This window comes from Abrus precatorius, unplaced genomic scaffold (genome assembly GCF_003935025.1).
Source record: "Abrus precatorius isolate BTA unplaced genomic scaffold, Abrus_2018 Scaffold2, whole genome shotgun sequence".
Taxonomy (NCBI): Eukaryota; Viridiplantae; Streptophyta; class Magnoliopsida; order Fabales; family Fabaceae; genus Abrus; species Abrus precatorius.
The window spans coordinates 21446792-21590970 of record NW_020874362.1 but is presented as its reverse complement, the minus strand read 5'-3'; the positions used below and the strand labels follow the sequence as shown (position 1 = coordinate 21590970).

The 144179-nt window shown below is 31.2% G+C and overlaps 9 protein-coding genes, 2 non-coding genes and 1 pseudogene across 20 annotated transcripts in view; 6 read left to right on the top strand and 6 right to left on the bottom strand.

Moving 5' to 3' along the window:
- Nucleotides 1-1078, bottom strand: part of LOC113859612 (cytochrome P450 89A2-like) — a 1506-nt gene extending 428 nt beyond the window's left edge. Inside the window, exon 1 of the mRNA XM_027492339.1 lies at nt 1-1078. This exon is cut by the window's left edge and continues 428 nt beyond it. Coding sequence (XP_027348140.1) covers nt 1-1078 — 1078 coding nt within the window.
- An 8928-nt stretch (nt 1079-10006) lies between these two features.
- Nucleotides 10007-12840, bottom strand: LOC113858909 (probable serine/threonine-protein kinase PBL28). Of its 2 annotated transcripts, none has more exons than XM_027491703.1 (7): nt 12178-12840; nt 11911-12098; nt 11508-11706; nt 11263-11426; nt 11066-11170; nt 10795-10917; nt 10007-10361 (listed from the first exon to the last, which is right to left on the bottom strand). In XM_027491703.1, exons 1-7 carry the CDS (start codon nt 12284-12286, stop codon nt 10125-10127), a joined length of 1125 nt encoding a protein of 374 aa, XP_027347504.1. In that variant the 5' UTR covers nt 12287-12840; the 3' UTR covers nt 10007-10124. The 2 variants fall into 2 exon arrangements, with proteins under 2 accessions (XP_027347504.1, XP_027347505.1); XM_027491704.1 differs by having other exon boundaries at nt 12217-12840.
- A 12565-nt stretch (nt 12841-25405) lies between these two features.
- LOC113859611 lies at nt 25406-29608 on the top strand (annotated as a pseudogene).
- LOC113860369 lies at nt 25672-25776 on the bottom strand. The gene has a single exon (XR_003503822.1). It is a non-coding gene; the product is annotated as a small nucleolar RNA R71 (small nucleolar RNA).
- Nucleotides 29609-45107: 15499 nt separating the features above from the next.
- Nucleotides 45108-45554, top strand: LOC113859610 (protein MAIN-LIKE 2-like). Its single transcript, XM_027492338.1, has 2 exons — nt 45108-45134; nt 45180-45554. Exons 1-2 carry the CDS (start codon nt 45108-45110, stop codon nt 45552-45554), a joined length of 402 nt encoding a protein of 133 aa, XP_027348139.1.
- A 30553-nt stretch (nt 45555-76107) lies between these two features.
- Nucleotides 76108-84257, bottom strand: LOC113857879 (transcription factor SRM1-like). Of its 7 annotated transcripts, none has more exons than XM_027490141.1 (5): nt 83935-84219; nt 82687-83796; nt 82083-82301; nt 81536-82013; nt 76277-77096 (listed from the first exon to the last, which is right to left on the bottom strand). In XM_027490141.1, the coding sequence occupies exons 4-5, from the start codon at nt 81919-81921 to the stop codon at nt 76595-76597; spliced, it is 888 nt and encodes a 295-aa protein (XP_027345942.1). In that variant the 5' UTR covers nt 81922-82013; nt 82083-82301; nt 82687-83796; nt 83935-84219; the 3' UTR covers nt 76277-76594. The 7 variants fall into 7 exon arrangements, with proteins under 7 accessions (XP_027345935.1, XP_027345938.1, XP_027345942.1 ...); XM_027490135.1 differs by having other exon boundaries at nt 76334-77096; nt 81536-82301; nt 83591-83667; nt 83768-83796; nt 83935-84169; XM_027490138.1 differs by having other exon boundaries at nt 76334-77096; nt 81536-82301; nt 83768-83796.
- Nucleotides 84258-98506: 14249 nt separating this feature from the next.
- LOC113859609 lies at nt 98507-99860 on the bottom strand. The gene is made up of 3 exons (XM_027492337.1): nt 99531-99860; nt 99246-99407; nt 98507-99100 (listed from the first exon to the last, which is right to left on the bottom strand). Exons 1-3 carry the CDS (start codon nt 99858-99860, stop codon nt 98507-98509), a joined length of 1086 nt encoding a protein of 361 aa, XP_027348138.1.
- A 120-nt stretch (nt 99861-99980) lies between these two features.
- On the bottom strand, nt 99981-102706 carry LOC113859608. Its single transcript, XM_027492336.1, has 6 exons — nt 102214-102706; nt 101344-102105; nt 100918-101208; nt 100610-100875; nt 100178-100511; nt 99981-100066 (listed from the first exon to the last, which is right to left on the bottom strand). Exons 1-6 carry the CDS (start codon nt 102704-102706, stop codon nt 99981-99983), a joined length of 2232 nt encoding a protein of 743 aa, XP_027348137.1.
- A 7936-nt stretch (nt 102707-110642) lies between these two features.
- LOC113860470 lies at nt 110643-110749 on the top strand. The gene has a single exon (XR_003503922.1). It is a non-coding gene; the product is annotated as a small nucleolar RNA R71 (small nucleolar RNA).
- A 15115-nt stretch (nt 110750-125864) lies between these two features.
- Nucleotides 125865-128722, top strand: LOC113858053. 3 transcript variants are annotated; one of them, XM_027490476.1, is made up of 2 exons: nt 125865-125968; nt 128283-128722. In XM_027490476.1, the coding sequence occupies exon 2, from the start codon at nt 128294-128296 to the stop codon at nt 128528-128530; it is 237 nt and encodes a 78-aa protein (XP_027346277.1). In that variant the 5' UTR covers nt 125865-125968; nt 128283-128293; the 3' UTR covers nt 128531-128722. The 3 variants fall into 3 exon arrangements, with proteins under 3 accessions (XP_027346277.1, XP_027346275.1, XP_027346276.1); XM_027490474.1 differs by having other exon boundaries at nt 128269-128722; XM_027490475.1 differs by lacking the exon at nt 125865-125968 and adding an exon at nt 125975-126623 and having other exon boundaries at nt 128269-128722.
- A 3213-nt stretch (nt 128723-131935) lies between these two features.
- On the top strand, nt 131936-133670 carry LOC113859203 (gluconokinase). The gene is made up of 4 exons (XM_027492017.1): nt 131936-132143; nt 132239-132281; nt 132884-132963; nt 133246-133670. The coding sequence occupies exons 1-4, from the start codon at nt 132128-132130 to the stop codon at nt 133668-133670; spliced, it is 564 nt and encodes a 187-aa protein (XP_027347818.1). The 5' UTR covers nt 131936-132127.
- A 3486-nt stretch (nt 133671-137156) lies between these two features.
- On the top strand, nt 137157-139076 carry LOC113859607 (serine/threonine-protein phosphatase 7 long form homolog). Its single transcript, XM_027492335.1, has 7 exons — nt 137157-137378; nt 137490-137609; nt 137688-137768; nt 137819-137916; nt 138069-138153; nt 138370-138666; nt 138747-139076. The coding sequence occupies exons 1-7, from the start codon at nt 137157-137159 to the stop codon at nt 139074-139076; spliced, it is 1233 nt and encodes a 410-aa protein (XP_027348136.1).
- The last annotated feature ends 5103 nt before the right edge of the window (nt 139077-144179 follow it).

Here is a 144179-nt window from a genome sequence, read left to right as displayed (position 1 = left end):
CTTCCAAAATCACAGCCCTAAGATATGGCAACTTATTTAGATCTTCCTCTTTCACTTCCCTTTCCTCTCTCTCACCCACCAACCCACCAATTTCTGCCACAAGCCTCTGTTGCATGTGTCTGTGTTTCACTAAATTCGCCATCACCCACTCCAATGCCGTTGAAGTGGTATCTGTGCCTGCATACAGAAACTCTGAACACAACGTAACAATTTCACCCTCACGAAGCTTGCGATTCTCTTTTGGCAATTGCAAATTCAATAATGTGTCCACATAATAAGTAGTGCACTCATTAGGATCGTTGTCCTCTTTGATTTTTCCTAGTCTCTTTTCTATCAGTGGAACCAACAGATCCTTTTGCACCTTCCAAAGGTGCAACAGCTCATGATAACGCTTTCGAAACAACATGCTTGAGACCACCTTTGGCAACAGATTTAGTACACTAAATCTGCTGAAGCCCATAATAGAAAGGCGATGAACGTGCTGGATGTTTTGGATGTGGTCGTCACCAACACTTTCACCAAAACAGATGAAGACCAGCAGTGAGAACATGGCGTGTCGAATGTGATCGATCACCTTAACAGAATGGTTAGATTCTGCATCAAACTTCAACCGATTCAGAAGGTCATCCAAGACATGCTTGCGTGCTGTAGAAAAGGATCTAAACCGGGTTGGGTTAAGCATCTCGAAGGTGAGGTTGCGGCGAAGGACACGCCAAACGGCGTCGTAAGAGGAGGAAGTGATGCTTAGATGGTCATTGATGAGGCTCTTGTAAGATAGGAATTTAGGGCGGTGAGCGAAGGCAGCTCCGTTTTGAATTAAGGCTTGGTGGGCAAGAGAGCGATCTGCTATGAAAATAATGGGACCAAACAAAAAGTGGAGAGTGATGATAGGGCCATACTTGGCATGGAGGTTCCGAAGAATTGGCTCAAGTTCTGGTAATGGCTTTAGCAAACAGAGGATGGTGTTGGTTATGAGAAGGTGGAGAGGCCCTGGAGGGAGGTCACGAGAGTGGAAAACTCTTACTATGATGGCCACACAAACGCACACAAAAGCCATGCCAATGAAATTGGTCTCCATGTGTTTAATACTTCACGTCTTTAGCAGAGTCCCACTTGTATATTTATACTTATTGCCATTACTGGGTTTGAGAAAGAGAAAAAGAAAGAAAGAAAAGGGAAGCAAAAATTGGTTAAAAAAACACTTTAATGTAAAAAAACTTAAAAATGAGTTTACCAAAGTTTATAAAAAATTTAATTATAAAAACTCTTTTATAATTAAATTATTTTAAACAAAGATTACTATTGAATCAATTTACATTTAATCTCACTTCTCTTAAATTTAATTCTCAAATAAACTTTTAAACTTTAATTTTATATGATTAATTTTTTATTAACTATATATCTATATCCTTTTGTATGAGTGTTAAATGTAGATACTTATATTATTTAATAAATTCTCATAATATGATATTAAGGATATGTCTGTTTCTATTTTAATTTTTAAAAATTATATTTTAAAATAATTTTAAAAAATATTTTTAAGAAAAAATAAAAAAACTTATTTATTAGTTTAATTTTTAAAACTGTTTTAAAGACAAAAATAAAAAATTTAACTAAAATAACTTGGAGATTATTTTTATTTTTTAATTTTAAAATTAAAAAATAAAAAAAATTTAAAAGTTAACAAACAATCTTTTATTTTTTTAAAAGAAAAACATATATTTTAGAAGAGAAACAAATAAGCTTTAAGTAATCTAATAATCAAATTAGCTTATTTTATTATTATGATCATGCACATCAAATTTTATATTATTTAAATATTTGTATTTATTTTATCTAAAATTTGATATTTTTTAAAACATATTACATGTTAAAATAGAAAAATGTGATGAGATATCTAATAATTTTTTTTATAAAATTGATTTATTTAATAAAAAAATTTCAATTGATGATTAGATTGATTAATTTTATAATTTATAAAAAATTATTAAGTGGTATAGTGTTCAAATTTAACATTAACAAATCTTAACTCATAAAATAAAAGAAGTAAGTTTTATACTACTATACTTTTAAAATAATTCAAATTATATCATATGATTTTTATTTTTTAAATATTAATTACATTTATGTAAATTTTTAATTTTTAATGCAGTAAATATTTATCTTTATAATTCGTTATAATTTATACATTGAATATACTTTTATATAAAGTTTTTATCTCTTTTCTTTTTATGCTAATATTTATCCTATACTTTTAATATTAATATAATTACATATAAGTTTCTTAATCCTAACCCAAAGCATCATTTCTCTTTATAACTTAAATATTAGCATGTTTTCATTTGAAATTTTATTTTCATGCATGTAAGATAAATATTTACCTCTACAACTTACATACTAATGTTTTTTTAAATAAAAGTTTCATCAATATGATACAAATACTCACTGCATGATTTAAATATTAATACTTTTAACTTATCTTTTATTATTAATAAATCATCTTTGTTTATCTAATTTTTAAATATTAATATAATTTTATGTAAAACTTTTTGTTCATATATGATAAAATTATTTATTGTTATTATAGCAAAAAAAAAATTATTTATTGTTATGATTTAAATGTTAGTATTTTTATATTAAAATTTTATTTTCATCTATATTTATTGATGATTAGACGTGTGAGGTTGAAATTTTTTACCACCTTCTTTAAGTTAGTGTGTGTCAAGTCTCGTCACTAGGCCATCACGACATTTTTTCTTTTTTAATCGGCCAAAATATATTTACATAATAAATAAAACAATAATTTATAACTTTTTTCATTAGCAGAGTTTTGTGCATTAAAATGTTACTGATAGATTATAATAAAAATTTAAAATAAATTTTATAAATATTTTAAATTTATTGAATTTGATAAATTGAAATAAATAAATACAGTAATTAATAATAAATATTTTATTACATTAAAAAACTAAATTAAAAATATAATTATTTTAAATAAAAATAAATTCTAAACCTTATAAAATATAATTTTAAATTAATATTAAATTAAAAAATGAAAGGAAAACTAACATTCACAAAATTCTCTTTTAATATCACTTTTAAAAATACTATCATTTAAAAGTAAAAAAATAAAATAAAATATATATATATATATATATATATATATATGAGAAGATATAATTTTTTTATTTTTAAAAACAGATATTACTAATAAGAAAAGACAATTATATTCAAATTAGATGATATTACTAAGCAGTAAATGAGATTTTACATTAAAATATGAATTTACAAAGTTCACGGCTTAATAATTTTTTAATATTTAAAATTTACTAATTTAATTATTAATATTAATATAAAAATTTTTATTATATAAATTAAATGTATATAAAATAAAAATAATCAAATAATTTATTATATTACTTTATTAATATATAATGTATTATTAATATAAATAAATATTAATTATTAAATAATATATTTAAATTAATTTAAATTATATTAAATTGTATATATAATTATAAAAATAATATTTTATTAAAAATATATTATAAAAATTAAAAATAATCAAAATATAAATTATAACTATGTATATATGCAACCAATATAAAATGTTATTATAGCGGTTATAAAACATCTATAAAAATATAACATACTTATTATAGCGATTAAATCAAGAAATAAATTATATAAACTTAGTATTAAAGTTATAATAAATAAATATAAATATACTAATAGAAGTTAATAGAAATAATTTAGCTTCATTTAAGTAAAATTTTAAATTTAAATTTTTATGTATATAAATTTTTTAATAATAAACTTAATTATTATATTTAAATACGTGATTTGAGTAAGATTCAAATTAAATTAAATAAAAAATAAAAAAATATAAATATTTAAAAATTATTTAAATCACAAATTTTATAAGAATCACTGTAATATATATAATTTTTCAATTATACTATTTACATATATAATTTAAGATCAATATTAAAATTACCTATAAAATTACAAAAATCTTTTATCAAATATAAGATTTAAGATAATAGTATAGTTCAACTCACGTACATATCATAGCACAAAAATCTTTAAAATATAATTTTACGTGACTAACATAATTTTATAATAAAATAGCTGTAATATCAAATTCAATAGTGGACCTAAGGCGGTTGGGGCTCGAATGCCAGGCTATTATAGCAGTTTACATAACAGATGCTATGATTGATGTAAATCTATTATTAAATGATGTGTGTACTACATTTTATAACTTTTATGACATCATTAATTTAATTTAAGACCCTAAATAATATTTATGTTTTATTTGGTAATTTTAAATTTACAAATAAAGATAATTAATATAACTTTTCTATTTGAACTTATGTTTATCGACAGATGTAGAGTTACGTTAGTTACGGATATAAGTACATGCTACTTTTGTAATTTATTTATAATTAATTCAACCTAAGATATTAATAATAATAATTTTCTAGTCTCTAATTTTAAATTTAAAAATAAATGTAGTTTATACAACTTTTCTATTTGATGTTATGTTTGCTGTGTAGACGCCGCACTAGTTTTGGAAATCAGTGAGCTAGAAATTTTAAAAGAGGGGCCAAAACTAATTAACATATATAATATAAAATAAAATTAAAATTATCTGTCACGTAAAAATAAAAATAAATATAATATATAAAATCACTAACAAATTATGGTCAAATAAGTATATAGAATAAGTCAAATTAATCCATCTATCAAATTATATATATATATATATATATATATATATATAAAATTAATTTTTATTAATTTCTTATAACAGTAAACAATCTTAGTCACATCAAATTCATAACGTAATTTATATGTCAATCGGATTTTTTTATTCAGAAAAATTCAAAGAATACAATTTAGTGTTCAAAAACTGAATTGTATGTTTGTTGAATTTATTATTCAACTTATTTAATTGATAATCTATTATATAAATAAATAATTAACCAATAATAGTGCTCAACCATGACAACATTTTTTATGACGTGATGGAATTATATAAGAAAAAGAAGCACTCATGTTCAAAACTTTAATTGCTTGTTTGCAAAAAGAAGAAATGTTAACTTTTTCAAGAGGTGTTTTCCAACAATAATTTCTTAACTTTTAAATTAATAGTTTTGTGTTATAAATTAAATGCATAGCATTCAAATTTTTTAAAGACTTTTACTACTGTACTTGACAAAGCTTGTTAATGATTTCTATAATTTTTCTCATCGCATGTGCCATGAAAATAAAATTAAATGATATCAAAGATTTAAGAGCATTAGTAGTATCATCTCATTATGAGTATATAAATACTTTAATTGCTAAATTTTTAAGAATAGATTTTGTTACACCAAACGTGTAAAAATTTATATATTGAATTGAAATGAAAACTCTATCTTGTGTCCCAACCCTTAGCACTGTACCAATTTAATTAGTCCCTCCTTATCTCAATTTTACTATTTGCATCTAAGTGGGTTATTTTATTTGCATAAATAATTTGTAACTCATCATTGTGTTTGCAAGAAGAATGTAACACCTTAAACTTAATTTCAATAAATAAAGAATTTCACAAATTTTTGAAATAATAAAATTTTTATTTTCAATCCAAGTTTCATCAAACATCTCAAATAAAAAAAAAAGTTACAAATTACGTCAAACAGTTGTTACAGAACTTATTGAAATACAACGATTTTTAAAATAATATCCTAAGTTCTATAGCAGTTCCATCCACCCTTTCACTGAGTCCGAAGCTAATCGTCTTGAATACCTGAAAAATAAATGTAAGGATGAATACTCTACACTACCAAAACACAATCAAACATAGAGTCTCATCTCTAACTCATTTCCAACACATTTATACAGATATAACACAAACAACATCATTATCCAGTACATTTCAATTTAACATCAATGCATTCACGGCACCAACACACTTCACATTCAAAATTATAATTAATAACAATCTCATGCACACGCACGCCAGCCACACTCACTGTGGCACTGTGATCACAGATTTACACCATAAATGGTCGTCGGTTACCTCCATCTCACGGACACCACGTGGGCAGTCACGGGTCGCTCAGTAAAGGTAGTGGTCAGATGTCTAGTCAGGAAGAGAGTGTGTGACCCGTAGTGCACCCATTTCACAGTCAGTGTCACCACTACTATCTCCTCCCCAAGGTATTTCTACCGTCTTCATCTTCCATATCCCCAGTGTATCGCTGAACCATTCACAACATATTATAACGGCGCTACACGCCCCATTCACACACATTTCATTCACACACGTAATGTTCATGCTTGCACACGACACACAACCTATATTTAATTCACATTACGTGACACATAGCCCACATTTATTCACAATATCATTAATTCACCAATCAATGGCATTCCATCACACACAATCACCCCACGGGACCTAACTATTTCAGCACACATCACATTGCACACCAATTTCCATCAAACACAAAATTTCTACTCCCTATCTCAGCCACATTGCATTAATCAACAAAACACACAAAAATTGCAACACATTGAGATAAGGTAGAGTCTCCCTTTACCTCGGATCGAAGACCCACACGTTAAATACACCAAGAAGTGCTCCCCCTCACGGATTTTGTCCTAAAACATGGAGAAACTCCATGAAAATCCCAAAAATCACCAAAAATAGAGAAAAGAAAGGAAAAATGAAAACCCTATCCGTTTAAAACTCACCTCCAAGCGTTCCCCACACGGATTCAACCTTCAATCTAGCTTTCCAACGGCTTTGGAGACAATTTAATCGGTGGAAAAGGGTTTGGAAATGAGAGGATCCAAGGGACTTCGAAGGGAGAGGGAGAAATAACCCTCCCTGAATCCTAATTCCCTTTAAATCCTTTTTTGGTCGCAACACTCTCGCTACAGCGAAAAACTCAGAGAAGATTGCACTCTAGTTTCTGCAGAATCTCGCTACAGCAAGATTGCACCCAGAAATGCGCCCCAAACTGTCGCTCTGTCGCTACAGCGAGACGTCTCTTGTTACAGCGAGAAGGCGACAGTTTCGGTCCTTCTTCCTAGGGTCCTCTCGCTACAATGAGAATCCTCTCGCTGCAGCGAAGACAGCTCAGTATTACACCCTGCACTTAGTCTCTATCCATTCATGCACACACACATATATATATACGCGCACACACACATCCACAACATACATATATATACACATATTCATACTCATTACATATAAAACACCATCATTATGCATTCAATGCAAATTTTCAACATCTATTTACACTTATACTCACATACACATGCATTCAGATTTATATATATAAATAACAATAATTAATATTACAAAATTCAGGACGTTACAAAGAACACACAACATTGACAATATTAGTCAAATTTTGAAATAAAGCATTAACATCTACAACTTCTTTAGCTACATTAAGAGCTAACTCTAATTAATGAGCAAAAAAATATACATAATATGCATTAGGACATTCTTGAATAATTAAAGCTTGTATCCCTTTCCATTCTCCATACATACTAGCACCATCATATCCTTGACCTTTTGAATTTTGAGATTATGATGAGACAATGCAAAACAAATCTCTTGTTTAAGAGTGATTGCATTAGTATTTCTTAAAGTACTACATCTATTAGGCGTACCTTAACATATCTTTGTTTATCAAGAAATCTAAGAACAAAAGCTATTTTTTCTCTTTTATATTTATCTCTAGCCTCGTTAACAATCAAACAAAATTTTGAATTATCAATCTCTTATGAATTTTAGTTTGAACTTTTTTAGTAAAGAGATGTAAAATTTCCTTTTAAATAGTAAGTGATATGGATTTTGCATTTTGAGGAGCATTCTCTAAAACAACTAGATCCACTTCTTTATTGTAAGAAGCCAATAGTTTTAATATTTAAAAAAAATTGCCTTAATTATTAGACTCCAAACTTTTATGTCCTTAAAATTATAAGATTGAAACACCTGACAAAATCAATAAAAACTTTAAGACACAATTGATTAGTTAAAATTTGTGAATAAATTTTCTTAAATAACACTTTGTCAATATAACATAATTGGTTATTCAAGTCCTTGCAACATTTTACAACAACATTGTGCGGAGAATTAAGAGATTTTTTCATATGAGATAAAAATGTACAATCTTTTTTATTGTTCATTTGTCTTTCTTTTTTTTGTTTTTAAATCCTCTCAAAGTGAATGGAGTAGATTTTCTAGAAAATAAATAGCATGAAAGACAAAATAAAATATCTATTTATGATAAATACTCTAATCAAGGAAAACTTTTGAACTAGTTAGCTTAAAATCGACAAGGACAATTGTCTAAACCAAAAAGAGATACACATCCATGAAAAAATGATATGGTCCAAACTTCATATATGTCTTATGAATTTCATCTTGTTGATGAATAAGATAATTTCAAATTTATAGATGCTACCTCGAATCACATATCAAAGTATCAATGTCAATTTTTCATTGTTCAACCCTCATAATTTAGGAAGAAGGTTGTTGAATAGATTGATCAACATTTTGCATTGTAGGCTACTTAACAACACTTGCAATATTACTCACTAAATTTAAATTTAGTAGACTAGAGTTTATTTCGTCATCTATCTTTTCTTTTCTCTTAAAAAATGAATCTATAATTTTTTTTAGACATCTCTAAAGCTTAACCTAAACAAAATTTGCATATTTTAACATCAAAATAAAGCATCATAAAATATTAAAACAACTAATTAATTAATAGCAAATAAAAAAATTTACATATTTCTATAATACACATGCTAATATGCTACAATCTTGAACAAAAACAATGAATATTTTTATTAGTAATATTATATTAAATACTTTTAAAAAACAGATATTGAATAAATTGGCATTCTTATATAATTATTTTTAATAAACATTTTTTTTTGTTTAAAATCACGTTCAATTAACATACATTAAATCCCGTAATTTAAATTATCATAAAAAGTAGAGTGCATAAGTGGATTCTCCCATCATTATCGTTTTGCGACAAAATTCAGTGCAGGTCATTAATTGACCACACTTTCTCCAATTATTACTTTTCTTTGTGTATCTTTTCAGATCTATTACAATAGGAATAATAATAAAAAAGGATTTAGATTATGTACGTTACTGAGCATAGACTATATAGTAATGTTAAAAAAAATAATTTTTTTTATTAAATTTAATTAATGAACTCTGTAATTAATAAAATAAATTTTGTATTTTTTTTAATATGATCGTTTTTCAAGTTTAACATGTCCCGACAGTTATTGATGAACTTTGTTTATTTCCTTTTAGAGATATGAATGTTACTATACACCTGGACATGTCCATTCACAGAGTTGAGGATAATTTCTTAAGCTGTAAACAAAATTACCTTCTCTTAGTGACAATTATATTACATATACGTACTATTAGCATTGATTAACAAGTTATAATTAGTTAAGTGGTTAGTTCCAATTTGATAGACTTTAACTATTGCCATTAATCGATTTAATCTTGTGCGCAAGACACGTTATATTCACTGATTTTTTCAATTTCTTTCTTCCCTTTCTGTCATGTTTCTCAGCATATTGTTTTACAAATTTTCGATTAACTTCCCCGCTTTTGACAGCCAATTAGTGGTAAAGATTGCAAGCCATTTTTATAAATAGCAAAATTTTGAACACACCAAATTAGATAATAATGGTTCTTTCTTTATTATAATCAAAACACTGATATCATATATTAATCTAAAGTTCAATTCATACATCAATTTCTACATTTGCAGAATGTAGGGTACCGAATCTATTGAAACAAGCCAATCATTCCAAAACAAAATAATAATGTTTGGCTAAGGAAATTGGAAATGCATCTTTAACTGATCACCTACCATGGGTTGATTTCCTAGTCTCTTATACGATCATCCAAAGTATCATGCTTTATAAAGAACTATGCCAAATTCTTAATCGTCACACCATTCAATTTGGGGTTTAAACATGAATTGAAGAACTTATGAATGATAGAGTAATTAAGTATCTTTTTTTAACTGAACGGAGACCATCATAAACCAGGATTCTGAACCTGGGATTTCATTTCGCTAAAGCATTCTCAAGCTATGCATAAGCACTCCCAAGCCTTTTGAATTTGTATAGATAATCATTTGGATTTCTTTGACACAATCTACCATTGAAGGTCTCTCATTACTCTCAGCACGTACACATCGTGATGCCAGATTGGCGAACATGACAATAGACTCAATTGTGTAAGAATTTCGAGCCATCTCTGGATCTATCACCTTACGGAGCTTTTTGCGGTCATTCAGTATGTGCCTCATCTACATTATAGAATTATTTAATATGTCAACCCAACCATATTAACTGCTTATTTGGTTCAATTTATTTTAGAGAATTGATCGATTAATTTTTCAGTTTTGTTAACCTTAAGGTCCTTAAAGCTAAGTTTAATCAACTAATAATAGTAAGCTTTTTTTTTAATATTTATTGCATTTTTGTATACTTATGGATGCTTAAACTCAACCAAGAATTAACAAAACTGTATTTTTATAGCGTGCTAAGAGAACTTCAGAAAATATGAGATTATATCACCAATATTAAACTTTACCAAACATGCTATAAGTCTTTCAATATAAAAAATATAATAACCATTTAAACTAGAGTGAAACAGAAAAGTGTATGTAATAACATAAGAAAAATGATCCTCAAGTATGTGTGAAAAATGCTTTGCATTGGGTGATGTTTGGAACCTACCTGTAGTACTAGGTTTTGATCATTTGGGCCCTGGTTTAAATCTACAGCTCGACGTCCTGTCAATAGCTCTAGAAGAACAACACCAAAGGCATAAACATCACTTTGTAGAGTGAGTTTTCCAGTCTGTTGACAGCAGAAATAAATTAGTTGTCATATAAATGAAGAAGATAGAATTAATCCTATACTGAAGATTTAAAACTGTGAAATTGCATCATCTACACAAAACATAATTGTAAGAAAAACGATCCTTGTGGTATGAAAATATACCAACCGATGTATACTCTGGGTCAAAATAGCCAAAGGTACCAAGTACTCTTGCAGTCACACGTGTTTCCTGTCCTTCTGGCATTAGTTTGGCAAGCCCAAAATCAGATATCTACAGGATGGTTGTTAATTTTGATTCAGTACATATTTTGGTATGTTAGACATGTTGTATATCATCATTGAGAAATGAGAGTATATTTATACCTTTGCTTCAAAATTGGCATCTAAAAGGACATTGGTGGATTTGAAATCTCTATGAACAATAGGAATTCCTAGACAAGAGCTTGAATGGAGATAAGCAAGGCCTTTTGCTGCTCCCAATGCCACTTTGAGTCTCAGAGGCCAATCCATTTTTCTTTCCCCGATTCCTAAAATTAGACACTGATTAACAGAAGCTTCATTTAAGAAAATTTCATATCAAGTGTATTAATTTTGGGTACATGACAAACCATTCAAATGATCTTGCAGGTTCCCATTATGCATATATTCATAAACTAGGAATCTGTGCTTCCCATCAGCACAGTATCCTATCAAAGAAACAAGATTTGGATGGTCAAGTCTGCTCAATATATCAACTTCTACGCGGAATTCACGCTCCCCCTCTGCTTCTTTAATTGCTGGCAGCTCCATTTTCTTGATTGCTACAACCTTCAGAGGGATGACACATAAATATGTTCTTATTTGTATCTAAATCACAAATATTGAGTTATTTACTATGAATTAAGTGATAACATTGCCAATAATTATAAGAAGCATGATTTCATTAGCAAAGCAACAGTGATGGTACATAACTTATGAGAATTATGATGAATTGTATTGGAATTTGAATAACTTATATCTAAAGCACATTACCTCTCCTGACCGCAAAGTGCCCTTGTAGACCCTGCCAAACCCTCCTTTTCCAAGAATATTATCATCACTGAATGAACATGTTGCCTCTTCCATCTCCTTGAGTGTGAAAACAGATGATCCATGCCTCCTTTTGGTAGGTTGAGGTGTTTGATCATCAAGTTGCCAAAACTCAGCAGGTTTATAAATCCCTGAAAAGAGGGTGAATGTATAAATTGTTACTAGTTGATGTTGCAAGGAGATATCTATATTCTATCACCCAGTACAAGCTTACAACATGAAAAGAAGAAAAAGCAAGTAGAAAAGTACAAGGGTCTGAATGATCTTGGGACTTGCTTCTTCTACGCTTGTTCCATGCTGAGACCAAACCAAATGGCATGGTTGTCTATCTTGTACGGTTCTATGTTAAGACATGAAGTGGTTGGTTCTAACAAACCAAATGCTCAATTGGATAGAAATGACTAATTCCATGACACCCTTAGAAGGTACATGTGGGGTTTTCCTAGAACCATGAAGTAGATCACATTGGAATACTTGGCATGCATTGGAGAGAGCCTTTACCATATAAAATTATTTTCATAGTAAGGGAATCCTGTGTGGAGTATGTATGGAGCAAGTGAAATTAGAGTAGAAGAATACTCAAAAAACACCCTCCAACAACTTGGATTTTCTGAGACAGACAACACAAGTAGAGAACTATGTACTTTAAGGAAAAGAGAAAGCTGAGAAAAGAAAAGTAGAAAACAATTGCTTGCCTTTTGCCTTTTGGTTGGGGAAGTAGTGGTGGGGTGTTTACTTTGACAAGGAAGTGAAAACTGCAGCATCATTCTCCATTTTCATTTAATTTACGTTTTACTTGTTTAGACAGATTGAAAATGCATTGGAGGTTGGAGGGTCATTTTCATTTGCTCTTCTCAGTCTTCATCACAAATATTGCTCCTGAATACTTTTCTTGTATGGTGTTAACCGTCAGTGTTACTATTAAAGTCTATCATCATCAGCAATTAACTACGATTTTGATTTTTTTTTTTTCTTATCACGATTTTGATTTTTTTTTTTTCTTATCACGATTTTGATTTTCTTTGGGAACAACACTGATTTACTAGTACAGATCCATTAATGTGGAGACCCAACAACCAATATCTATTTGTTGGTCAATTACCATCCTCATTAAATCTACGGCAAGGAAAGAGAAAAATAAAAAACAATTCACGCGGGACTTTTAAAAGGTTATCAAATTCGCAAGCAAGAAATTTGTGTGAAATAAGTTCTCCAAAAATCAAGCATTTAATAACTTATGAGCTGTGAAAAATGGAGAGCATGAACTTTTTTTCCAATTCATTCCTTTCTTTTGGTCAAACAGTAACTGCGATCTTGGTTGAAGCGTTCTGGCTTCTTCTACTCCATTTTCCTCACTTGCTCTTGAGAGTGTGCTTAGGGATTGGGAGAAGAAAGAAGGAGAAGGAACCTTAAAAAATTTAAAAAGAAAAAATGAAAATTAGTTGTTTTTCTTTTATTTTTGTTAAAGTTATCTAAACTGAGGCATTTTACAATATACGAGTGAACAAGTGAGATCCCTTACTTTTCTGGCTTGATTTAACTAATATTTTTTTAAAATTAATTACTAAAATAAAGTAAAAAATAAACTTATTTCCTGTTTGGGACGAATTTTTGCCACATAAGCAGTTGTTTCTTATTTAAACTAGACAAAATTAATATTTTTAATTTTTATTTAACCATTTCATCTAAAAAAGAGACGAAACACTCTACAATTTGACACGTGTTATTAGTTTTACACAAAATAGATACTAAATATATTAATTTATTTTGTTTACTCTACAAATGAAAAAATAAACGATAAGTGTTCATATATCCTTAAATTCGTCTCAACTGAGGACGAAACTGTATCTAAATTTTTTCATCTTTGTGAAGGACGAAATTAGTGTTACCCTGGATATGTGTGCATATCTTTTAGCGATTGTTTGGTCATCCAGATCAAAAAGCAACCTAATTAATGACAGACTTAGGTAAAACATAGTAGTAAATAGCAAATGGTTAACGAAGATTAGAACCAAATGAAGGATTTATAATTCCTAAACCCTAAACCCTAAACCAGGTCAGGCCACAGGCTCCTGTCAGGTGGCCTGACCTGTTTCCATCCCTACTAACAAAGGAAGGACATAATTCTTACCTCTCTCGTCTTATTCTTTACTTTCAACTGTATTTATGCATGTCATATTACCTATTTTTTTCCTTATATCACAAGAGATCACCTTAGAGAATGATGCAAAGAATAATTTAAATTATTCTAATAAATATTATTATATAAATTTATATGTACAGAAAGAGTAATTATAAATTACTCTCTAAATGCTATTAAGAGAAAATAATTTTTATAACTACTTTTCAAATGTTCTTACATGATTAGTGTCACCACTCAAATCATCACCATTTAACTTCTAAATTATAATGCTAAGTATACTTTTTACTATTATATACACCAACAACTTGAACTATTGTATCATTTTGATTGCAAACCACTACACTTGTGATTCACAACTAGCGATAAAAACAGGTGAGGATAGGCCAGCCATTACTTTAAACAGACCTGACTTATAACATAATTATTATGCCTGAACCTGACCTGACTTATTTAAGTGGCATGACCTAACCTGAAGCCTGTTAACAAAGTCTGTTATAAAAAAAAAAATCTTAATATTAATGAAAATATAAATATTTTATTATCAAATTAGTTTACATATTTTTCTACTTATCATATGTGTTATTGATAATTATTAAATAATTGTAATAATTTATATAAATAATTTTTAAAATATTTATTATGCCTGAACCTGGCCTGACCTGACCTGAAACTTGTTAACAAAGTCTGCTATGAAAAAAAAAATCTTAATATTAATAAAAATATAAATATTTTATTATCAAATTAGTTTACATATTTTTCTACTTTTCATATGTGTTATTGATAATTATTAAATAATTGTAATAATTTATATAAATAATTTTTAAAATATTATTTGAGCACTATTTATAAAATTTTTATATTAAATAAATTTTAATTTTTATTATTTATTTTTAAAAATTATTAAAGTATTAAAGATTTTTATTTTTTTAGGATTATATTTTGTTTGTTTAAAGACATCTTATATTTAATAAATAAAGTCATAGTAAACACATAAAATTAATCAAAAAAATAACATTCACATAATTTATTGAATCAGCTGAAAGAAAATTATTATATTTTAAAATAAATAAATTTAAATTCAAAGTTATATATATATATATATATATATATATATATATAATGACAATAATAATAACTATCAAATTAAAAAAAATAACATAATTATAAAATATTTAATTTTATTTATTTCATTAATTTATTATTTTAAATTAACAAATACACGTAAATTAACAACACTATAGCATTAATGTAATATAAAAAAGTATTATTGATACAATAAATTAAAATATATACATATATATATATATATATCAGATGTAAATTGATAAATTATCTAATAATTTAATTTTTTATTTATATAAATATTTGTAAATTATTAAATTTTAAATATATTTTAATAACTATAATTAAAGTATTAAAGATTTTAATTATTTTTTTATGATAATTATATTTTGTTTGCGTAAAGATATCTTTTATTCAATAAATAAAATCACAGTAAACATATAAAATTGATAATAAAAAAAACACTCACAAAATTTATTGAATAAGCTAAAAGAAAATTATTATATTTAAAAAATTATAAATTATAAATAAAAAATATTTATATTATAAAATTTAAGAATACAGAAAAATAATATATGAGTATAGTAAGAATTAATAAAATTTATATTTAAATTAAAATAAATTATATTTCTAAACTTTTATCTTAATAAAAAAATATGTAATAAAACTTTATATATATATATATATATATATATATAATGACAATAATAATAACTATTAAATTAAAAAATAATTAAAAAATATTTAATTTTATTTATTTTATTAAGTTTTTATTTTAAATTAACAAATATACATAAAATTAATTACACTATAATATTAATATAATATAAAAATATTATTGATACAATACATTAAAACATATATATATATATATATTATATAAATTTATAAATTAATTTATTTATTGTATTTTGAATGTATATTAACAATTATATTTTTTAAATATTTGTTAATTATTGAATTTTGAATGTATATTAACAACTATTTTTTTAAGAAAAAATGTATTTACATCTATGTTGTCGCAACCGGAGTCTCGATAGGACGGCGATGACAAGGAGTCGCCACCAAAGTTTATTAAAGAAAACATTGGAAAAACTTTTAATTGAAAAAAAATCTTCGAAAACAGATTTGGGCTCAGGAGTCGTTTACGTATAAGGAAGGTATTAGCACCTTACGACGTCTGTTGGTTAAAACGGTTACCTTCTAATTAATTGTGCAAAATTTTACTCTAACTTTAAAAACATTTATTTCACTCTAAGAGAAACTAATTAATATTTTTTTACTATTTTCAAATTTGTTATTATTATTATTTTTAGATATATTTCTAATTTTTACAAATTTTTTAAGAGATTTTAATTTCATTTTTTTAAAATAAGGAAACACAATAAAAATTATTTGAATTAAAGGAATGAGTTATTTGTAAAAATATTATTCTTTTTTTTTATTTTTTGTATTAAAGAAATATTATAGTAAAACAAAAACTTATCTTAACACATTTTTTTATTTCCTATTTTTAAAATAAAATAAAAAATTTACTTTTAAATTTTTATAAAGAAAATGTGCTAGAAATTAATCTTAATTTAAAATAATTCTAAAAATATTTTGAACCTGAAAAAGAATTTAAAAAAATTGGACTTGACAGGTCAGGTTTCCGCTCCTACGTATCCTCCGTGTATAACGTAGGAATCAAAGCTACACGTAGTTCTTTTTCAAAAATTATGTTTTGAATAAGTTTCAAAGATTTTCTTTCTTTTTTTTTGTGAAAAAAAAACTTGATTTTTCTTTATTATTATCATTTTAAAGTAAATCCACTCCTGCACAGGATTCAAGTTAGCACACGGCTACTCAATAAACCCTTACGATCCAAGCAAAGTTGAAGGTGGATCCTCTACTCTATGAAAATTACTTGGCCGTTGTATGGATTCAAAAGACTCATTTTTTTATAATAATACAAAATTGATATACCTTTTAATATAAGATTTTTGCACAAAAAAAGAAGAAGAAACAAACGAGAGACATACAAAAGAAATAAACAAATACAAGAATAAACAAAATTGATGAGTAAATAACTGTTATTCAATTTAGGTAATAAGTTTTTCTTTAGGTTAGGATATGCAAAGAAATTAGGGGTTTTAGAATTTATGAAAAGAAAGAATTTTTAAAATTTGGAAAAATTAAATTTTTATAATTTGCAAAATTGTTAGGGTTGAAAAAAATAGTTTGTTTTAGACCTTGCAATAAAATTGAATGATTTTAGGTTAGAAAAACAAATATTATTTTTAGGGTTTGCAAAAAAGAATAATTTAGAGTTAGAAAAAAAATAGTTTGTTTTTAGAGTTTGCAAAAAAAAAGGTAATACTCGGAGTTAGAAAAAAGAAATTAATTTTATGGATTTGGATTTTATTTTTAGGGTTAAAACAATATTAGGATTTTTAGGTTTACGAAAAAAAAAGAGGGTTTATCATTAAAAAAGGGGTTGTTGGAGAAAAATTAGATTCTTTAGGATTTTTCAAAAGGAATGATTTTTGAGGTAGAAATTTTTTATTTTTTTTTTAACAAAATGAACAAATATTTCATGTTAAAAAAAATTGGGATTTGCAGAAAGAAAAATTTTAGAGATAAAAGGAAAATTAAAAATTTTGTAGGTTTATAAGAAAAGAAAAAGATTTTAGGTTAGATAAAGTAGGATTTGTAAAAGGAAAATTAAAAATTTTGTAGGTTTATAAGAAAAGAAAAAGTTTTTAGGTTAGATAAACTAGGATTTGTAAGAGGAAAAACTTTTAATACAGACAACAAAAAAAACATGAAGATATGATAAGTAAAAAAAAAAAAAAGAACAACAAAAGAAAAAGGAAATAGTAGTTCTTACCGAATGATAAAGAGGAATGAATTATATTTTTGTTGACTCATTTGTTATGACTTAAAGTTTTTGAGTCGACTTTTCCTTCAACCTTCTAGATATGTTCTTTCCAATTGATCTCTAGGACTATACTTTAACTCTCAGTTGATTTCTTTTTAACTTTTTCCTTTTTCTCTCTGTTTCTTGAGCTCTCTCTCTTCGTTTCTTGAGCTTTCTCTCTTGAATTCTCTCTATGCTCTCAAAGTATCTCTGTAAAGAAAATAAAAGGTGTCCACCTCAAAGTCCCCCCTCTGAAGACCTAAGCTTCCTATTTATAGGTATTTTCTAAAACTCTAGATCCTAATAAAGGCTCTCTTATTTTCCGATGACCAGTAATCAATTTTTTTCTTTTTATCCATTTTCCTAAAAATTTACTAACTACTTTGACCATTTCTAAATCTGATTTTACTTTTAAAAATTAAAAATTTGAATTTAAATTTTAAATTAATTTTTTTAATCTATTTTCTTAACCTCTTAAAAAAGAAATTATTATATTTAATTTTTTATTTTAAAATTTATTTTGACAAGGACCCGGATAAAATTGGGTATTCACATATGTCAAATTCATAAAAAATAATTATTTAAAATTTGACATATTTATATTTAGGTGTATTGCTGTATGCTGTAAATCTAGTATGTAAAATTTTTTTATAGGTACTATACTTTACTCAAAAAATTTATACTAATAAAAATAAAATACATATTAAGTTACAAAAAGTATATATTATTGTATATAATTTATTTAAAATTATATTTTATATTATTTACTATATGGTCTTATTATATATATATATATATATATATTGTATATGAAATTTCTTATTTTATTTTTCTATCTTTTTTTGTAAAATTTTAGTTTTGAATAAAATATAATTCATATTTAAAGAATTTCTATTTATTATAAAAAAAGAATTAAACATAATATATTAATATAATAATTAAATAGTAATAATAATAAAATTAAGAATATGAAAATATATTAATATAATATTAATATTTATTTTTAAATTTTATTTTGTTCAATTTTAATTGCGTCTTGTTCTTGTTCAAAAATTTAATCACTTTTTAACTTATTTAAATGTAACAAATATGATAATTTATTATTAAATAAATTTATCATTTAAAAAGTATAATTGTATATAAATATTTTTAATTTTTAATAGAATATAATTTCTATTTATTATAATAAAAAATAAAAAGAATTATAACATAATATATTAATTTAATATAACAGAATTAAAAATATATTATTAAATAACTTTATTATTTAAACATATTTTGACAGCTCTACTTTTAAATTATATATATAGGCCGACCTGTCAGGAATTTCTGAGGAAAGAAAGCCCGTTGCTTACCAGATTATGCTGACAACTTCACACTGACATAGAGTAAAGACAAGGGGCAGAATGGAGACCATAGGTCTTCGCGCCGGCTCAAAAAGAAAGGTTCTTACTTCGAGAAGACTTACCAAAAAGAGCCAAAGCGTTCAGGTCAGCAACTCGACCTTTGCCTACTTCGAAACGATCCAATGAAAGTTGGCCCAATTGCTTGAACATATAACCTTTGTATCCGAGAGTAGACTTGTTATTCAAGAGCAAATTACTTGACTATCAGCCCAAGGATCAGGGCAATCTCTTGGATATCTCGCTTCTTGGCTGCTCTTTACGTTGTCCCATCATTTGGTGGTGTGCTGATAAGATATATCCGTGGAAGCGCTTTTATAAGTATGCTATCCTTGGCGACGATATTTGTATCGCCGACTCAAAGGTCGCAGAAGTCTACCTATCTACACTTAAGGATTTAGGTGTGACTATATCACTTCCTAAGTCTTTAGTGTCAGATGTGGGTGGCGCTGAGTTTGCTAAGAAGTTTAGGTTGAAGAATTTTTCAGTGGATTTTTCCCCTGTTTCTATTCGAAACCTGGCTAATTCCCATACAATACATGGAGTGTATTCCCTTCGTCATCTCTATAAGATAGAGAGGTTTTCCACTCTATGTCGATTGTATGGTATTGGTTATAGGCTTCTTGGTGAACTTAACCACACTAAGTCGTCTACATACGGCTGAAGGTGATTTGGTTAAAGGCTAAGCTACCTTTCGAGTGGTGGCTTAGCCAGCGCTGTCCTGTCGACCCTTATTTAAAATAAAATAAAAGGTCAATTGATCTGGAAGCTTCAACAAGCTTTTAGACCTAAGGATCTTGTGGTGTCTTAGTCGAGACCTTTTAATAGTATACATAATGGCACTATGGCAGACACCAAGATCACTCGTTTGGTACCCCTATTGGGGTAAGCCACATGCCAAAGAAGAACTTTGGGCTTAGAAGCGCCTCCCTAGAGAGCAAAGCCAAAGCAATCAATCATTGCTTTTAAGGGCATTTTCGCTTCTATAAAAAGTGAATTCAAGGTATAAAGGGAATAGCAAAACCTATCAGAATAGGCTTTGTAAACAGCTTAAACTTGGCTTATTTACTTAAACAGGTCTTAAAAAAAGCTAAGCCTTATTTATTTATTAAAAAGGCCAAGCAGGCCCCTGTCAGGTGACCTGACCTATTTTCATCCCTATTCACAACTGTGTTTCACTTGTATCTATTATTGCATTATCATTGCATCACTTCTCATTATCACACATCCTCTCCTCATGTCACTACCACAATTATTATTATCAATTGAATCAATAACTGTGAAATCATTATTCTCATTATCGTATTACTTCTTACTAACTTAACATTGTTGCTACTATTATGTCTAGAGTTCCTCACCACTATGCCTAAAATGAAACTTATAGTAACTCTAACACTTCATTATGCTAAACTCTAGTCACAATACCACCATGGACTTCACTCTCCTAATTGAGTTGAGCAATGTCTTACCTTTGCATGTATTTTTAAATTAGAATATCTTAAGACACATTTTAAAATTTTGTTTTATAAGAGTGGTTAATACATAACTATTTTTTAAAGTGACTTTGGAGAGCATTATATATAGAACTGCTCTACGATTAAATATTAAAGAGTGAATGTATTGCATTTATTCTCTAAAATGATTTTAGAGAACGATTATACATAGAATCACCTTACAAACAGAAAATTAGAAAGTAATTTTGCTATTATGCTCAATATGTGACTACTTCAAAATATTTAAAATAGTGTAGTGTTATAAGTTAAGTGTTTTTCTAGTTTAAAATTTCTTTATTTTTTTAAATTTTATTTGAAGTTCGTTGGAGTAAGGAGGTTTTATTTTGGTTAGAAAATTAAAAAACAATGGAATGGCGAAGCCTATAATTGAAAACAAAGAATAAGAATCATTAATGTCATGAAATGTGTTAACCAGGCAATTAATCAGTAATCAAGCTTCTCAGTCCTTTTCTCCCTCGCTCAAATGGGGAGTAAAATAGAAAGATTATAGTGAAGACCGTGTGATAATGCCAGTCACGTGGGGTGTAGAAGGCAATGGAAAATACAAATGCACAGTTAAAAATAAATAAATAAATAAATAAAGTGAAATGAAAACAAATTAATGGCATGCTGCAGTGCTGTACAAACTAGTAGATGTATATTCAACAAACTACTCTTGATCTCTTTATTTGAAGTTGTGAGTTGCAATAATAGTTAGATATAAAATAGTATTTTGTTGGTAAATTTTGTAAAACATTTAAAATTTGATATTTTTATTATAATTTTTTTTATAGGCAAAACAAATCTTATTAAAAAAAGTTCAAGGGGAACTCAAAACCCATATACACAAAAAATTACTTACTCAGAGAAATAAAAAGCAAAAATATACTTATGCAAAATTAAGACAGATGCAATTTCGTGGGTTCAAATACCAATCAGCTAACATAATAGCTTCTCCCTTACTAACAAGTGAAAACCATTTCTAGGATCTCAGAATAATAGAATCTAGGACTTCCCTCTCATCCAAAACACCATTGGAAAATATAATTCTATTTCTATGCAACCACAAAGACCACACTGTACTTACCCAGATAATTAATAAGCATATTCCTTCTCTTTTACTACAGCCAACACCAACCCAAGAAAGCAAGTGAGTCGATAAATCTGAAGGCAAAACCAGTGAGAATCCAAGCCAACGCGCAGTAAAGTACCAGATTTGAGATGCAACTGAGCACGTTAAAAATAAATGAGTTGGAAGTTCCTCCAAACCATGACAGAAACAACAAGTTATATCATCAATTTGAACACCACGATCAATCAGTAAACCTTTACAAGGAAGTGCATTCAACAACAATTGCCAAGAAAAAACCAGACACTTAAGAGGGACCTTCCCTCTCCATAGCCTTTGCAAGGCATCTGCCGTACACTGATCTACACTATTAGGACCACCAAAAAGTTTAAATAGCCATGAATACGCAGATTGTACTGAATAACAACCTGAAGAATCTGCTTTCCATACCCATTTATCTTCTTGTAGTAACTTAATGGAAACTCCATCCACAAGCTCCAACAAAAGATTAAAGCTCGAGATCTTATGTTGAAAGAGTCCTCTTCACCAACTAACATTCCAAACCCATCTAGTGCCATCATGAAAACCATTCTCCAATACACGTGATTCAACATTTCTCGCCACTGCAAATAATCGCGAAAATGCTTCACACAATCGTACCCCTGCTACCCACTTATCTCTCCAAAAAAGAGTGTGTAAACCTGCACCCACACTTCTATCAAACTTCTCATCCAGCCATGAATTTCCTTGATGAATAACCTCCAGCAAATCACGCCACCACAAAGAACATATGTTGTAAACTGATGAACGTTGAAGAGAAGAAGCTAATCTTCCATATCTAGATTCAAACACTCGTACTCACAATGAACTAGAACAGTTAACACCTCGCCACAACCATTTACCAAGAAGCACCCAATTAAACCACCGCACATTCCTAATGCCCAAGCCACCATTCTTCCGCGGTCTACATGCATTTTTCCATTTCACCCAGGGGATTTTAGATCCATCCTTAACACCCTTCCATAAAAAATTCCGTTGGATAGTGACAATTTCCTTTATTACCAACTTCGGCACCTTAAAAAAGGATAACGAGTGCAATGGCATAGAATTAAGAACGGCATTAATCAAAGTCACCCTACCTCTAATCGATAAATACCTATGCTTCCATGACGCTAACCGCTTTTTAAGAGTGATGAGTCCATATTTTACTACATTTTTATACATCATTTATTACTTTTTATAGAAAAGAATAGACTTAGATAGTGTAAATAAGATGAATATTCCAATTAGGCTAAATAATATAGCTTTCTTAGTTTTTTGTTAATTTACATGAATTTAGATAGTTTATTTTACATATTTTGATCATTTGAATAATATGGCAGGAATCCCCAAGCTTATTTTGAAGAATTATTGGATTTTGAGGAATTTGAGTTGAAAGTAACTACTTTCAATATTGATAGTGACAACTACAGCAAGCCACTTCCAGCAAAGGGACCAAAGTGATCACTTTCAAAGCTTAAAGTGACAACTACAGTAGCCCAGAATCAACCAAACCTGCGCGTGGTTACTATGAATATTCATAGTAGTCACTCCAGAGCATGCAGAATTGAAGGTGCTGCGCGTAGTTACTATCAAAAATTCATAGTGACAACTCCAGAGAGTCCAAAATGTCCCAGTGTTGCGCGTGATTACTATGAATATTCATAGTAATCACTCCAGAGAGGCAAAACTCAACTGATGCTGCGCGTGTTTACTATAAAAGAATGAGAGTAATTACTTTGGAGGGCGCCAGCTTTAGTATAAATAGATTTTTACCAAATTAGGGTAGGAGTTCTTACACTTTTTGAACCTTTTCTCTTCTTTACTCAATTTAGAATATTTTCCAGAGCTTAGGGCAACCTTGGGTGACAGCCAAGGGTCCAACCTAGGGTTTGGTTTCTCATTTCTCTTGCTTTTACATTAATGTTAATGAGTTTTCTGCACGTTTTTGACCCCCATTTCCATGGAGGGCTAAGTTTGTGTAATCCTTAGTGAATTCACATGGGTTCTTGAGTTCCTTGAATTTAATGATAATATAATTCCTTTCTTTCATGAATTACTTCTTCCTTGTCTCTTGAATTGAATTAATGGTGAATGAGGGGGGTATTGCTCAATTAACCCTAATTTTGTTTTAAGGAGATTCTAAACTAAGGGTTACTTAATCCTAGGTTTAATTCTAAGGTTGCGTAATTTTGGGATGAGAGATTAGAGCCTAACAAATTGCGTAATTTCGTTGGGACCATAAGGTTGATTTTCGCTTGTTAAATTAACCTAATTCATAGAAGAGAGGATGAATGTTAAATCTTGAGTGGAATGAGGATAGAATCTATGTGGATGAACTAAGGATTGCTGTTTTCTATTATTTGAATTAATTAAACTCATTTGCTCATTGCTTTTTATTTTGATTTGAAACCACAAAACCCCCTATTTTAATTGCTTGTTTAATTTATGCCTTCAACATGTTTAATGAAGATTAATAACCAATGTTCATGGGAGACAATCTAGGGTTACCCTAGTACTACATTAATTTGTTTAAATTTTGATGAGGATTTACGACAAATCTTTTAAACACCTTGAAATAGACCATCATCAAATTGGCGCCGTTGCCGGGGAAATTGGTGTTGATTTTTCATAAACATGTTATTTGCTCTGTTTTCATTTTCGTTTTCTGCATTGTGAATACTTTAGTATTGTTGTAGTTTCATAGGTAAGTAGAGATATCTTGCATTTAGGTAGAACTAATTGCTGTTTTCTGCATATTGTTTGAATTCTGATTTCTGCATTTTAGTTTACCACACTGTATTTTCATTTGCTGCATAATTGCCCTGTTTCTGCTGCATAATTCTGCAGAACTTGTGCTTGTGTGCTACATATTTTCGTTCCATAGTTTGCAATTTCTTTCTGTTTTTGCTGTTTGGTGTTAATGCTTTATTTTACTGCACTTAGATGTTAGTTTTTCTGCATAATTGTCATCTGAATTTTTCTGCATTTTTACTGCTTCATTAGTTTACTTCTTTTCAAATTTCCATAGACAATTCCTAATGAATGACCAGATCAAATCCGGGAGATTTATATCCTCCAGATATTGAAATTGATAGGACATTCCATAGAAATCTTAGGAACCTTAGTAGACAAAATTATGCACCTATTGAGGAACCATCTTCACCATTTTCTCCATCTTCTATATATTCATCTTTGCATTCTTTAAATTCTGAACCTTTAGAAATGGCATAAAATGACTTGACACTTAAGGAGCTTGCCGCACCGGACGTGACCTACCAGACTTTATGTATCCAATACCCGGATGTGGATGCCCCTTTTGTTCTTAAAACTGGCCTAATCCATCTTTTGCCTAAATTTCATGGTCTTGCAGGTGAAGATCCGCATAAACACCTCAAAGAATTTCATATTGTTTGCTCTACAATGAGACCACAAGGTGTGCCTGAAGAGCATGTGAAATTAAAGGCTTTTCCATTTTCTCTTATGGATTTGGCTAAAGACTGGTTGTATTATCTTCCACCTGGCTCTATTACAAGTTGGGACACCCTCAAGAGATTGTTCCTGGAAAAATTTTTCCCTGCTTCAAGGGCTGCCTCAATAAGAAAGGAAATATGTGGTATTAGGCAGCTGGAGAGGGAAAGTTTGTATGAATATTGGGAGCGTTTCAAGAGACTTTGTGCTAGCTGCCCCCATCATCAGATAAGTGACCAACTCCTAATCCAATACTTCTATGAAGGCTTACACCCAATGGATAGGAGCATGATCAACGCAGCTAGTGGGGGAGCCCTAGTTGACAAGACTCCCGCAGCTGCTAGAAACCTCATTGAGAATATGGCAGCTAACTCTCAACAGTTTGCTACAAGGCAAAACTCTATCATGTCCCGGAGTGTCCATGAAATTCAAACTTCAGATTCACACAAGCTGGAGCATAAACTAGATGAGTTGGCTACTATGGTAAAACAGTTGGCATCCATTCAAAAGAATTCTACTGCATATACACCTCCACCTTCATCCATTCCAGCAATGCTTTGTGGGATTTGTTCATCTATGGATCACTTCACTGATAGTTGCCCCACATTGCAGGAAACTGAATCTTCGGAAGGTAATCCTCAAGCTTATGCTGCTAATATTTATGCTAATAAGTTTCCTTTTCAGCAGCGCAGCAACAACAAAGCTGGGATTTATCTTCCAATAGGTATAATCCCGGTTGGAGGAACCATCCTAACTTAAGGTGGGGAGGAAATGCAAAACATCAAGGCTCTAGCCAACCAACTAACAACCATTTCCAACCGCATCAAGCTGGACAAAGCAAGCCATATTCAGCCCAGCAACATCACCATCCATCATCTTCATCTCAACAACACCATCAAGCCTCCGCTTCACTAGCTCCTGCACCTCAAAAAAGTGAGTCATCTTTGGAAGACCTTGTGAAGCAACTCACCATGAGTAATCTCAATTTCCAGCAACAGAGTCAGGCCTTCCAGCAACAAACTCAAGCAAGTATCAAGACCTTGGAGAATCAAATGGGTCAACTTGCTTCATCCCTGAATCAACTTCAATCTCAAGGTTCAGGCAATCTTCCTGCACAAACTGTAACCAACCCAAAGAATGTGAGTGCCATTACCTTGAGATCTGGTAAGGTGATGCAAGAGCCAGAAATGCCTAAGGAGAAGGATCCTAGTTGCACTCTAGCTGCAAAAGGTGAAGGAGAAGAGATTAAGAGCCAAGAGCGGCCTGCACCTATGCCCACACCATGTCAACCAAAAGTGGTAGACAAAGAGGAGAGGTCCATTCCTATTCCCTTCCCTCAAAGAATGGTTCAGCCCAGCAAGAAGCAACAAGAGGTTGATAAAGAAATTCTGGATACTTTCAGAAAAATTGAAGTCAATATCCCCTTGTTAGATGCTATCAAGCAAATTCCAAAGTATGCCAAATTCCTTAAAGACTTATGCACTCATAGAAGGCGGCTAAAGGGTAATGAAAGAGTGAACATGGGGAGGAATGTATCAGCTCTTTTTGAGAGGCAGAAAACTTACATGCCTGAGAAATGCAAAGATCCAGGGACGTTTACTATTCCTTGCATTATAGGCAATAATATGATAGATAATGCCATGCTTGATTTAGGTGCATCTATTAATGTTATGCCTTTATCTATCTTCACATCTTTGTCTCTTGGACCATTGCAGCCCACAGGTGTCATCATCCAGCTAGCAAACAGGAGCATAACACATCCAGCTGGACTTGTGGAGGATGTGTTAGTGAGGGTGAATGACCTCATTTTTCCAGCTGATTTTTACATCCTTGACATGAAAGAGTCAATGGATAGTGTTGCACCAATCATTTTGGGAAGACTGTTCTTAAAGACTGCGAGAACGAAGATTGATGTGCATGCCGGATCACTTACTATGGAGTTTGGAGACAGTGTTGTCCGTTTTAACATACTGGGTGCTATGAAGCACCCAAATGAAGAACACTCTGTTTTCCACATTAACCATCTTGATGAATTAATAGATGATAGTTTGTCTGAATTTCTAGGAGGAGACTCTCTCCTTAATTTTTCTTATTGTGTAGATACTTCCAATTGTGAATCGTGTAATAGTTCTTCTCTGTGTGGCATTTGTGCTGAGATTTCTGATTATTTGAATGCAAGTTCTACTACTTTCAACGTTGATGAACCTGAAAATTCTATAGGATTAGAATGTGATGTATTAAGTACAACAAGTATAGTTGAATCTAACGCCTTTGGTTTGAATATTGCAGAGACTTTGTCAAATGAAAGTGCTAAATCACTTCTTTCTGTGGAGCAACCTCCCACATTGGAGTTGAAGCCCCTACTAGAACATTATGAGAAGCTCCCGGTCATTATTTCCACCAAGCTTGAAGGCGATCAAGAGGAGGTATTGTTGGGAGTAATTAAAAGGCACAAGAGAGCTATTGGATGGACTTTAGCTGACATTCCTGGTACTATCCCTCTCCTGTGCATGCACAAAATTCTGTTGAAAGAAGGGACTAAACTAGTGAAGCAGCTTCAGAGGAAAAGAAAGAGAAAGAGGAAGAGGAAAAGGAGGCCACAACTCCAAGAACAAGAAGCGCTGCACTTAGGAGCATATGAAGACTTAAGAACCTACAAGGAGAGAACCAAGCAGTATCATGATAAATTGATAGGTAGAGGAGAGTCCTGTATTGGTCAAAAGATGCTTCTATTCAACTTATGTCTCAAGTTCATGACTGGAAGGCTGCATTCTAGGTGGATTGGTCCATCCACAGTTACACAAGTGTTTCCTAATGGTGCAGTGGAAATCAAGAGTGAATCCACTAGCAAAAGTTTCACAGTGAATGGACATCGCCTGAAGCATTTTTTTTTGGAGAACTCAATTCCCTTGGAAGAGATTGAAGAGGTGGATGTGTACTCTCCTATCATTTCCTTCAACCAAAGCCCTTGTCATGAGTAAATCACTTCACACGTCAAGCTAGTGACGTTAAAGAAGCGCTTTGTGAGAGGCAACTCACAGTTTTTATAGCACTTTCTAGTACTCTTTTGATTTCAATAAGCATCCTTTCATTTAAGCTGTATTACTAATCATGAATTGTGGACTCATTATTTGATTGATGATTTGTTCAGAATTTTTGTAGAGGAAAAATTGCTGTATTTGGACTCAATTTGTGCATATATTCATGAAGTCCAAGTAGAGAGGGAGGAATAATCATTTCCATGGCACCAAGCATTTACTTTAGAAAGAATTTTGAAGTTTGCCATGAAGGTAATCACTCTCCCAAGCCATAGTGGTCACTTTCCACCAAGGTATGTGACTTTGCTCTTTGTAGTTCTCACTTTCAATTTTCATAGTGACCACTTTTAAAGTTTTTGAATTCATAGGTCTGCGCGTAGCTACTATGAAAGTTCATAGTAGCCACGCGCAGCACTCTGAGAAAATACCCATGAAGGGCGCCTCTATAGTGGTCACTTTAAACATTCATAGTAACCACTACAGAGACCAATTTTTGAACATTTGTTGCGCGTAGTTACTATGAATATTCATAGTAACCACGCGCAACCTCTTTTGAAACAACTGAACAAGGCGCCTCTGGAGTGATTACTTTAAATATTCATAGTAACCACGCGCACCCCATTTTTGATAAAACCCTTGCGCGTGGCTACTATGATTATTGAGAGTAACCACGCCCAACATTTTTATATAAATAGGACCCTTTCACGTTCACTCTCACCCTTCATTTCTGAGAAATTTTTTACTCTTCTTCCAATCTCCTGAGTACCCACTCCCTCGAATTGAATTCCTTGCAATTGAACGTCAATTCCCTGCACTTTTGCATTGCATTTGAACTCAAATCCCGAGTCATGGCTAACACTCCAAGGAAGAATGCATCCAGGGCCAAGAGGAAGATAGCAGCTCTACAGGGGAAGAGGTACCAGATCCAGTGGCAGCAGCAGCAGAGAGAGATGATGAGGACACTGATACTGATGCAGCTGATGATGATGACCTCTCTTCCAGCACTGATGAGGATGCAATATAGTCTTAAACTTTTATTTCTGTTATTTATTTAACATTCTCTTTCATTGTACATATCTTTTAAGCTAATTTCCCTGTAATTAGTACACTTTTTCAATTATTTTTCCTGCCTTTAATTCTCCTTTATTGTTTTTGCTCTGAACAACAACTTAACTCTTTCATGCTATTTATATATATTATCTGAGTTTGAGTTATTTTGTTCTGCTAGTGCTGAATTTATTATCTCTTTGTGCAGAGAATGCCCTTAGTTCCATCAAGAGGAGCATTATTTTTTTGCCCGTGAGTTGAGGCATTATCATTCATGAAAGGGGGGGGTGAAGTTCTTTACCTCTATTTCATGTACTCTTAACCTCATTTTTCCTGCATAATTATACATTAAAATACAAAAATATATTTTTATTCTTTTTCTTTTAATTGAACCAAATTTTGTAATCCCAATCTTAGACTCTTATTGCAATTTTCATTCAATTCATGAACACACTCTACTTTTGTAAATAATTTTATCTCCATGCCATGCTGAATATCTTTTCTTGCAAGGTGATTTATCCTCACATGATGTTAAGTAATTATCACCATTTTTACCATGGTAGAGAATTGAGCCCCTAATTATTTTTCTGTGTGTATGCTTCATGTAATTTTGCATCTATTCTCTAGAACTTGCCCTGCTTGTTAATTTAATATGCATTATGCAATTTTTTTTATCTAGATGATTGAGGCCTCCTTTACACACACACACAACCACTCACCATTGCCCACCTTTGCACCTTATTGCATTACATCCTCTTCTTTTGCCAAAACTTAGTTTGCTAAAACATTTTTTTTTCTCTTCCATCAAGAACATATTTCTTTTGAGTAACATCAAGAGTGAATGCAAATACCAAGTTTGGGGTGTTGAATTTGATGGTAGTTGCTTGAGGACAAGCAACCTCTCAAGTTTGGGGTGGTGAACAATATACATGTTAAAATACATGTAAAAAAAAAAGTGGTTGCCAAAGTCCAATAAATCATAAAAGAAAGAATGAAAAAGGAAAGAAAATAAAATGAAGCAAGGTCCATGAGATTGAAGAGATCTTCACATAATAAAAAAAAAAAGATGAAAAACAAGGTGAAAAATGCTTGAACCTCTTAGGCTACCTCATTTGATGCATTCTAATTGTTGTATTCACTCACTCAAGAGGATTTCCTTATCTTGAAAATCCACCTGAGCTTTTGACCCTCTTTGATCAAATTGAACCTTACCTATCCCTATTTGTGACCAACCAAGTCCTTTTGATAGGTAAATCATTGTATTAAGGCAAAGGAGATTGAGAATATGGGCAAGCATATGGTAGGGTAGAGCAATTTGCATGTGTTGAGGGAAAATACCTAGCTTGAAACACTGATGAGTGAAGAGTGAAACACCACCTTGTGAGCCAGATAATTTCTTGGCATTGTGTGAAGTATGATGAACCTTGTTGAATTTTTGTTTCACTTATATGGGACTTTGCATAAAATTAATTGATATGAGTGTGCTTTCTTTGTTGAATGACTCCATGATTTTAAAATGGAGAAAGTGCATATTAGAGTTAAAAGATTGGAACAGAAAAATTTTGAGAAAATTTTTTTGGATAAGTCCAACCTTTTTTACTTTAGTCCTTGAATTTTGGTTTGCTTGAGGACAAGCAAAAGTTTAAATTTGGGGTTGTGATGAGTCCACATTTTACTACATTTTTATACATCATTTATTACTTTTTATAGAAAAGAATAGACTTAGATAGTGTAAATAAGATGAATATTCCAATTAGGCTAAATAATATAGCTTTCTTAGTTTTTTGTTAATTTACATGAATTTAGATAGTTTATTTTACATATTTTGATCATTTGAATAATATGGCAGGAATCCCCAAGCTTATTTTGAAGAATTATTGGATTTTGAGGAATTTGAGTTGAAAGTAACTACTTTCAATATTGATAGTGACAACTACAGCAAGCCACTTCCAGCAAAGGGACCAAAGTGATCACTTTCAAAGCTTAAAGTGACAACTACAGTAGCCCAGAATCAACCAAACCTGCGCGTGGTTACTATGAATATTCATAGTAGTCACTCCAGAGCATGCAGAATTGAAGGTGCTGCGCGTAGTTACTATCAAAAATTCATAGTGACAACTCCAGAGAGTCTAAAATGTCCCAGTGTTGCGCGTGATTACTATGAATATTCATAGTAATCACTCCAGAGAGGCAAAACTCAACTGATGCTGCGCGTGTTTACTATAAAAGAATGAGAGTAATTACTTTGGAGGGCGCCAGCTTTAGTATAAATAGATTTTTACCAAATTAGGGTAGGAGTTCTTACACTTTTTGAACCTTTTCTCTTCTTTACTCAATTTAGAATATTTTTCAGAGCTTAGGGCAACCTTGGGTGACAGCCAAGGGTCCAACCTAGGGTTTGGTTTCTCATTTCTCTTGCTTTTACATTAATGTTAATGAGTTTTCTGCATTTCCCAATTGCGTTTTTGACCCCCATTTCCATGGAGGGCTAAGTTTGTGTAATCCTTAGTGAATTCACATGGGTTCTTCAGTTCCTTGAATTTAATGATAATATAATTCCTTTCTTTCATGAATTACTTCTTCTTTGTCTCTTGAATTGAATTAATGGTGAATGAGGGAGGTATTGCTCAATTAACCCTAATTTCGTTTTAAGGAGATTCTAAACTAAGGGTTGCTTAATCCTAGGTTTAATTCTAAGGTTGCGTAATTTTGGGATGAGAGATTAGAGCCTAACAAATTGCGTAATTTCGTTGGGACCATAAGGTTGATTTTCGCTTGTTAAATTAACCTAATTCATAGAAGAGAGGATGAATGTTAAATCTTGAGTGGAATGAGGATAGAATCTATGTGGATGAACTAAGGATTGCTGTTTTCTATTATTTGAATTAATTAAACTCATTTGCTCATTGCTTTTTATTTTGATTTGAAACCACAAAACCCCCTATTTTAATTGCTTGTTTAATTTATGCCTTCAACATATTTAATGAAGATTAATAACCAATGTTCATGGGAGACAATCTAGGGTTACCCTAGTACTATATTAATTTGTTTAAATTTTGATGAGGATTTACGACAAATCTTTTAAACACCTCGAAATAGACCATCATCAAAGAGCCTCTAACACACCCTTCCATGCACTAAACTTTCTCGGGTTAACACCTAACTGTAACCCGAGATACTTTGATTATAAATATTTTATTTTTGTAATAAAATAAGCAATGACTTGTTTTTATATATAATTTATATTGGATATCATATCGATATGTTTAACAAGGAAATGAATAAATGTGTAGAATGGTCTCTGAAAAAAAGAATAAAACAGACAGATACTTTGATCCTTAAAAAATAACTATTTAACTCGCACCTAAATATTTATCAACGTAAGATACTTTAGTTTTCTTGTCTTTTTAAAATCAACATTTTATGGGATTAATTTGGGTTATTGAAGGTTTTGTTAGATTTTAAATTGGTGCACAACTCATTGTTTTTAAGGATGGATCATGTGCTAATTAAAGATAGAAAAATGACTAAAAAATTGAAGTTTCCTATACATATTTGTACTTCTAAGAGGGTAAATGTTTTTAAGTATTTTTAAGGGTCAAAGTGTCTTTCGTATTTATCTCTTGGTCTATCTCTTTATTGCTATGTTACTTTATCAATCTATTTATACGTTTATAAGATCCAACTTGAACCTTTAATTAAAGACCTTACATATCTTGTTTAAAAAAAATTGTGATTGAAGAGTGACACTAAAAGAAAAATAATAATGCCATATATAGGTTGTTTTTATATTTATAAATGGTATTTAAAAATAATATATATCAAAATATGATATTTTAAAAATTTATAAAAATATAAAATTTAAATATCGCTATTCATAAAATTATAAAGTATTAAACACTAGGGTTTCCTCGCGAAACGCTCCAAGATTCACTTTTTTTTTTTATTTCAAGAGAAGAGGGCTCAGGCGACGCTGCTAGGGTTCTCACCCTAGCAAGTCCACAACGATCGCGTCGGTTTTCTTGATCGCGGGGAGGACGCTGGTTTATTTTGAAGAAAGGATAAAGACTCTAGCTCCTTTGTCTAGTGAGCTTAGAGGTCATGGAGAAGCATGAGGCTGAGAAGCGATCCAAAGAGAAGATAAATCTCATGGATCGAAGTACCAAAAAAGTCAAAACGAACGAAGGGGTGTCATTAGAAGTGTCGAGTTTCTGCATGCAAGAAGAGGTAGTCGCTATGACTCCAGAATCGATCCAGGTGCATTCTATACCCTGTTATTCTACAACTTCATCTATAAAGATAAGGTCTTAGAGTCAAACGAGATGGATCTAGTTTTAAACGATGAAGAAATTATTAAAACTGTGTTAGATGATTTGAATATTGCTTTAGATGTTGTGGATGATACTAAAAATAACGATGAAAGTGGAGATCTGTGTCCTAAATTAAAAATACCTCTAGAGGATTACGAAGATTGGTGTGCTCCTTAGAAATTTACCCTTGTTGTTAAGCTGTTAGGGAAATCAATTAATTTTAGTTTTTTAGACCAAAAATTTAGTAATATTTGGGGTAAACATGGATCTCTGAAAATTCTTGATTTAAATAATGACTTTTTCCTCGTTAAGTTTGAAAATATGGAAGATTAAAAACACGCTCTTTTTGAAGGGCCTTGGTTAATTTTGGATCACTATCTGCTAGTACAGAGATGGAGACCCTTGTTTAAAACTAAAAATTATGACCTTAAGAAGATAGCGGTTTGGGTTAGAATTCTTGACCTTCCCCTTGAACTTTACAATAACAAATTCTTATGGCAGATAGGGAATTGTTTGGGATCAATGCTGAAGATTGATCCCCACACCTCATTAGTAGCCAGGGGTAAATTTGCTAGGATCTGTATAGAGATAGACTTAAGGAAAAAGTTGATACCAACATTTAAGGTTCTTGGTCAAGAATTTAAAGTAGAGTATGAAGGGTTACACCTTATTTGTTTCTACTATGATAAGTATGGTCATAGATAGGAGCAATGTAGTGAAAATCTTACTTCTACTAAAACAGTTTTGGAGATTGAGGGCCATAAACTTAGTGACACAGGGGAAATTGACAGTCAAATAATGAGTAGTCCTAAAACTGGTAACGATATGATAATGCATGATAATGATAATGTATCTGAGAAAGCTAAGGAACAATTTTGTCCTTAGATGTTAGCAAAGAAATCGTTCAAGAAAAAAATTAAATTCTTCCCCTTCTACTCGATCTTCCATGAATCAGGCTAAGAAAAAAGAGAGTCATCTAGGTTTTAGATTTGAAGTTCTTAATAACTTAGATCAGAATGAAAACTTAGGCATGCCTATTACTAAAATGACTGACTCTATACATAAGAGTACAAGTTACTCTAAGAACCCTGTGAATCACAAGCCAAGCTTTAAACTTTCTAATGGACCCAGGGTTGGTGATTTTGCTATGAAATCTAATAAAAATAGTTCTGCTCTTAATATTGGCAAAAGGAGCAGTGAGAAAGATAATTCTTGCTCTCAGGATACTATAGTTATCCCTCAGTCTGATCAAATAAACTTAAAAAATCTTAATAATTATAAAGTTCAGGACACTCTTTTACTAATGAAACACTTTTAGAACATAATAAATAATGACCCGAAGTTAGGACATTCTATCCAAGATCTGGTGGGTTTTAGTTATGATTTTTTAGGTAGGAATCAAGGGCTTTTAGATCACAAACCTACTGACAAACCGCCTGATAAGCCTTTATTGATAGAGCTTGACAATTCAAATAATAAATATCAGGAGTCTACTGATTCTGGTGTGGTACCTTCTGAAAATGTAAGTATACATCAGCATCTTAAAGATGCTAATAATAATAATAATAATAATTAGTTTTATGAATTATCTTTTTTAGAATTGTAGAGGGGCTAGGAGTAAAACTTTCCACAGAATGATAAATGATCTTATTAAACTTCACAATCTTGATTTCATTGCTATTTTTGAACTTAGAATAAGCTCTGTTAAAGCTGATAGGGTCATTAAAAAAATTAATTTAGATGGGGAAGTGAGAGTGGATGCTATGGGTTTCTCCAGGGGTATTTGGTGCTGCTGGAATACTAGTAGAGTGAAAGTTAAGGTTTTAGAGACAAATAAATATATTGTCCACCTTAATATTTGTATGGGAAATTGGGATTGGATTTTGTCTGCCCTCTATGCTAGCCCTCATGAGGGGCTGAGAGCTGATTGTTGGAAATTTTTGTTTGAATTTAGTATAAATATTGATAAAACTTGGTGTGGAGTTGGGGATTTTAATTCAATCATTTATGAAAATGAGAAAGTTGGGAGAAGACCAGCTAATATGAAATTAATCCATCAATTTGCTAACTGTCTTGATACCTGTGGCTTACAAGATCTGGGTTTTAAAGGGGACCCATTTACTTGGCTTAAAGGATAGTTGAAGGAGAGAATTGATAGAGTAGTGGTTTGTGATTCCTGGAGTATGATTTTTCCTAACAGCTCTCTTATTCACTTACCTTTGCTTAAATCTGACCATCATGGGTTATGGTTAAGAATTAGAGATGAAACCAGATATGTTCCTACTAATAAATCCTTTAAATTTCTGGCTCACTGGTTGACTCATAGTGATTTTCCCAATCAAGTTAAGAATTTTTGGATTGCCTCTAGATCTTGGACTGAAAATATATCTTCTTTCCAAAACAACATCTCTGATTGGAACTTAAAAGTGTTTGGTAATATTTTTAACTGGAAAAGGAGAATTTTAAATAGAATTAGGGGTATATCTTATAATTTAGCAATTAGTGATAATCCTTTCCTTTCAAATCTTATGAAGTCCCTTTGGAGGGAATACCAAGTAATTCTGAATCAGGAAGAAACCTATTGGTTTCATCATTATAGGTCTAACTGGCTCAAGTTAGGAGATAGAAATACTAGTTTTTTTTTTCCATAAATCTGTTTTAATTCGTAGGCATAATAATTTAATCGAAGCTCTTAAGGATGACAGAAATAACTAGGTGTATGACCCCTTAAAGCTTAAAACTCAGGTTGTTGACTATTTTAAAGAGCTTTATTGTGATAAGGAGCCATCAGGTTCCCCTCTTCACACTAAGATTATTTTTCCTAGTCTTAGGGAGGATGATCTTATTCTTTTAAATTCTAATATTTCTTGTGCAGAGATTAAAGCATCTTTATTTAGTATAGGAAATTTCAAAGCCCCTGGTCCGAATGATTTTCATGCTTTATTTTTTTAAAATCAATTGGAATTTTTAAGCCCTTTCATTTTTAAGTTTGTATTTGATATTTTTAAAAATCCCCACAAGATTGTTGCGGTTAATGACACATCTATTACCCTTATCCCCAAAAAAGAAAACCCTGAATATGTTAATAATTTTAGGCCCATTTCTTTGTGTAATGTGAGTTACAAAATTATGACTAAGTTATTAGCTAATAGATTGAGTGCAATTATGCCTACTTTAATTTTAGCTAATAAGACTAGTTTTATAAAAAACAGGCAAGGGACTGACAATATTTTAGTGATTTAGGAATTAGTTCATTCTTTCAGTAGATTAAAAAATAGGAAAGGTTTTATGATTGTTAAGTTGGATCTTGAAAAGGCTTATGATAAACTACGGTGGAATTTCATAAAAGACACAATTTAAAAAATTGGCCTTAATAATGAGTTCTTTGAGCTAATTTATCAGTGCATAACATCTACTTCTATGACCATTAACTAGAATAATAGCAAAACTGAGAAATTTCAACCTTCTAAAGGCATTAGACAGGGAGATCCTATATCTCCTTATATTTTTGTTTTCTGCCTAGAGAGATCAGGTCACTTAATTCAGGACCATGTTATTGATGGCAATTGGACTCCTTTCTCTTTTAGTAATCAAGGCCCTAAGGTGTCCCATCTATTTTTTGCTGATGACATAGTTTTAGTGGGTAGAGCTGATAAAACTAATGCTGAAATTATTAGGGATACTCTTAATAATTTCTCTGTTGCGTCCGGTTTAACGGTCAATCAGGCGAAATCTTTTATCTTCTTTTCTAATAATAGTGATCCTGTCCTAGTTCAGGATATTTGCTCTTGCTTAGGTTTTAATCAAGCCCATAAGTTTGGGACTTAGGCATTCCCATTTGCAATGAAATTGATACTATATGTAAGAAGTTTATTTAGGGTTCCTTAGGTAATAAAAAACCTCACCTAATTAGCTGGAATAAAATTTGCCAACCTAAGGATAAAGGGGGTCTTGGATTTAGGAATATTAGTATGGTCAATCAAGCTTTCTTTATGAAGTTGTGGTGGAGACTCTTTAAATCTTCTAATGAGTTATGAGCTCAGGTTTTAAGTAAGAAATATAAATTTTTCATTGGTAAATCCCCTTTTCTAAATCTAACCACAATCAGTCTCATGTTTGGAAAGGTTTGCTGACGGTTTGGAACTCCTTTTCTAGTGGTTTAGGTTGGATACTTGGAGATGGTCAAACTATTAGGTTTTGGGAGGATAGTTGGATTGTGGATCTCCTAAAACTTTCCACTTATATCACCCAACCTATCTCTAAGTATTCTAAGAATGTGCCTGTTGTTCTAAATGTTTACTAGAATAATTGGGATTGGTCTAGAATTAGATCTCTGCTGCCTGCCAATATTTTTGATATCATCTCCCAAATCCCCCCTGCTGCTGATTCTAGGGGTCAAGATCTTTTTTTTCTGGAAAAATTCTAGTAATGACATTTTTACCATCAAGTCAGCTTGTAGTCTCATTTCTAATCTTGGAGATAGTGAGCATATCAATAACAAAGTGTTTAAAAGAATTTGGAAATGGAGAGGGCCTCCCAAAGTTTCTATTTTTGTTTGAAAAGTTACTCATGATAGATTGTTAACCTATGTGGAAAGATGCAAACGAGGAATGACTCAGTCTAATGCTTGCTTTAGGTGCAGTGAGGATGCTGAATCTGTCATCCATATTCTCAGGGATTGCTGGTTTGTCCAAAAAATTTGGAATTCTATTGTTCTTCCTGAAAATTGGGCTTCTTTCTTTAGCCTAGGTTTGCATGGTTGGCTGGAATATAACTTAGATGCCCAGAATTTTAATAATTATCCTTACTGGGATGTGTTATTTGGGATAATTCTTTGGAGTTTATGGAGAAATAGGAACCTAGCTATTTTTTCAGAACCAGCATTCCTCCGCTAAAAGCTTATTACATAACATCTTTCATGAGTTTGATTTCTTTCTTTTTTGTGGCAGGTTAAATCAGGATGTTGGTGTGATGGATTCTCAAAGTCAAATAAAGTGCCCCTATTCAGTCTGAGCTAAAGCTTAATGTGGATGGAGCCTCATCTCCTATTTCTGGCCAGGTTGGCTGCAGAGGCCTTATTTGGGATTGTAAAGGAAGATTCTTTCTTGGCTGGGTTTTGTAGGGCCCTTGTTTTTTGTCCTCGTATTGTTGTCGAGTGGGGAGTGTATTGGGGGCTCAAGATGATAGTGCAGGAAAAGATTCAATTGATTTGGATTGAATGCGATTCTACTAAGGCCATTTCTCTTATTGTTAATTACCCTAGTTGTAATCATCCTTTGTTTCCTTTAATTAGTGAGATTCAAAAATTGTTAAAACATTTTCGTTTTATTAGATTTAGCCATATTTTTAGAGAAGCCAATCGTTGTGCTTATTGGTTAGCTAAGGTTGGGGTTGATGGCAGGATGCCTTCTTATTTTTTGAATTCTGCCCCTTTAGATTTACTTCCTTTTTTATTTCTAGATGCTATAGGTTCTTGGTACCCTAGAGGTACTACTTAAGTTCTTGTTGTTGTAAGGCTTTAAGCCCCGTTTATTAGCAAAAAAATAAAATAAAATTATAAAGTATTAAAAGTCACTAACTATATTTTTAAAAAACTATTAAAAAATTATAAATATAAAAATTGACATTGACAATTTTTTAGCTTAATTTTTAAAAAAAATTCATATTTTCATAATTTATCCAAAGTCTCATATTTTTTTATAAATTTTTCTAAATTTTTTTCCCATATATAAGTTATATAGTTGAACAATATTATATAATCATAAACCATATGCAAAATCATATAGGAATCAAATTTTACTATTCATTAATTTTCTCCTTTCCCCCCCTTTTTTCCCCTTCTTTAACTCTAATATTGTTCTATAATTTAGATTTACATGTATTGAAAGATGAAATAACATTACAAGAATTCATCACGAATTAACGAATTATTTGTTAACAATCTTGCATAGAATAAAATTTGCATAACAACAAATAAAATTTAATACTCAAGCAAAAACATGAATTTAATACTCATTCTTGAAAGAAAGTGTAACGCTCTTAATTGGTAAATTGTTCCTCTATAATTAGTAAAAAATTTAAAATTTTAACTAATTCATTAATTAATTCTTTCTCAATCATAATAAAAAAATTTAATAAAATTCTAAAATTTTTATTTCTCATCATTTGATCAACAAAAAAGTTTAGTCCTACTAATAAAGAAGGAATTTAAAATATAATCAAACGGTTCACATTACAATACAACTTGCTAAATAAAATGAAATTTGAATAACGATGAATAATTAACATATTTGATATTATGTAAATGCAAGAGTACAATATTTACAAGTTATAAAAAAAATACATTATGACTTAATTTAAATAATTATAAGATCAAAATACATCAAGTCTTAATAAGCATATCACTCCTACCCCAAAAATTCTTAGAATATGACCATAGTCTTAATCAGTTTTCACCAAACCAGCCTTTTATTTATTTCATTTCTTCTTGTGTCAAGTCTCCATCGTAATGGTCTCCAGTATCAGCAGTGACGTCTGTGTCAATTATCTGTTCTTTAGTAAAACTGACTGATCTTTCCAAATGGTCATGGTCATGGTCATGGAAGGTATATACGTAGTTCATCGTAGTTTGTGTTCTAACTGTCTCTATATGTACATACAAACTGAGGGTGTGATGGATCCTACCACTAATAGGGTAACCAAAGGGAATATCGTACCTTACTGTGATCTCTACAGAAAACACATCTTTGGATCCATACTCGCTAACTATAACAAATTTACAGTTGCAGACTTTGTCATTTCCTAAATACATTATTTAGCTTACTCTCAAAACTCCACTCAGTCAGACTAATTGGTCTCTGAGGGGTAGTCATTCTTCCTTCTTGAAAATGTAAGTAAGGATAAGTTTTATCCTTATCTCTAAAACATAACTAAAATAATCAATTTCAAATTTTACAGCAACAAACACAATAAGAAACATATCAACAATATCTTAACACGAGTACTAAAACCAAATAATGCAAATGTCATTCTCTTTTTACGTACGCACTTCGTCGTGCACTATGATTATAGTTAATTTTGCCTCTTGAATTTCATAAGGTCTTACACATGTAGGTGAATAGTCATTGGTTAACCCATGCACACAAATACAATGTGTACAATATTGGGCCCATTAGCAAAAGTACAATTAGGAGTGTTAGTTAGGAAATAAGTGTGTGATTTGTGATACTTTTGCTCTTATTACATTTTGCACAACCACGAATAATATTCATCACACTATATTTCCTTCAGATTTCAAAATAAGCTTCATCTTCCATACTTTCAGTGTATCTCTATAACTATCTACACTAATTTCTTTCGTCATCATATTGGCTGATAATACATTTTTCCTCCATTTATTTCTCATCATTCAGTTAAACAAATTATGTCGAAGGTCGAATACATCTGGACTCAGTCTAAATCGTATATTTTTAATCAATCATATGTCATTCATTTAATGATCAATAAAACATGCATTATCTAGTTCATCAATTCAAAAATTCATTTTAAAACTTAGATTTCTAAGATAGACGCATGTAATCACTCATAGAAGTAAACAATACACACACATATAGAAATATTCACCCTTATCATATAGGTATAACTTTATTGATGGGATAGAATTCTCCTTACCTTGAGTAGATGATTTATGTAGAAGTATTGGGTGGAAGATGTTGTCCGAAAGACCAAGTTCTTCTAGAAGTTGAAAGGAAATGATGTCTAAGCTTGAATTTAAGAGAGGTTTTGAAGTTCAAAGGTGTTTTAACTATGGAAGGGAGTAAGAGAACTAAAAGTGAGATGAGAATGGTTACTTGCCTTGTAATCTAAGTTTAAAATGTCAAAGTTACTTAAATACCCTCTTATTTGAGGATTTTTGCTAAAATGAAATCATTCTAGCTTGAGCGAAAAAGCCAGACAAATTTTTTTAACACATTTGTTGAGATTTTTGCTTGAGCGTTATTCGGAGGGCAAGTGTACCCATCGAGAAGTAATAAAGGGTTCTTAAATTAAGTTCTCAAATTATCGTCCCACAAGGATTGATTTTCAATTACTAAGAATTTTCTAATTCAATTGTTTAAGCTTCAAAGATACAAAATTAATTAAAAAACAAGAATTTATAAAACCAATTATAAAACTAAGAGCAAGGAATACAATGCACGTCGTGGTTAAACTTATCGGAGAGGAACCTAGGGCATATGAGTTTTCTCATTCAATCTTTTATGTTTAACTCTAAATCCAATTTCCTTGTGATTACCAATCATTCATACAAATACTATTAATAACCAATGGTCATGCAATATTAATATTCTTTTCTCTAAATTAACATCTCCAATGGTCATGCAAGACATTAATTTAAGAAAGCTTTAGGAGCTTACCAACTTGTTAATTTAATAACGATTAGAAAAGAAAGATTGGTTTGGTCCACCTAATCTTTGTCTCGTTTTACCCTGAGGTATGGTCGCCTGACGATATAATTAATTAAGATTAAGAAATAAGCGCAATAGGATAAAATCTAATCACAAAGCGAAAATCAAATTTAGATTCAAATATCAAAATTTCATAAATTCATGAATAATAGTTCCCATAGCCCTAGCTATGGACTTAGTTATTCATACTAAAGAAAAGAACTAAAACAATCATAAACAAAGTCATAATAAAAAGAAATAGCAAACTAGAGTATGAAATGTGTTCCTGGTCTTCAAGTATGATCGCTTGAAGCTCCAAGTCTCGCCAAGCATGTGCTAAGGATCCCGTGCAAGAGAGACGAGATCAGATGCATTCTAGAGGCAAAGTCAAGATGTAAAAAATGGTCCCTTTACGATGCCTGAGATCTTCCATTTTATAAGATTTGAAAACCCTAAAAACTCTTCATAATTGAGCTTCCCGTAGATGAGCACGACCGTGCAAGCCCTTAAGCACAACCGTGCATGGGCTCGAAGCACTCCCGTGCTTATTGAATGGTTTTGAGCGTACTGATTACTGCGAAGCTCTAATCTTCTATCAATTTAGGCTCATAATGCACCCAAAATCCACTTGCGGCCTCTTTATACCAAACTGCATAATTAATATATAAATTAGTGTAAAACTCAAATAAAATAAAGGTCAAATATGAATATATAGGCTGTAAAAGAAGGTCTAATTATAGACTTATCAAGTGTAGGGATGAGAATGGGTCAGGTCACCCGTTGAAGGCCTATGGCCTAACCTATTTAAGGCCTAATCCGGCTCAACTTGTTTATTAAAAAGGTCAGGTTTAGACTTTTGAAAAAGCTTATTTAAATAAAGAAGACATGCTTAAGCTTTAAAAAAAGCCTTTTAGGCCTATTGGGCTGGCCCAATTAAATAATTATATTATTTTATAATTTATATTTATTTATTTGTTTGTAATAATTTAATATAAATATAATTATTGAGAAAAACTATTTTATATATGTATATATAGTGTATAATATAGTTTAGGATTTATATTTTAATAATATAATAATTATAATTATACTATTAGAGTATCAATTAAAGGCTTAAAGATTAAAATAATACAATTTTAAAAAATAATCTTCAAAATAATGTAAAAAAGAAAATAATTCCCTGTCTGGGGCGTTTTTGGGCCACGTCAGCTATAGTTTCGTATAAAAGTCAGACGAAATGATTTTTGATTATTTTTGATTTGATCATTTCGTATTAAAGATAGACGAAATACGGGGAGCAGAACACGTGGCAGTGGTTTCGTATAAGGATGAGTCGAAAAGGGTTAAATATTTTGAAATAAAGTTTCTCGCTAGAGGACATGTGGCCCAATCAAAGTGTTTCGTCTCTGCGTCAGATGAAAGCATCTTTTCGTCTGATGCAGAGACGAAACACGTTGATTGGGTCACATGTCCTTTAGCAGGAGGTCACCAACGCTCCTCCTTCATTTCTCCTCTTCTGTCCCACAAATCGCCATTAACAACGATCTAGAGCTTCGGTGAGGTTATTTTTTATCATTTTAGAGTGAGTTTTGAGTGCGATTCGTGATACATTGCACAAAACTGTCCAGATCTATTGGGTTTAGAGTGATTTGTGGTGTTGTTGTTCTGAAACTTGGAGAAAGTTGGGAGAACGGAGAATAGGAGGTCATTGCCGGAGAGACGTTACGGTCCAGTGGAGTTGTTGCCGTCGTTGAGAACCCACCGTCGCTAGAAAAGGTGTTGTCCGCCCCTACCGCCGTCCCTCACCCCCTCCTCATCCATCCAGGTTTTTCAATTTCTGAAAAAATTTTAAATTTTATATTTATTAATAATAGTAAAAGGCTGAATAATTTTTTTTACAGTAATATTAGATTAAAAATTTGTAGAAATATCAACATAATCAGAATTTGTATAATTAAATTTTGATAGTAATATTAAGAAAAAAAATTAGAGTTTACATTTAGAATAAATAGAATTTGAAGTAAAAATTATAAAAATTGTAAAAAATAATTAAAAATCAAATAATAAATAGTTAAATAAAATTGAAAATAGAAAAATATAAAATATTTCTATGGTTGATTAATTATATAAGAAATAATAAATAGAAAAAAGTGTAACAAAATTATAACATAAATTATGTTTTTTAGATTAAATAACATTTAAGAATATAAATTAAAAGATTGATTTATGATTAATGAATAGATAATTACAAAAATGGTAAGAAGGTCAAAATTGAGAGCATTAAAATTAAGCATATACATTCATATAAAAAGATTATAGTAGCAAAAATTTGAATTAATTAAATAATTAAAAAAGAAAATATATTTATTTATAGTTAATTATGGTTTAAATTATTGGAGTGATATTAAATAATTTAAAATAAATAATTAGAATTATATAAGTTTATTTATGATAAAATAATAAGTGTATATATTGAATTTAAATTTTAGTGTGATACTAATAAGATGAGATTAAGTTATTAATCATTAAAAATTATTATCTTGGTAGAAAAAAGAAATTTAGTAATGTAATTGAAGTTATTAGAGTGATATTAAATAATATAGAAAAAATAATTATAATAATAATTATGTATTATTATTTATGATTAAATTATAAATTTATTTTGTATAATTTATATTAAAGTTTAAAATTTTGACAATGTTATATTTTATATTTTGCGAAGATGGCTTCATCTTCAGAACAGAATAGGGTCATTCATCCTAGATCAGATGATCCTTCATTATTGCATTTATAGAATATTCATGTGTCTGAACATATTTGGGATGGTCGGGATCATCCTATTTTGAAGGTTAGGAAGAGTCAATTTATTCCAGTTGGTTTGGATGGTGTTCCAAAGGAGATCCTTCCACATTTAGAACTTGAGGGATTTACTGGGATTGCTCACGTATGTCAGTTTCCATTAGACCTCCCCGTTGATCACTGCATTAGTAGAGAGATGGAGGCCAGAGACACACATTTTCACTTGCCTCCAGACGAGTGTACGATCACTTTGCAGGATATATCTGTGTTGTTAGGCTTACGGATTGATGGAAGACCTGTGATAGCACCTATTGGAGGTAATTATGCTGATATTGTTGAGGAGAGCCTGGGATTAGACCATCACGTGTAGATTTTGTTGGTAGCTTCTTGAAGACGAGTTGGCTAGACCAACATTTTACCCATGTGGCAATGCATGCACAAAATCCTTTACAGATCACCCGATTTGCTAGGGCTTATATGTTGCGGTTGATTGGGGGTTTTGTGTTGAGTGATCATTCCAGCAGTAGAGTCTCAGTGAGGTACTTACCTTTACTTCAGGATTTTGCTGTCACTAGTGAATATAGTTGGGGGTTTGCAATATTGGGATTTTTGTATAGAGAGCTGTGTATGGCCACCAATATTGATCGGCATAGTTTAGGTGGATTAGCTGCATTACTTGTGATGTGGGCATGGGATAGATTTCCATTTGTAGCTCCTGGAAACCCGCTTCACACACGACTCCATCTTCCATATGCTACCAGGTAATATTAAATATTGATGTCCTTAATATGTTTAACATACCTTTTGTATAAACAATATCTATATCTTTTTGTAGGTGGTTAGCCAATCAAAGGAATCAGAAAGGGAGGAAAGACATATCTTATTATAGATATAAATTTGACATGCTTAGTGGTGAAGAGGTAAACCTGGATTAACACCCACGCCATATGTTATAGTCATATTTTAATTTAGTTATCATTATGAAAATAAATCTAAATATGTGTATTTGTATGCAGATAATTTGGCAACCATATTCTATTGATTTGATTAATTCGTTACCAGCTATATGTCGTGAGGGGATGGAGTTGTGGAGGGTTGTCGTGCCTCTGATATGTTTTCAGGTGTGTGAGTGACACCAACCAGATCGAGTAATGCGGCAATTTGGTATGGTTCAACATATACCTCGTGCCCCATATCAGCCAGATGCACTACATGACTTAACTCTGCGTGTGAAGGCAACAGAGAATTGGTAAGAGAAGCTGAGGGATGTATTAGACATTTGGGAGAGAAGGAGAGATTGGGTCATGACCAATGACCCCCAGATTGGTCAGCTAAGTTTCAACTCAGAGTATATGCGGTGGTATAGAGCTCACACTAGACGTTGGATGACAAGAGACGCAGCTGTCTCATCATTACTTGTAAGTGTAAACTATTTAAGACATTTACTTATGTGTATTTGTAATGACATTGTTAACATACAATTTTTTTAGCTTTATAGGGCAATGGACTTGAGAGAGCCCACTACTTGATGACTGATGGCCATGATTCTTTCACCTTTGATGAGATGCGAGACCTGTGTCAATCTATGCTAGTTTTGAAGAATGATTTGAACCGTATTATGGAATCTATTTCTTCATCTGAGCCTCCAATATAGAGTGGCAGTACTGAGGATCCAGTTGTAGATGTTTGTCAATCGAGGGACCGTAAGGAAGGCAGTGGATTACAGCGTAGACGCACAGAGGTACATGCGATAGACTGGTCTCTTCCACCTATACCTGAGCGTTCTGATGAAGTATTGTTCCCTCACAGTTTCCTTTCCACACATAGCCTGTTAGTGCACCTACATATTTTCACTCATCTCAGGCCACCCAGCATCCACCACAGACTCCTCAATCACCATTCTTGACCACAGAGTGTTATATCTCATGTCCATCACCATTCTTGACGCCGCTTCCATATGATGTACCTATTCTAACACCACCAGCACCAGCACCAGATGCAGTTATTGGGACAGCATATGATACCTCTTATAGTCATGGAATAGATTTGAATGGTGACTTCGAAGCAACCGTAGATGTTCCACCTGCAGAGGTTCATCGTAACCCACATCGTGGAGCTAGAGATCAGCCTAGGGAGTGCATATTGACCCCACATCAGCCCGACCAGCCGCACGATGATAGAGCTTGAGTTTTTGTATAAACTAATTATACATATTTTGTGTACCTTTATTAGATGTTTTATGACATATGGTAGTTTGTTTCATATTAATCATCGTTCCATGAACATTTACTTATGTTATTCATCGTACGATTTACATTTACTTATGTGATTCATGTTTCTTATAAAGAGAAATAAGGTGATAGAGTCTACAAGTATATAAATGCCAAGGATATAAACTACAAACCCACATACTGATAGTTAACAAATGACTAGTTGTCTCATACATAAACTCTTCAATACTACTAATTAGGTGATATAGAAGTACATTGACGTACATTGTGACCAATTTGATGACAATTACTACATCGGGTTCTATTTTGTGACTCAACCCAATCCATTTCATTCCTAATGCGAGATAATTTTGGTCTTCCTTTACCTCTGATTCTTGTCTCATCAGGAACTAACTTCCACTCATTGCGTGTAAGAATATTACCATCATTTCTCAAGGGGAACCATTGTGATGAATCTGTATGAACGACATTTTGCACAGAGTAAACATCATCAACATATTGCCAAAAGTCAATACTTACTGATGCACAGGCAGCAATCACATGTGAGCATGGAAATCGATATACCTGAAATTTCCCACATTCACAGTATCTTCTACACAGAACAACAGTCCATTTATTACCACCCTTTTGCGTGATAGGATTAAAGGCCTCTTTAACCTCAAATGTTGTTCTTGCTATATCATATCATCTCACTTGATGCGAAGATGCTTCCTTTTGATTTTTCTGCATTTTTAGCATTAGTTTTGAACAATACCGCTTACCATGGTTCAAGTCATTCATTGCGTCCTCTCCACGCTTCACAAAATATTCAACCATTCGTCCGTAAGTGCATTTGACAAGAGCAGTTATAGGTAAGTTTCTTACTCCCTTCAATACCTTGTTAACAGCCTTTGACAAATTTGTGGTCATATGTCCATAACGGCATCCATCATCGTCATGACTCAAAGCCCACTTTTCCTTCGATATGTTGTCGATCCACCTCTGTATTTCTGGTGATTCAGTGCGGAATCTTCTCAACTTCTCTTCAAATACAAGCTTTGAAGGTATATATGCTGCAATGTACAAGCTCTACATGAATTCACAATTCAAATAAATATAAAGTAACAGGAAGCCAAAGATGAATTAAATCATGTTACCTAATTTTATCAGTTGTTTTTTCAATTCAATGTTCTTGAATCTATGGTTGAAATTGCTCGCAATATGACGAATGCAATAAACATGGTATGCATTAGGAAGTTTCCATCCAATATGTGGATTTGAAACAGCACTTTTGATGCTTTGATGCCTATCAGATATTAAACATATTCCTGTCTTGGTTGTTACGTGGACACGAATCATTGCCAAAAACCATTCCCATGCTGATAGAGTCTCCCCTTCAACAATGGCAAATGCAAGTGGTAGGACACAATTATTCCCATCTTGTGTTGTTGCAATTAACAATGTGTGACGATACTTACCATACAAGAATGTTCCATCTACTTGAACAATAGGTTTACAAAAGTTGAATGCTTCTTTACATTGATGAAAACACCAAAACAATCGCTCAAATACTTTAAATATGTTGTCCTCCTGATGTCCAACAACAAATGGCTTCGTTTCAATCTTATAAATAGAACCTGGAGCATGAAATTGCATGTACTCTAACCATCTTGACAATGTAGCATATGATTCATCCCAATCACCAAATATTCTTACAATCGCCTTTTGTTTTGCCTTCTAAGCTTTTTTATATGAAATTTTATATCCAAATTGAGTTGTCATCCTTTCTTGAATTAGACTTATAGGCAATGATGGTTCAAGATTAACCATACCTACACAAAACAAAAATAAAAATTGGTAAGTATCTTTATAGAGAAAATACATCACGAAATCAGAGATTATTCAAAACTTACCAATTATTCATGAAGAAATCAAATCTGAATCTAGTTTGGTATGGTCTTGAGATATTGTAGGGTTGAAACATGTATGCTTACCCCCACACCTTGTTATTTTCCACTTCACTGAATTTTTTAGCAATGATGCTCTTATTCTCTATGGGCAACCATTGTTATGGTTTAAACACCTCACATGCAACTTTGTTGGTTTTGACTCAACAACAAAATAATTCTGATGTATTCTCATTGCATGTTGTTTTAAGGCATTTTTAACTTCATCTTTTGAGTTAAATAACAAACCCACATGTAACGAATCTCCAATAACCCATGGATTATCTTCACTAATTTCTTCTGCTTCAATTTTTGGTCTGGGTGGTCCCAATTAATAGATTTGTAGTGTGGACTTACATTCCAAAAAGGTATTTCACCTACAGCTACATTTAAACATACAATATTCATCATTAAAATAAAATAAATAATTTAATTAATTTACTTTTTAAATCTTACCTCCAACATTTTCTTGTTGTAAATTTAAGTTTGAATCAAAATCACCATCAATGTCCGTATCTGACGAGCTGTCTAAAGGAATATGTCCTTCATCAATATCATCTGTCTCATCATCACTATTGACTTCATCATCTTTATCTTCATAATTGTATAAATCTCCACATCCTTCAAAATACAAACACTTATTCAATATATGTTGTCACTAAAAAAAATTTAAAAAAATATTATAACAATATAATTTATACCTTTTGTAACATTTATATTGACCATTTCCATAAGGTTAGGCGGTGACATTGATAAGCTTAAGTCCAACATATTCGACCCACCTCTTGAACTTTCACCAAATGCAATATTCATATATAATTCAATAAACCTTGTAATACTTTGTTGTTGATACGCACTAATCATACAATCAATATCTTTATCATCACATATATCCAATGCATTGTATTGTTTAGCGCTTGAATCAACCATAAAACGAGAAATTATTCTAGATATGACATGATTATTACTAAGATTCAACTTGTCATGAATCTTTTTCTTTAAATTCATATAACTTATCCCTCTTCTTATCTTTATCATTTTTTTGTTACCTTCAAATGTCACACCTTCGTTTCCAACAACAATTTTTCCATTCCAATATACAATAATAATAATATCATCCATCTTGCATTTATAAAAAAAAACATATCAATAATTATTTACAATTATACTTATTTATATAAATAATTTATTTGTAACACACAAACATATTATTATTTTTTACATCATTTTTATATTATAAAAAATGTTATATCTTTACTACATATTCAACTTATATATAATAAAATATTCACAATAAATATAACATTATTTTTTTAATTAAACAAATTTATATTAAATATCTACTAAACTTTTATTTTTTTTTATAATTATCTAAAATATTAAATTTTAATTTTAATATACACAAAAATATTTTTATTAAATATTCATAAATTTTAACTATTTCTATTTATAATTATTAAAACTTTTTAATAACTAAAATATTAAAAAAAAATTTGAAATTTACTAACCTCAAAAATTTGCTTCAAACTACAGGAATCACTTTCAAATAAGATATCCCTTTCAATTTCACGACCCACCTTTCTTTCACGCTGATTTTGACCAGATTTCAAACATTATATATATGAAATTTTCGCTGGATAAAAAGGTGGAGCAAAAATGGAAGGACTGTGGGATAAAAGGGCTTTCGTCTGGGAAGTAGGCGAAATGATAGCTTTTCGTCCTGACAGGAGTCGAAATGAGTCCCTTTTTGGTCTTATTTGTGGACAAATTTATAAGATTCAAACACGTGTTCAAATCCTATATTTTCATCTTGGATTGAGACAAATTTGTAGTATTAAGACACTTGTCCTTTGTTTCGCCTCTGACAGATACGAATTGAGTGACAGATGTCACCATATAGCGTATTTCGTCCCTCTTTTAGACGAAATGATTAAATTTAAAATAAAAAAAAATTATTTTCATCTGATTGGTATCGAAATACATGCTGACGTGGCAAAAAAACACCCCAGACAGGGAATAAATTTTAATTTTGTTTTAATTCGATAATTATTTTTTAAAAAAGCTTTATTTTAATCATTAAGCCATCAATTAAAACTTAGCGTAAAAAAATTATCAATTAAAATTTTGTACATATTTATATAAATAACATAATTTAATATTTAATCTATAATAATATAATAATTATAATTATACTATTAGAATACTAAAATTAAAATTTATTGTTAAAAAAATCTATCAATTAAAATTTTGTCTGATTTCTAAAATATTTCAATTCATTATTAGAATTCATTCTGTCCTAATTCTATTTTAATCTTTTTAATTCAAATACTTTTCAACATTAATACGGTATCTATGAAGTCATATATATATATATATATATATATATATATATATATATATATTCCTTTTTCACTAAACATAGTATTTAAATATAATTACTTATCATATATTTTTTATTTTACTGATAATAGGCCTTTTTGCTCTCTAACTCGTTGGTTATTAGACCTATCAGTCCTGTTAAATTTAAATTGTTAGTGTTATTTGAAATCTTTAATGTTAAATAGGCTATTAAATAAGTTATTGGGTTAGGTCAGACTTCTAAAAAGATCAGGCCAAGTCTAAAAATTTAACTTATGTTAAGTCAAGGCCTAAGTTCAGTCTCTAGTTTTATGTAGTAGGTCAGACCCATTTAACCTTAGGCCTAACCCGGTCTACCCCATTCCCATTCCTACTTGAGCAAGATCACTCTATCTTGAGCGAAAACCCTCGAGAGAGCTCCTATTTTGTCTCTTATTCTCACTTGAGCGAAATATTTTTTGTTTGAACAAAAGTACATATAAACAATCTTTATGCATCTTTACTTGAGTGAGACATTTCTCACTTGAGCTAGAAATACTGCAGTTTTTTTTTTTTTAAAGAACTCTACCATTTTGAAAAAAAATGCAATAAAAAATTAAAGTGTTACAAAAAGAAATTTTAAAACTTATTTCATGTGTTAAAAACTTACATTAATAGTCTTGTCTTTACTGGTTTTTAGGTAAACACTCCACTAGAATCTTTTATAGTCCTATGCTAATCTAAAAAAAAAAAAAACGAAAAAGGAAAAAACATGACAAAACACACTAAAATTTATCTAATACTATCATATGGTGATTAAACTCTCGATTTACCTTATATACACATCTTACGATATTAGATAAGTAAGCTATGTAAAATTGCACGTAAATTTATTTTTGGAGAAAAAAATCAGTTGTTAATTTTTATAATTATTATAATATTATCAGTTGCTAATCTGATCGTAATTAATGTCTAGCATTTTTATTTTTACTAAATTCAATCGCTTCAAATGAAATTTCAAAACCTTAAAATTTGAATATTTCATTCTCCATTCGTTAAAATGACCTGAAATGTAATGTCCCATCAATTAATAATGGAGGGAGGGACTTCCCAACACTCCTAAATAGCTTTCTAAGCATTGTTTTGATCCATTCCCATATAAAAACCTCACTGCCACCCGCATTCTTGACAATGACAAAAAAAAATATGACATTCAGTTAATTTTTTTAAAATTTTTAATTATTATTTTAGGGATTGTTTAAAAAAGAATTTTTGGAGGAGAGAAGAGAAGGTAAAATATATATTTTAAATAAATATATTTAATATTAATATTTTTTAAAATATAAATAAATAAATTAACATGAATATAATATATTAATAATATATTTATTAATATAAATAATATATAATTGTTTTAATTTAAAATTTAAAAACATGTCAAGGGAGGTTTCGTTAAAATATGTCGTTTTGTAATTAATTAATCAGAACAGGCAAAGAAAACATGATTTATTAAAGCAACGAAAAGTAGAGACTGGACCACATATCCTTAATTATAACACAACCAACCTTCTTTATACCTAAATGGTGCATGGTACATATATTACCATATTATTCATAATCAGGTACTACATTACTTCCCTTCATCCTCTCACCTTTTGAAAATTCTTTGATGATGTTTAGATCAGGACAGGACCCTCTTGGCTGGCGTTTTCATTCTCAAAGGACCATTTCACTACGCTTCCATCTCCTTTGGGTGTTACACTGAGATGTCCCTTCAAATGCTTCAAGTAACTGGGGAGGTCCCCATCAATCACACTATAGACTAGTGTCCAGTTTTCATCATCACTACCATCAATTAAGTTGTCTACAAAGGTTCTCGGCATTCGACAGCTATTTTAAGTCTGGCACTGTAGCTCAAGCTTTAGTGAAAAATGTGCTTAAGATATTATATAAGAAATGTTGAAAATATAAATTTTTAAAAAGTTAAAGTATATGTTTCATAAATTAATAACTTTTAATTTTTTTTAAAAAAATTGAGTAAACACAAAAATGTGTTTAAAAGAAGATATTATAAATATTTCTAATCTATCTATCTATATATATTATTTAATTAAATAGATAGTTAAAATCAAAATTAATGGTAGTCCTCTCCTAGGCTGTAGATGAAGCTAAATGTTGATGGTTATGCTAGCTGTGGAGGTCTCCTCAAGGACAGCTTTGGAAAGTTTATTGTGGAATTTTTCAGAATTTTAGAACCATGTTCCTCCTAGCTATTGAGCTTTGGGCTATCTACTGGGGCTTCCAGATGATCATATCCATGAAGATCAACTTTGTCTGGGTTGAATGTAATTCAAAGGAGTCAATCTCCTTAATTCTTAATATCCAACCTTGTAATCACTCCTTATTTCCTATTCTTAGTGATATTATAAATCTCTGAAAGGAGTTCCTTTTATTTGGTTTAATCATGTTTTGAGGCAAGCCAATTAATGTGCTAATTGTTTGGCTAAGATTAGGTCTGAATATAGGACTCCTTTTCTCATTTTTGAAGAGACTCCTCTGATAGATGGGCTTTTTTTAGACTTGATTCCCTTGGCATTGAGTATCCTAGGATCGTTGTTTAGGTCTTTTTTTGTTTTTAGACTTTAAGTCTTGTTTACCAGAATTTTTTTTAATTAAAATAACTATATATATTGAAGTTTATAATAATAATAAAAAAATTATTACAATAAATAGTATTAATAGTGAAGAAGATCTTGAACTGAAATAAGGCTTTTCATAAGTGCGAGGGATTTTGTTCGGTCAAAAATAGCATAGGTTTAATAACTAAGCTGTTAATAAGGCAGTGTTTTTTATGATTTATACGGGTTTTTTTTTTTTGCCTATATGTGATGCATGGAGAAAGTATTTTTCTAAATAGGGTGAATGTGAAACAAATGTTGTACCTGGGTAGAATAAAATAATGTTGTAAAATTTGCAGTCGATACAACTCACACAGTGTCGGCATATATTTTAACGACACCAAATTAATTAATATAAAAAAAGTGTCAGCAAAGAAATTAATGATACTAGTTTAGAATTTTGCCACGTGGTATATATGTCAGCTTACAATAAATCGACACTTATATGTCGGTGGCGCTTTTTGTGACACCTGTGTGTTGGTTGATCGAATTTTGACATTTATGATGTGTTGGTTACTTTGAGGCAGACACTTGTCTCGTGTCTCACGCCATAACACTTGAATTTATCCTGTTTTAAAGCAAGTTACACTCTTTTATCCACCAATTTTTATCCAATTTTAGATATATATATATATATATATAGATCGATGGGTGTGTATTGGCTGCAACAAAATTTAGAAGAAGCTGACGAGTAGGAGAAGTTGAAGTGTAACACCTTATAAATGTAATTTCTAAATAAAACGAGTTTCATAAAAATGTTAATAAAATAGAGGTTTTCATTCAACAATAGTTGAAAAACTCAATTTCATAAAGTGGTTCTTAAAGGAAATGATTACAAGTTTGTTTCATAGCTTGCTACAGGACTCAAATATACATGAAAATTTCTAAAATAACTTCTAAGTCCTATAGCAGTGTCATCCATCCTGCCTTCAGGGGCTCCGGTGCTGATCGTCTTGGTTACCTGAAAACTAAGTGTAAGGGTGAGTCCTCTACTCTAGCACAAGCACACAAATAAGCATAAGACTCACCTGAACTAACTCACTCAAGGCACACACATCAATCACAGGTAGGTGCGCTCACTGCACTGAAACCAATTACAAATACATGTATTTACACAAACACACGTGCGCTCACTGCACGCAGCCACGCTCACCATGACACTGTGATCACAGATTCCTGATGCCCTCAACCTCAGGGACTTACTCAGTTATGCTATGGATGGTCGCCCGAATAGCTCCCGCTCCACGGATACAACATGTGCAGTATTGAGCCCCCCAGGCAAAGGTGTTAGTCAGAGGCCGAGTCAGGAGGAGAGTGTGTGGTCTGTGGTGCACCCACGTTCATTGTTGGTGTCACCACCACCCTCTCTTCCCCAAGGTATTACTACCGCCCCCATCTTCCACACCCCAGTGTATCTCTGAACCATTCATAGTTCCAACACCCAAACACATCATCATTCATTCAACATGCCATCCATACTCATTTTCAACCATTCACATTATTAAAATTGCAATCAAGGGCATGTTGACACAATTTCATTCATATTACAACCAACCATTTCATTGCAATCGTCATACATCATGCTCAACTTATTCACAATCACATTTCTATCATACACACATCATTTCCTTGCATCCAATGGCAACCAACACAAGCACATCACTCAATTTCACACAATATGCCGGTAGTCGGGCACCTCCGGACTCAACCCAATTCGTACAATTCATCAATACACATAACCTCATCTCTTATTTCTATCACATTACTATATTCATTCAAATAAACTCATTCCTAACAAAGATAACTAGAGTAAAGTACTCCCCTTACCTCAAAAATGAAGACCCGACACGAAACGTTGATGGAATCGCCTCCCCACACGGATTTCATCCCTAAAACACACAGAAATCTCAAGGAAACTGAGGGAAAACCTTGGAAAATGAAGGAGAGGGACGAAAACCAAAACCCTAACCATAGAACTTACCTTCAAGAGCTCCAAACACTCCCCCAATCCTCAATCTAGCTTCCAATCGGTCTTGGAGGGGTCCCAAACGGTCAGAATAGGCTGGGTGGAGAGAATCGTGGAAGAAGAGAGAGGGAAATCATGAAAAATAACCCTCTCCTCGAACCCTAACCTTTCAAATACCCCTCTGGTCTCGATACTCTCGCTACAGCGAGATATTCTCGTTGCAGCGACATGCCCTCTCGCTACAGCGAAAAAACCAGAGAAAATTGCAATCTGGTTTCTGCAGAATCTCGCTACAGCGAGACCCTCTCGCTACAGCGAGACTGCACCCAGAAATGCACCATAAACCGTCGCTTTGTCACTACAGCGAAACGTCTCTCGCTACAGCGAGAAGGCGACAGTCGCAAGCCTTCCTCCCAGGTACCTCTCGCTGTAGCGAGAATTATCTCACTACAGCGAGGTTGCCCTGCACCAAGACTTAACCTATTTCTCCCAGTCCCATTTTCAACCACAATTCAACGCATATAGGCTTATATGCACATATACACATATCTCCGCACCCACACTTATTCACATTTACACCAAGCCACCACTAATATACAAACACACACACAATATATATATATATATATATATATATATATATATATATAAAAACAAATATACGATTAATTAGTACTACAAAACTCGGGGCGTTATATGAAGGCTAGAATTTTATTAATTTTTGTTATAAATTTATAATTTTTACAATTAAGTTTGAAATAATAATGTTAATATTATTTTGAATTTATGAAATTAAAAATATTTGTGGTACTATGTTAATTTATTTAATGTAAAATATAATATTGAAAATGTAAATATAAATCTCTTTTAATATGATATTTTTGTAATATTTTTTATTAGTATTTGTTTAAGTAGTTAATTTATTTTCGTAATATTTTTTTTTGTATTTTTTAATTTGATATACAGGATTACTGAAATTGTGGTTATTTTATATTGGAATGGAAGAGTATATGAAGGAAATGAGAGTATAATATTTGAAGGGAATAAGAAGATGATTAAAATAGAACGTGGAATTACTTTCGAGATGATAAAAAAAGATACATACAAAATTGAGATTGTGCAGTAGTAATGTAATTTCTAAACTAATTTCACGAATTTTAGTTGATGCAACGAGTGAAAACCATACAATTTTAGATGTATGTGATGATGAAGGCATTGACAGCATGATAAGTGCATGTCAACAATGACATCAAAGAAATGTAAATAAGTTATATGTGGATATTGTGATTGGTGAAACTTCTCATGTTGTTGCACAATCGTTAAGTTTTAATGATAATGAAGAAGAGTATGCAACTAGAAGAGGTAATTATAATATTTATTTAAATAATATAATATTTAAAATTTAGTAATTTATTAATAAATATGTGTTGCTACATCTACAAATGAAGAAGATGACTACGATGATGACTATGAAGATGAAGGAGAAATTCCTTTAGATAGTTCTTCTAATACTGATTTAGATGATGATTTTGATTTAATGATCAATATTTGAAATATTGAAAGAAATAACGATATACAAGGACAATCAATAGGTATAATTTAATATAATGCATTAATTGTCAAAATTTTTTAACTAACATTAGTTGAGTTTAATACAGATTTTGATATAGATGATATAGTTGGGCCATTGGATCAGGATGATAGTGGACCAAGTGAAGAGCACAACCCAAATGCAAGGCCAAAAAGGAAGATTACAAGACCAACAAATTGAAATGATTACGTTCATTGAGAGAAGAGTTTATTATGTCTTATTTTGTTATTTTAAAAAAACTATATTTATCTTGTTATGAGATTACGTTGTAGGGGAATCTTTTCTGTTAGGATTTTACGTGACTTTTCTATAGAAGTCCGTTAGAGGTTGCGAAGAATTTATAAACCATTGTAAGGAATTATTTTAGGGAATGAAAAAAATCAATATCATTAAGTTTCCCTTTTTGGAGGACTTGTACCTCGAATACCAAATTTCTGACCCTCACCTCCTATCATTTGGTGCTTTTAATGACGAAAACTCAGACCTCTTCCTTGGCCCTTTTGGTCGATTAAGTATCATGACTCACAACTTGCATTGATGATCTATCTTTTGAGGTTGCCTCCATCAAACAACAACCACTTCCTTCCCTCCATTCTTCTTTCTCTAAGTCGGCTCCCAAAATTAGATTAGACTGTCCACGTTTTGATGGGTCAAATGTCTTAGATTAGATCTTTGCGGTAACTTGTTTTTCAAGTACCAGCAAACCCCAAAATCAGAACGATTGCAAATCCTTTCCTTTTACATGGACGGACTCTCAATTGGTTCCAGTGGGTGGAACGTAACAACATGCTTCGATCTTGGAAGGAATTTTTGCAATCTTTAGAAACTTGTTTTGCCCCATCACACTTTCAGAACGTCAAAGGCTGTCTCTGCAAGCTATCTCAAGCTAGCTCGATGCTTCAATATTTGAACAAATTTGAGGGTCTTGCTAATCACGTCACTGACGTGCCCCCATCATTTTTGCTCGAGTGCTTTATTTGTGAGCTTCGTTCGAATATTCAACATGAAGTGCTCGCGTTTTAGCTGATATCATTTTCTGAAGCGACGGAGTTGGCCAAGCTTCACGAAGACAAGTTTAATTCAGTGGTGCCCTCACAGTGGAGTCATTCAATACCGGTCAATTGACCTTCTCTGGCACCTCATTGCCCTGCTCTGCTGCCCATATCGATAACACCGACAATCCCATTCAAACACCTTTTTGCTTTGGAGATGCAGGCTCGCCGTGATAGGGATATCTGCTACAATTGCGATGAGAAATACAGCCAAGGTCACCATTGTAAGTCTCACTTCTTCCTTCTTTTGCACAATGACGATGAGATCACTACCCGAAACTTTCGATTGAAGACTCTCCTGCTTCTGACACTGCTAATTCTGCTCAGCTAAGCTTGAATGCTCTGTTGAGTCATTTCAACCCACAAATGTTTCAAATTACGGAGCAAATTCTAGAGCATCCAATCCAGGTTCTTCTCGATAGCGGGAGCTCTCATAATTTCCTTTAGTCCAAATGAGCTCGTGAATTGGGCCTTCCTTGCAGCCCCACAAAACCTCTCTTAATCATGGTTGGGAATGGACATGCGTTGACTTACTCTCAAGTTTGCAACCAAGTTCCTCTCTTAATTCAGGATCATGCTTTTTTGGTGGATTTTTATTTAATTGATCTATGTGGGCCTAAGGCTGTTTTGGGTGTGCAATGGCTTCAAAGTTTGGATCCCGTTTTAACTGATTATGAGAAACTCACTATGCAATTTATATGGTCTAGTATAATGGTAAAACTATTTGGGGAAACTAATAACGAACCCTTACCTATCTCTATTCACCATCTTCGTCGTTTATCCAAGTGAGGACACATCTCTGAGTGTTTTCATTTAACTATGATACCTACCTTCGCTTCTTCTTCAGAGTTCTTCTCTATTACAGACCATACCTACCCCGATGTCTCCTCGTTATTGACTCGCTTTCAATACTTATTCGAGGAACCCAAGTCTTTACCTCTTTAGAGACCTATAAACCACATCATTCCTCTTTTATCCAATTCGGCACCAGTCAAAGTTTGCCCCTCTCGTTACCCTTATTCTCAAAAGCAGGAAATTGAAGCTCAAGTGGCGTGCAAGCTTTCAGCTAGGGAAATCTGTCCTAGTACTAGCGCTTTCTCTTCCTCTATTCTTCTTGTCAAGAAGAAGGACAACACGTGGAGGTTCTGTGTGGATTATTTCACTTTGAATGCAATCACTATTCCTGATAGCTTTCCAATATCCACAATTGATGAATTGTTGGATGAACTTGGAGCTGCGATTTGGTTCTCTAAACTGGACTTACTTCAAGGTTATCATCAGATCCGGATGAAACTCGAGGACATACATTAAACCACTTTATGCACACATAATGGACACTTTGAGTTCAAATTTTTACCGTTCGGGTTGTCTAACGCTCCCGCAACATTTCAAGCCACCATGAATGCATTATTTTGACCCCATTTGCGTAAATTTATCATCGTCTTCTTTGACAATATTCTCATTTATAGTACCTCTTGGGCTGATCACTTACTACATTTGCAGATCACTTTTGAATTGCTTTTAGCTAACCATTTCTACTTGAAATTGTCTAAATGTTCTTTTGCATAACAACAGGTAGAGTATTTGGAACATGTGGTTAGTGCTCGGTCTATTGGTCCTGATCATTCCAAAATTGAGGCAATGATGAATTGGCCATCACCCACTTTTGTCAAGGCATTGAAAGGATTTTTGGGCTTAGCAAGATTTTATAGAAAATTGATATGACATATTTTAGGTTTATATTTATAGTTTTATTTTGATTAATAAACACTTTTCATATGCTATATTTTTAGAGTTTTTATCATTTTCTAGTTATTTGAATAAATTAGGCTTGTTACAAATAAATGATTTAATTTCGTATTTTTGATTATTCTGACCTCTGACTACTCTTTTGACCATAACTTTTTCTATAGATATCATTTTTAGCTGATTCTAATTGCATTGGATTCTACACATCCACGTCTTTAAAATGCATATATGGATTACTGGAATTGGAGTTATTTTTGATTTTTTATGATTTTTTGAAGTTGAAGAGTGCTGAATATTATTGCGGAATTACATTTGGACCCTTGTTATTTAATAATTGTATTTGGGTTTTTAGATATTATTGAGACTTGCATTTTGGTCACTTAATTTACCTTAATCAGAACCTATAAATAGACTAATAAGGTTCTGAATTGGAGGAGATTAGACACTTTGAGATTTGGTTGAAATAAGAATATTTTTTTTTACTTTCTCTCGAACTCTCTTGTTCTTTTCTCATTCTTGCGTGGGGTAAGCATTTGATGGAAGACTAAACCTCTCGGTCAATCTGTGGAATTCAAACATTGTAATTTCAACTTGATTTCTATGCTAAATTGCTCCGAGTTTGTTCTCTTTTCTCTCTAATCTCATAATTGTGTATTGCGATCGTAATTGACTTTTCTATTGTTAGAATTCAAATTAGGACTCGATTGATGCTCTGATTTGATAATTAATGTGGATTAGGTTAAAAGATTATTTGATTTAATTCGTAACTCTATTCAATTAGGATATTTGATTGAATTAATAATTGAATTGGGTGATTGTTCAAACGCGGATTTAAATCTTTAGATACTGTGATAGTTGGAGTTACACGTAATTGGTATTCTATGGATTGATATTTCTTAATTCATTTTTACTCACTTTAATTCTGTCTGTAATTTAATTTAATTAATTTGCACTATCCCGCATCAGTGAGGAGGTTGTTGTTGCTCAGCATTATATTCTCACTGTTCCTCATTTCTAATTTCTGGAGGAATTACATTCAACTCTACAACTTGATCCAATTTTCTCCAAACTTAAGCAAGATATCAGTCTCGATGCAGCATCATTTTTAGATTACAAAATTCATGATGGATTGGTTTTCTATAAAGACAAGATTTGGTTGCCAGCTACCTCACATTTTCGTGAGACCTTTATGATTGATTTCCATTCCACACCCTTGGTGGGGCACTTGGCATTGGTCAAGACGCTTCACCGTTTGCAAGAAAATTTCTTCTGGCACTCAATGACTAAAGATGTAAAGACCTTCATACACAAATGCGTTATTTGTCAACAAATTAAATATGTGCCTCAGAAACCTACTGGTCTACTTCAACCAATTCCTCCACCAACTCGTGTTTGGGAAGATTTGGCCATGGATTTCATCACTGGCCTTCCCCCATCTCATGGTTATAAAACTATTTATGTTGTTGTCAATCATTTCTCCAAGGCTAGCCATTTTGCACCCCTTCCCACTCAGTTTTTAGCTTATTAAGTGGTTCACATCTTCCTTACTTTGGTTGGAAAACTCCATGACATGCCCAAAAGCATAATTTTTTACTATGATCCTTTATTTTTTAGCAAATTTTGGTAGGAGCTGTTCAAAGCAAGTGGCACACAGCTTCGTATGTCTTTTGCTTACCACCCAGAGTCTGATGGACAATTTGAGGTGCTCAATCATACTCTAGAGCAGTATTTATGGGCTTTCTGTCATGATCAAACTTCATCGTGGACCTAGTACATTCCTTGAGCTGAGTGGTGTCATAATACCGCTATTCATTCAGCCATTGGATACACGCGTTTGAGATTGTTTGTAGTCGTTCCCCCCATCTTTACCAGGATACTTGTTAGGCCAATCTAATGTGGAAGTTGTCGATCATATGCTCAGTTCACGTGACGCGATCTTGACTAAATTACGTCGTAATTTGCACAAAGCTCAAGAACGCATGAAGTTGTTGACGGATGCTCATCGTCGAGATGTCCAATATGATGTGGGCACTTGGGTTTATGTCAAACTTCGACCGTATCGTCAAACTTCAGTTGCTGGAAAGACTCCTCAGAAACTCGTCAAGCGTTATTTTGGTCCCTTTCAAATCCTTAGCCATATAGGCCAAGTGGCATACCGTTTAGCACTGCCCGCCACCTCCAAAATTCATCTTGTCTTTCACTGTTTTGTCTTGAAGCCAAATGTTGGTCCCCTATCTCTAAACATAGAAACACTTCCTACGGGTACTCATAACAATGGTCCTTTGCTCATTCCATTAGCCATCTTTGACCACCGTGAGAACACTTTAATTGAACCTTCGCAAACAAAAGTTCTGGTGCAATGGCAGGGCCTATCACCAGAGGAAGCTACTTAGGAAACATGGGCTGATATAAAAGAGACTTTCAACTTTAAGGACAAGGTTCCACTCCATGGGGCGAGAATTGATACAGATGATATAGTTGGGCCATTGGATCAGGGTGAGAGTGGACCAAGTGAAGAGAACAACCCAAATGCAAGGCCCAAAAGGAAGATTACAAGACCAGCAGATTGGAATGATTATGTTCACTGAGAGAAGAGTTTATTATCTCTTATTTTGTTATTTTTAAAAAACTATATTTGTCTTGTTGTGAGATTACATTGTAGGGGAATATTTTCTGTTAGGATTTTATGTGACTTTTCTGCAGAAGTCTGTTAGAGCTTGCGAAGAATTTATAAATCATTGTAAGGAATTATTTTGGGCAATGAAAAAAATCAATATCCTTAAGTTTTCCTTTCTGGAGGACTGGTACCTTGAATACTAGATGTCTGATGTAATGCCCCAAATTTTGTAATATTGATTGTTATATATATATATATATATATATATCAATGGATGTTGAAATGTGCACTTGAGTGCATGATGAGTTTGATGTGATAATAATGAGAATATACGTGTAAATATGTATATGTTTGTATAATGTGATATGGATGCTGATTGTGCATCGAGATTAATTTTCTGAATTGTTTGAAATAGGCTAAGTGTATGGTGCAGGGTGTTCTCGTTGTAGCGAGAAGGCCTTGGGCAGAAGGCATGACACTATGCCCTTCTCGTTGTAGCGATAATTCCCTTGTTGCAGCGAGAAGGCGACAGTGGAGGGTGCATTTCTGAGTGCAGTCTCGCTGTAGTGAGATTCTGTAGAAATCAGAGTGCAGTTTTCCTTGAGATTTTTACTGTAGCGAAAGAGGGTGTCATTGTAGCGAGGTCCCCATGCTGCAGCGACAATATCTTGCTGTAGAGAGAGTGTGGCGACCAAAAGGGTATTTTAGGGGTTTAGGGTTTGGAAAAATAATTTTTCCACTTCTCCCTTTGAATCCTCTATCATTTCTCTCAATTCCAAAGTCATTCTTACCAATTAAACTGTCTCCAAAGCCGTTTGAGAGTAAGATTGAAGGTTAAAAATGAGTTTGGGGCATTTAGAGGTAAGTTTGTGAGTTAGGGTTATTAGGTTTCATCCCCTTTTCTTTGATTTCTTGGTTTCTCATGAGATTTTTCCTATATTTAGGATGAAATCCGTTTGGGGAGCACGTTTATTATTGATTTACATTGTGGGTCTTTATTTCGAGGTAATGGGGGACTCTATCCGATCTCTTATGATTTTAAATTCATTATTTTGCTATGTATTGTAATGTGGATGGCTTTGAATATGAGTGTTTAATGGAATTGATTGATTGTAGTGAGATTGTGCTGGAAAGATTGAGTGAAGTATAGTATAATGGATGTGGAATAGTGTATATGGTGGAATAAATTGATGAATGTGGATTATGTTAAAAATTTTGTGTGTATGGAATTGTTGTGCGTTAAGTGTAACATGAATGAATGTCGGTATATGTGTCATGTGATGTGAATGAATGTGGGCATGTGTGTCGTGTATGAATATGAATATTGCATGTAGCTGAAAATGTGTGTTAAAAGGCATGTTAAATGCAGTTGTGAATATGTTATGAATGGTTCAGTGATACACTGGAGGTGTGGAAATGGGGACGGTAAAAATACCTTGGGGAAGAGAGTGGTGGTGACACCAACAGTGAGCGTGGGTGCACCACAAGCCACACACTCTCCTCCTGACTAGACCTTTGACCAACACCTTTGTTGAGCGACTCGTGATTGTACACGTGGTATCCATAACGGGGGAGTAACTGACGACCATCCATGGTGTGAAACTGTGATCACAGTGCCACAATGAGCGTAGCTACGTGTAGTGAGCGCACTTTTGTGTGTGGAATGTTATTGGTGCAATGAGTGCACCGGTTGTGAATTGATTTAGAATGCTTGAAAGTGTTTATTGTGATTGTTTATAATTGAATAGGATATGTTAGGAAACACGTGAAGTGTGCAAAGTGAGTCTCTATGTTTGTATATATTGAATAGTGTAAAGTACTCACCCTTACATTTATATTTTAGGTGACCAAGATGATCAACACCAGACTCAGTGAAGGGATGGATGACACTACTATAGGGCTTAAAATTATTTTTAAATTGTGATGTACTTGAATTAGTCTTGTAGCAGTTACTCAATCTGAATTTGTAAACCTTTATTATTTTGAATACTTTGGTAAAACTCTGTGTGGGAAAGTACATTTTAAATAAAAATTAAACTTAAGGTGTTACATCTGACCCTCACCTCCTATCAGATTCTATAACACCTTTTTAAAATATAAGTTCACACTACACTACTATTAATTAGGAATATCCTGATCAAGAAATGGATTTTTCTGAGTTGCATTCGTCACAATCATAGGTATAAGGAGACGCATCATATGTTGGACAACTCTTTGACACTAAAGAGGAGGTTAAAATGACAATAGAACATTATGCAATAAGGAAACATCAAACATTTTTTTGTCGTTGAGTCAAAAGCATCAACTCATGTTGTAAATTGTGTGAATTATAATTTTGGGTGTCCTTGGGAAGTAAGAGCATTGTTCCCCAAAAATTTAAATAAGTGCAAAATTACGAAATGGGATGGTATGCATACATGCGTAAATACTATGATTTCTCAAGACCACAAAAAGTTAGATTCAAATTTTATTTGTTCATGCATTCTTGGTACACGAATCTCAATTGAGGTAATTTTTGTTTGTGTTTTTAAAATGATGTTTAAATGATCATTAGCTTAGACACATTGTTTAATTTTATTGACAGGTATGGTCAAAGAATAACCATCAGTTCCCATTTCATTAATCCAAGAGAGAATAACAGGACAATTTGAGTATTCAATTTCATACAAAAAAACATGGAAAGCTAAACAAAAAGCAATTGTGACAATATTTGGTGATTGAGATGAATCACATGCAACACTGCCAAGATTGTTAGAATACATGCAATTACATGCTCCGGGGTCAGTTTACAAAATTGAGACCAATGATTATGTTAGAGGTAATATAGTGGATAATAGATTTAGAATCTTTCATCGATTGTTTTGGTCATTTAGGCAATGTCGTGAAGCCTTCATGTTTTGTAAGCCTATAATACGAGTAGACGGTACCTTTTTATATGGTAAATACAAGTAAACATTGCTAATTGCTACAACTTAAGATGGCAATAATAGTGTGCTTCCTATAGCATTTGCCATTGTTAAAGGAGAAACATTATCAGCATGGGAATGAGTTTTAGCAATGATTCATCTAAATGTTACTGAGAAGACTGGAATTTGTTTGATATCTGATCACCGTCAAAGTATTAAAGGTGTTGTGTCTAATCCACACAATGGGTGGCAACCTCCCAATACTTACCATGCGTATTGCATTCGTCACATTGCAAGCAATTTCAATAAAAGATTCAAAACTACCAACTTGAAGAGTATGCCTATCAAGTTAGGTAAGTTTTTTATAACATATGTGTATTTAGATTTATTATTAATATATACTTAATTTTCACCATTAACCCTATGACTTATTTAAATATAGCATATACACCCTGCAAGTAAAGATTTGAAGCGAAGCTTAATACATTTCGTTTGCATTCTCCTAAAATTCAAACTTGGATTGACAACATATCAAAGGAAAAGTGGAGTTTAGCTTATGATGATGAAGAGTGGCGTTATGGTTACATAACGGCTAATTTGTCAGAGTCAGTGAATAAGGTTTTAAAATGTGCAAGAAATCTCCCAATTACTCCCCTTGTCAAAGCAACATATACTAGATTGGTCGAGTATTTTGTGAAGCGAGGTGAGAGCATAATCAATTACATGAATAATGGTTAAAGGTATTGTTGTAAATTGATTGAAGCTATAAAAAAAAATTAAGAATAAACATTTTCACATCAGGTTCGTCGTTATGACATACAAAGAACAAATTTTAAGGTTGAAGAGGCTTTTAATCTAATGACACAAAGGGGTGGTCATAAGTATAGTGTGATTTTATGTACACGATTCTGTGAATGTGGCAAATTTCAAGCATACCGATACCCATGTTCACATGTCATAATTGCTTGTGTTACTCTAAGTATAGACTTTTGGCAATATGTTGACCCTGTTTATACTTTGCAATATGTTGTAAACACATACTCATCTCAGTGGTGCCCGCTTGGAAATGAAAGTAACATTTTATGCATGCCCTCTGCATATGGCAAGCAAAGTATGCATTAAATCCATACTATATGGTTGCCACACAATCTGCAAGTCAAAAAACAATTAATTTAGTTATTCATAAATATAAATTGATGATAACATAAATCGTTAACAATTAGCAAAACACCTCATCACGTTTCAAATGATCAAATTTGAATCTAAAGTATGCAAGATCCTTTCTTCCCTTTATATAATTTTGAAAATCTAACCACCTATACAAACATAAAAATATCAGTAGGAATGTTTGTAACAAAATACTTTTGTATAAATATTTAATGAAAAAATAAATATTGTACGCATATCATGCATCATAAGGAAGATCATTCCATAAGTAGGGGGATTACCTGGAGCTAAAAATAGAAACCTATCCCATGCCCACATCATCACTAGTGGAGTCAATCCTCCAATACCAGACCAATCAATATTTGTGGACATGCATAACTCTTGGTATAGGAATGCTAACGCTGCAGCTCACCAACTATATTGCCTAGTGATCTCCAAATCCTCAAGTAAGGGAAGGTACTTAACTGGGACCCTGCTACTAGAATGATCAGCTAACATAAATCTACCAATCAGTCTTAAAATATAAGCTTTAGCAAACCAATTTAGCTGAATGGCATTTTGGTTGTGCAAGCCAACATAGGAAAAATGTTCATCCAACTAAGTAAGTTTCAAGCTGCTTCTCATAAATGCAGAACTAGGTGGTTTAATTCCTAACAAGTCCTCAACAATATGTGCCCTGTCACCTCCTATAGGGGCAATAACTGGCCTTCTATCAATATGAAGACTCATCTGAATAGCAATGTCTTGAAGAGTAATAGTACACTCTCCAATAGGCATATGAAACATATGCGTCTCTCGCCTTCACCTTTCTACCAAAGTTGTAATTAACTAGCGGTCAATAGGAATATTAGCCAATTGTGCTAGTTCGACAAATCCTGCTAGTGTCAAATGAGAAATAATATCTACTGGAACTCCCTCCATGCCAGCAGGTATGAAATGACCTCTCCTCACTCTCAAAATTGGGTGTTTACAGTCATCCCAAGTATGCTCTGAAACATGAATAGACTGATAGTGCAATAATGAACCATCTTCAGGGCCAGAATTTAACACCCTACTACGAGACGAAAATGATGTCATCTCAAATTTGTTGAAATAAGTAAACCATAAACTTCATATTTTTAATATAAGCAACAAAATTTAATAAAAATAATTTTATTTTATTATTAAACAATTTCTACCTTAAATAGACTCTATCAATTATTGTAATAACAAAAATAACTTTTATTATACCAACCTACAATTAGTAAATCTACATCATATATTTTAATAATAGCAACCAAGAAAAATTATATATTAAAAATATCATTACATAAAATTTATTTATCTAAATTTTTACTAATGTAATAAACTATTGCTTTTTTTTTTACATATAAATTAATAGTTTTAACACAAATATATTATTATTAATCTAAATCATATAAATAACTACAAACTTTTTAGAAGATTCAAATGTCTAAATTATTAATTATCTAATTTATTTGATTTTCAGTAATTTATAATTTAAATTAACTTTTTCAATTTTATTTAAAACTTAAAATTTTGTAGATTTATGTTTTTTTTTTCATTTAACTCCTTATTCTTTTACTCTAAAATTTTTCAAAACAATCCAATTTATAATTAAGTGATCTGTAACTATATTTTTATCTTTAAGAATTTTAAATTATTTACTATTTCTTATATGTAATAAAATATTTACTATCTTTAACAACAACAATTTTTTTAATAATGTAAATTTATTAATTAACATATTTATTTTTTATTATTTTAATTTTATTTTATTATAATTATTTATTATTTTAGTAACATACTAACAATCACATATAATTCTAATTCATATATTTATCTAATTTAATTATTTTATATTTTTCATTTAATTTATATTTATATATGTTTAAACTTTAGTTATTTTAACATAATAATATTTATATAACTAAATAATATCAACAGTATTTTTACTTTTTAATACAGTTTTTTACATAAAAAAAATATATTATTAATTTTTTGTGATAACTATTTTAATTATATATCTGATAATTCTGATTTAAAAATATAATTTTTTTATTTTTCTATTATCTTATTTTTTAATATCTCTATTTTTCTATTTTCTTATTTTTTTTATTTTTCTACTTTTCAAATACAAAAAATTACAAAAAAATAAAATATTATTTAAATTTTTACTAACCTTTCGTATGAATACTGAATCAAATCCCTTTCACTCTTATTCAAATTAATGGTTCTTGCAAGAAAGTTTTCTTGTAACGAAAGCATAGCATTATTTTTCTAAAAATATATTAATATTTATATTAAATATATAATAAAATAACTTCTTTTTACCTTTCACAATAGCAAAATTCTGGCAATAGTGATAAGTTCATATTTTGATATATTTTATTATTTATATTTATACACTTAAACTCTATTTTATATATATATATTTATACTAATTATATTATTAATTATTATAGTTTATCATCCTTCTTTATCAGCCGTAGATTTTTATTTTTAAAAATCTACCCGTTAATGGCAGGACACGTGTCCTCCTTTAACTAGTGTCGGTAAGAAGTTTGACAACACTGTTAATTTAAAAAAAAAAATATTCTTTGTCGACACTACATCTTTTGACACTTCTTACACGTGACATTCTTCGTCCCAGACAGTAAATTTGTTTTGAAAATACCCTATTTGGAGAAATAGTTTCTCTCTTCACCCTATACAGGCAAAAAAGCCGATTTATACCCTACATACCTAACTGAAGTAGAACAAAGGATTTATATTTTCTACATTCTTAACAAGAACGGTAGTTTGCAATGTATTTTTTTTAAGTAAATTGTGATTTATTTAAGTAAAATATATATAAAAAAGTAATTTTTATTTAAATTAAAAAAATTACTTGAACAAATTTTTTTTATTTAAATAAGAGAAAATGACAAGGAATGGCATGAAAAATAAGGAAGATGGAAAGAAATAGAGATTGAGTGTGAGTGGAAAGGAGGAGAGGGACTGACAAAAGAAAATGAGTGAAAGTGGGAGGGAAAGGAGGAGGGGATGAGAAAGGAAATTGGAGAATGGAGAGGGGTATAGAGAAAGGAGGCTATAGCCTCGTAGTATCATATAAATGGTAAAAAATCGGTTTACATAGGATGAGATGTTTATTAGTAACGATTATTTTAAAGTGTGAAGGATAATTAATAAGAAGTTAATAAATAATAATTTATTAATATATTAGATTACATGATATTTTATAGTTTTTAATAAACTTATCATATATCAATTTCTATTTTGTGTAAACACATAATAAAAACAATAATTTAATAACTCCAAAACTAAATAGAACCTTATATTTTGTTTTACATTTATTGCTCATTATTTAGAATAAAATATAAATTTTAATTATATATACACTCTTACCTTGTTTAATTTTTGTTTTTTTATTAATTAAAAAGAGAAAAAAAGTCAAAACTATAAGGGCGAAGAATAAAGATTATCTACGTATGAAAAATGCCTAACATCATTTGATTGATTATGCATAATGTTAAATAATCTAAATCTCTACATTCTAAAATTTGTTTGATATGAGAAAAAGGATGATAAAGAAGTATTAAATTTGAATTAATGATATTTATAATATCTTTGTACTCATTCTCATATACCAAATTGTATAGTTCGAGTCTCAAGCTAGTTTCAAGCCATTAAACAAAGTAAAAAGTTAGTCTGTAACACCTAAATTTTAATTTTAATTAAATACTAATTTCGTAAATTTGAATAACTAAATTTTCGTAAGATATTTCAAAATAAGAGAAAGGTTACAAATTAATATCAAATAACTGCTACAGGACTAGTTTGATTACAACATTTTTTAAAATAAAGTCTAAGTCCTATAGCAGTCCATCTGTCCCTTCACTGAACCTGATGCTGATTGCCTTGATTACCTGAAAAATAATGTAAGGGTGAGTACTCTACACTACTCAAAACACACAATTAACTATAGAGTCTCACCTCCAAGTCATTTTAACACATTACATAGACATATTTACAGGTAGCATTATCACATAGTTCATTCTAGTGCAACACCGATGCACTCACGACATCCACAGCACGTCACATTCATAAATACAAATAATGACAACAATCCCGTGCATGCGCACGCCAGCCACGCTCACTATGGCACTGTGATCATAGATTCACACCATGAATGGTCGCCGATTACTCCCACTTCACAGATACCACATGAGCAGTCACGGGTCGCTCAGCAAAGGTAGGGGTCAGAGGTCTAGTCAGGAAGAGAGGGTGTTCCCATGGTGCACCTGTTCTACAGTCAGTGCCACCACCACTCTCCATTCCCCAAGGTATTTCTACTGTCCTCATCTTCCACACCCCCAGTGTATCGCTGAACCATTCATAGCACATTACAACGATGCTAACACGCCCATTCACACATATTCCATTCACGCATGCAATAATCACGCTTACACACGGCACACAGCCCACCTTGCATTTAAATACACAGCACTAGGCCCACATTCATTTCATATCACACGACACAGCCAATATTCATCTATCATGCAACATCTAACATACAATTCACATTTATTAATTTCGAGTAAACACACACAATATTCACATCTCACGGCACATGACTCTCATCACATTTCTCAACAATTTCTTACCCTCTCACTCAGTTACATCACAATATTCAACAATTAACAATAAATCACACATAATAGAGTGGGATAGAGTCCCCCTTTACCTTGGATTGAAGACCCACACTTGGATTCGACCTTGGAAATGCTCCCCACATAGATTTCAGCCTAGCCACATGGAAGAACTCTATGAGAACCCAAGGAAACCACAAAAAAAGAGAAAAAGGGTTGAAAAACGGAAACCCTAATCATTAAAACTCACCTCCAAGCGTTCCCCACACGAATTCAACCTTCAAATCAAGCTCCCAAATAGCTTTGGAGGCAATTTAATTGGTGGAAAAGGGTTTTGGGCCGAGAGAATCAAAGAGATTTTGAGAAATGAATTCTTAAACCCCAAACCCCCTTTCTAAAACCCCTCTAGTCGTGACACTCTCGCTACAGCGAGATAACGCCCTCTTGCTACAGCGAAAAACTCAGAGAAAACTGCACTCTGGTTTCTACAGAATTTCGCTACAGCGAGACCCTCTTGCTGCAGCAAGATTGTACCCATAAATGCGCCCCAAACTCTCACTATAGCGAGAAGACGACGGATGCATGCCTTTTACCCAGGGTTTTCTCGCTACAGCGAGATATTCTTGCTATAGCGAGAACGCCCTGCACCAGAACTTAGCCTATTTTCCTTCAGTCTAATTCCAGCCACAAACTCATATCATAATAAGGTCATATACATATATTTACATCACTATCAAGAAAATCAACACACATATGAATATATATATATATATATATATATATATAATTTATCAACATTACAAAATTGGAGCATTACATAGTCCATCAAAACTATTGAAACCTAAGAGTCATCCTAATTAAAATGTCTAAAACTCCTCTCAAGACCATGCAAATAATGCAGCAAAACTGTCATTTACTTTGAGTTTAATAACATCTTCCTCGGGAGGTTTTCAAACATCAATAATATATAGTCTTTCACTATTAATTTCATTAAGAAAAATATTGATTTGAGCATGCAATAGATGAATTTTATGCAAAATCTATTAGATCAACCAATTCGTACTTTGAAAAATGTAATTTTTTATCCAGCACTAAAACCAACAAATTGTTGATAAAAAGATAATTTCTTGTTGAAAAATCTACAATTAGGTATAAAGATTGTTTAATGATTGGTTTAATATTTAAAATCTGAATGAAACGTATAATAATATATATTTAGTATAATATGCGTTTCATTATGCATAATATAATAATATTATTAGTTCATATAAAAATTATTAAATGTTTTTTAAAATAATTTTTTTGCGTAAATAAATTTCAAAGACTTTAAATATATATCTACACACACAAAAAATAAGACAATGTAATCGAGGAATATATGTCACTTGTCAGGAATTTTAGTCTATAGTTCTTAAAATTCTTTATTTATCTATCTTTTTTCTTCATTCACCCTTGTTAGAAACTACCATCATTGGCCATTGTCTGTATCCTCTATTGGTGACTTCGCCGCCACCATCAAACACTTCTTCGCAGTCAAAACTTTGACCATTTTTCATGTCAACCTCATTGGTTTTCTTCCAAAACACTTTTGTTCCAACCTTATTGTCACAACATAGGTTGCAACATAATGACGCGTACTTTAAGAAATGCATCTTTTAGGAATAAAATACTTTTCTAATAATCAAAGAAGTTAACATCAAAGTTTATTATAGAAAACTTTAAAAAAACTTTTAAAATAATATGATCTTTGAAACAAAAAAAAGTAGGTTCAAAGTCATTTACATGTAGAAAAAGTATTAGCATCCTACAATGTCTATTTAAATAACAGTTACATTAAGTTAATTGTAAAAATTTATTATAATTTTAAAAAAATATTAATTTAACTCCTAAGTAATATATTTTATATGGTATATGTTTTCATTTCATTTTATTGAAATAAGCTATAGAGAAAAATAAACTTGTTTCACGTTCATGATTGATGAGTTAATGTTGGTGAGTTTGATATTTACTTCGTCTCAGTTGAGTTAATTAACATTCGATGGTAGCAACTTTGTCATCAATGAAGAATGCAGATGGTTGTCAGTGAGCGTAATTTTTGGTGAGAGAGAATGAAGAAGAATAATGGATAGATGAAAAGTTTTAAGAACCTAAGACTAAAATGTCTTTTAGTAACAATCTCAAATACTAAAATGCTTAACAGGTAACAATTTGAAGGACTAAAATAAAATAAAAACATATATCATATCATACATGTCACTTAACATGACATATCAGGATTTTGTTATTGTTTATTAATGGTGTCTGAGTCTAAGGACTAAATTGTCCAATAAAAATAAAAGTTAAGGACTAACGTGACATTTTCTAAGGACTAAATTGTCCAATAAAAATAAAAGTTAAGGACTAACGTGACATTTTCTAAGGACTAAACTGTTTAACAAAGATAGAAGTTAAGAACTAATGTGAAAGAAGAACATAAACATTTGTAAACAAAAAGGCTATTATATGCTATCAATGTGAAAAGCTAAGACACTACTAGTTTGAATGTTCAAGTCTAGAAAAGGAAGAAAACTATGTTGTGTTTAATAAGGAAGAGGAGATGCTCCTTTGATCACTAGTTGGAAAATCAAACGAAATTGCATAATTATAGATTAATTCTAATGTGCACTCCTTGTTTTCCTCAAAATGTACCCTAAAATACAAATATATTACACGTCTATATTCGCTAAAAACATAGTTTAATCTTTCTTCCCCCTTTAAAGAGAAACTCTTGTGATATTTAGGAAGAACTCAGCCTTTTAAGCAAGATCTCTCAAAAATCCTTTTACTAAACCTTCATTTCAAGATAAGGAGAGCTCTATTTTTTACACACTGTAGGTCTAAAACTTACATATATACATATATAGAAAAGAGTGATCTTCTCACACTAGTGTAAGTTTAAAAATTTTTATACTCAATCTGAAAACAAGTAATGCATTAATCTTGATGAAAGATATTTTTTTGGTCCATTTGCATGCTTTTGGAATGCTGTTTGACAATGTCTCTGATTTAGAATATGATGGATATCTTGGCTTTTTTGCTACATGAACATATAAAATATGCAGGATACATATTCTCCTATTAATAGTGTTAGAGTCTAAGAATTAAATTGTTTAACAAAAAAAGGAATTAAGGATTAACGTGACATTTTTAAAATTTTAAAGACTAAAATATTTGACACTTCATATCTCTAAGAACCAAACTGAAGTTTTAATCAAATTTATACTGAATTTTGTCAATCTATAGGCATTGTTTTTCATAATGAACACCATAGCGAGTTTATATTATGAGAGGTAAGAGACATTAATAATAACCATTGGATCAAATAATTGGCAAGAGAGAAGAGAATTAATTGCCAAGAGAGAAAAAAAAGTAGTCATTAATAATGTCTCTCGTTTTTCATAATAACAAACTCTTTTTACTTGAAATGTTCCTTTTATATATATATATATATATAGAAAGAATAACTTAATCTCCATAACTTTATATGCTTACAAATCCTCCTAACTGCTAAATTAAGAACGTTTAAAATCATTTTAATGCTTTGAAAATAATAAATGCATGTACTTTGTCATTTAATACATACTTTATAGAATAGTGGGAAGATAATTAAAATTTATAAGTCTATATGCCAAAGTTCATTAAGAAGACTTCGCTGAGAGAGGTAAAATCCACTCTTCTAATTCCTTGGAGAGAAGAGGAGAGGGAGAAACAGTGGACTCATGGCATTAAGCAGCTCAAACGGGTTATGACAATTGACAAGTTCTCAACGGTAAAACGGGGAAGATTTTTGGCTGGTTCAACATATCCAAGTCATTTTTAATTTCGTAGTCTGAAAGAAGGGAAAGACAAAGGGGTGAATCCACTTCATGAGTCAAGGCGCAATAAGAATCATTTAGAGGCACTTATCTTGCACAACCTTTTAGTTTCTACAAATCGCAGCTACTTAGATTTAGAATGGATAATGAATCCCATATACTGCGCTTGCTTTAGGAAAGCTAGGCAACACATATTAACACCACTACAAATTGAAGAATTTTCCATTTAATTATTTGAACATTTGATGGCTATGTTGCAACTTGCAGAAGTTAACAAAAATTTGCTATAATATATCATGTCAATCATAGTAACTTACCTGATAATAAGCGACGGTAGATGGGAAATTTAGTTCCTACAGAATGTCAGAAACCAAAAGCCAAAATACAACAATTAACAATTCAAAGCTACAGAACCTTCTTCTACAGCATGAACCAATTTATATGATTAACTATAACAATTTAAAAGTCTACAAAACAACCTTACTTTCATGCTGTCGTATGTCAAAGGCTGTAAGATATTCCATGGCAGCCGATGCAGATACGTTCTAATGCTTTACGGTATAGCTTATTTGAAATAATTGATGGAGCATTAAACTCTTTCTTGCACAAAAACAACTGGCTAAGAATAAGAAAAGAATTACACCAAGTTCCTGTTTTTTTGTACATTAGACCTCTGAACATAACTTCATCTATGAGCAGATGTATGTGGCATAGGGTATGGCACAGGAGCCAAGTTCATTGGTGCCCCTGGAACTACTGTCCCGGGAACTGGGGCCCCGAGACCATATGCCATGTGTGCCGAGGTAGGAAGATTCACTGGAGTGCCAACTGCGGATACAAGTGGTCCTCCTATAGGTTGCCCAATGGTAGGAGCAGCATATATTCCCACACCTGGGGTAGCAGTTGGGGTTGGAGGGGATGGTTTGGTTGATTTTCCAGCAGAATTTGCTGCAGAACCATTTGTTTGACCAGTAATTGGTCCTTGAGGTGCTGAAATGTCACCATTGTTCACACTGGTTATATCGTGTATGCTGGATCGCCTTCTATCTTTATTCATTGAGTTCAAACGAATGAAGTATTTTTGGGCATGGCTTGCTACTTGTGTAGGGGTTCTTGTCACCACGAAGTTCCTCGATATACTTCTCCAGTCACCTTTTCCATACTTATCCAAGCCAAGAAGAAATAGCCTGTTCAACCAATTTGTAAATATTTTAAGAACAAGAATAATTTGATAAAAGAAACCTTAGCATATGAAAGCATGCCAGGATACCAAAAGGAAAAGCACCATCTAATGAATAACAGTAACCACAAAACTGTCAATCCACATGCAACCACAGATCCTCAGTTCTTAACTTCCAATAGAAACCTCTAGAATGATCATGGTTGTTGATGTATCTTGTAGATGAAAATTCAAGATGGCATTATTCTCTATACATGGATATAAGTAACACTTTCTGATTAACAATTATGACAGGTAATGATACCACTAGTTTCAGCTTTGCAGCATCTTTAATAGCTTTACAGTTAATATGTTACTAACAGTAGTATGATTAATATCACCCAGTCATATTAGCAAGGCTAAACATTAAACATGAAAGCCAGAAAAATCTCATAGGTACTGTTAATTAATTGATACAAATTGAATAGTTTTATTCATAGATTTACCATATATGGAATAGGTAAGAGTCGAACATTAGACTTGATGCAGAGGTAATTTTGTTCTTAGAAACATAAAAGACCCAGAACCAACCGAGTTTATTTATATCAGAAGTATGTCCACCTATACTATGGAATAATAATTTCTGTCAATCACTCCTTAAAAATACCTGTAATGCAAATAGTGAATATAAAAGAATAGAGTCCTTATGATTGAGAGCAAAGAGAAGTATTGACATTGGCCACTCACTGATTTCCTCATTGTGCAAAGTTAAATTAAAAATACAATGTTCTTGGCAGCTTATTCCCAATTTAGTTATCAAACATTTGTAGATGGAAGATTGCAGTTCATGGATGTAAGAGAACTGTGATCGCTCAAATAATTTGAAATGATATTGATTTCTAGGGACCAAGAGGAATCATGGTTCAACGGATTAGAATTTATCACTCTAAACTGATTAAAACGGGGGAGGGGGAAGGGAGAGAATCCCAGCATGAAACAACAGGAATTTATTGTAAACCTTTCTAAAGAATCTTGTGCAAAGCAATAGAACATAATGAAGTATTGATATAGATAATGCTCCAAGAACAGTAGTAGGAGCTTTATTGATTTAATATAAGGTGCCAGAAAAAGGTTATGGCCTTGACTGGGTAAATTTTTTGAGAAGTTTTTATAGCAGAAAAAATCAGTATAAAAAATCTTTCATAAGTTAGAAACAACCTATACTTTTCTATTTTTTTTAAAAGTTTTGAGAATCCCTCTCATTTAGCTTATCTAAAATTTGAAGAGATAAGTTGTTTTTAACTTAAGAAAGGATAAGTTCACCCAAATAGAGCCTATGTAGGAATAGACTACTCCTGAATAGAATAAAAAAGACTAAAAAGTCAATCATATATTTGAAAAAAAAATGGCAGCGCAAGAGTATGCTCATTGCGAGGAAAGAGTAACTATGGTTTTTTTTTTTTGTTTGGCAGAGAGGATGCACCCTTAATGGGAACTTACTATTTAGCATACATGAAATCTAACTAATCCCACTCCTTTTATAGCTGTTCTTACTTTCCAACAGCCCAAAGTTTCAAATGTTTAGATAGGACTCTGTGAAATCATATTTAACAGTTGCCAAGATGATCAAATACTAAAATGGCATATGGCTTTGCAAAACAAGTAAAATTTATATTGAAAGATCACTTAGGTAAATGCAACTCAAATGCACGTAAGGCTTCAAACATGCACCTAGGGCATGTTGAAAGATCTTAATTTTGAGGTCAAAGGAAATTCATTTTTTTTTGCTGGGTTTCTCTTGAAATTCAAAACAAATCACAACTTCACAAGGGCTCTAAAGGTGAAGTGAAGGATAAAAGAACCAAAAATTTAGTAATGGATATTATTGCACTACAAAACACAGGAGGACCATAATTGTGGTTAATCCAGAATATGGTGAACAAAGATTAGATGGAATAAAATACTAGTGAGGCTACTACATTACTATATGCAGATGTAGAACATAATCTTTGGGGCTCAACCAAAGCACGATTTCTGACCAACCTCAGCTGCATAACAAATGTTATCTTGGGTTGTTGAAGGGGCTATAAAGAATGCTCAATGCTGGGTTATGGCTGTGAATAGAAGGAAACGTATGTGGCAGTCTAGGACCACCAGTCACTAGTGTTTCAAGTTTCAACATTGTTAGCCATTGAATGTGATGATGTAAAATTTTAAAAAATATTAAATGTATATTAAAATGTAACGTAACAGTACCTCAACAAATGTAACGTAACAGTACTTTTTCTAATGAGTCATTAACCATAAACTGGGTAACAGGGATTTGGGATAAAAATATTTCCTTTATTGAAATAGAAAATAGTTGGATAAGGTCTAAATCATCACACCTAATTTTCAAGGGATACAGACTTCATATTATTTCCTTAATTGTATATATAATGGAATAAAGATATTTTTAACCTTGACAAAACAATAAACTGTCAAACGGAGCTACTCACCCTTTATAAATTCAAGTATTTTATAAACATAACTAACTTCAAAGTAATGATGAATAGAACCTCACTTTCTCACTCTACACTTCTCAATTTAGAGGAGCTAAATCCTTTTGAATAGAACTAATGATGTCTTTTGTGACATGTTCATAGGGTGGGGTAGAAATGTAACTTTTATGTGATGTTTATTGGGGAAAGAAATTTGGATACGGGCATTTAAAAAAGTATATGACTATGATTTTTTATTTTTTATTTTTTACGAATGAGTTTTTTTTTTTCCATTTGTAAACTGACCCCATCCCATTGACAATTTGATATAATTATTCATTAAGGAAAAATGATTAATTTCTCTTTGCAAAATTATGCTTTTATGTAAGATAAGTCATTCAGGAAAAAAAATCATTTTAATATATCTAAATAGTTTGTAACTAAAATTTTCAAGAATTTTCCATATTCCACATCACATAGTACCAGGGTCACATTAAACAGGCTTCACAGGTTTTGACTTTCACTTTAAAAATCAAACTGTGACAGACACAACTCCTGATGAAAGAAAAAGTTCATAACACAAGTCCCACTCACAAGTTGTGTCCATGATTTCAAAAATCATCTATCACCTTCTAACACACATTTGAAAATGAAGCAATTAATTAACTTGTGGAGACCCAAATTAGACCCATAATCAGAATTTTCACTATTCCATATATATAATATCTTTAACAAGTCCACAACTTAAGTCTACTGTAAATATGAATTAATTCTACTTTGGAATATGCACCACAAGGGTGCTTGTGACACACATGCATGAATAGCTTATCCATCCAATGGCCAATACATGCCAACTGTTTTTGTGCTATATATTTTTATTCAAACCAGTGACCGTATTAGCAACACTGCAGTATACTTGATTTTTATTATTCAATAAAATCCACAACTTCACAAAATTTATCTAACAATTAACTGTCCACCTAAACATTTCTTTTCACAGCATATTCTATCTGGTACACATCCCAAAACTATCATAAAAATATCACTTGAAAACGAGATGCTAATTACTCCAATGCAGCATTATAATTTGGTTGTTGACAAACGTGGCAACTTGTGCTTTTCTTCTTCTTTTATTCTTAAAGACACGTATATAGAAATTTGGTCCTTGAAAGTGTCAATTTACTAGCAAGTTTATGCAACCAAGTTATCAAGTTATAAACAATTTCATTCCTCGAAGGACTAATTTGTAAAGAAAATCTTTCAGAGACCAAAGCAATACAAGTTGTCACTTCTAAGCACCAAATTACATGTTGACTCAATAATGTGTTAAACCATCTCAGTTTTAAGATCCTATGCCCTCAAATACTTAAATTAATTAATCACCTGTTTATAGGACCAGTGGACCACAGCATTAATCTAGATCACAAATGTTAAGAAGAAACTACAACAATAGCATTTTAACTCCTCTTGGAAATCATGGAGCTTGACAAGAAAAGGGATAACAAGTAAGCTTCTTGTCACAATTTCCCCTTCCACAGTATGATTGAAACTGAAATTTCAAAACTAAAATACTGTGACAAAAACAATCCACTGATGTAACATAAAATTATGACTTATGTCAATTGAGGAGGAAAGTACGGTTTAGTAAATTATTCTTAAAAACAGTACCTGTAAAAATAACTGTCAAAAGAATTATGATTGATTGGAAATTAAACTGACAAAGATCAGAAGAAATAATTTCTTAAGGCATATTAGGATCTTCTGATTGTATGAGTATGCCATGATACTCAGATTGCTTTTGATACAAAGTCTACAGCCATATATAAGTTCCAACTACTTAAAAGCATATGGTTGAAGAAAAAAACTTGAGACAGAAACAAATTCAAACATTATAAAATTAAAAATAAGTACTCTGCCACACACTATTTACTATAGCCATACTAAAAAAACAAAAGTTTTCTGAATATTTAAGAAAAGATAAACTAACCTGTGTTCATCCTCTGTCCATGCAATACCCTTTCGTCGTTCCTGATCTGATTTTGATGCCTTAGTTCCATGGTTAGATTCACTGTTACCATTCCATTGATGGCCTCCCTTCTTGCCAGCTCCTTCATCACTAGCATGGCTTGTTGAGCCCTCTGAAGAAGAATTATATAACGGTAAAGGCACACAACCAGATTCAATCTGATTAACATCTTCAACCAAGAGCTCATAGTGGCGTTTAATCTCTTCCAACGTTTTCCCTGGTACATCAGCAGCGATCTTCTCCCATCGGTCAGAAGCATCCTCAGGATGAATTGCCAAGGCATTTTCAAATGCTTTATCCTGTTCTTTGCTCCATTCAGAGCTACTACCTACTTCATCCACAGTCATCTAGTCTTCTTTGAATCAACTATGAAGATTTGTAACAAGACCGAGAGGAAGATTTCTATGTAACAGTTCAACAATCTAGATCAAACCCACATCTGAAATGCCACAAACACTTATTTTATTTCATGGGAATTATGGATCTAGAATATTTCTTTGATGAGTACCTTAACATTAACTTTCATGCTATGCTAAATTATTGGAGTAGATATGTTGGACTACCCAGTCCAATCCAGTCCTGAACTCGAGCCCACTAAGGCAGAAAATGTCAGGAAGCAGAACAGAGTTCAATACCAAATAAATCCCAAAACACTCTGAGGTATGTAAAATTTCAAGGGTGACTTTGCTTCAGAGTTCAAAAGACTGGACTCTTGTGAATTGCATACCTATTGATGAATGAAAAGCAACGAAGTACAGTTAGGGCATGAGAAATATCTGACAATCATAAATACAAAGATGCAATACATGGCATTTTAAGGGAACTGAAAATTGGACATGATGTGAAGTTAGTCAATGAGATGGTAATTTAGGGCTTTGGATGTCTAATATACGAAAGAGACATTTCATAAACAAACAAAGTAGAAAAACCAGGAAAGACTGTAATATAATGGATAACAAGAGCATTCAAATTGCAATATCCCATACTTTGGGAAAAATAAAAAAATCTAAAATATCCATAGCCCTACTGATAACAACAGTTCTAACAGCACTGGACCACAAAAATTTATCTTTTCCACAATAACAAAACTCTGTAACTGTAGTAAATCTCACTTTTGCTAAACACAATCACCACCCTCATATTTGTTATTCTGGCAACATAGCAGACAGTAGCCCATCACTCAACGTTCAAAGGCTTCAACCATGAAGAAATAAACAAAGCATCAAGTCCAAGCTAGCACCATTAAGACTTCTAAGGTTGAAGTATCAGAAAAACAAAAAGGTTACAAGAATATTTGAATAATATAGTGATTATTAAATGATTTTAATGTCTTTTCTTCCGGCTTGTGTATCAATAAAACCATTCAAGAGTCAGCTAAAATGTCCAATCTCAACAGTTTGATCAAACACCTTAGTCAGAATCCCAGTTCAACATACCTCATGGTAAAATAAACTGTAGATTCCTTTCACTTGGTGCATGGCTATGCTATTTATCAGATCTAAAAATGATTAGCAAGTAATCCCCTGAAAAACATAGCAGGCCAAAGCTACAACCAGCACAGCCAAGTATCTGACACTCTTAACCAACCAGCATAAGTTTTTTTTCCTTTCACACCATTTAACACATTCAATTCACAGTCAAGTAAAAACCTAATTCTAACTGTGAAAGGCTTATTATTTTTGTATCGGTTATTTCTTCAAATTTTAGGTAAAAATAATCTTACATATTTCAAAACATTTCATTATGATTTTGAATTATTTTTAGCCTAATTGAAAGATTATAAAGTGAAATCAATAATTAGCCTAATAAAGGCAGATAGAGAGAATCAAGATATTAAGGAAAAAGAAAAGGTAAAATAAGAAAACAAAATCAGATTTAATAAAGAAAAACCAAACTGGGTAAGAATATATTAAGAGCAGAACTTAGAAATCATAAATGACATTGATGGTTATCCTTAGATACCACAAAGAAGTGCAAGATGGGTCACAATTGGTCCCATCCCAACAATAGCTTTACCACAAATAGGACAGCTGGGTTTGAAAAAGCCAGAACCCAAGTTGCAAATCACTGGAATCTGCAGGACGCATTAATATCTGACATATGATAAAACATGAAGAGAGAGAAAGAAAGATAAAATTGAGGAATAAACCAAAAGGAAAGTTAGAGAGAGAAAAAGATTGGATTTTTTTATACCCCTTTCGCTTTAACTTATTTTCCATATCCTAACAAATTGAAAAATAGAAAATGATATCAAGTAGCAGAAAATCAGGTAAGATAACATAGCAGCATACGAAGCAGAAAATGATTTAAAATTTATGGTTATGATTTACAGGAGTTAGTGAAAATAACGAAGTCATTACCTTTATCTTCCTCCTGCTGTGCTATAATCTTTTGGCTGCAAACTACCTTCAGTTCTGGGAGACTGTTGCACACAGAAAAGAGTCAAATAAAGCTGGGTGTATATATATATATGTACTGAACTGGATCAGTGACATGCTTCTCTCTCTCATGATCTGATTCTGATCCCCTTTTTTGGAGCTATTATTCAAAGGCAAATTCTTTTTATCTTATCACAACAGTAGATGCATACATTCCAAATAAACTAATAATAAACGGGTGATTGTTTAAGAAAATTAATCATGAATGATTGAATTTTATCTTTCTAATATGCTTATATTATATTATATGTAAAATGGGATAATAATTAATTAAAGATGTTACCTTTTTTGGCTGTTTAGGATAAAGTCCACGTTATACTCCCAATCTAGCCAACTTGCCACACCTTGTGGTGAATCAATCATTGCCTACCACATCAGCTTCAAGTCAAATTTTGCCGGCTAAAATGAAAGGACCAAGAGATTGCACATGGAATGGGACATTGAATAATTATGTCTATTTACATGCTTGTAAGGTTGTAATATTTTCATTGGGAAAACATTCTTGTAACCAACACCTTGTTCTTAAGGTATTTTTGTCATATTTTTATATTTACACTTGCTTCTTATTAGTGTGTACTTTCAATCTAATAAAAAAATTTAATTATAAATTTAATTTTTACGTGAAAAAAATATTACATTTCCATTTTATATAAAAAAAAATTTAAATCAGTTTTTACCCTTTAACTAAATTAAAATGACATAAAATTTAGTCTTTTTACTTAACTTTATTTTTTATTTTAATTCTTATCCTTGCTTTTTAATTTGCTCTAACTATATAAGAATTTTATATTTTAATCCCCACAGATATCATAACAGTTGTTGTTCCGGTCCTTATATTAAAATTGCACTAACATTATAACTTCGATAAATAGTTAAGATCAATTTGTAAAATTATTTTATCCATAAAAATCAAAACAAGGACTCTTTTATACAGGAAATAAAATTAAAAAAAAACAAGTCAAGTATAAGAACTAAAATTAGAATTTAATCTAAAAAGTAATAGGATTTTAAAATTAAATTAAAAATAAAGTATAATAAAATAAAATATTTTAGTCATTGAATTTTCTATTTTCTATTTAACTTAGTTTGTTATCTACTTAACATCTAAATTGACTTATATAATATGAGTTAGATGATGTGTCATTAACAGCATCATTTCCTTTATTTTTGTCAAATTCCTGTATCAAACCCTAACTTTAAATCTTATCATTTCATGTATAATTTAATAGTTGTTTGCCATTTAAGAGCAACAATATTGATATTGATGTGAACTATTGAAGAAAAAGTCACAAAAATTCAATAATAAATTTGAAATTTTTTGAAATAATAAAATTTTATATAACCTAAGTTATATGAGACAAATGTCACAAAGAACGAATTTCTTATAAGCTTGAGAAAGTTTTTAGAAGAATTTGAGAGAAAATAAATTTTTATTTCTTGAATTATATATATATATATATATATATATATATATATTTCAATTTAGAAAAGTGTTAACTTGCCTAATGTTTATAAATGACATATTAAAAATAATATACTTAATTACCCTAATTAATCATGTATTGATAAAAGAAAGGAAAAACATAAAATCTCACTAATTATTCTAATAACAACTAGTTACATTCAACATAATAACATAATTAAAATCAAATTAAGTTTGTCTATGTATGGATCATGCTTCTTTGGTGTTCTGGTCCAAGTCTTCTTCAATTATCTTTAGTCCAAATAGAATTAATAATATGGTTAGGTTCAAATTCTAGAAGAAAATTTTGCTTGTCCAAAGTTATATCGTTCGCTCGTTTCTTAAAACAAATTCATCCTAGAATCTTTATTTCCTATGTTAAAGAAAATTAAGTTAAATACATTAAAAGTGACATGGTTGTCATGCTTACCTAAAAGATATATTTTTGTAAGCATTGTCATTGATCTTGTTAAAGACTTGAAAAGATCTATCTCCTCTTGGTTACAATTTTAATTTCCTTTGTCCTTAAAATATTTCCTTCCTTTGTATACCTAAAATGAACTTAAACTTAATCACTAGGTTGGAAAGTAACATTTGTGAGAAGAAGATCTCATTTATTATGGTAAAAGGGTTTTGCTGAAGACAAGAATCTATCTATCAAAGGTTTAATTCAAGTTTATGTTATAAACATTTTACTTTGCATATTATAGTTAATTTGTATGCATGATAATCTTGAAAGAATTTTTAATTTAAGTGCTCTCATGGTTAAAATTTAAAAAGTTAAAATATTTATTACTCAATTAAAAATCAAGGTTTACATATTCAATTAGCTCATTTTCATTTGACAAACTATCTTAGTAATTGATTACTAGATTGGGTAATTGATTAGCAATCTATTTTCCTGATTTAAAAATTAAAATTTTCAATACAAAATCATTCAGTAGTCGATTACCAAGAGTAGTAATCGATTATCAAATAGGTTTGTTTGTGAAAAATTCATTTCCTTTGGTATAGAACAACTCATTAATTGATTTCCAGAATCAGTAATTGAATACCATTCAAGTCTATTTGGTAATAATTCAATGGTTTGTCAAACAAAACCATCCAGTACTCGATTACCAAGAGCAGCAATCGCTTCTTGAATAGTTAACTTCTGTTGAAACTAAAAATCAATTAATTCTATTATATAAATGAGTTGCAAAATTTATTAAAAGACAAAGAAAAAAAATTAAGCACATTCAATCACTCCAACTAATTTGTTTTCATGAAAGCATTTTGATCATCCAAGCTCATGTTCTAAATTCATTTTCTTATAAAGGAGTTTGAGTTCTTCTGTTGTTTTCTTTTCTTGTTATTGTTACTTGTTGAGAGTGTTGATTATTGCTGGTAAGGGATCTCACAAGGTTTGTAAAGCAAGAAAGGTATTCTTGCTTATTGGAAGTCTTCAAGTGAGGTATCTTGAAGCAATTGTTGTATCAAACTCATTGATTATAGTGAAGAAACTCTCAAAGGTGTTTTGAAGACTAGATGTAGCTCTCACGTGGTGAGAGTGAATCAGTGTAAATCTCTTGGGTAATCATATTTAATCCTAACTCTTTTAAATTTATGTTCTGCATTATCAATAGTTTTTTGTTTAAATGATTTTACTGCACAACTATGTTTTTGTTTAAAGATTTGTATCACATCTCATATTAATTCATCAGCTTCATAATTATTGTATTACATTTCTTCTATTAACTATTGTAGTTAGGAAAATTGATTGGTGTTCACTTTTACAATCTAAAGAATTGTTAGAACCTAATTTATCCCATCTTAAGTTTAGAAGCCATAGAAACTATCAACATTCTTCCTTTCTTTATTTGCCTTTAATGCATCTTTGTATTGGAATTCTCAATTTGCTATTTTACTATTTCATGTAACTTTTCCACAATTTTAATTTTCTCCTTTCCACCTAAATTATTTTATTACATGCATAGGTAATTCCATTAAATTCAAAAGTGTAAGATGATTAAAACGATAAACTATTTTAAATAAAGTTTCCTATAATTGTATGAACAAAACGATTATGTGCAAACTATAAATTGCAAGAATTCTTCCCATAACTTTTCATCTTTAGAGATGATAGCACATATAGTTCTAACAACTTCTCTTCACAACTTTACTTTTTGGAATTTCATGTAGTCTAACAAATTTTTTGAAAAATAAATTAGCTATTGACAATAACACCATGAATTTTTTTCATGCAATAAAATATGTAATTTTAAAAAATTAGTCTACAATTATTAAGAATCTTTTCATCGCTTAGACATAGGCTTCTCAAAACAAAATTCATGGATAAATCTACCCAAGGTTCAGTAGGTATTGGTAAAGTAGTGTATAGACTATGTGACCTAAGTTTGAATTTTATTTTCTTACATTGAACACATTTAGTGCAAATTCTTTCTACATCTACAACAAATTCCTTTTACATCTATTTTCATCTTAGGCCAAAAGAAATGTTCATGCAAAATATACAGAATTTTTTTAACATCAAATTGTCTCGTTAATCCACCTTCATATACAGTTCTCAAAATTAATTGTTGCATTGAACAAGATAGAATGAAAATCTTACTTTCCCTAAATAGAAAATCATCAACTTTATATAACTTTTCAAATCATTTTTTTCACATACAATATACACAATGGGTCTTTTCTCTCTTGGCATTCTTATATTGGAGACACTGAACATTTATAGAGGGGGGAGAAAAAAGGCCGACACATCTGGAGAATGGGAATTGTAAGAAATAGACCAGCTGAAAGTCTTGCTCTGGGATTGAAAGGGGCAATCATATGATCTTGGTCAAGTACAGTCATTATTTTCTTTTCTTTATGTTGATTATTATTTTCTACCATTGTACCTCCAAACTTTTTCCTATTTCTCTTATTGCTCGGGCTCATGAAAATCACATACGCACGCTTACCTTTCATTCATTATTGTCATCTTCATATAGGTTAGTCAGTGGGATTGAGGAAATTAGATAATAGGCCAATGAAGCTATTCACAAATTTGAGAAAGGAATAATTAAGCCCATGCAGTGGATCTAAGTTTCAAATTGGTTTGCTTTAATCTATTAATATTGTTAGTAACAATGCATAAAATCTACGTCATTTGTTCTCTATATTGTAACTTTTAAGTAACTTTTAGTAGTTTGTATGAATTTAACTTACAAATTAAATCAACTTGATAATAAACTCAATATGCTATACTAGATCGTGGAAAAATTTAAAATTTATGAATTTATAATTTGGTTTAAAATTTATTGGTACAAAATTTGAAATTTTAGGAGATAGACTAAAGTTTTATTACGACAGATTTCGCACCGTTGTAAGCTCATGTTTTAATTGATAGCAGCAAAAGAAATTACTATCATCTTATTTTCTATTTTTTTTATTTTTATTTTTGCAAAATATTATTTCTTTATCATTCGCACGTTGAAAAATCAAATGCCTAAATTTTTTTCTCATGATAAAATAAATAAACAAATTTTATTTTAAGAATTATAAACTTCTAATGTTTCATGCAAAATAAAATAAAGAAATCAATTTTTATGATTCGTCATAAGTTATGTAATGATTTACAATATAGATGTATAGAATACTCTATCATTTGCATGTTATAAATTATAAGGGTATCAGTTTAGCTACACTATCTAGTACCATCTGCATGTGAATTATCTTGAATTTCAAATAAAATTAACAATTGTTATGTATAGATTATTCTATCATTCACAAATTGTACAAACATAAAACTAAATTGTTCATCCTACTTTAGAAAAAATAAAATAAAATCAAAATATTTTTATCAAATCATTTTAACACTCTCGAATAGTTTATTCTTATTTTAATCTACCTTTCAAAAAATTACTTCTTTCCTTACAACCTTTCAACAAGGTTTTTATTTTCAATTGTAAACCTTTCAAAAAGAATTTACTATTTACAACTACATAGCTCTAATTTCTTTAGAGCATACACAGGAGCAGGTATTAAAACCTGTGGGTTCCAATTATTTTAAAACTTATTTTTCTTATTATAAAATAATAATAAAATAAAACATCAAAATTAGGAATGAGATAGAAACTTTAATTTTTACACAATTTAGAGTAACAATTTTTAGGACGTCATGGGGTGCTAATATCTTCCCTACGCATAATTAGACTCTTAAACTTGGATTTAGTTAACAAACCATTCTTTTTCAAAATTTTACAGAGTTCTTTAAAAATCTCGATAGTAACTCCTTTGATCTCTTTCCTCTCTCCCATTTTCAATTTTGTCATTTTTTTTCCTTATCATTATCATGTCCTTGGTTACGACGAATATCTTTAGTTAATTATTATCCCATTTAAAGTTGACCTATTAAATTTTTCATTGAAATAATAAGCAATTGAACCCTAATCTTGCATAAGAACAATTTTGATACCTATACCTCAAGCATCACACTCAATTTTAAATATTTTAACAAAGCTAAGCATGATAATAAATATGTTGTACATAACTTATTCTTGAGCTCATTAAAAGAAAACTCTTACTTATTTTCTCATTTAAAACAATCATTCTATTTACAATTTTAGTAAGAATATTACAATTATGCTAAAGTTTTGTATAAATCTTCTATAAAAGTTTGTTAAGTCATATAAAATTCTTACCTTGACGATAATTTTAGCTTTAGGTCAATCTCTAATTACTTTAAGATTTTAACTTCTTTTTCACTCATCTCAATACTTTATGAACTAACATTATAACTTATAAAAACTATTTTATTTTTTCATGCAAAAATCATATTTCTTTAGATTTGCATAGATTTTTTCTTGTTTTAAAATTTTAAACAAGTTTTTTAAATGCTCTTAATATACTTATTCAAACTTTTATTATAAATTAAAACATTATCAAAGTAAATAGCAACAAACTTACCTATAAATGCATGTAATACATAATTTATTAATTTCATGAAAGTACTGTGGATTTGTTAGTCTAAATGGCCTAACCAGTCATTAATACAATCCATGTTTTGTTTTAAAAGTAATTTTTCAACTATCTTCATCTTTCATTTTTATTTGGTTATGACCACCGTTTAAATTAATTTTTGATAAAACAAACTTATTGTCGCAACTGGGCGGTTGCAATGGTATGGCATAAAAACGTATTTAAGAAAAATATCTTTCAAGAATAAAAATATTTTTCTAAAAATATCAGAGGAGTCACCATCAAAGTTTATTTTAAGAAAATCTTGGAAAAACTTTCAAAATAATATGATCTTTGAAATAAAAAATGAGTTCGGGAGTCATTTATGTACAGGGAAGGTATTAGCACCCTATAACGTCCGTTTAAAATAGTTACCTTAAATTAATTGTGCAAATTCATCTTAATTTTAAAAAATATTTATTTAACCCCTAAACAATTATTATTATTATTATTATTATTATTATTATCATTATTATTTATTTTAAATAAAGATAAATTATTTATTAAAATGTTAATAAATACTTTAAAAAATTATTTTGACTTGACGGGTCTGGTTCTGCTCTTACGTATCCTTGGGTACAATGGGAAACTCAAAGTCACGTAGTTCCATTTAAAAATTACGAAATTGGTTGATTAAAATTAACTTTAGTAAAAGAAAATTTATTTTAGAATTAAGATTATTTTTGTAAAATTATAATGTTTAGGATACAAGATAACGCGGTTATATATGTATCCTATGAGAAACAATACAGAAAGTGAAAGAAGATCACACAACTATATTACAAATAATTAAAAAATATTTTATTCGTAAACGAAGTATTTGAGTTTTAATTTTAATTATAATTAATGTTAAAAGAGAATTTAAGATAGCATAAACTATACATTAATCTCTTGTAATTTTTGAACAATCGAAGACAATATAAATCACACATTGATGTTGCAAAAATTTATATAATACAATAAAAATAGAGAAATAATTGACTATTTAATTTATCAAAATTAAAAATTTGATTCAAGAAATTTTAAACTATAAAATTAATTTCATTTTAATAAAAAATAAATTTATTTGAAATGATTAAAAAAGATACTCATTTAATAAAAAGATTAAAATTTTATTTGATAGATTTATATATATAAAACGTAAGGTAACGTTGATACACATAGATTTTTGACAATTTATAGCGCATAAAGGTAGAGTCGCTATACATTAGTATTATAAATTATTATGTTAATTAATTGATCAGTAAATTAATGATTTTAAGAAATATATTTTGATTAATTTATTAAGATAATTGTTTAATTAATTAAAGTCAATATATAATAAATTTATATTATGTAAAGCCAAGGTAACGTAAGTACACTTAGACTTTGTCAATTTATAATACATGGCGATAGAAAAGTTATACGTTAGTATTATAAATTGATATAATTATATTATTATTTATTCATTGATTATATATATAAAAAATTTATAATATATAAAAAAATCATAAATATAAAATTAAGTTATCATCTATATTCTACAAATATACAAAAATAAATAAATAAATAAATAACAATTTCAAAGGGTAAATAATTAACATAATAATTAAAATATAAACAATGAGATAATATAAAAAATTAGAAAAATTTTATTGTTAATGTTAGAATAAAATAAAATTAATAACATTAATTTTAAAAGAATAGTAAAAATAAAATAAAATAAATGAATAAAGCATATAATTTAAGATAAACTAATTAAAATATAATATGAGATATGAATAATAAAAATAATAAAGTTTATTTTTTAAAAAATAGCCTAAGAAAAAAAGCAAAAAAAAGAAAAACTAAAAAGAAAGAAAAAAAAAGAAACGTAAAATCAAATATCATAACCGATAAGGAAGAGAAAATAAAACATTTAAGATAAAAAGAATATTAAAAAAAGAAAATAAATTAAAAGAAATATTGCAGAGAAGCAACGTAACTAAGTAGAAAGAAACAAAATATTTCAGACTAAAAAAAATTAAAAGAATAAAGAAAAAGAAAAAAAAAAGAAATTGACTTACAGCACTACAGGATAGTAGCGTGCTGTGCTTCCCTGCTCTACAGTTAAAAGTATCATATTATATTAAAAAAAATTATGGCATTGAAAGTTAAAAACGTTGTTCAGACTTTCACATTGCACTTTCGATATTTTGCTTCTATTTCTCATTTACCCAATTCTTTCTAGAACATTTTATTTTCGTCGTCTTTTGTCTTGCAGAGGTATTTGATGATGGACAAAGTAATAATGCAAAGAGAAATACCTGAGATCGGTAAATGAGTTTTTTTGCTTCGTTTTGCATATTTTTGATATTTTCTTTTTCTTTTCTCTTCGAAAAATCTTCTTCCTCAAATCTTTCTTCAAATTTTTTCTATTTGTTATTTTTTTTATCTCTTCACAATCCCTCTCTCTTTTTTTTTTTAAAAAAATTTCTGCTCTTTCAATTTTTTTTTCCGAAAGCTCCCCTTTTTCTCTTCTTCTTAAATTTTTGGCTTTCTTTCTCCGAAAAAAAAAAAGAAAACCCCCTTTTATGGTTCCTTTCTCTTTTTATTGTTAGAGTTTTCATAAAATGTCAAAAATAAAGTTTAATTATTTGTAATATTTCATTTTTCTTTTGAGAATTAATTCTAAATTTTTTCTATTTTATTAAAAAATTTATTTTTTTCTTAAAATTCTTTGTTTCTATTACCCTTTTTTAATATTAAAATTCAATTTTTTTTAAATCAAAAATTTTTAAATCAAAATTTTGGTGTTCACACCTATCAAGCATGTAGTATAGCCTAAAAGTGAGATGTTTATATTTTATCACAATTTTATTGATAGCTTTACCATTAGTACAAATTCTCTAAAAATTATCATTTTTTGTGCAAAGACTAGTATTGCACAAAGATTCATGTTTTCTCTCATCAAACTATTTTCAAACATTTCATCAAATTATCATTAAATTTATTGTCTCCTTTGAGTTAGTCCTATATAGGTTGGTTTATTGGGAATAAAAGCTCTAAGTATAAAATCTATTTATGCTTAATCCCATCAAATTGGTGGTAATTCGATAGTCATCTCTTTTGAGAAAACATCATATTGCTACAACAATAAAACACATACACTAGATAAAATTATCAAATTTATTAGTAAAAAAACTGACTTATTTGTATCACCATAAAAAGATTGATATATATTTTATTTTTTTTACAAAAGCACTCTTTCTCTTATTTCATTTTTTTATAAAAACACTACTTTTGTTTTTATCTTTTTGAAACATACCGTCTCAATTTTAAAAAAAAAGAAGAGGTACTTATATAAATTAAAAAAGATAGAGTACACTTTCCTTATTCTTTTCTTTGCGTTGCAAACACTCCTTTTCTTTAATCAATTGTCCATATGTTTTTGATGAATTTTTTAAGTTAAGAATAGTGCTTTAAGGAGAAAAGAGTGTCACTCATTACAAAGAAAATTTTTATTTGGGTTCCTAAGGTATGCTCACAACTCAAATAGATAAGAACGTTGAGTCTTTGTAAGTTCTAATTCTTAAACAATGTGTCTTTTAGAGTTCTGAGTATAAATTTAAAGATTTTACTATTGAAGTTAATTCTACATTTTTGTTAAATTTCATTAATATTCTGATTTATAGACTTGCACTTTTCTCACGGTTCTGAAGTAGTCCTAGAAAGCGACTTAATTAGTTTCCACTTAATGACATATCTTTATAATTATCATTTCTATTATTTATCAAGTATTATTGCCTAAAATTATTTGTTTGAAAAAATAAATCTTAAATTTATTTTTTGATTATATGAAGGCTTAATGCAATATACATGTTGTTTAATTATATGAATTTATTTGAAAAGTGTGAAAGGAATAATTATTTTAATTTTATTTGATGATATTTAATTATGAGACATGCCTTGAGAGTTTTATTATTAAAACAAATTTGATTTGTGTACAAGAATAACTTTCTACAACATAAATACTTTTTGGAGATGAGTATAAATTTCGAGAGGAGGTGAACCTAGTTGCATTTTGAAAGGAGAAGACTACCTGTTAGATGAAGATGCTAGTGCACATAGAGAACTATTAATGAAGTAGAGATGTTACCATTGAGATTAATTACTATATAATCTATGCAAGGAGAGCATTTCATTATGTGAACTTTTAATCATGACCAAATTTTTGAAAGATTATGCGTTTTATTTGAATCATTTTGTTTGTAAAATGATAAGTCTTAAAGTAAGTTCTTTGATTGCAAACTACTTGTGTGTTATTTACTTCTCGTTCTTATTCATTGTGGTTATTATGTCTTCATCGAGTCTATGTCACTCACACCCTATTTATTTACTACCAATACATCACGCAAAATGTCATCAACATATTTACCAAATGAAAAAGTGATCATTACTTATTTATGCACATTTGTTTCACGATAATCATTCAACCAATGTAACATATATGCTTTAGGATATTTTTCTTATTATTAATTTTGATTTTTCAAATACAATGGTTCAAACAACATTATATAATAACCTCCATAGTACACACTTTATTTTGGACATCATTCCTTTAACTTGACTTGAGTGCTTAAAGTCCTTCTCACCCTAAGAGTTCCTCTTTCTATATTATACTCTACATCTCAAGCGTCTACATCTTCCTTACAATTTTTATTGTTAGTATTAATCTTCTCACTTGCTTTCAAAGTCAACCTTATTGTTTGCTTGTTGTGATACTATATGACTTGCTCTTTATCACTTAATATTGCTACTATTTAAATGTTTAGATTGAAGTTTACCTTTTGATTTGGAAGATGGTCTGGACTTTGCTTTTATATTAACATTGTCTTCTTTCTTCCAGCTTTATCTCTAAGAGAAGTTTAAATTAAATTGTATCCTTACTACTCCATTCAACTTTAGTTGCATCTGCACCTCAACAGTCATGTGCACCCTGTCTTTCATCTTCACATAGTGTTGCAGCTTTATCACATTTGTAATTTTTTTTTTTTTGCCTAATCCATTTAGAAATCTAGTCATTGTATTTATACTGTCATCCTCTATCTTTGCTTTGATCATAATTACTTTCATTTATTTGTCGTAGTCTTTCCATACCTTTGGAACCATGTTTCAAACTTTAGTTTTTGATATAGGTCTCTATAATAGTACCCTTATACAAATCTCTTTCTAACGAGTGATTTAAATTCATCCTAAATCTTTGTTGGTCTTTCTTGGTTCCTCCTCAAGTCATCCGTTAATCTCACCAAATAATAACATAATTAGTAAATTCAATAATTATTAACCTAACCTTGTTTTCTGTAGTGTAATTGCGACAATAAAAAAACTCAATTTCCTTCTCCCATTCTAGGTACTCTTCGAGGTCATTTCATCATTGAAATTGTGTAATTAGTCTTAATATGGGTAAGGTTTTCATTAATTTTTTCTTTGTTACAAGTAGTTCTCCTATGATTTCTTTTTTAGTTCTAAAATTTTATCTTAAATGTTTATAACCTTCATCTCATTCTCCTTCACTTGAAAATCCAATATCACCTTTACTCTCATTTATTGCTCTTCTTTTATCTTTACACTCTTGAATTTTCTCTTCCTCACGACCTTCAAATTTTCTCTTGTTGTCTATCCATTTGTCTTGCATATCTTCAAGCACTATATTCAACCTCTCAAATTGTTGTTATATCACTTTCAAGAACATATGGTTAGATTCCTACCCTTAATTTGTGATGCTAAAACCTTCATACAAAAATGTTAATTAAAAATTGAAAGGGCCTCATAATAATTTCTTATGTCTATACCTTCAAGTAATTATCATAGTCACTCATGTTTCATACTTATATCATAACCACGTAAGGCAAAACATTGGTCAATGGTCTGAGCCTCCTTGTAACAATGGTCATACTTAAAGCGGGAATGATGTTTTCCTGGTTTGCAAGAATGAGCACAATCACTAATTTGTGAGACTAAGGTAGAGAAATCTGAAAAAGTAGAATAGGAGATGCATCCATTGAAGTAGATGAGATTTTAGCTAGTATCAATAGTATGGTGGACCACATAGAATCCTTAGTAGGTACAGTAGGCAACCCCAAAATTTGATCATGAATAACAAAATACTCTATAGGCAAACTATACAAAGCAAATAACATAAAATTTGTTGACAATTTTCATGGTCCTTACTTATTGAGGTAGAAAGGGGTAAGACTTCATTCAAGTTGTGGAGAATGTTGGTCACTCAACCAAAATTAATAGTCATAGAACCATCAAATCATTGAAGAACAAAAACATCGATGAGATTTTGATAAATCCCGTAAAGGTGTTAAGTGCCATTGGTATACAAGTCTTTAGTTTCTGTCCAAATAGACTCACACATCTCATGAAGGTGAAAAATTTATATCAAAGAAGGACAAATGATGGATTTAATAATATTATAAAGTTGAGCATTAATTTTACTCGATTTAGGTTATTTAATAGCATCCACACAATCCTCCTTAGTAGTGAGATTATTAAGATAACATTGATCTTTGAGCAAAAATTTCATGTCAAAAACCTACGTGTTGGCGATAATGTGGCTAGGAGGGAGAAACTCAAAGAGGAAAGAGTGCACGGAAGGGCATATGAGACAATTGGTTGGCGCAAAACTTCAAGGATAGATTGAATTGAGCAAGATGAACCAGATCCAATGGTTGTTGCTAGAAAAAAAGAAATATATGTCAGAAAAGTCGCTACAATAGTACAAGTGATGATTAGATGTCCATATAGCCAAAAACTTAATACAAAGAAAAACTTTTGGAAAAATATTTTATACTAATTTAATTTGCTATTATTTATTGCAGTTTAGCATGAAAAAATCAACAATAAATTAAAGAAACATTTTAGTTACATTTGGAGAAAATTTGATAGAAAAGAAGGCCACGCATAGTAAGATGGCACGACCTTACTTAACAAGCAGCTTGAGAGTGCTTTGTGATAATGCATGATTATACTGGAGGCTAGCATGACCATGCTTCTTCCATGATGTAACTTATTTGGAGATTTTCAGGAGAAATGTAAAAGAGAATTTTAACATTGAATTTGACAATAGAAAATCATATCATTCTCTATTGATAAATCATATTTTGGTTAGAGATAAAACATATCTTTTGGAAGATAAATTATTATTTTTCTTGAATTTTACACTTAATATAAAAGGCCACACACACTCGATACAAGGACACTTTTTGAAGTCTAAGTAAGTGATTGGGAGTGCTTTTTGAGAACAATAATTCTTTTCATCTCTTTTTCCTTGGAATTCCTTTAGTTTACATTACTTTTTGAATGAATATAAATTTCTTTGTAATTGTTTTCCCTTCTTATTTCATTCTGAGTAGTTAAATCCATTATTAGGCTATGGTGGATCATTTGTACAATTGTGTTTTCCTTTTTATATTGGTTTTACTCTTATGTGTTTATATCTATATGTTTAGAATTGATTACTTTTTATATTGGTTTTGCTCTAGTGTTTATATCTATATTTCTTTAGACAATTGTACTACATGTAGTTAATGGAACTATAAGATAAAATGAGACAAAAAAATTAAGTAAATCAAACTTAGTTTTTCTCTTTCAATCAGTTATTAAATTAACAAATTCATAAACTCTTTATATTATCATTTCTTTTTGCCTTGCATGATCATTAGAGCTAATAATTTAGGTAAAATAATGCTAACATTGCATGATCATTAGGTTTTAATAGTTTTAGTATGAGTGGTTAGCTGTAATGGGTTCTGTCAATTCAATTCCTACCAGCAGAGTATAAAGTCATAAAAAGCATATAAAAGAAGATTTCCTCTAGTTAATTTATATTCAATGGTAATGATCAGCCCTGCAATGAGGAATTACACCAGAAAAGTAAGGAAGTGCAGTACAGAATTTAGGAAATCACAAATAAAAGAAGGAAAGACAAACAAAAAGAGAGAGCAAAGAGGTTCACCCAAAATCTACCTACCCCCTCAAACTCTTTGCCCACTACATATATTATTATTAATTATCCCTAAACCATAAGGGAACCCGAGTTACACGTTTGCTATACTTAACTGCATTATTCTGCCCACTATCCTCCACCATAACATTACCCTCCCCTTTAAGCTGGACCTTGTCCATAAGGTCAACTAGAGCAGTCAACGGCAACGGAATGATATTAGGAGTAGGATCACCACGACAAGGCTTCAACAACGAGATATGGAAGACAGGGTGGATTTTGGCATAAGAAGGGAGCTCGAGATGATAAGCAACAGTACCAATACGAGATAAGACTTTAAAGGGACCAAAATAACGCATCCCCAATTTTTGTTGGTGTTGTAAACGAACCGAATGTTGACGATACAATTGGAGCTTGACAAAGACAAAATTACCCACATTAAATTGAAGTTCAGTACGGTGGCGATTAGTGTAAAGTTTCATACAATTTTGTGCTTTGAGAAGGTTGCCTTTGAGTTCTGAAAGTAACAAATCACGCTGCTGGAGTTGAGTTTGAATATCTGGAGGAGTACCATCATGAACAAACAAGGGGACGATGCTGGGAGGGTCGCGACCGTACAGTACTTTGAAAGGTGTCATACCATTTATGGGGGTAATCTGAGACAAAACAACACAAATACATCTCAAGGCATTTGTTCACAGATTCTGATTGACCATCCGTCTGTGGATGGTATGCAGAGCTCATTTTAAGGGATGTACCTTGAAGCTTAAAGAGGTGTTGCCAAAAAGAGCTAGTGAACACCTTGTCCCTATCGGATATAATGGAGCTTGGAAAGCCATGTAATTTGACCATAATAGATAGAAAAACAACAGCCACCTGAACCGCAGTAAAATTAGAATGCAAAGGGGCAAAGTGAGCATATTTGGATAAACGATCGACCACCACAAAGATAACAGTGTAACCCTAAGATGCGGGCAACCCGGTGATAAAATCCATTGCAATATCTTCCCAAACTTGGGACGAAACAGGTAAAAGACTAAGCAATCCAGCTGGAGAGGTTTGAACATGTTTTGCGTGCTGGCATACTTGACAAGTTCGCACAAAGTCTCGAATGTCAGAATGCATTTGATCCCAATAGAAGTGATCAGGAACACTAGAAAAAGTACGTAAGAACTCAGCATGGCCACCCAATCTCGATGAATGGAATTCCTGTAAAATGAGGTGGACAAGCGAACGGTCTGCAGATGGAATGAAGATGCGGTTCTTGTAAAATAGCAAACCATCCCGCATAGAGTATTGCGAAAATGCCAAAGGATCCGACAAAAATTTTGAAATCAGTTGCTGCAAATTAGATGATAGAGCAAGAGCGGCATGAATGTTATCAAGGGGTGATGATCGCGGGAGGGACAATGCCATCAAGAAAGAACGAGATAAAGCATCAGCGGTTGCATTTATGGGTCCGGGTTTGTATTCAATAGAATAAGAATACCCCAGAAGTTTAGGTAACTAGGCTTCTTGCTCCGGTGTTTGGATAGTCTATTCCTGTAAATGCCGCAAACTACGCTGATCCGTACGGATAATGAAGTGGTGACCCAACAGGTAGTGTCGGAACTTAGCAACAGCTTCAGTAATCGCATAAAGTTCCCGAACATAAGTCGACTATTTCTGCATATGAGAAGAGAGCTTCTTAGAGAAGTAAGCAATTGGATGTCCTTCTTGCGCCAACACCGTACCTATTCCCTGACCCGAGGCATCTGTTTCCAAGACAAATGGCTTGGAAAAATCAGGAAGAGCAAGTATAGGTGCCTCCAACAAAGTAGCCTTAAGGGAATCAAAAGCTGTTTGTGCACTCGAAGACCAAGCAAAGCGATCCTTCTGCAGCAAATCTGTCAACAGTCTAGCAATCTTAGCATACTGCTTAATAAAGCGGTGGTAATAACCTGACAAGCCCAAAAAAGCACATAACTGAGTAACCGTAGTTGGAGCAGGCCAATCACGCACTGCACTCAGTTTGGAGGGATCCATTTCAACACCATGTTGAGACACAAGATGGCCTAAATAATCCACCTGAGTTTGTCCAAAAGAACACCATGCAAGACCATTGATAAGTGTTCCAAGTGAAGGGGCCAAGTGGGACTATAGATGAGAATGTCATCGAAGAAAACGAGAACAAATTTACACAAGAAAGGCCAGAATAGATCATTCATAACTGCTTGGAAAGTGGCCAGAGCATTGGTGAGGCCAAATGGCATTACAAGCCATTCATACAAACCATTATGAGTGCGAAAAGCAGTTTTGTGGCGATCTTCAAGACGAACTAGAATTTGATGGTACCTGGATCGAAGATCCAATTTCAAGAAGAACACAGAACCGCGCAACTCATCCAAAAGTTCATCAACCGTGGGAATTGGAAAGGAGTCTTTGATCGTAACTGCATTCAAAGCCCAATAGTCAATACAAAATCTCTAAGAACCATCATGTTTCTTGACCAATAAAACTGGGACAGAGAAAGGAGAAGTATTGGGTGCAATCGTCCCCTGAAAAAGCATATCATTAACCATGCGTTCAATCTCTGTCTTTTGTGCAAATGGGTAACGATACGGTTTGACTTTAACCGCAGTGACCCCATCCTGAAGAGGAATTGCATGATCCTGAGGATGGGCAAGAGGCAAACCTTTGGGCAAGTGGAATACGGAAGCGAACTGGTGCAGGACAGATAATAAATCAGGAGGCAAGTTTGGAGGAAAAGGATTCTCATCCGTAACTTATTGTTCAAGAGAGTCACAGTGCAAAAGATACAATTCTGAAATCTGAGCAAAAGAATGATAGCGCTGCAAATGATTGAAATGAGCATATTGAGGCATCGAGGAAGTGTCCCTCTGTAAGGTTACAAACTCACCACCAGAGAAAATTTTAATGCAGCCAGTACTATAATCCGCAATATGAGGACCCAGAGTGGCCAACCAAGAAGCACCAATGACAACTTCAGAGCCACTTACCGCCAAGACATAAACGGGAATAGTAATAGTATGACCTGAAATTGAAATAGATAAAGCAGGGATATAACCCTCAGTTTGTAGAAAAGACCCATCACCCACCATGACCTTCAGGTGAGGCAAAGGTTGCACCGGAAGATGTAATGAATGCACCAAGCGCGGCTGAATGAAACTGTCAGAACTACCTCCATCAAGTAGTACACGGACAGGCTTACCGGAAATTGCGCCCTGAAAATAAAGGGTTGCTCTGCTAGGAGAACCCCGAAAAGCGTTCAAAGAAAGATGGTAAAGGGCAGCTTCAGAATCCGGGGAAACGTCGGGAGGCTGTGGTAGGGGCAGATCCTCCTCAAGCTCAAAAAGTAAATGCTGTTTATTTGGACAACGGTGATTCCAAGTATATTTTTTGTCGCATGTAAAACATAGTCTCTTTTCCTGACGTAATTGTTGTTTGGCCGAGGACATACGACGAACAGGATGTGACAGCTTGACAGGCGGTGTGGGTAAAAGCGGTGGTAAAACAGAAGGAGAAGGCGTTGATGAAGAGGATGGCCCCTTAGTAGATGAAGAAGGAGCCGTGTTTAGGTTGGATCGCACAAAAGGAGTTTTTGGGGTCGAAACCGAAAAGCCCACAGTATCTTGTTCATTAAACAAACGGGCTTGAGCAACTGCCTTAAGCAAAGCTAAAGGTCCCTAGGCAACGACCTTTCGCCGAATCGGGTCCTTCAACCCACTGAGGAAACAATCAAGTAACGCTTCATTAGTGAGTCATTCACTATGGTTAGCGAGGAGCATGAATTCATTGTAGTAATTGGAGATGGAAGAAGTCTGAGCCAGTTTAAAACGCTTGGGACGAGCATTGTCAAACGACGAAGGACCAAACTGCGATTCAATGGCAGTGGCCAAAGCAGCCCATGACGGCAATTGATTCATTCGTTGAAGCATTTGGAACCATGGAATAACTAAACCTTGAAAATGAACGTCAAATTTTGGAAAATCTAACTTCACATGCCACATCTGCAAAGGAGGAACCAAAGATGAAGGTTTGGGTTCAGCCTCAGAGTTTATCGCTCCATTTGACGGATCAGAAGAAAATGATGAAAGATTAAGCGTGAGTTGTTCCAATGTTTGTTGTATTCCGGTCATTTGCGATTCAAACTGAGACATTCTGAGACCCAAATCGATGCCCTTACGATCTTGCGCCTCAATCGCATCAAATGCCTTTTTCATGTCAGTTTGTAACTCCTTGAGTCTAGTGTTTTCCGCCATTGGAGTGAATGAAAGCACCAAATTGTAATGGGTTCCGTCAATTCAGTTCCTACCAGCAGAGTATAAAGTCGTAGAAAGCATATAAAAGAAGAATTCCTCTGGTTAATTTATATTCAATGGTAATTATCAGCCCTGCAGTGAGGAATTACACTAGAAAAGCAAGGAGGTGCAATACAGAATTTAGGAAATCACAAATGAAAGAAGGAAAGACAAACAGAGAGAGAGCAAAGAGGTTCACCCAAAATCTACCTACCCCCTCAAACTCTTCGCCCACTACATATATTATTATTAACTATCCCTAAACCGCAAGGGAACCTGATTTACACGTTTGCTATACTTAACTGCATTATTCTGCCCACTATCCTCCACCATAACATTAGCAATCATAAGAAAACCAAGATTAAGATTAAACTAAAAGTGAACATAAAGAGGTGAATGGTAGAAACCAAAAGACCAAAATTTATCTTAAATAGTTTCGTGTTAATAGTTGTACTATCCTCTTTTTATTTGATTACTCTTCTTAATTTAAATCTTTTATAAATTTCTCTTATGTATTTTTTAAGTTCAAATAATTAAATCACGATAGTCTTGATAATTGGAAATAATCTCTCTGTAAGACAATATTCTAGGAACTCAATTTAAATATCTCTTTATTACTTTTCAACAAATACACTTGCACACGAACACTAATGCTTCAAAAAATGTTGTCTTTTATTTTATTTTGGCAATAATTTTATAACTAGCATGGATTGTAGGTAAAATATTGTTGTCAAAATGAATAAGCAATGACTTGTCAACATTGTTAAAATAATTGCCTAAGCTTTAGACAACATTTTTTTCACTTTTAAGAAGTATTTTGTATTGTTTCTTAAACACAAAAATCTTATAGTAATGTTTTTATAATACTTAAATTAAATAGTAATAATCATTTTATCTTAATTGGTATTGCTTTCTTTCTAAATTTTTTATTTTTGTTATTATTGATTTGTTTATGATAAAAAAAAGTTTTTACAATTATCTTGGATGAATGACTAAGGAATAAAAATTTGATGCCACTGAAATGTCAACATAAATGAATTTTGATGGATGTGATATTTTTTTTTGTCTTGGACAATTTATATTATTAATTATTCCAATTTGTAGGTTTTAAGGTCAATAACATTATGTAATTAGAGGTTTTGAGATGTAGTATTCTACTTACTATATGCAAATATTGTCAAGTTAGGTGATAAGTAATTGTTGTTAAGTGATTAATGTAAATTGGTTGATGAATGTATCAACCATCTTCTTACGTAAATTGATATAACGATTGCATTAAAATTTAATAAATAGAAAGTGCATGTTCTACTTTCACTTGTGATTTACTTTTATACAATCTTTTGTGTAAAGTTTTTTATATGTTTTTTAAAAATATAAAGTAAGTGTAATAAAAAGTAAACTAAGTCTAGAGTCTAATATGATGTCAAGTAGCAAAATATCATTTCTAGGGGTAGTCATTGATAGGATTGATATAAAACAAATCTAAATTCATTTATAAACTAGTTGTATGGATTGGATCTTAAAATTACTACTTCCTTTATTATTTTAAAATAATATTTAAATATAATTTTAGTTCAATCTATTATGCTTAATTGAGATGTAATCTTTATATGTTACTTTTCTTCCTTTTTTTTTTCTGAACTTTTCTCCTTTATTAGCTTTAACTTTTAATAATGAAGGAATTATGGAAGGTAGAAATTTAATTGCAAAAATCAAATTACAAATTCAATCCAATCAAAAACATCTATTGGACTAGAAAATCTAGTATAATAATAATCCAATTTTTTAAAACCAATTTTACTTTGGTTAGGGATTGGACCTTCATAACTATATTTTTTTCTCAAGCCTAGTCATTCTAACTCAAAATATTTCATATTAGTACAAATATCATATTATGATTTTAGTTTGGATTTTATTACAAGACCAAATAGATTTACTTAGTCTTCTTCCCATGCATTATAACATAAGGATTTTTCTATTAAAAGTTTATTGGCAACTTATTAATACAAATTTCTTATCATGTTATTTAAGAGTGAAATTTTTCCTCTTTAAAACTTCTATGCCCTTTTTGTGTTCTTTAAAGGTTTAAGATAGTTCTTTTGAAAGCTTTTAAATGAAATATCTTAATCATCCATAATTTTTTTTATCAAAATTAATGAAATATGTTATTTCCTATCACACGAATTTTTTTATCCAATATTATTATTGATATTGACACCAACTCCTTTTTCTTTTGTAAAATTTAACTTTTTCACATATTCATAACATTATCCCTTAAGAATGGATGTGACTCCATTAGAAAGACAAACTCAAATAGCTTGATTGGATACACAAATTTCCACCATGCTAAGAAAACCCTAGTAGACAAAAGAGATGACTTATTGAAATTTTAGCTATAAATAAGTAATAATATCTAAATTACAAAAATAAAATTATATATATTTCATAAGAAGATAACTATATATGAAATTATATAAATACTTATTTCCTTGTATTAGATGCATGTATCAAAATGATAAAAAAAATGTACTTTTCAATTTTTTTTATAGTAATCCTACAAATAATAGATGTCATGCATATTGGTCCCTTATTTAAATTACCCCGTTAGTTTCTCACATATTAAGTCATTAGGCAATTAAGTTTTCATTGTTACAAATACCTGAAAAATATTACTTAACCTCTGAGTAAGCACTCTCCTCCTTACCTAGATTTGGCCAATTTTTTATGCAATTGTTTTATGACCCTTGTTCTTTCTTCCTAACTTGAGCTTTGAACATTCAAAGGTATTTTCCTAACCTCCTTTGAATCTCTGTTTCACGCAAAATTGCTGGAGTCCTAGGGAAAACTTTGAAAATGACTTAAAAAGCATGGTTTTAGGTGGAGTATATAGTGAAAGTGACTTGTGTGGTCCTTGGTGGCGTATGGACCTCAAATTTGTAGGAGTACCAAGGGGATTTGGTTGATATTTTTTTAAAAAGAAATCTAGTTCTTTCACGAGTACTTCTTTGTTTCATGTTCGGAGGGAAAGTGTACCCATCGAGAAGTAATAAAGGGTTCTTTAAATTAAGTTCCCAAAATATCGTCTCACAAGGATTGATTTCCAATTACTAAGAATTTTCTAATTTAATTGTTTAAGCTTCAAAGATACGAGATTAATTAAAAATAAGAATTTATAAAATCAATTATAAAACTAAGAGCAAGGAATACAATGCACGTCTTGGTTAAACTTATCGAAGAGGAACCTAGGGCATATGAGTTTTCTCATTCAATCCTTTATGTTATTTTTCTGTTTAACTCTAAATTCAATTTTCTTGTGATTACCAATCATTCATATGAATATTATTAATACCCAATGTTCATGTAATATCAATATTATTTTCGCTAAATTAACATCCTCAATGGTCATGCAAGACATCAATTTAAGAAAGTTTAAGGAGCCTATGAACTTGTTAATTTAATAACGATTAGAAGAGAAAGATTGGTTTAGTCCACCTAATCCTTTGTCTCATTTTACCCTATAGATCTATTAATTAATCGAGGTACGGTTGTCTGACGATATAACTAATTTAGGATTAAGAGAGAAGTGGAATAGGATAAAATCTAATCACAGAACAGAAATCAAATTCAGATTCAAACATCAAAATCCCATAAATTCATGAACAAAGAGAGAAGTGCAATAGGATAAAATCTAATCACAAAATAGAAATCAAATTCAGATTCAAACATCAAAATCCCATAAATTCATGAACAATAGTTCCCATAGCCCTAGCTATGGACTTAGTTACTCATGCTAAAGAAAAGAACTAAAACAATCATAAACAAAGTCATAAAGAAAAGAAATAGCAAAACTAGAGTGTGATGAATTCCCAGTCTTCAAGTACGGTCGCTTGAAGCTTCAAGTCTTGCCAAAAGTGTGACAAAGATCCCGTGCAAGAGAGACGAGATGAAATGTATCCCAGAGCAAAAGCCAATGTAAAACGGTGTATCTCCAATGGTGCCTCCTGTCTTTCTTTTAATAGGGTTTGAAAACCCTAAAAACACTAATTAATTGGGCTTCCTGCAGTGCTTATTGAATGGGTCTAGGCGTGCCAACTGCTGCGAAGCTCTAATCTTTCATCAATTTGGGCCTAGAATGCACCCAAAATCGACTTACGGCCTCTTTATACCAAACTGCACAACTAATATATAAATTAATGTAAAACTCAAATAAAATAAAGGTCAAATATGAATATATAGGCTGTAAAAAAGGGCCTAATTATAGACTTATCAACTCCCTCATACTTATCTGTTTGCTTGTCCTCAAGCAAAGTACTGGTTAAGAGTAACATAATAACTTAAAACATAATACCACACAATGAACCCGAGATGAGGAGATAAAGAGAGCAACAAGAGTAATATCACTGAGCATAAGCAATCAAAAGGATTCCCAATTAGAATCTTATATTTCCATACTTTTCACTCAAACATCAAACTGAGGTACTCTACTTTCCTCTCTCACTAAGGGATAAAATAAGATATCACTCAGTTCTCCTAAAGAAGAGTGTACTACCATAGGCTTGACTATAAACCGACTATCCACTAAATAAATTAAATGCAGGTAAAAATCATGAGGTCTTTTTTAGGTTATAATGTGGCCAAGGGATTATAATAATTGAGGTGAGATAAATGAAAGAAAGGGGATATATAAAGGGGTAATAAATTATAAAAATTATAAACATCTCCTAAGTTTACAAATGAAGCTCTTGGAGTAATTTTTATATTTTTGTATATAAACAATATCTTTACTCTTTTCTCCTTTCAATCATATATAACCTCTTTTTCTTTTTCTTATTTTTTTTCCTTCTATTTTTCATTTTCATTTTCATACTTTCTTTCTTTCTTTTTGCACATGAGAGATATAGAGGAGAATTTAACAAACAATTCAACAACTTAATTGCTCCATTCATAAACTCAAGGTCATCAAAATATTTTATAAATTTAATGCAAGGGACCAAGAAAATCAATAAGGCTCAAAGTGGGCAACTAGTTGTATCTCAAACATGCCGAAGGCCAAGAATAAAAATCCTATTATGCCTCGAATAAAAATCCTATTATGCCTCAATCATATTAAAAACATGCAATTAAAAAGAGCAGTCTTAAGTCGGTTCCAAGTCAAGTTCTAGAGCACAAATCCTAAGGAGATAATCACACAAAACAATGAGGAAAGGGATACAATTAATTAAATTAAGATAGAAATCTCCTTTAAGGCTCAAGACTCACATCTGTGGGTTAAAGTTTAATGTAGAGCATAAAAGTAAGGAACTTAGCTAATTATTAGTTTTCAAATAAAAGTATAATGCCAATAATAATCACTCAACATGCTTTTCTATCTGGAAAAATTGGGTTCCATGAGAGAAAAAGTTTTAAATTATCATAAAAAAAATGTAATAGACACTTTACTCAAGAGAACATGCACTAACAATCATAATTAGGAACTACTACTCCCCCATACTTAAAGCAAAACATTGTCCTCAATGTTTGAAAGTAATCAAATTAAAAGCATGCAAAGAGGGCAATTGAATAAAAAGGAAAGAGGTTCCCTGATAATTCTTGGCGCGACGGCTTCGGGTGAGGGAGCATGGCCATACTAAAATCTTGAGCATGCCCATGCTTATGATGTAAAGCTTTCTCTCATAACTGCGACTGAATGCACGACTGTGTATGGGATAAGCACGGGCGTGCTTCCAAATCAGAGCTCAAAAGTGTAGGAAGAATCAACTTTGTTGTTGCAATCTTTCAATATGCTTATTCTTTATTCTAAAAATAAAATAACAATAGCAAAATTAAAATAAACAAAAAGAAATAAAATTTAAATAAAATAAAAGATACAGGTTGCCTCCTGGGAGCGCTTGTTTAACGTCACGAGCCTGACGTTCTTGTTAAATCATGGTGGGAAGAAGGTATAAGTCTTAGAGGTGACTCCCTTGATATGCAATTGTCTCCCCAGCAGCTTTGCATCCCCAACACCTATTACATCAAAAAAATTATTCATAAGATGGGGATTAGAATAAAGAGAAGAAAATTTAAGCTCTAAATCAGGAGGCTTATTAATGGATGGTTTAAGCTTTTGTCTTTTTTTCTTCTTATATTGCTTCCTCCTTGGCATTGTTCTCGTAGTTCCATGCTTCACATAAATTAGAGGAGGAGAAGCAACATCCACAGTGCTCACAAAGTGACAAGACTCTTGGCTAGAAGGGTACTTGAAAGAATTGAAAACTTGAAATATAACTTCCTCATCATCTAGCCTCAGTGTGAGCTTCCCTTCTTGTACGTCTATGATGGCCCTAGCAGTGGCCAAGGCGGTCTCCCTAGTATGATAGGGACATCATTATCTTCTTCCATGTCAAGTACCACAAGTCAGCAGGAAATATAAACTCTCCAACTTTTACAAGCACGTTCTCCATTATGCCTTTGGGGTATGTGATCGACCTATCTGCCAGCTGAAGTGACATGGAGGTCGGCTTAGGTTTATGCATTCCAAGCTTCTTGAAAACAGAATAAGGCATAAGATTAATACTTGCTCCTAAATCACATAAAGCCTTATCAATATGAGTTTTTCCAATTGTGCAAGGAATAGTAAAACTCCTTGGGTCCTTAAGCTTAGGTGGAAGCTTTTTAAGGACTATAGCTGAGCACTCTTGGGTGAACTTCACAGTTTCATGTGCTCTCAACTTTCTTTTACTGGTCAAAATCTCCTTTAAAAATTTAGCATATTTTGGCATTTTGGAGATAGCATCAATGAAAGGCATATTGATGTGCACTTTGCCCAATAAGTCTAAGAACTTGTGGAACTCTTCATCATAACGAGGGTGACCTTGCAGCCACTGTGGGAAAGGTATCTTAGGCTCATAGGGCCTTGGTTGAACAAGAGACTCTTCCTTCTTTTCTTTTTTAGGCTCCTCGCTTGAAGAACGGTCTTGCTTATAGTGATGCAAGGTTGTGCTTTGATCACTGTCATGGGCGTGCTTGTATATGCACGGTCGTGCTTCTATTGTAGCAGGGGCGTGCTCATCAGTGAGCATGGGCGTGCATGTAGAATCAGCATGGGCATGCTTCTCTATAAGCGTGGGCATACATGTGCCTCTGTTTTGCGATTCTTGTAATTTCTTTCCACTTCTAAGAGTGATGGCATTGCATTACTCCCTTGGATTAGGCTCAGGCTGAGATAGCAGTGTTCTCATCACTTTTTGACTCAGGAGGTTTGTAATTTGCTCCAATTGTGCACTCAGAAGAGTTGGCTTGTATTTCAGATTTAACCTCTGCGAACCTCTTATCAGTTCTCTCAATATGTTGGTCCAACTTAGATTCAAGCTCTATCATCATCTTATCAGAGTAATGCACATATTGCATTATTTGTTCTTGAAAGTTGGACTGAGATCTAGGAGCTTCTTTTCCTTCAGGTCTTGCTCCTTGATTTTGCATATGAGGAGGGCGATAAACACTTGAATTTTGGCTTCTAACGCCATTCCCCCAAGAGTTAGGAGGATTACTCCTCCACCCGAAACTGTGATTGCCTATGAAGTTTGCCTCCTCTTGCTTAAATTATGGGCTTGCAGAAGCTCTTACAGGTTAGTCTTGAGCCTTCATTAAAGATTTTAGTTGCTTTCCAAGGGCTGCCATTTGGTTCATTAGTGGGCTACTGCTCTCTGCTGGGTAGACCGGAGCGTTCTCTTTTCTCTTGATGTCGTAAGAGTCAGCGGTATGCCACTGAAAGCTGGAAGATGTCATCTCATCTATTAGTTTGTATGCACCATCTGGATCTTTTCTTATGAGGGACCCTTCTGCTGCGGCATCAATTGTAGCCCTCGTAGTGATTGATAGGTCACTGTAAAAAATTTGTACCTGTCTCCACGTCAGAAAATCATGATGAGGACATCTGCTCAAAAGCTCTACAAATCGCTCTCATGCTTCGAATAAGGATTCTACTTCATATTGTTGGAAGCAACATATCTCCATCATAAGCTTAGAGGACCTTGATGGGGGAAAGTACTTTCCCAAGAATTGTTGAGTGAGATCCTCCCAAGTTCTTATGGAGTTGGCTGGGAGTGAGGCGAACCAAGCATTCACCTTTTCAAATACCGAGAACGGGAAAAGACGAAGTCAAATAGCATCGTTGGAGACGCCATTGTATTTGATGGTGTTTTTAAATGGGAGGAACTTTGTCAGATGGAGATTGGGGTCTTCATTAGGCATGCCTCCAAACTGTAAGGAGTTTTGGACCATAGTTATGAGTGCTGGTTTCAATTCAAAATTGTTGGCCTCCACATTAGATGTTGCAATGCTTCTAGGAGTACCTCTAGCAGTGGGTGTCATGTAATCTTAGATCGATCTCCTTCCCTCTGCCATTCTTTGCTCTCTCACTTCTTTTCTTTGTCTACGCGTTGTTCTCTCAATCTTCGAATCAAATAAACAAGCTGTAGAGCACTTAGAACGAGTGAGCATACATTAAAAGAAATTGTGAAATAAAAAAAATTAAAATAAAATAAAAACAAAAATTATAAAATATAAAAGAAAAATTTAACAATAAACAAAACAAAATAAACTAAAACACAAATTGCTTAAATCAATTAAATTTGAGATTTTCTTAATATTGAAAAAGTAATCTCCGGCAACGGCGCCAAAAACTTGTTTGGAGGGCAAGTGTACCCATCGAGAAGTAATAAAGGGTTCTTTAAATTAAGTTCCCAAAATATCGTCCAGAAGGATTGATTTCCAAATACTAAGAATTTCCTAATTTAATTGTTTAAGCTTCAAAGATACGAGATTAATTAAAAACAAGAATTTATAAAATCAATTATAAAACTAAGAGCAAGGAATATAATGCACGTCTTGGTTAAACTTATCGGAGAGGAACCTAGGGCATATGGGTTTTCTCATTCAATCTTTTATGTTATTTTTCTATTTAACTCTAAATTCAATTTCCTTGTGATTACCAATCATTCATATGAATATTATTAATACCCAATGGTCATGCAATATTAATATTATTTTCTCTAAATTAACATCCCCAATGGTCATGCAAGACATCAATTTAAGAAAGCTTAAGGAGTCTATGAACTTGTTAATTTAATAATGATTAGAAGAGAAAGATTGGTTTGGTCCACCTAATCCTTTGTCTCGTTTTACCCTATATATCTATTAATTAATCGAGGTACGGTCGCCTGACGATATAATTAATTTAGGATTAAGAGAGAAGTGCAATAGGATAAAATCTAATCACAGAACAGAAATCAAATTCATATTCAAACATCAAAATCCCATAAATTCATGAACAATAGTTCCCATAGCCCTAGCTATGGACTTAGTTACTCATGCTAAAGAAAAGAACTAAAACAATCATAAACAAAGTCATAAAGAAAAGAAATAGCAAAACTAGAGTGTGATGAATTCCCAGTCTTCAAGTACGGTCGCTTGAAGCTTCAAGTCCCGCCAAAAGTGTGTCAAAGATCCCATGCAAGAGAGACGAAATGAAATGTATCCCAAGGCAAAAGCCAATGTAAAACGGTATATCTCTAATGGTGCCTCCGGTCTTTCCTTTAATAGGATTTGAAAACCCTAAGAACTAATTAATTGGGCTTCCCACAGATGAGCACGGTCGAGCAAGGCCTTAAGCATGACTGTGCATGGGTTCGAAGCACCCCCGTACTTATTGAATGGGTCTGGGCGTGCTGATTGCTGCGAAGCTCTAATCTGTCATCAATTTGGGCTTATAATGCACCTAAAATCCACTTGCGGTCTCTTTATACCAAACTGCACAATTAATATATAAATTAGTGTAAAACTCAAATAAAGTAAAGGTCAAATATGAATATACGGGCTGTAAAGAATGGCCTAATTACAGACTTATCATTTTACAAACTTTTTTTATTTTGAACAAATGTTCTTATCCTTTTCATTTGTGCAATATTTTTCTCCCTTTCTTTTGCCACTTCTAAAGGCTATGTCACTTTTCCAAAATATCCCATGCTTGCTTTAAATTCAAGTGCTTAAGTGAATGAATGATTTGTCCCTAAATCAATGCCTTAGAATCTAACTTTGACTCAAATTCTTTCTCACTAGTCCACCTTCCTTATTAAGTTGGCATGACTAGATTTTTATACTTGATTTTACCTTATCGCTTACCATTTTCATTTTGGAGCTGTCATGTAATGGCTTCTAAAAAAATTTAGAAAATTCGTACAAGTTGCCTTCCAAAATGCCATCCATTTGGCCTTGATGTTGTAGGTCTTTATTTTGAGATTTTTCTTAGGCTAATTAGGGCTAGTTGTACACATCCTTGGAGTTCTAATCTAAGGGTTACATGTGATAGAATTCTAAAAAAAATTTGATGCTAACTAAATATAAGAAAAATGGATGAGAATTCTATTAACATATAATCTAAGGGTTAACATCTTTGTTTATATGTTTTAATTCATTGTATGTATCATCTTTATTGGATGAGAATTAAGTTAATTTGCTCATAAAAATTTAGTTTCTCATTTACTCCTTAGTCCTAATTTAAATTCATCTTAGGAGTTTGGTTTTTCACCAATTTTTTTTATTTTATTATTAATTTTCTTAAAAATTTTAATCTAACCACAATTTAAAGAAAGAGTTATAACTTAAATAAAAGCTTAGTAAAATAGGGATGTCATAAAGATGAGAGACAAAAATCGAGAAATAAGGAAGAAGAAGGAGACACACTTTTGTTTGTGTTACAGACAAAAAATCCATGTATAAAAGTATTAAAGAAATACAATATTTCATTAATTGAATTATAAACGAATTTTACTATTGTAATTGCATTAAAAAATGTTGCATTTTTTAATACATTTATAGACAAAAAAATTCATCTATAATGAGATATATGAAACAAAAAACTTATGTTCCAATATTACAAATGAATTTTATCATCTATAATTCACACGTAATATTTCACACCTTAGTTTCAAATTTTAGACGAATAAATATTTTAAATTTTTTTAATATATTTTTTTAACTCCGTCTGTAAATTTGTTGATACTTTAGCTTTTAAAAAAATTTGAAATTTTCCTTTATGCATATAATGCATCAAATAACGAGTGTTTATTGTAACAATTACAAACGAATTTACTCTAAAAATAAAATAAAAATCAAATTTTAAGATATACTGTATGTAAATTCGTATGTATTTGAAATAGATTGTTACCATTTGTATTTTGCATGTTTTTAGTAGTGGTGTTCCAATGCCTACTACAAACATTTCATGTTGCTTTCTCTTGTAGAATAGTGAATAAAGGATTCTAAATATCGGAACACCAATTTTAGTATCCTAATGCCTAACATGACCCTAAAGTTTATAAATATATGTAATAGGGCCATTTTTTCAATATAGCTTAAAATAATTCATTATACCCATAAATATATATAGTTTTAGTTTAGGTTTACTCCTTTCCTTAGTGTTTTGGAAACTTTCTTATGTCTTCCCTGTAACGCTCTGAATTCTTTTTTAATGTTAATTATTGTTATTTATATAAATCTAAATGTATATATATGTGTGTGTTGATTTACTTGATAATGATGTTTATGTGTATTAAGTATATGGATGTGTGTATTGTGTGTATGCATGACTGGATAGGGCTGAAATGGGTTAAGTACCTAAGTGCAGGGCGTATTACTGGGCTGTTCTCGCTGTAGCGAGAGGGCCCTGGGAGAAAGGACTAGAACTGTCGCCTTCTCGCTGTCTCGCTGTAGCGACAGAGCGACTGTTTGGGATGCATTTCTGGGTGCAGTCTCGCTGTAGCGAGAGGGTCTTGCTGTAGCAAGATTTTGCAAAAATCAAAGTGCAGTTTCATTTAAGATTTTCGCTGCAGCGTGAGGGCGTGTCGCTGCAAAAAGGTCCCTTCGCTGCAGCGAGAATATCTCACTACAGCGAGAGTGTCGCAACTAAAAAGGGATTTGAAGGGGGTTAGGGTTCGAGGAGAGTTATTTCTCCCTCTCCCTTCGAAATCCCTTCGATCCTCTCTTTTCCAGACCCTTTTCCCTCGATTACATTGCCTCCAAAGCCGTTCAGGAGCTTGATTGAAGGTTGGATTTAAGTGGAAAACACTTGGAAGTGAGTTTTAATGATCAAGGTTTCAATTTTTCATCCTCTTTCTCTATTTTTGTGGTTTTCTTGGGCTCTCATGGAGTTTTTCCATGTGTTTAGAACAAAATTCGTGAGGGGGAGCACTTCTTGGCGAATTTAGCGCGTGGGACTTCTATCTGAGGTAAGGGGGACTCTACCTATCTCAAATGTGTTGTAATTCTTGTGTGTTTTGTTAATTAATGCAATGTGGCTGAGATAGAGAGTAGGAATTGTGTGTTTGATGGATATTGGTGTGCAATGTGATGTATGCTGGAATAGTTAGGCCCCGTGGGGGTGATTGTGTGTGATAGAATGCTATTGATTGGTAAATTAATGTTATTGTGAATGAATAAAGGCTATGTGCCGTATATTATGGATAAAATGTGGGCTATGTGCCAAGTATTGTGAATTGAATATAGGCTGTGTGCCGTGTGCAAGCATGAATATTGCGTGCGTGAATGAATTATATGTGAACGGGGCGTGTAACACCGTTGTAATGTGCTATGAATGGCTCAACGATACACTAGGGGTGTGGAAGATGAGAACAGTAGAAACACCTTCGGGAAGAGGGAGTGGTGGTGACACCGACTATAGAACAGGTGCACCACGGGCCACACTCTCTCTTCCTGACTAGACCTCTGACCACTACCTTTGCTGAGTGACCCGTGACTGCCGACGTGGTATCCGTGAGGCGGAGGTAATTGGTGACCATTCATGATATAAATCTGTGATCACAGTGCCACAATGAGTGTGGCATAGTGTGCATATGCATAGGTTTGTGTATTGTACTATGGATGTGAAATGCTACCAATGTCGTGAGTGCATTGGTGTTAAATTGACATGAGCTGTGTGATAATGCTACCTGTGACTGTGTTTGTTTAATGTATTGGAAATGAGTTAGAGGTGAGACTCTATGCTTGATTGTGCTTTGGTAGTGTAGAGTACTCACCTTTACATTTATTTTTCAGGTAATCAAGACGATCAGCACCAGACTCAGTGAAGTGGTGGATGGAACTACTATAGGACTTAGGATATTATTTTGGAAAACTATTGTATTTGAATAAGTCCTATAGCAACTGTTTGATGTAATTTGTAACCCCTTTTCTTTATTTGAAATGTTTGATGAAACTTGGATTAAAAATGGAAGTTTTATTATTTCAAAAATTTGCAGAATTTGTTATTTATTAAAATTAAATTTAAGGTGTTACATTCCCAAATTTTCTATGGAGTCTTCTTTTATCATAATTTTTGTTGTGTTATTATTTGTTCATATGTATATCTAAATTATTGTAGGATGGATTTGAGGTCAAACCTTATGTCCTTATTTTATAGTTTTCAAAGGATTGCCCTTGTTCTTAATGCTTGAATTTATTTAAGTCACTTGTAAGTTTGTATCATTACTCACAATAAACATATTAGTTTAATATTCATTTGAAGTAAGTCTTTCCTACTTTTGCATTGCCTATACACAGGGATTGTAGATGTTGTTCTTAGTTGAATTTCGCTAAGACAATTTTTTTCTAACTAGGAATTAGGGTAGGATGCCAATACATTAGATTTAACTACACTAGAGATTGAGATAATGTAAAGATAAATATTAACTTAGATTGATTTCGTTGTTTCTATTTTGGTTTTGCACGAGAACTTGTATAATTTTACTTCTACACCGAATACTTCTTTTAAATGAATTCAAAGTGTAATTCGCAATAGATATATTGGTTTTATAGTTAGACTTGTCTAGTGGTTAATCAAATTTCTATACATTTTGTATTCATGTGTTTGTAATCATGTTGTGTCATGTTGTTCATTGCATTTGGTGCATTGTTATGCATCATTAACATTGTTCTACAGTTAATTTTCTAATATTAATCTCTTTAATTGTTAAATATATTTTAGTTAATTTTCAATAATATATGTTACATTTTTAGTTTCTAAATTAACTAGAGATTTAAAGAGGTATTATTAATTAATTGGCTCAATCCTTGTAGGAACGATAAATAATTTAGAAGTAAAGCATTAGCAACCTAGTTATTTCTTAGATCTTCAACTTAGTATCCAAGAACTTCATTGCTATTATCATATATCAAGATTTTGCTTATGAGATTTGAAAATATCTTAAGGATTGATTTCAACAAAATAATAGTAAAGAATCTTTCAACTTCTAAAGGAGCTCTTGTTTTACACAAAGGATTGAATTTGTTCAGTACTATATAACACTTAAGATCATTTTGGGGTGAAATCATCAACATGTTGCTAATTGGAGAGGTCTTCAAGCATACCTTTAATTTATTCAAACTATGTATGTCATGTCATTTTATGAGTCGAAACAATTTCTTCTCTCAAGTATGAGATCAAATGCTTCTCATTTAACCAATTCCTCCAATTAACAAAGTATCCTCTTTCGATATCTAAGAGGAAAAACTAAAAAAATATGGTTTCGCTTATGTTTATGCATGAATAATCTTTTGGCTTTGTTATCAAGATTAATCCTAAATATGCCAATGATAATCCTAAACCCAAATCTCAATACAAGAAAATTTTTCTTATTTTTCTTTCTTTTTTTCTTCTTTTCTTCTCCATTTACCTATCTTCTTAAAATTTTAATTTTTTTTGTAACTAACAGTGAGATTTTGATTGACAAATTTTACACTACAAAGGTGCGTGTATAAAGAGATATTAGACCTTTCATACATACAATTACTTCGCTAAGATGTGTGCTAAATAGTTAAATCTAATGAAGCATAATTTATTTCATTACTTAAGTACTACGATTTAGAAAAAGGTAGTGAGTTATTTTTAAAATACAATGATTTTTAATGAGAAATCTAAATAGGCTTAGGCTTTTGAGTTAAAGAATGTTTCTTTATTTTCTTGTCGAAAGAAGAAAAAGAGGAGAAAGAAAAATATAGAAGAAAAGATAATATTTTGGTTAGAGTTTGATGGAAGAAGAGGTGGACAATGAATAAGAGTGTAACACCTTAAGTTTAATTTCAATTAAATAATAATTTCGTAAATTTGAATAACCAAATTTTCATAAAATTCTTTGAAATAAGAGAAGGGTTACAAATTAATATCAAATAACTGCTACAAGACTAGTTCAATTACAATATTTTCAAAATAAATTCTATGTCCTATAGCAGTTCCATCCACCCCTTCACTGAGTCCGGTGCTGATCGTCTTGATTACCTGAAAAATGAATGTAAGGGTGAGTACTATACACTACCCAAAACACACAGTCAATGTAGAGTCTCACCTCCAGCACATTTCCAATATATTAAACAAACACAATCACAGCAGAATTATCACACAACTCATGTCAATTTAACACCGATGCACTCACGATGTCGACAGCATTTCATATCCATAAGTACGATACACAAACCCATGCATATGCATGCTAGCCACACTCACTGTGGCACTGTGATCACAGATTTACACCATGAATGGTCGCTGGTTACCCCCCCGCCTCACGGATACCACATGGGCAGTCACAGGTCGCTCAACAAAGATAGTGGTCAGAGGTCTAGTCAGGAAGAGAGTGTGTGGTCCATGGTGCACCCATTCCACAGTTGGTGTCACCACCACTCCCTCTTCCCCAAGGTATTTCTACCGTCCTCATCTCCCACATCCCCAGTGTATCGCTGAACTATTCACAACACATTACAACGGTGCTAACACGCCCATTCACACATATTTCATTCACGCATGCAATAGTCATGCTTACACACGGCACACAGGCCATAATTGCATTCAAATACACGACACTAGGCCTACATTCATTCCACATCATACGGCACGTAGCCAATACTCATTTATATTACACGGCCCTCGGGCCCACATTGTTCACAATATCATTAATTTGCCAATCAACGACATTCCATCACACACAATCACCCCCACGGGGCCTAACTATTCCAACACACATTACTTTGCATACCAATTTCCATTCAACACGCAATTTATACTCCCTATCTTAGCTGTAACACCCCGAATTTTGGTAATATTATTTATTGATAATTATATAAATCTAAATGTATATTCATGTGTGTATTTTCAGATATATATTGTGAATATGTATGTGTGTATATATGTGTATGTATGACTGGATAGGCTGAAAATGGGCTAAGTGCCTAAATGCAGGGCGAGATACTGGGCTGTTCTCACTGCTGCAAGAGGATTCTCGCTGTAGTAAGAGGGCCCTGGGAGAAAGGACTAAAACTGCCACCTTCTCGCTGTAGCGAGATTCTACAGAAACCAGGGTGCAGTTTCGTCTGATATTTTCGCTGCAGCGAGAGTGTCGCGACCAGAAAAGGATTTAAAGGGGGTTAGGGTTCGGGAAAAGTTATTTCTCCCTCTCCCTTCGATCCTCTCATGCCCAAAGCCCTTTTCACCGATTAAATTACCTCTAAAGCCGTTCGGGAGCTTGATTGAAGGTTGAATTCGTGTGGGGAACGATTAGAGGTGAGTTTTAATGGTTAGGGTTTCGGTTTTACATCCCCTTTCTCTATTTCCGTGGTTTCCCTGGGTTCTCATGGAGTTTCTCTATGTGTTTAGGATGAAATCCATGAGGGGGGAGTACTTCTTGGTGGATTTAGCGTGTGGGACGTCAATCTGAGGTAAGGAAGGACTCTACCCTACTCCTTTATGTGTGATTTGTTGATATTTTGTGTGATATTGTGATGTGGCTGAGTAAAGAGTAGGAAATTGCTGAGATATGTGATGTGGGCACTTGTGTCATTTATACATATGTATATATCTGAATGAACATTGTGAAAATGTGGGCCCGAGGGCCGTGTAATATGAATGGGAATAGGCTAGGGGCTGTGTGTGCTGTGAAAATGAAATGTGGGCCTAGTGCCGTATAGTTGAACAAATATGGGCCTAGTGCCGTGTATTGTTAAATGTGGGCTATGTGTCGTATATTAAAATGTGTGTGACTGGGGCGTAGTAGCGCCACTATAACGTGCTATGAATGGTTCAGCAATACACTCGGGATGTGGGAGATGAAAACGGTAGAAATACCTTGGGGAAGAGGGAGTGGTGGTGACACCGACTATGGAACGGGTGCGCCACGGGCCACACACTCTTCCTGACTAGACCTCTGACCACTATCTTTGCTGAGCGACCCGTGACTGCCCACATGGTATCCGTGAGGCGGGGGTAACCGGCGACCATTCATGGTGTAAATCTATGATCATAGTGTCACAGTGAGTGTGTTTGGTGTGTGTGTGTGTATGGACGAGTTTTGTGTACTGTACCTATGGATATGGAATGTTGTATGTGATGGTGTTTGTTTAATGTATTGGAAATGTGCTGGAGGTGAGACTCTACGTTGATTGTGTGTTTTTGGGTAGTGTAGAGTACTCACCCTTACATTCATTTTTCAGGTAATCAAGACGATCAACACCAGACTCAGTGAAGGGGTGGATGGAACTGCTATAGGACTTATGATATTATTTTGGAAAACTGTTGTGTTTGAATAAGTCTTATAGCAATTGTTTGATATAATTTGTAACCCCTTCCTTTATTTGAAATGGTTAATGAAACTTGAATTAAAAATGAAAATTTTATTATCTAAAGAATTTGTGAAATTTCTTATTTATGGAAATTAAATTTAAGGTGTTACATCAGCCACATTGCATAATTCAACAAAACACACAAGAATTATAACACATTGAGATAGGGTAGAGTCCCCCTTACCTTGGATTGAAGTCCCACACGTTAAACCCACTAAGAAGTGCTTCCACTCACGAATTTCAACCTAAACACATGGAGAAACTCCATGAGAACCCAAGGAAACTCAGAAACAGAGAAAAGGGGATGAGAAACGGAACCCTAACCGTTAAAACTCACCTCTAAGCGTTCTCCACATGGATTCAACCTTCAATCTAACTCATGAGCGACTTTGGAGGCAATTTAATCAGTGTAATAGGGTTTTAGGTCAAGAGGATTGAAGAGATTTGAGAGAGAATTTGAGAAATGAATCTCAAATCCCTAAACTCCCTTTTAAAACCCCTCAGATCGCGATACTCTCGCTACAGCGAGCTCGCTGTAGCGAGGCATCTCTCGTTGCAGCGACGCCCTCTGTCGTCACAGCGAAAATCTCAGACGAAATTGCATCCTAGTTTCTACAGAATCTCGCTACAGCAAGACTGCACCTAGAAATGCACCCCAAATTGTCACTCTGTCACTACAGCGAGACGTCTCTCGCTACAGCGAGAAGGCGACAGTTCTGGTCCTTCCTCTTAGGGCCCTCTCGCTACAGCGAGAATCTTCTCGCTATAGCGAGAACAACCCAGTATCACGCCCTGTACTTAGGCACTCAGCCCATCTCAACCCTATCAAATCATGCATACACATATATATTCACATATTCACAACATATATATAAAAATACACACCTCCATATACTTAATACACATAAACATCATTATCAAGTAAATCAACGCACGTATATATATATATATATACACACACACATTTAGATTTATATAAATAACAATAATTAATATTACCAAAATTCGAGATGTTACAAAGAGAAAAAAGAAAAAGAAAAAAATAAATTTTTTTTTGCCAAAGTTCAAAGAGGAGAAAAATATGTCGAGAAACATGTCAAAACATAAGGGAAGAAAGAAAGAGAGGAAGAAAATGAAAAAGAAAAAAATAATAAAAATATTTGTCAGAATATATGTAACACCCTACTGCATTTAATTTATGCTTAAGTCATAATTACTTAATACAGTAGTTGCATTACAGTAATAAAAATTTTGTTTATTCTGCTCATTCATTTTGTGTTGATTTAGTAGTAATTATTGGATGTATAAAAGAGCGAGATGTTATAATAACAAAAATAAAAGAAAATCAAATATGGAATAATCTAGATAAACATAGTAATTAATTTAACTTATACATTTTACAGAAAAATAACTAGACATATTTATATATATAGAGGGCACCATGTTATTTACATATAGTCAGGAATACATATAAGGACCACTTCATACAAAAAGATCAGTGGCCCAATGTCATCAAAGTGCAGTTCTAACAAGTTCTCACTGGACAATTTAGAACCAAGGTTAGTGTCCTACAACTACTATCGTGGCCCACTGCATATCCAGGAACTCAATGTAGATCATTGTTGTTGCGTTCATCATGCAGATCTGAAAATGAAATGGAAACTAAGTAGGGTGAGAATTTTGAAAATTCTTAGTAGGGCTGTGTATTTCTATGTGACATCGCTTTTATTCTCAGTTGCTTCAGTTTTTATTTAAATAAAGGGTTGTTAAACCAATAAGGAAATCTTTCAATTATGATTATTGAAAAGATGGCCTGAAACAAAGTAAATTTTATGTCTAACATTTGTAATACACAAGATCATAATGATTATGATACACATATACAAGAAATTAAATAAATAATTAAAAGATTCAATATGAATCATACATGTGACATAACAATACTTAAAGTTGTAATTGAAAGTAACATTGAAATGAATTAATATCAATTAAAATACTTTCACTCACGTAATAATGTACTTAATTCTCATATATGTTCCTATCCTTGGTCCTCTGGGAGTTCTTGGCCATAAGACTCCTGGGTAATAGTCTGTTTATTAGGATCGAGCTCGTTCCTATACAGGATTTGTCAGGTTTACTTTCCTTAACGCTTCCACGGACTTATTCTCCTTAACTTTTTATCCGGGGCTGACCTAAGTGATATAGGACTTTCTTATAACTTTCAAGCATCTTAAACTTTCATAACTTTCATATTATATCTCACATATCTCTTTGAAATTTTACAATTTATCCATAATTCTTAGAAAATTTGTGTAGCATAACAGATCATATTTGCTTTACAATGAATAGTGCCAGCTAACAAACAAACATTCACATATCATAGTAAATAAATAAATAAACAAACAAAACATTTAAATTCACAATTCTTTCCTTAAAGGGATAAATTTTACCTTGTTTTATTTTTACTATGTTTATTGATATATGACTTCAATAGACCTGAATTTTTTATATGTTGAACCCTTATTTGTTTATTCTCTAACGTAATTGGTCCCATTCAGTTTTGACAATTGCAACTCAAGATTTTTGCTTTCTACTATGACCTGTCCTGTGATTAGCTAGAACAACACTCAAAAATGTTAAAATCCACCAAAATTCAAATTCTAAGTGTATGACTGCTAAATTCAGTCATTTTAAAGTTAAGGAATAAAATTTTATTATCCAAAAAAGTTTCATTTCATTTGGTTAAATAGAGCTCAAGCTATAAGGTTCTAAAGTTGGGTGTTATAGGTTGTTCTGTTTCTGACTCAACAGCACTAGAGGTAACTTTGGAAAAATTATGGGAACTGTTCAAAATGAATTGGACTCTGAAATATTTATGGTATAAACTAATATATCTTATATTTTTAACAAATTTTGTTTCACCTCAATCCAAGTTATGTGGAATGAGTTATGTCTTACGCAAGCTTACCTGCCCAAAATCAAAATCTGGAACTTAAACCAAACTTCAAAAATTCATAACTAATTCTATACTAATCTAATTGCTTAATAATTTATATCTATATAAATCTTTGGATGTCTAGTTTAAGTTAAAAATATTTTCATAATATTTAAATAGTAAATAATTGATCGACATAGTATATTTGTACAGAAACCATAGAAAATTCTATTTTCAGACTTGTTGTTTCTCTCTCTTTGTTTTTCTACTTGATCTACTTTCAAACTAACCCAACCCACCATTAATCCGGCTATACATAATAAAAAAACACAACATAAATCATGGATTAAGATATTGAAAACATAAGCTAGGCAGCCACACATATCCACATAAGTATAACAACAAAGATAGAACCCTACCTCCTTTGAGCACCAATTTTATTCCAAAGATGTTTCTAATTTGCAAGTGTAGGTGAGTTTGAGAGAAAAGTTTATGGAGGTAAGAAAAGGAAAAATATGGAGAAGAGAATAAGAGAGAGAAGTGATGAATTTATAAAGAGATAAGGGAAAGCAAAATATCCAAGTGGCTATGATGAATAGAGTTGATTGATTCATAAATCATGTGGTCTCAAATGAACCACATAGTTGATTATGAGCTATTGGATCAAGGCGTGGTGGATGAATTCTCCACCGTTAGATTTAAGGTAAATAATATTATTTTATTCTGATAATTTAAATTACTCACATTATATCGGTTTCTCTCCTAAGAAGAAATTCTACTATAAATTTTTAATTCTAATTTACCTAATCAATATAGATTTGAATTCTAATAAATATTCAATTAATCTCTTATTAACCTTATTCATGTAAATTAATCAAAAAATCAATTAATATCATAAAACAGACACTTAAAATTTTGGACGTATATGGTACTTTTGTAATAATTCATAAAAAAGAAAAATAAGACAAACAATAATATTTTAATATAGTAAACATTTTAAAATAAAATAAATAAAAAACACTTTAGTAAGTTAAGAAAACGAACTGAAAAAAAAAAACTAGATTGAAATAAAATTAATAGTTAAGAGTTAAATATACTAATTAAACTTATATTTATTTCTTAACATTTTTTTTATTTGATGTTTAAAATTTTATTTTAAAATTTTAATATTTTTTATGTTATATTAGTCGTTTGTGATTCATAATAAAAGATTCATTTTAATCATTTAATTTTATAAAAATACTTAAAGAATACAAGATTTAGTGAAAAAAGTTTCCTTATAGCAATTTATCATAACTAGCTTAGTAGCACGTATAATGTACGAGTATTTTATTTTACAATAAACATACATATAATTTAATAATTAAAAATAAATAAATTTTATATTTTTTAAATGTTTATATATTTATATAATAAAATTATTTTAAATAATATTTAAAAAAATTAAATTAAATCTATAGCTACCAATAATATACATCAAAATAATAAAAATTTCATAAAATAAATAATTTTAAAATATAATTTATTTTAAAATAATATTTTTATTGTATAGTTTCAAAAAATTAATTAAATATTAATAATCAATATATATTAATAATCATAAATTTAATAGATAGATCTTTGAAAAGTAAACTTCAAATTTAAAATATTAGAAAAAAGGATAATTTTTTAAATGTAAAAATACACATTTATAAAAAAATTAAAATTTATATAAGATAATAAAGAAAATTTTAAATAATAAATTTAATTTCTAAAATTTAAAATAAAATTAATAAAAATATGAATAAAAATAAAATAATTATAGTAGAATAATATAATTTACAAATTAATTTAATTAATTTTAAAACTTAAAATATACATTTGACGAAGTGGTTGTTCTATTAATTTTTTTTACTTTTTAAATAGTAGAGTCTCATTTATAATATAAATTTAATGATTGTTATAATTATTTTAAAAAATATTTTTAAAATGAAAGTAATTTATCCTAATACAAATATATTATAAATTATTATTTATTGCTCTATTAATTTTTTACTTTTTAAATAGTAAAGTTTCATTTATAATATAAGTTTGATATTATGTTATAATTATTTTAAAAAATATTTTTAAAATGAAAGTAATTTATCATAATATAAATATATTATAATTTACTATTTATTTAAGTTTTATATGCAATAGAATTGACAGTTATTTAAGATACTTTAAACATTTTTATATTATTTTTAATGAATTTTTATAGTGTAATATTAATGACAATTTTAAGTATTAAATATTATATAATTCATTAATTTTAATATTTTTTAATAAAATTTATTTTCTTATATCAATTTATATTATTTATTACTATAAATAAAATTAATTTTAAAGATAGGATTAGAGGATGTAGCTTAATAGAATCAGAACATAAAAAAAAAAAAAAATTAGCATTTGAAAATAATATAAATATAAATGATAACCATAAAACAGCAAATTAGTGAAAAATAAAAGTGAACCGAGTTCATATATAAATATATTTTAAAGTGAGTGCATATTATAATAATTGAATGAGTAAATTTGAGGCGTGCACCTTGCATTATCCACCCCTAAACCCAACTATATAATTCGCAACTGTACAGCCACTCAAAATCGCTGTCTTTGTGTCGGTAAAGGTATGTGCCGATGCCATTTATTTTTCTTGCTAGCTTTCGACATCGCCGTTCTAAATCGTTTCATGCTTCTGAGGATTTGCTTTACAATATTATTCAGAATTTGAAATTTCATTGATTTTCGTTCAGTTGCTAATTTGCTTTCAATCGCGAAGATGAAAAGTATGTTATTCAATGTAAACTGTTAGTGAGATTGGATAAAGAGCCGTTTGAATAGAGTTTATTCAAGTTTAAATATTTTTGTTATTTTTTATTAGTTTGTCGTGCGGAAAAATCTCTATTAGGAGTCTTCGGTTACATGATTGTGCAATATATTGTGAATTGTGATTGACTTTTGAGCATTCTTTATTCAATTGTGATTCTAGGATTGCACCTTTGCTATTTCTGATTCACATCAGAGCGACTGAGTCCTCTACAAAAGAGTTAGCATTTTAATGGGTGTTTTCAGTTATTCTTTAAAAAACAAATCAGTTGTTAAATTTATTTCCTGTATGGACATTTATGCATCTTTTTGCGATCTGTTGCTTGTTATTCATGTTATTAGATGTGCTTATGCCTTATGGGGATAAAACGGAATTGGGAACTGAGATGTGGTGTTATCTTTTATGCTTGTTTGAATTCCTAATCTTCTATCAATTTAGCAGATTATTGCCAACAGGTTAGTGCATACAGAGACCATAGATCTGATACATATAAACTAGCAACAGGTTTCCCTTGATGTTAATTTACATGAAGGCATCCAAGTTGGTCTTGGTTTGAAATTGGGCTATGACGTTTTATTAGAAAGAGAGAGTTGAGAATTGGGAATGGGGTTTGCCAAAGCATGAGTCAGTTTGATGCTGTTCCACAGTGTTGATTTTTTTAAGTGTCTCCTAATTATTTTTGTTCTTGTTATAGTAGTTATCCGGGGGAGCTTTATAACCTCTCTTCTCTTCTAAGTAACGTGAGATTTTGCATTCAACATTGATTTTTCCTGCCTTACTTTTTGTTTATTTATTGAAAGGAAACGATGAAGGTTATAGGTTCTTACCAGGATCCCACCCTAAGAAAGTACTTAAATGCCTGAGATGAGATTACTATAGGCATATTCCAATCTACCTTTAGAAATTTGGTTTACCTTAAGTAAACTGGTTTTGTTAAAATCTGATTTAAATGCTTATGGATTATGGAGGAATAACATTTTGGTACCTCAACCTTTAGTTTGATATCATTTTTACACCATATGTTGATTCTGCATTGACAGCCTGTTATTAGAAAAAACAGGGTGCATTTATATAAACTAGTACCTGTTGAATCAGAGGACTAAAAAAAAAGAGCTCTCTGATAAAAAGGGTGCATTTAAATAAATTTTTCATGATTTATATCAGGATACTTAAAAGATTCAATAACAATAAGTCATTTTAGCTTCTCAACTGTAGTAGTGACTGTTTAGGTGATGCTTGTTGCTGAGTTTAGAAAGGCCTCTAATGAGAGGTAGTAGAAGGTATCATGACCCTTATAATAATAGGTGCTGTAATGACTTCAGAACCAGAAACCACAGCATCTTCCCCAAAATTTACCTAGCTGGCGCAGCTAATGATTGTGGGTATTAGACAATAGGAGAATTTTTTTCCAGCGGACCAACCCAATGATTTAGATCAATTGAAGGGATAGTTTGGTCATAACATTCTATGCATGGCAGACACTGTGTGTCTGTGTCCATGTAAGATCACACTTGTATCAGCTATGTGTTTAAATAAAGAAATTGAGTTCCATGGTTGAGGCAAATTTAGAGCAACTTAATGAGTAATCTTGTCTTTCATTACTACCATGTCATATTGTGTGATACCGATAGTGAATGTGGTAGGTTGTTAGATTTGCATAAAACAGAATAAAATTAAGCTCTCTACATTTTATATTGTAATTAGAAACGTGTAGGTTTTAGTTATTTCGTCAAACAGAAACACTAGTACAGTTAAATCCAAGTGCAAAACAACTTGATAAGAAGGAGCTTTTGACATTAGTGCTCTTATTACATGCTATTTTCCTATAAGTTGATGAAACAATTCATCAAAAACAGGACTGAAGTAATTTTAGTATTGCTTGCTGCTTCTGATTTGCACAAACAATTTAGTAGAACAACCGAACCGAATTTTCTGATTTCAATGTTTGTAATGAAATCCATGAATCCTGTCTTATAGGACTGAGGCTGACATTATTGGGGATTTCAGTATTGAACACCTTCCCATTCACCTCCCTAACTGCAACAAAAATCACCTCTGCTAACTCTACTCGAATACCTTGTACTATCATTTATTTTTCAGAAATCTTCATTCAGATTATTTTGCCATGGGAAACAAATTCGGGAAGCAAGAAAAGAACGACAAAGTATTACTCAAGATTGTACCTCCTATAGACCAGACATATGCTAAATGGGTCGCCAAAGACGTTGCAAGAGTTCACGGTTTCACTCCAAAACGTACTCGTGCAGTGGAGCCACCAGAACATTATGTAGAATACATGAAGTTGAATGGATGGTTGGATGTGGATTTGGATGATCCTGATCTTGCTCATTTATTCAAGTAGATAATTTCTATATGCGATATAGACAATTAAGGTGACTTTGTAGCTGAATTGTGATTAAATTAAATTGTTAAGACAGCGAATGAAATGATAGGCGTTGATGCTTTTGGCTGTGAAATTCCTATAGAATGAATGACTGTAATTCCAAGTCCTTATTGTTGATCAACGATGGGTTCAGAAATGTTCTATAGGTTATGCCAGACTTTATGCTCAATCATGTGCGTTATTATCAAATGTGTTTGGCGTAAGAAAGTAGCTTATGATTTATCACAAGTTAACATAAGGAAGTTCATCCACATTTGTGATAGCCGTCTAATGGTATGTCCAATTACTCTGACTCAGTTCTTAACTAACGCGGTTTGGTCACAATGAATAGTATATGGCAATGGGAAATAATTATGATTTTTGCCAATAAATTGCAAGAATAATGTTTGATGTACAACTGCATTAACTTCACCTAACATCTTTGAGGCATCAAAATCAAAGTGTACATACATACGAAATAAAATAGGCTACATTATGTTTTGAGTATAGAAATTGTTTGAAAATCAAATTAACATATTTTAAAGAAAATAAATTTTATGTCATATTATTAAAAGTCGTGTATCATGTGATTTGTTAAAATAATTAATGTCTAAATAATGATAAAAATTAAAATGATTAATAATGGGATATATTAGAAAGTAAAATAATTAATGATTATATATGTTGAAGAATAAATTGATTGAAGGATTATTTTGATGAATTCTAAAATAATAGAGACTAAAATTATTCACGATTACATATATTGAAGACTAAAATGATATTTTACTTGATTTAAAGAATATTTTAATGAATCTTAAATATAATGAAGACTAAAATAATAGTTTACTCTTAATAAAACTCTAAAATACATTAAAAAAAGATATATATAATGAGAATAAAGGTAAGGTGCTAGACTTACTTTCATTAGTATAATTTATGTTTAAGAAAAATTAAACTATTAATATAAATATCGTAGGTCGGTACAAATAATATAATACATCATTCAAATAGATGGATTTACTAATAGTATATTAGTTTCCCCTGACAAAGGAATTATTTTTAATGTACATCATAGTTTTAGTATAAATTTGAAATGTATATACAAATAATTTAATTTTTTTATTACATAAAGAATATTATAATAAAAAACTCATCACTTAATTGTTAATATATAATAATTTTTTATAATAATACATAACCAAATAATAAACTATATGTTTTCACACAAAAAATTTATAATATTTATATGAATTTTCAAAAGACAATTTTGGTGGAAGGGAAAAGGGGCTTAGCCTTCCGGTTTAAAAAGTTATAATTTAGTTTTCAGAATAAAAGAATCATGTAATTTTTCATTAATTTTGTTCGTTAGGTGTTATTATTTTTTGTTTACTTTGTGGTCACTCTAAATTATGACATTTTTTATTTTAGTGTTCTAAATCTCTCAAGTTTTTCATCGAATTATAAATTATTTTAGAGACAGGAAGGCACTTAACGAACGAAATAATGAAAACTTAACACACACACACACACACAGTACATATATGCCAAAATAATTTAAGGACTAAATAACCTTTCTAAAAACGAAACCAAAGGTAATTAAATGATAAAAGCATTACATATGTGAACTTATGTGTGTAAGTAGCATTATACAAAATGGAAATTTGTATCCTACATTCCAAATGATTGTAAAATTAACTACACTATCAATGTTAATGTGTGAGAAAAGTTAACTACACTACTAATTAATAAATAAAATAATATTTTAATTTATTTTATTGATTCAATGCAAATTATTATCCATTATTGTAATTTTAAATATATTCATAATTTATTTTTTTAATTATTTTTATATATACAAATATTTAAACTAATATATATATATATAATTACACTATAGCATTATTATAACATTACATAACTATGCTGTAAATAAAAATGCATGATTATATATTACACATAATTTTATAATTTAAATAACAATTTATTTTTTAATTCTTACTTTTGTTGTTCATTTATGTGAATTGTCATCAGTTCTTTTAATTATTTTAATTTACAAAAAATATTTTAAATAATAAAATTTAATATAATATAATTAATAATTTTTTATATGTTAAAATGTTAATATTAACATTTTGTTCAAAATAAAATTTTATATCTTTTATTATGATAAAATTGTATTTTTTACATCAATCATCAATATGTATGTGTATAAAGTTAACTACAATTTGGTATTAAATGTTATATTTAATGTTTTTTATATATACTTCAATAATATTACAATAATTACTTATTATATATGGATTAAATAAGTAATTTTAATATCTCAAATAATATGTAAAGTACATTAAAATAGTAGCTAATAATGAAAATTAAAAGTCACTTTCGATAAATTTTTAAACGATAATTTTTAAAAAGTATTACTTACATTTATTTTTAAATCACCAAACAACTAAACAAATTCTGGAATAAACTACAGCTTATGGTACATTTATTTTGTACTTTTTAAAGATAATAAATCAATTTTTTTAAAATAATTTCATAGTATAATTCTTTTAATTTTTTAAATGCTATTATATCTAACTGTTTAAAAACACTCAAACAAACATAATCTTTTGACGTAATCGGTACACGTAATTTCTTCTTTATAATTTAAAACAAATAATCTTTTGAGATAAACAAAATTCAAAGATGGTGAAAATTATAATATGAAAAAGGTTAGAAATCTCTTCTTTCAACTGTCTCTATGACATCGTATTCTTCTGTATCCCTCCAAATAATTATGGTTAACATTAATTTAATCTTCAAAATATTTATGATATAAGTCATTTAAATATTGAAATATTAAATTTATTCTTTATTTCTATTTACAACTGAATAATATAAACTTTTAATTCTCAATTTGATATTAATTTTTTAAAATATTAAATTAACAATTTTAAATGTTAAAAAGTAATTTATAATAATTTTACTAAACATATTCTAAATTAAATAAAAATTTATTTAATATTATTACTAAAACATTTAAATAAATAATAATATAACATTAAAATATACTTATTTAATATACTAATGCGATGTACTGGCACAAAAATATAGTTCAATAAAATATGAGGTCAAATCATCTAATCAAACCTATAAATAATTTACTTAATAGAAAAAATTAATTTTTGTACATTACCAACATGACTATAATTTCTTTAATAAATATTAAAAAATGAACAATTCTTATTAATATAATAATTTATGATTGAGTCATTCTGAGTATTTGAATTAAATTCATAAAAAATATTACTACTTTATATAATAATAACAGATAAACTTTCCGCAGCCTTTCCTTTCCCCAACAAACGCCACACAGTAGAATAAATAATGAACAAAATTCTAGTAAGGCACGCTAAGTTAAGCGCTTACCTCTATTTATTTGCCATTCCAATGGGCTTCAAATGTGATCCCCAAACCCCAATTTTATGATTATGTCTTCATTCTTATATATTTCTTAAGCCTCTCTCTGTTCTTCATTTCTCAAAGTCAAACTACACCATTTCTGATCTCTGCATCCCAATCCAACAGATCAACATGGCTTCCACCGACGGTAAACGATCAAATCATTCAACCTTTCTTCCTCAATCCACTCTTTATTTTTTGTTTACAAATCGAAATCATTGATGTTTCTGTGTGGCTTTGCAGGTGCAATTATCGTGGTTATGGGAGTCAGCGGGGCTGGAAAAACGTGAGTGTGAGACCCCAATTTATTTAATATTATTTGGTTCACTAAAGGTGTTTTTTCTTTCTAGTAATTCAAAAACATTTTTAAAATAAGAATAAGATAAGCACTTGGTTTCATTTTGTTATAATTATGCTATTTTGCTGGCCGCGATCATTGGCACTTTTTTTTTCACCGTTAATCAGTTAAAATAGATGATCCTTCAACATGAGGTTGTGCTTCTTACCTCTCCTTTGATAGACATAAATATAAATTAACAATACAAAAAATATAACGGTGGAAAGGGAATCAAACTAAAGATGGAACCCACAGACAATGAAACTTGTTAAACAAACGTGAGTCACAATAACACGTCTTAAGTAATGTTTTGGTCTGCCAGAAACTAGGACGCATGGGAAACCGGAACTATCTGATAAGGTGCATCTAGGTTTGGTTATTTTTATTTATTTATTTAAAACAACTGCATTTTTATCTAAACTTTTTGAGGTTAAATCTGTGATGGGCAATTAAGATTTAACCCTTAGAATCAAATGTTCAAGCTGCTGAATGACGCATATTGGTAAATATTTTTCTTAGAAAAACTTATTTATTGGATACTTCTTTAACAGCACAATAGGTCGGAGGCTGGAAAAAGAGACCAAGTATAAATATTTTGATGCAGATGACTTTCACTCGGAATCAAACAAAGGTGTGTATACGAGTGTCCACATCTGCACACTTTCCAGCTGATAAAATAGATGGGCACGTTGATTACCCTTCAACGAAGGACTTGTTCAATTCTACCTGGTTCTTTAAGAAAAAAAAAAAAAGCTGAAAGTAAATATTTTTTTATTAAAAATCACATTGAGATAGATTAAAATTATTAGAATGAAATATTTGTAACTTTTTCTGACAAGTTTCCTGACATCGGTTAATATTTTGCTTTATTTCCCTTTAATCTGTTTCCTCCTCGTTTTTCTGAATACAACAGAAAAGATGCGTTTGGGAATCCCACTTACCGATGAAGACAGGATGCCATGGCTTGAATCACTACGTGATGTCATAAAAGAACACTTAATTAACAAAAAGGGTATGATTCTTGGTTGTTCTGCTTTGAAGAAGCAATACAGAGAAATATTTAGATCAGCTGTGTTGGATTATAAATGGGGGAGCTATTCGAGTGCTGTTACCTTCATTCTCTTGGATGCTCCTGCTGAAGTGCTGAGTGTTAGGTTAATTAAGAGAGCTGCAGAAGGAAACCATTATATGCCTGCATCTCTTCTGCAATCTCAGTTGGATTTGCTTCAGATTGATGAGTCTGAGGGAATACTTAGAGTTGATGCCACTTTAAGGCCTCAATCCATTGTAAACGCCATTCTAAACATGCACCGCTTTAAGGGCTGTTTTCAATCATGATTGTTTCGAATTTTGTTGATTAACTGGGATCACTGTTTCAGGTTTCAAATATAGTTGTACAAATAAAAGGAAGATAATGATTATGCCAAAACATGAAAAATAAAAAACCTGTAAATATGATCTTCTAACAGACCTTAGTTTGATTCTGGCCGTTCTATTTATTTTCTTCTATATTCTTTATGTTTAAAAAGATCCATGTTTTAATTGACCATTGTAATTTTTTCTCTTTTAATTGTTTAATTAAACTTATGTTATGAATAGAGACAGCGACTGTACATATGTTAAATCGAATGATGATAGTGCACTGCCCAAACTAAAACACGAAATGGTGTGGATCATGATTCAGTTTGTTTCGATCCATAATTTGATTTGATTTTACAAAATTCATAAACTTCGAAGTATCTAATTTTACAACTGAGCCTCAAATCGTAAAAGTTCTTGAAACTTTCTTTAACTTCATTACTTGCAAGCAAAGCAGAGAATTTCGTAATCTGCACTTTTTTGGTTTGTCTTCCTATAGAAAAGTTACAAGATTGTTCATCATAACATTAAAATGGTAACTAAATTTAGCAAATGTCAAATAATTTAACTGAAAAAATGATTTTAGCTAACCAAAGCATCACCATTATTACAAAAAAAGAAAAAGTTATATAAAAAACTTAATTGAGCGATTAATAACAGGTCCTTCTTTTTTTTATGTTTTTTTTAAATACAAAATACAGATATGAGTTCTTTTTTTATAAATAAGTCAGTGATAACTTTTGACAAAAAATCACTAAACTTTAGTACTTTTTAAATATTTTATTATTATCACTTTTTAATTTTTTCATCTACACTGAAAATTGTTATTGACAATTTTTAAACTACATATATCTATAATTTTTAAAAAAACACCGTATTTTAGTATATATTGTTTCTAAATATCATATATTACAAAATAATGCTAAATAACATTTTAAAATCTAACAAGAACCATAAACCACGATTAAACAGTAAAATTTCAAAAAATGTTCTAAAGAGGTACATAAATTGAGCTTGGAACAGCATGAGGCCCCTCAGCAGCACTTTCCTTTCGGCCTTGAAGAACGTACATTTCCTTTTTGTCACCCCAGCAAAGCCTTTATTTCTTAGCCTTGGGAATCTGAGCCAACGGTATTTTTCACCGCTTACAGTAATTTCAAGAGCTCCATTTTGGTTATCTTGATTTGATGCTGTTCCCATTAAGACACTTTTCTCTTTCTCAAGATTGTCTCTTGCCATCTTTTTAACGGCTTAAAGATTAAAATAATGCAATTTTAAAAAATAATTATCAAAATAATGTAAAAAAGAAAATAATTCTCTGTCTGAAACATTTTTTTGCCACGTCAGCTATAATTTCGTATAAAAGTCAGACCAAACGAGTTTTGATTAATTTTTATTTGATCATTTCATATTAAAGATGGACGAAATACAGGAAGTAGAACACATGGCAATAATTTCGTATAAGGATGAGACGAAAAGGGTTAAATATTTTGAAATAAAGTTTTTCGCCAGAAGACACGTGGCCCAATCAACGTGTTTCGTCTCTGCATCAGACGAAAGCATCCTTTTGTCTGACGCAGAGACGAAACATGTTGATTGGGCCACGTGTCCTCTGGCAGGAGGTCACCGAAGCTCTTCCTTCATTTCTCCTCTTCAGTTTCGAGAACACCCGCAAACCGCCATTGTTGACGATCTGGACCTTCGGTGAGATTATTTTTGATCATTTTAGATTGAGTTTTGAGTTTGATTCGTGATACATTGCACAAAACTGTCTAGATCGATTGGGTTTGGAGTGATTTGTGGTGTTGTTGTTCTGAAACTTTGAGAAAGTTTGGAGAACGGAGAATAGGAGGTCGTTGCCGGAGAGACGTTACGGTCCAGTGGAGTTGTTGCCGTCGTTGAGAACCCACTGTCGCCATAAAACGTGTTGTTTGCCCCTGCCGCCATCCCCCACCCCCTCTTCATCGATCCAGGTTTTTCAATTTCTGAAAAAAATTTAAATTTTATATTTATTAATAATAGTAAAAGGTTGAATAAAATTTTATTACAGTAATATTAGATTAAAAATTAGAGTAATATTAGATTAAAAATTTGTAGATATATCAACATAATCAGAATTTGTATAATTAAATTTTGACAGTAATATTAAGAAAAAAATTAGAGTTTACATTTAGAATTTGAAGTAAAAAATTTTAAAAATTGTAAAAAATAATTAAAAATCAAATAATAAATAGTTAAATAAAATTGAAAATAGAAAAATATAAAATAGTTGTATGGTTGATTAATTATATAAGAAATAATAAATAGAAAAAAGTGTAACAAAATTATAACATAAATTATTTTTTTTAGATTAAATAACATTTAAGAATATAAATTAAAAGATTGATTTATGATTAATGAACAGATAATTACAAAAATGTTAAGAAGGTAAAAATTGAGAGCATTAAAATTAAGCATATATATTTATATAAAAAGATTATAGTAGCAAAAATTTGAGTTTATTAAATAATTAAAAAATATATATTTATTTATGGTTAATTATGGTTTATGGTTTAAATTATTGGAGTGATATTAAATAATTTAAAATAAATAATTAGAATTATATAAGTTTATTTATGATAAAATAATAAGTGTATATATTGAATTTAAATTTTAGAGTGATACTAATAAGATGAGATTAAGTTATTAATCATAAAAAATTATAATCTTGGTAGAAAAAAGAAATTTAGTAATGTAATTTAAGTTATTAGAGTGATATTAAATAATATAGAATAAATAATTATAATAATAATTATGTAATATTATTTATGATTAAATTATAAATTTATTTATTGAATTTTTAATTTAGATCGATATTAATAAGATGAGATTAAGTAATTTTAATTAAATTATTTAATCTTTAATGAAATAAAAACTTTAGTTAGGTAATTTAAGTTACGGGGTCATATTTGTTCGTTGAGAAAAAAAAATTATAATTATAATTATGTAATATTATCTATGATGAAATTATAAATTTATTTATTAAAATATTATTTTAGAGTGTTATTATATTTCCTTGAATATTAAGTTATTTTAATTAAATAATTTTTAATTAAATAAGAAGATTAGTTATGGAATATAAATTTTTGGAGTGATACAAATTAGCCGAAATCAATTATTAATTATATAATTTATAATTTATCATGACTAAAAAATAAACAAAATTTGTATTTAGTAAAATTTTTAAAAAGACATGTTAAATTTAATGAACAAATAACTAATTTATTTAGTAAAATTTTTTACAATTGCTTATGAATAATTGTATTTGATTTCATTTGTATTACAATGATTATACATGTTATTTGAATTATATGATGAAGTAAGAACAGTTTGAGGTATTATACTTATGCATGATATGAAAATATTTTGTATAATTTATATTAAAATTTAAGATTTTGACGATGTTATATTTTATATTTTGTGAAGATGGCTTCATCTTCAGGACAGAATAGGGTCATTCATCCTGGAGCAGATGATCCTTCAGTATTACGTTTACAGAATATTCATGTGTCTGAACATATTTGGGATGGTCGAGATCATCCTATTTTGAAGGTTAGGAAAAGTCAATTTATTTCAGCTGGTTTGGATGGTGTTCTAGAGGAGATCCTTCCACATTTAGAGCTTGCGGGATTTACTGGAATTGCTCACGTATGTCAGTTCCCATTAGACCTCCCGTTGATCACTGCATTAGTAGAGAGATGGAGACCAGAGACACACACTTTTCACTTGCCTCCAGGTGAGTGTACGATCACTTTGCAGGATATATCAGTGTTGTTAGGTTTACGGATTGATGGAAGACCTGTGATAGCACTTATTGGAGGTAATTATGCTGATATTGTTGAGGAGAGCCTAGGGATTAGACCATCACGTGCATATTTTGTTGGTAGCTTTTTGAAGACGAGTTGGCTAGACTAACATTTTACCCATGTGGCGATGCCTGCACATAATCCTTTACAGATCACCCGATTTGCTAGGGCTTATATGTTGCGGTTGATTGGGGGTTTTATGTTGAGTGATCACTCCAGCAGTAGAGTCTCAGTGAGGTACTTACCTTTACTTCAGGATTTTGCTGTCACTGGTGAATATAGTTGGAGTCTGCAGTATTGGGATTTTTGTATAGAGAGCTGTGTATGGCCACCAATATTGATCGGCATGGTTTAGGTGGATTAGCTGCATTACTTGTGATGTGAGCATGGGATAGATTTCCATTTGTAGCTCCTGGAAATCTACTTCACACACGACTCCATCTTCCATATACTACCAGGTAATATTAAATATTGATGTCCTTAATATGTTTAACATACCTTTTGTATTAACAATATCTGTATCTTTTTGTAGATGGTTGGCTAATCAAAGGAATAGGAAAGGGAGGAAAGACATATCTTATTATAGATATAAATTTGACATGCTTAGTGGTGAAGAGGTAAACCTGGATTAACACCCACGCTATATGTTATAGTCATATTTTAATTTAGTTATCAGTATGAAAACAAATCTAAATATGATGTAATATGTGTGCAGATAATTTGGCAACCATATTCTATTGATTTGATTAATTCGTTACCAGCTATATGTCGTGAGGGGATGAAGTTGTGGAGGGCAGTTGTGGAGGGCTGTCGTGCCTCTGATATGTTTTCAGGTGTGTGAGTGGCAACAACCAGATCGAGTAATACGGCAATTTGGTATGGTTCAACATATACCTCGTGCCCCATATCAGCCAGATGCACTACATGACTTGACTCTGCGTGGGAAGGCAATAGAGAATTGGCAAGAGAAGCTGAGGGATGTATTAGACATTTGGGAGAGAAGGAGAGATTGGGTCATGATCAATGACCCCCAGATTGGTCAGCTAAGTTTCAACTCAAAGTATATGCGGTGGTATAGAGCTCACACTAGACGTTGGATGACAAGAGATGCAACTGTCTCATCATTACTTGTAAGTGTAAACTATTTTAGACATTTACTTATGTGTATTTGTAATGACATTGTTAACATACAATTTTTTTTGTTTTATAGGGCGATAGACTTAAGAGAGCCCACTACTTGATGACTGATGGCCATGATTCTTTCACCTTTGATGAGATGCGAGACCTGTATCAATCTATGCTAGTTTTGAAGAATGATTTGAACCGTATTATGGAACCTATTTCTTCATCTGAGCCTCCAATACAGAGTGGCAATACTGAGGATCCAGTTGTAGATGTCCGTCAACTGAGGAACCGTAAGGAAGGCAGGGGATCACAGCGTAGACGCACAGAGGTACATGCAACAGACTGGTCTCTTCCACCTATACCTGAGCGTCTTGATGGAGTATTCTATGTTCCCTCACAGTATTATAGGCAATGATGGTCCAAGATTAACCATACCTACACAAAACAAAAATAAAAATTAGTAAGTATCTTTATAGAGAAAATACATCACGAAATCAAAGATTATTCAAAACTTACCAATTATGCATGAAGAAATCAAATCTGAATCTAGTTTGGTATGGTCTTGAGATATTGTAGAGTTGAGACATTTATGCTTACCCCCACACCTTCTTATTTTCCATTTCATTGAATTTTTTAGCAATGATGCTCTTATTCTCCATGGGCAACCATTGTTATGGTTTAAACACCTCACATGCAACTTTATTGGTTTTGACTCAACAACAAAATAATTCTGATGTATTCTCATTGCATGTTATTTTAAGGCATTTTTAACTTTATCTTTTGAGTTAAATAACAAACCTACATGTAACGAATCTCCAATAACCCATGAATTATCTTCGCTAATTTCTTCTGCTTCAATTTCTTCGTCTGGGTGGTCCCAATTAATAGATTTGTAGTGTGGACTTACATTCCAAAAAGGTATTTCACTTACAGCTACATTTAAACATACAATATTCATCATTAAAATAAAATAAATAATTTAATTAATTTACTTTTTAAATCTTACCTCCAACATTTTCTTGTTGTAAATTTAAGTTTGAATCAAAATCATCATCAATGTCTGTATCTGACAAGCTGTCTAAAGGAATATGTCCTTCATCAATATCATCTGTCTCATCATCACTATTGACTTCATCATCTTCATCTTCATAACTGCATAAATCTCTACATCCTTCAAAATACAAACACTTATTTAATATATGTTGTCACTAAAAGAACTTTAAAAATAAATTATAACAATATAATTTATACCTTCTGTAACATTTATATTGACCATTTCTATAAGGTTAGGCGGTGATATTAATAAGCTTAAGTCCAACATATTCGACCTACCTCTTGAACTTTCACCAAATACAATATCCACATATAATTCAATAAGACTTGTAATACTTTGTTGTTGATATGCACTAATCATACAATCAATATCATCATCATCACATATATCCAATGCATTATATTGTTTAGCTCTTGGATCAACCATAAAACGAGAAATTATTCTAGATATGACATGATTATTACTAAGATTCAACTTGTCATGAATCTTTTTCTTTAAATTCATATAACTTATCCCTCTTCTTATCTTTATCATTTTTTTGTTACCTTCAAATGTCACACCTTCGTTTCCAACAATAATTTTTCCATTCTAATATACAATAATAATAATCTCATTCATTCTGCATTTATAAAAAAAACATATCAATAATTATTTACAATTATACTTATTTATATAAATAATATAAATAATTTATTTGTAACACACAAACATATTATTATTTTTCACATCATTTTTATATTATAAAAAATGTTATATCTTTAATACATATTCAACTTATATATAATAAAATATTCACAATAAATATAACATTATTTTTTTAATTAAACAAATTTATATTAAATATCTACTAAACTTTTATATTTTTTTATAATTTTCTAAAATATTAAATTTTAATTTTAATATACACAATAATATATTTATTAAATATTCATAAATTTTAACTATCTCTATTTATAATAATTAAAACTTTTTAATAACTAAAATATTAAAAAAAGTTTTGAAATTTACTAACCTCAAAAATTTGCTTTCAATCTTCAAACTACAGGAATAGCTTTCAATTTGAGATTTAAATATATTCCTTTCAATTTCACGACCTACCTTTCAAATTTTCACGCTGATTTTGACCCAGATTTCAAACATTATATATAGGAAATTTTGGCTGGATAAAAGGGTGCAGCAAAGGTGAAAGGACCGCAGGATAAAAGGACTTTCATCTGGGATATAGGCGAAATGACATCTTTTCATCCTAATAGGAGGCGAAATAAGTCCTTTTTTCGTCTTGTTTGTGGACGAAATTATAAGATTCAAACACGTGTTCAAATCCTATATTTTTGTCCTGGATTGAGATGAATTTCTAGTATTAAGACACCTGTCCTTCGTTTCACCTCTGACAGATACGAATTGAGTGACAGAGGTCAACATATAACATATTTCGTCCCTCTTTTAAACGAAATAATTAAATTTAAAATAAAATAATTATTTTTGTTTGATTGGTATCGAAATACATGCTGACGTGGCAAAAAAAAAAAACCCAAACAAGGAATAAGTTTTAATTTGATAATTATTTTTTAAAAAAGCTTTATTTTAATCATTAAGCCCTTTTTAACCTTGCTTCTTGAGGAGCAATCTCTGTCTGGAACATTAAAAAATTGATGAGCAATCTCTTGCCATCTTGTTGAATGTAGTAACACCAATCACCACAATAATACTGTTTAACCATTATTTCATTTTCTCATAGTTATGTGTTCTGTTACTTACAACACCAAGCAACCGTTTTAGTTACACTTGTTATCCGTAGCTTCAAATTTCAGGACATTTTGTTTGTATCTAGATTCATTCGGCAATCATTTGTGAAGCCATTGCCAGGGTTTATCATGCATCAAACACACTAAACAAATTCAGGGGCAAGAAAGCATCATTTATTCAGATCGTTATAGTTAAAGAATCATTTCTCTGTAAAATATCTAGTGCCTAAAGGTCACTTTGCTTTCTTGCTTCAATTTCAAGTCACTATAATTGCACCCATATCAATATATCTGGCACCGTCAAATTCATATTTATCAACCTCAGATTGCTATTGTTGAAGAATCATTTCTCCGTATGATACCTATTGCCCAGTGCCTAAAAGCCAATTTGCTGTCTATTTTCAATTTCCGAAGCATTTCACTAAAACTGCATCAATATCAATACATCTAGAACCAACAACCTGTGACTAATATACTGCATTTCACTTTGTCCATTATTCACTTAAACAAGAAAAGCAGCATTGATCTAGGATACAATCATTTCAAAGTCAATCAGTGCCAGCAGCGTAAAATAAAACACTATTCTTATACTGTGAAGTGTGAAGGCTTTTCCTTAAAAAAACACTACTCTTTCTGTTCTCTCTCTCTCTTTCTCTGAACCAGTTTTATCCCATAAACATTCCGAATTTTTTTAGATGAATTCGGACCTACTAATTTAAGCCATAATCCATTTACACAATATCCATGCTCAGAAGATACAAGGAATGTTATCATAGTAAATTTTAGAGAAACACACATGTGGAGGGCTCTGCGGCTATATTATTAGCTCAAAAGGTTCAAATATTCAACCATTCATTGACAAATATATGTTGCGATGTAAATGAAACAGGCTCTTGCATTTTTATTTTTTTCAATCTTACCCTGTCCATTTATTTGCATGTTTATGATGTAATTTTGCATTTCTCTATCTGTCGTGATCCTATCATGAATATTAGCATCTAATACTTCCTTCAACTCTTCACACCTTATCTACCACTGCCTTTGTTCACAGAGACATCTCCTTGTGCAAAAATCCCAACAACTTGAGATCACACCTCATCCAAAATAATCTTCTTAGCAAAATGTTTAGAATCGCGTTCCAACAATGTTTAAACTCAATATGACAAATTAACATAGAAGCTACAACCAATAATGTTGGAAAAGAATATGGATTCAAGACTATTTAAACACAATTCCAAACACTCCTAACAAATTATTTTAGCTTATTTTGAAGAAAAAATCAATTTTTTTTCTAGTGAGCTTCGTAAGAAAACTTTAAAAAGAAATGTGATTATTTCCTCAAAATTAATCCTAACCAACCGTGCATAACATTCAACTCTCTTTCCATTTCAAGCTCACAAAACAGGTTTGCAAAAAACGATAATTCCGTTTCAAATTTAGGCTATTCATTTTCAAAGAAAGTTAATTCCACATCATTCGATAATGAAATCTTACAGAGTAAAAACAATACAAAGTAAAAAGAAGCGATATTTATGCAAGAAAACACACTTCTTTCTTTGTTTGAACCTTTCTCTGTTTTTATGCGGAAATCGCAACGGAGAAAAGCAGGAAAAAAAAGAAGCAATTTCCTCTGTAATTTTCAACTTGTGTACTTGAGACCAAACAAGGCCTTCAAGACTTGATTATGAAAATACATATGTATCATCAAAACGAAAGCTCGTGATTAGCAGAAGACATGAGAATTGACGATGTTAAACATCATCTTAGAAGATGATATACTATGTTATTTAAGTTTGACATATGCTCATTATTTAACTTCGTTTGAGAGTTTCATTTTTCTGTTACAACTATGAAGTCATCACCATTCAGAGGAGCGAGACGAAGCTCCATGCGAAAGTAAAAAATCAAAATCAAAATGCGTGAACCAAGTTCAAAATTGAATTTGAGTTATTATTTTTAATACTAATCATTTTTGCCTATTGTTTTTTATTTAAGCAGTTTTTAAGTTGCAAATACAAGTGCGTTTTATGTTTGTAAATAATCATAAAAATTAGAGACAAAAAATTTTATTAGAATTAAAATAATACATTCATTTTTACCTTAATTTTATTTGATATTAGACTTACGTATTTTTTTTAGTTATTAACTATAATGTTTAGTTCTTTGGATTAAAGTTTTTAATTTTTTATTATTTTTATAAATAATAATAATGATAGTAGCAGAGTGAGTAAAAAGTACTTAAAAAAAATTAAAATATCATTTTTAATATAATATTCATACATTTTTTTTGTTATTATTTTATTTATTTTGTTTTTTATACTATTATTTTTGTTATTGTTTTATCTCTGTATGACGTAAATATAATTTAATTTAGATTTTATTTCTCTATTTTATATTTGAAAGTAGGTATTTTTTTCAAAATTTTTATAATAATAATAAATAAATAAATTTATGAAATAAGTTATAACGTTAATGTGTAATTTTTTTTATCTTCTTACATTATTAAATTGTTAAGATTTATGCGTAATATATATCACCTTAAGTTTTATGAAATAAAATTTATTATATTTTAATTTTAATTAATTAAATAAATATTTTTTAATTAATCAAAATATATTTACTTAAATATTTTTTCTATAATTATTAAATTATAAAATGATTAGTTGAATTAAAATAATAATTACTTTTATGCAACTGTTCATAATGCTAATATATATAT

What these genes read in the sequence shown, in the direction of transcription:
- LOC113858909 (XM_027491703.1), bottom strand. Translation starts at nt 12,286, where the DNA reads ATGCCATTTGGTTTGGTCTCAGCATGGAACAAGCGTAGAAGAAGCAAG. An exon ending in ATGCCAATTTTGAAGCAAAG is followed by an intron (nt 11,171 to 11,262) that starts GTATAAATATAC and finishes ACCATCCTGTAG; the next exon opens with ATATCTGATTTTGGGCTTGC. An exon ending in ATCAAAACCTAGTACTACAG is followed by an intron (nt 10,362 to 10,794) that starts GTAGGTTCCAAA and finishes TCTATAATGTAG; the next exon opens with ATGAGGCACATACTGAATGA.
- LOC113859610 (XM_027492338.1), top strand. Translation starts at nt 45,108, where the DNA reads ATGGCTTCATCTTCAGAACAGAATAGG. An exon ending in CATCTTCAGAACAGAATAGG is followed by an intron (nt 45,135 to 45,179) that starts GTCATTCATCCT and finishes TTGCATTTATAG; the next exon opens with AATATTCATGTGTCTGAACA.
- LOC113857879 (XM_027490134.1), bottom strand. Translation starts at nt 81,921, where the DNA reads ATGACTGTGGATGAAGTAGGTAGTAGCTCTGAATGGAGCAAAGAACAG. An exon ending in TGGACAGAGGATGAACACAG is followed by an intron (nt 77,097 to 81,535) that starts GTTAGTTTATCT and finishes TTGGTTGAACAG; the next exon opens with GCTATTTCTTCTTGGCTTGG.
- LOC113859609 (XM_027492337.1), bottom strand. Translation starts at nt 99,860, where the DNA reads ATGGCATTGTCCCTCCCGCGATCATCACCCCTTGATAACATTCATGCC. An exon ending in ACTTTGTGCGAACTTGTCAA is followed by an intron (nt 99,408 to 99,530) that starts GTATGCCAGCAC and finishes CCCGCATCTTAG; the next exon opens with GGTTACACTGTTATCTTTGT. An exon ending in TTATATCCGATAGGGACAAG is followed by an intron (nt 99,101 to 99,245) that starts GTGTTCACTAGC and finishes GTTTTGTCTCAG; the next exon opens with ATTACCCCCATAAATGGTAT.
- LOC113859608 (XM_027492336.1), bottom strand. Translation starts at nt 102,706, where the DNA reads ATGGCGGAAAACACTAGACTCAAGGAGTTACAAACTGACATGAAAAAG. An exon ending in CATTAAAATTTTCTCTGGTG is followed by an intron (nt 101,209 to 101,343) that starts GTGAGTTTGTAA and finishes TTGAACAATAAG; the next exon opens with TTACGGATGAGAATCCTTTT. An exon ending in ATTGGTCAAGAAACATGATG is followed by an intron (nt 100,876 to 100,917) that starts GTTCTTAGAGAT and finishes CTTTGAATGCAG; the next exon opens with TTACGATCAAAGACTCCTTT.
- LOC113858053 (XM_027490476.1), top strand. Translation starts at nt 128,294, where the DNA reads ATGGGAAACAAATTCGGGAAGCAAGAAAAGAACGACAAAGTATTACTC.
- LOC113859203 (XM_027492017.1), top strand. An exon ending in GTCAGCGGGGCTGGAAAAAC is followed by an intron (nt 132,282 to 132,883) that starts GTGAGTGTGAGA and finishes CTTCTTTAACAG; the next exon opens with CACAATAGGTCGGAGGCTGG. An exon ending in TCACTCGGAATCAAACAAAG is followed by an intron (nt 132,964 to 133,245) that starts GTGTGTATACGA and finishes TGAATACAACAG; the next exon opens with AAAAGATGCGTTTGGGAATC.
- LOC113859607 (XM_027492335.1), top strand. Translation starts at nt 137,157, where the DNA reads ATGGCTTCATCTTCAGGACAGAATAGGGTCATTCATCCTGGAGCAGAT. An exon ending in GACCATCACGTGCATATTTT is followed by an intron (nt 137,610 to 137,687) that starts GTTGGTAGCTTT and finishes AATCCTTTACAG; the next exon opens with ATCACCCGATTTGCTAGGGC. An exon ending in TTAGCTGCATTACTTGTGAT is followed by an intron (nt 137,917 to 138,068) that starts GTGAGCATGGGA and finishes ATCTTTTTGTAG; the next exon opens with ATGGTTGGCTAATCAAAGGA.